This window comes from Mobula hypostoma, chromosome 19 (genome assembly GCF_963921235.1).
Source record: "Mobula hypostoma chromosome 19, sMobHyp1.1, whole genome shotgun sequence".
Taxonomy (NCBI): Eukaryota; Metazoa; Chordata; class Chondrichthyes; order Myliobatiformes; family Myliobatidae; genus Mobula; species Mobula hypostoma.
Window position 1 is genome coordinate 38,396,744 of NC_086115.1, and position 144,179 is coordinate 38,540,922.

General features: G+C 39.5%; 1 protein-coding gene across 2 annotated transcripts; it reads left to right on the forward strand.

Annotated features, from left to right (window-relative positions):
• Positions 1-4,033: 4,033 nt before the first annotated feature.
• ide (insulin-degrading enzyme) lies at positions 4,034-118,723 on the forward strand. Of its 2 annotated transcripts, none has more exons than XM_063071724.1 (25): positions 4,034-4,380; positions 11,952-12,136; positions 17,795-18,002; positions 19,060-19,229; positions 33,736-33,858; positions 37,398-37,510; positions 39,793-39,955; positions 40,847-40,939; positions 41,589-41,680; positions 43,314-43,394; positions 49,823-49,926; positions 62,619-62,721; positions 73,826-73,948; positions 77,585-77,667; positions 80,562-80,706; positions 86,879-86,989; positions 88,734-88,854; positions 92,053-92,144; positions 92,529-92,640; positions 95,078-95,245; positions 99,653-99,925; positions 101,199-101,260; positions 110,994-111,066; positions 112,795-112,862; positions 118,206-118,723. In XM_063071724.1, exons 2-25 carry the CDS (start codon positions 11,977-11,979, stop codon positions 118,299-118,301), a joined length of 2,937 nt encoding a protein of 978 aa, XP_062927794.1. In that variant the 5' UTR covers positions 4,034-4,380; positions 11,952-11,976; the 3' UTR covers positions 118,302-118,723. The 2 variants fall into 2 exon arrangements, with proteins under 2 accessions (XP_062927794.1, XP_062927793.1); XM_063071723.1 differs by lacking the exon at positions 4,034-4,380 and adding an exon at positions 4,477-4,546.
• The last annotated feature ends 25,456 nt before the right edge of the window (positions 118,724-144,179 follow it).

Here is a 144,179-nt window from a genome sequence, read left to right on the forward strand (position 1 = left end):
CATCTTGCTTGCAGAGTGTAAGAAACTGTGCTGGCGGAAGTTGTGGTAAACCATATATATGTTGTAACTGGGTTACCTGTCTGGACACGCCCCTCTGCTGACTGCCCCTGTGGCTCCTCCCACAGAATCCTGTATAAAGGTGTTTCACCTTGCCCCTCCCCCTCAGTCCGGGGGCAGACACTCACCATGGAGGTCATATTGTACAGCAAATAAAAGCCTTTCAGTATTTTACCTAACCTCAGTCTTTTGGAGTTATTGAAGGAGCTTCAGAAGTATTCTTCCTTTCCTCTTTCTACAGTCCCTTCTGGTCAATATGTCCCTTATCTAGGCATTCTTCCCTCTGACTTTGTCCCCCTCCCTTTTTGCTTTCAACTGTCCAAGCGAGCATAGCACCAGTAAGCAATGCTTAAGGGACTTGGTCATGCTTGATAATCTCACATGTGGTCACGGACAATATTTAGGTCTCAGATACAATCTCTTCACAGGTTGAGGTGAATCTTTTGAGTTCTCTTTTGTGGAAGTTCCGCCAAAACAGAAACTGACGATTTACGAATATTAAAGATTTATGGGGATAATGAAGCAGGGACAGATCAGCCATGACCTTGATAAATGACAGAGTAGGTTTGAAGGCCCAAATGGACTAGTTCTGCACCTAGTTGTGTTGTAATTCCTGGTCCAGAATGTATTTTAATGTCATGGCCAACAAACACTATTTTCTGCAAATGTTCCAACATGGGTGGCACAGTAGTGTAGTGGTTAGCAGCGCGCTTTACAGTACAGGTGCCCCAGTTCAATTCCCGCCACTGCCTGTTTCTCCCTGTGACCATGTGGGTTTCCCCTGGATGCTCCTGTTTCCTCCCACGTTCCAAAGACGTACTGGTTGGCAGGTTAATTGTCCCGTGATTAGGCTCGAATTAAATTGGGGGATTGCTGGGCGGCATAGCTCAAAGTGTTGGAAGGGCCTATTTTGCACTATCTCAATAAATAGAGGATCCCAGATTGATCTAGATTCTAGCATATGCAGTTTGTGTCTCTATTTTGCATAGGTACTACTGGATGTCTACACCAAACAAAATCTGTAGTGCATGAGAATGTTACTATCGCAATAAAACCATAAGACATTAGTGTAGAATTAGGCCATTCGGCCCATTGAGTCTGCTGCACCATTCCATCATGGCTGAATTTTTTTCTCTTTCAACCCCATTCTCCTCCCTTCTCCCCATAACCTTTCTTGCCCTTACTAATCAAGAATCTAACAACCTTTGCTTTAAATATATTCAATGACTTGGGCTCCACAGCTGTCCGTAGTAATGATCCACAGACTCACCACCCTCTGGCTAAAGAAATTCCTCCTCATCTTTGTTCTAAAGGAACATCCTTCTAGTCTGAAGCTGTGTCCTCTTGTCCTAGACTCCCACTATTAGAAGCATCCTCTATATGTCCACTCTATTTAGGCCTTTCAATATTTGGTAGATTTCAATGAGATATACAGCAAGAAAAAACTCTCCTCATATATTCACCCTTTCATTCTCAGGATTAGTCTCTGTACCCTCTCCAATGCCAGCAAACTTTCTTAGATATGCAGCTCAAAACTGGTAACAATACTCCAAATGTCACCTGACCAATGCCTTATAATGCCGCAGCATTAGATCCTTGGTTTTATATTCTACTCCTCTGGAAATTAATACTAACTTGCATTTCCCTTCCCTACTAAAAACTCAACCTGCAAGTTAACTTTTAGGGAATCCTATACCAGGATCTCAAGTGCCTTTGTTCCACTGATTTCTGAATTTGCTCCCCATTTAGAAAATAGTCCACTCCTTTATTCCTTCGACCAAAGTGTACAACCATTCATATCCCTACATTGTATTCTATCTGCCACTTCTTTGCCCCTTCTCCTAATCTGTCCAAGTTCATGTTGTTGATGCAGCATAGTCCATTAGCATTGGAAAAGTCTTCATCACATGGAGCACATCTACGAGGAGCACTATCACAAGAAAGCAGCATTGATCATCAAGGACACCCACCATATAGGCTATGCTCTCTTCTCACTGCTGCAACCGGGCAGGAGGTACAGGAGCCTTAAGTCCCACACCATCGGGTTCAATTTCAGTTTGTACTCTTCAACCATTAGGCTCCTGAACCAGTGTGGATAACTCAACTTACCCCAACACCGCACTGATTCCGCAATTTATGAACTCACTTTCAAGGACTCTATGACTCATTTCCTTAGCATTATTTATTAATTATTACTATTACTAATAATATTTTTTGGATTTGCAAAGTTTGTCTTCCTTTCCACATTGAGTGTTTGTCAGTCTCATTTGTGTGTAGTTTTTCATTGATTCTGTTGTGTTTCTTAGTTCTTCTGTCAATGCCTGCAAGAAAATGAATCTTAGGGTCGTATATGGTGACATATAGATAGATACTTTATTGATCCCAATGTAAATTGCAGTGTCACAGTAGCATAACATGTGCACAGATAGAAATATTAGAAGAGAAGTAGAAAGAATAAAAAATAAGTTACCATAGTCTATCAGGAGGGGATCATCACTTCCCCGGCTATAGGTTGACTCATTATAGAGTCTAATGGCTGAGGGTAAGAATGACCTCATATAGCGCTCTTTGGAGCAGCGCAGTTGTCTTAGTCTATTACTAAAAGTGCTCCTCTGTTCAGTCAAGATGGCACGCAGAGGGTGAGAAACATTGTGCAGAATTGCCAGGATTTTCCGTAGGGTCCTTTGTTCTACCACAGCCTCCAGTGTATATGCACTTTGATAATAAATGTGCTTTGAACTTTGAAGTAATTTTGCAGACTCCCTGCTTCGACACTGCCTCTCCTTCTATCTACCTTTGTATCATGTACAAACTTGGACATGATCTAGATCATTAACATAGAATGTGAAAAGTAGCAGACCCAATGTCAACCTTCGTGGAACACCACTAGTCACTGGCCTACCACTCTACACCCACAACCACCTTTACTTTATAATTTGCTGTCAGTCACCTTATGCCTAGCATCACTTTATGGACATACAAACAATCTATGTGTATCAGCCATCAACATAGCTAGAAGAACAGGCATACTAGCTCCAGCATCCTGGAGGAAGCTAACATTAACTCCGTAGCTACAATCGTGACTCAACACCAATTGCAATGGGTCAGCCACATCATCCGTATGCCAGATTCCCACCTCCCTAAACAACTCCTGTTTGGCCAACTCAAGGAGAACAGAAAAAGCAGTTCAAGGGCAATATCAAGACCCACCTGAGGAAGTGCCACATCAATTTGAATGGATGGGAGAAATTATTACAGGATAGGAGACGCTGGAGAAAGACTGTCTATGAGGGGACTCCGTAGCTGAAGAATACCTCCACTGTGCCGCTGATACTAAGTGGCTTCACTGTCAGGAGAGACTGGGGTAGGCCCAACCAGCTACATCCACCACCACTTCAATGACCTACACCTGCCAACACTGCGATAGGTCTTGAGGATCATGGATCAGCCTCTTCAGTCATCTCAAGACCCACAAGTGACCAGATCAATGACCTGGAGAAGAATCATAATCAAAAATCATGAGTGGTTGCTGCTGCTGATGATGATGATTATGATAAGCTATCTTATGTATTTACTGTATATTTATTGTTTTTTATTATTATTGTTATTTATTGTGTTTTAAATTCTTTTTATGGTTTTTTTGTGCTGCATCTGATCTGGAGTAACAACAATTTTGTTCTCCTTTAAACAATCTTGAAGGATTAGATAGGGTGTTTATACTATCACGGAACAGAGACTGTTGTTACTGTAATTCTCCTCCCCAGATTTTATCCCTGCCTCATTCTTCAATCTGTATCTGGTTTGCAACGTCCCAGGCCCTGTCCTTAATTGTTAGCTACTTTCAACTGTCCAGGGCAATGGTTTGAAAAGAACCAGGAGACAGCAGGGGTTGGCTCAAGTGCAAAGTTTTGCTTTCCCTTCGGGTACATGGACAATCACTATGAGGCCAATGCCAAGCGGGGTGGTGGGGAAGGAACCTGCACTGGCAATGCTGACCGTGAACTCCCTGGGAGTGGAACAAAGGTTCCATGGAAATGACATCAGCGCGGGCAGTGTGGTATTAAACTGTGATGTCACACACGAGGTGATAAATCGCCCCTAGGCCGGTTCTACTCCAACGCGGCAGTACTTGGAAGCCCGGCCAGGCCTGGCCCGCTCCGCTCCGGTCCGGTCTACACTCGAGCCGCGAGGCCAGCGCGCCCCGGACTGCTGCGGCTGTCGTCTGGGCCGCGCGCGCTGTGCTCGCTCACTCGCTGGCGGTGGGGAACCGCGGACGGAAGGAGGGCCGCTGCGCTCGGCAGGACGCTCGCCGGCGGGGTTGAAGTGAGTAGATTGCGGCGACGGTATCTTCCCCTCGCCGGGTCCCGGTGATCCGCCCGCTCACTCGCTCGGTCGGGGGGGGGGAGGGTTGGGGCGGTGTTGAAATAGCGGTTGCGGCGGTCATGCAGCTGGTGCGGCGCCTCTTGCAGCTCTTCTGCCGGCCTCGACGGTAAGTGCGGGCTGCAGGCCCCTTTTGGCTTGTGTGAGAAGTGTGGCGGAGGGTGAAGAGGAGAACGGCCGCCCGAGCTTGGCTGTCCCGCAATCCAATACCTCGACGGCCGGTACAGAGTAAAAGATGTTTCGAGGCCGCGGTCCACCATGTAGCGACGAGCTGAGGGGTGAAGGTCATCCTTTGGGTCGCGTATGTTGAACGGCTCGGCAGCGCCGTGCGGCCGGTAACCGTGAACCCAGGCACCGTCATTAATATGTTACCAGCCTCTGGGGGCCTATAGCGGGGAAGTGCCTGGTCACCGGGTCATATCAGGGTTGGCTGCAGATGGAATAAGGGTCTTCCGAGGGCAACATGAGCTGAACTTGTAACAGGTTAGAATGGTAGTGATTGTTCTCTCTGGAGAGGGGTACTTCCAGAAGTCTGAACTAAGAGTGTACAAATCTTTCCGAGGAAGTGTTTTTAAATCACCTTTGTTTTCTTGCATCTCTGATAAATTTTATAGTGTTAAAGTGCATCCTTTGCGCCGGACTGTTTCAGTGTAACTGAGCTACGTGAGAAAGAACAGTAGTTCACTACCACCAAGTCTACACGCAAATGCTCTTACTTCTACATTGTAGCGACGGGATCAAATGACACGTGGCCAACGGAGGTGAAACATGCAGTTTGCAGAAAAGGAATTCAATGGCATATTGCACCTGTCAGTCCTTCGCAAGGCTAATTAATCATAGTGTACTGAAGGCGAGCCATGGTCGTCGCTTAACATGTTTATCCGTAATTCCATTATGATAAGACCGTCTCTGCATTATCTGTTTCATGTGATAAAAGCTTGTGTACTTTATCAATATTGTTTTGAGAAGTTTCTATTAATCAGACTTAAATTGAGAGTCCAAATGAGAAACTCTGCAGATGCTGGAAATCCAAAGCAACATATACAAAATGCTAGAGGAACTCAGCAGGCCAGGCAGCATCTATGGAAAAGAGTAAACAGTCGACATTTCAGGCCGAGACCCTTCATCAGGACTGGAAAGAAAGGGGTCAGAATAAGAAGGGGGAGGGGAGGAAGAAGTACAAGGTAGTAGGTGATATGTGAAACTGGGAGAAGGGGAGTGGGTTATGTCTGTACAACTACATATCAAATAAATAAGGACACAGAGAAGAAATGTATTTTCACTTCGCAGAGAAAGCAACAAATTAATGTGCACGTGTAAGTTATTAGTCAGTAATTAGTGCTGACAAGTCATTGCACCAAAAGAAATAGATCCATACATTACCCTTCCTCCCCGGTAGATTAATGTAACAAACATACAATTTCCCTTAAACAGACCATGTTCAAATAAACATGCTTTCACAATAACAGTCCATAACTAACTTCATTATACTAAAGATTCAGTCTTTTGGGTGGCACTGTGTTCCTTTCAGGATAGCGCCTCTGGACCTGTGGAGTGGCATCAGGTTTGGCAGGTGTCTTGTCAAAGGCAGCTTTCTCTGTTGCAGGTCTCATGTTGCTGTTGGTGACATGTTCATCACTGAGAGGTAAGTCCGGTGGCTGTAGTGTGTCCCTCTTGTCGGATGCAGTTGACTCTGGTGTGTTCTTTGGCTGAGCATCCAGTAGCTGGTCCACATGATGCCTCCATGTATGATCTCCAACATCTGTGTATATCAGTGGTCCAGTTCTTGTAGCTATCCTACCAGGTGCCCACTTGTCTTCTCGGTAATCATGTGCTAGGACTTCCTGTCCAACCTCAAAGCTCCTTGCCGATTTACTTGACAACTATTTATTCTACACTTCCCTCCGTAGATCTGGTTTCAGAAGGTCTATGCGGGATCTCAGATTCCTGCTCATAAACAACATTGCGGGTGTTTGATTTGTCATCGCATGAACAGAGTTCCAATACACAAAAAGGAAGTTGTCCACCTTGTGCTGTAGAGAAATTTCTATCTTGTCCATAGCTTTAATGGACTCCTTGAAGGTTTGGATAAACCTTTCACTTAACCCATTCATTTCTGGGTGGTGAGGAGTTGACTTGAAATGTTTGATGGCATTTTTTTCTTCCTGAATAGTCTGAACTCTTCTGATGTGTATTGTGGTCTGTTGTCACTCACAATTTGTTCTGGTAAGCAATTTCTGGAGAAGATAGTCCTCTGAGCAGGAACAGTTTTCTGATGTGATTGCCTTCATTGGTATAACTTCAGGCCACTTTGAATGAGCATCCACAGCAATCAGAAACATGAAGTTCATGAATGGCCCAGCGAAGTCAATATGCATTCTTTGCCATGGTGAAGATGGCCACTCCCATGGGTGTAATGGTGCCTGTGGGGATGCATTTTGAACTTTTTTGGCATCCCAAACAGCTTTTGGTCAAGTCTTCATTCTGTCTGTCTATTCTCAGCTACCACGTGTAGCCAGGAGAGAAGACTTTAGTAAGGATTCTGTCATTTAAATTTGCTCTAGTTTTTTGATTCTTTGTTGACTTAGTTAACACTATTTTGCCTTTGACTACCATTTCTTTTGTTTAGTCAATTTTGCCTTCCATCCTGTGATTGAAATAATTTTTTGTTCTTTCCTTGCTTCATCTTATTTCCTTACATCTGTACTTGTTTGAAACATTAAATTTGTAATACATTGCACTTTTGGCACAAGTTCATTGATCGTGAATACAAAGCATTTTCTTATTGAATTATGATGAAAATTAGATTCAAATAGTTTATTCTCATCGGTGCAATGAACTTCATTGCAATTTTTCACCACTCTGAGGCCAAAAAGAGCAATATCTGGGAACCGTCAGGGATCAGGAGTGGAGAGGGTCAAGAATTTTAACTTCCATGATGTTGTCGTCTCAGAGATTTGTCATGGCACCACTACATAAGTGCCATTATAAAGAAGGCACGGCAGCGCCTCTACTTTCTTAAAAGTTTGCCTAGATTCAGCAAATCTTCTAAAACTTTGACAAACTTCTGTAGATGCACAGTGGAGATCATCCTGACTGGTTGCATCATGGTTTGGAATGGAAACACCATTATTCCAATACCTATGAACATAAAACCCGACAGAAAGTAGTGAATGCAGTGCAGTCCATCACAAGAAAAGCCCTCCCCACAATTAAGCACATCTCTAGGGAATGCTGCCATAAGAAAGCAATGGCCTTCATCGAGAATCTCCATCATCCAGGCTATGCTTTCTTCTTGCCGCTGCTGTTGGGAAGGAGGTACAGGAATCTTAGGCCCCACGCTTCCAAGTTCAGGAACAAATATTACCCTTCAGTCATCAGGCTCCTGAACCATAGTGGATAACTTCACTCATTTCAAAACTGAACTATTCCACAATCTATGGACTCACTTTCAAGGACTCTACAGATCGTGCTCTTAATATTATTTATTTACTTTATTATAATAAATATTATTGCTATTATTTTGCAATTGCGTAGTTTGTGTTATGCACTTTGGTTGTGTATCTGTGTATGTTTTTCATTGATTTTACTTTTTCTTTGTGAATACCTGTAAAAAAATGTCACCATATACAACCACTTAGGGTTAGCTCCCCTCTGGGTGGTATATGGTGACATATATGTATGTATTTTGATCATAAATGTAGTTTGAATTTTGAATCAATTAGTCTGTTGGGTATCTTAAACTAGTTTGTGTCAGAGATATTGATAGTCATGGGTATGTGATCCACGAGCAGAGATCTAATCCTGATACAAAATCAATTTAGACATAGGTGTCAGGAGTTATTCGGAATGGCAGTATTGCACCTAATTGGATACTACCTCACTTGAACCCTGTACATTGGAAATAGACCATTTGGGCCCCTGTGCCTGCTCTGCTATTTAATAAATTCGTGATTGATCTTTTATCTGAGCTTCATTTTTATTCTGCAATTACTTCAAGGTTGACTTCAAATTTCAAGCTAAATTTATTATTGATTAATACATTACCATATACTACCTTGAAATTAACTTTCCTAAAGGCATTTGCAAAAAAGAATTACAGCAGAATTTTATGAAAAGCTACATAAAGACTGAGAAGCATGAATGTACAAAAGACTGGGAACTTGAGTTGTTAAAGGTCCTTGAAAGTAAGAGTGTAGATTGTGGAATCAGTTCAGTGTAATGATGAATAAAGTTTTCCATGTTGGCTTAGGAGCCTTATGGTTGAAGGGTAATGCCTGTTCGTAAACTTGTGGTGTTGGACCTAAGTTCTTAATCAATTGTAGTAGTGAGAATGAGGCATGGCCTGGATGGTTGGGTGCCTTTGATAAATGTTGCTTTCTTATGACAGTGCACCATGTAAATGTACTCAATTGTCGGGAGGGCTTCAGATGTGATGGACTGGGCTGTATCCACCATCTTCTGTACCCTTTTCCATCTATGGGCATTGGTGTTTCCATGCAAGGCCAGTTAGGTTACTTTCCCCTCTGTATCTGTAGGTTTGCCAAAGTTTTTACTGTCATGCCAAATCTGCACAAATCTGTAAGAATGTAGAGGCATTGTTGTGGCTTCTTCATGCCTCTGCATGGTTCGATATTATTGTTTGTTCAGAGATGCTTGTCTGCACACCACTGTTGTAATGTGTGGTTATCTGTGAATTGAGAGCATGGGACTTGATCTTATTTACCGCTGTGATAACAGTATTTAATGATTTGTACAGCCGATCACTTAGGTTTTTGTGTGTCAAGATGTCTGTGAACTACACAGTAAATAGTAAGTACAGCTTTTTTAAATAAAGTAATAACCCCTGTCAATGATGCTTGATCTGTTGCACAAGCAAGAGTGTTGGTGAGCAGAATGTCCATCTGTTTGAAAAATTGCTCAACAACCCAAATATTGACTCCCCTTTTGTTTCTGTTTCTCGTTCCCTTGCAAATAACAACTTTTGAACTATGCTATCATCTTTTATAAAGTAAACATAACCAAGAAGCAAAGATTAATTGCCTGGCAAACTACAGAGGAAATTCTTTTGACCTAACTATGTTATACAATGTGCCTTCCACATTTTCAGACATTTCATCTATTTGTCTTTGAACAGAGTTGATGCTGAGCGGGATCACTTTAATTATTTGGTCTAATGACTTATGCAAAGCTATATTCTGAACCTCCCTGACTGCTGGCAGTTCTTCTCCAATTGTATGGGGCTTTCAAGATTTAGCAATAAGCATTGAAATGTTGTATGAAGCACACAGGCACCACTGTTTTGTTGTGAACTGCTGGCAAACATGTTTTTGAAGTGTTTTCAGTTTCTGAAAGTTTTCACAAAGTGACTGAAAATAAACCAAGTTCTTGTTTGATTTATCAGTGTATTCTGTTCATATGTTCAAGGAGCCTGAATGGTTTCGTTGTCTGATTTGTGAAAATTTTTTTCACACAACAGATACTTTGGCTGCATGGTTCTGGTATTTCAGATACTCCACACTATGCTGTCTACACTTTTTTTCATTTGGTCTGCTTCTGCCATTTTCATTATGGAACCACTGTCAATCGCATTTTAAATCCAACTGCAAACACTGATCAATAAAAAGGAAAATTATGATGCCGTCATAGTTTAGGGAAAACCTGACTCTCTGTCTGAAAGTACATAAAGTGGGGCAGCAATATCTCGATTGGCTCGTGGACTAGAGAAATGAGGTCAAGACCATTCAAAAGGCAGATTCTGTCCTTTGAGTTCCATTCCCTAATTCCCAGGATTTGCTTCGTTGCTTGATTGCAGTATGGGAATCCTACTAGCTAACACTACTACAGTAGTGAACAGCAATAATGTGCGGGCTGGGCCCAGAAATAACATGATTTCTTCAGTCAGGATTTCTCATGATATGCTAAGTACAGAAGAGTCACATTGCTTTTCATCACCACTAATGTGCTTTGAGCAAAGTCTAAGAGAGTGGTGGGTTAGCAAGATCATTGTAATCAATTATGAGGCATTGAGGATCAAATGCTTATAATAAGTAATTCATTTCTTAAATTAAGCCTGTAATCCTTCAGTTGCTCTCCTTGCTATTGAGCCCCCCCCCACCAACACTGTCCCCTTTATCTTTATCTCTCCCTCTTAAAAACTCAGCACACCCGGGGGGTGGGGAGGGGGAGATTGGTATTACCCATTTTGGGAACCACTGCTCTAGACACTGTTGTGCATGAAAATCCCAGGAGATCAGCAGTTTCTGAGATATTCAAACCGCCCTGTCTGGCACCAACAATCATTCCACTACCAAAGTCACTTAGATGACATTTCTTCCCCATTCTGATGTTTGGCCTGAACAACAACGGAACCTCTTGACCATATCTGTATGTTTTTATGCAATGAGTGGCTGATTAGATATTTGCATTAATTAGCAAGTGTACCTAACAAAGTTGCCTTCAGTATATATCGCTGTTCCTTCATCATTGTTAGTCAAAAGCAAGAACTCTTCTCCATAACAGCAACTCACATATCCAGGATTGCAGCAGTTTAAGAAGGCAGCTCAGCACCACCACCTTTGGGCAATTATGGATGATCAATTAAGGGTTGGCTTAGCCTGGAAAGCCCATGTTTCTTGAGTGAATTAAAAAAAACCTTCCCTGATTATCTTTAATATCATCAACTCTTTTCATTTTAGTATATGCAGTGACTAAGCTTCCACAGCCCTCTTAAGTAGAAAATTCCAAAGATTTATTATCCTCTAGATGGAGAAATTTCTTTACATTTTCTGGCTCAAATGGCTGACACACTAAATAAGATTAAAGTTCTAGACAACGTAACCAATGGAAACTTCACTCCAATTCTAAATGAAGGATCTTGAACCAAAACAGTCCATTTCATTGCATTGATGCCTGACCTGGTGGATTCCTCCAGCTTTTTGTGTGTTGCTCCAGATTTCCAGCATCTGCTGTCACTTGTATCTGCACAGAAATGATGTTTGTTTTGTTGCAATAGTCCTCAGTCTTGTGCACCAGCAGAATATAGCCCAATCTGCTTAACCTCTCTATCTCAGGAATCAATTTGGTGAATAGGTCTGGGACCTCGAAGTTTGTAATGTTAAATTGCATATTGCTTTCACAAACTTGAATTGATTGTTTCAGATCATGCTGTCTGATTGGATTGGGTCCTCCCTTTGAACTTGGAAAAAGAAAGTTAGTTTATAGGTAGTTCTTTCACGGTGGTCTTTCATTATTGGACCAATGTATTGATCGATATATGTTTCAGATTGGTGTGGTTTGTTATTTCGGTAAAGTTGCCATAGAATGAAAAATCTTTGTAATTAAATAGAAATTGTCCTGGAGGGAATGCATCAAATAATCTGTCTGCTGATGATGATATTTTTATTGTGATACACTATTCGTGATATATCTATGTTTGCCTTTCTTTAAGTACTATTTCTGCAGTTAACAATGCAGTAATTCAGTATTTGTGATGAACTGTTTCCTGTTTGCAGCCTGCAGCCAACAAGAAACTTGAGAATGACTAACACTGCCATCAAGAGAATAGTGACCAATGTTGTGAAATCACCAGAGGATAAACGTGAATATCGTGGATTAGAACTCACCAATGGCATCCGTGTATTACTTATTCATGATCCCACCACTGACAAATCCTCTGCGGCTCTGGATGTTCACATTGGTATTAAAGAGTTTTTTTTATTCTGTATTAAATGAAAACATTAATTAGTTTTATTTTTGTGCTTTCCATTTTGCTAAACATGGTATTGTCAACCAAACTAAACTCCTTATAACAATCAAATTGCATTTGTGTTCCTTATTCTTTATATTTATTATCTCCATGGTAATTATTGATGGTGATTACATTATTTCTGGAGTTCAAGCAGTAGTAAATCAAGGCAACTGGACTTGCTGTGTTGTCTAGAAGATGTTTTGCCCCTCATCCGTGAGACTTTTACAGTTCTGATCTATGGTGGGAAGTTTTCCAGCTTATAAACTCTGAGTTGTTTAAAGGTACAGCAATCACATGAGGGTTGTTAAGAATCGTAGAAGTAATGAGAGAGTCATTAGACTTTGCATGAATGGAGGTGTGAACTGTTGTGGGGATGAGAGTAGAGATGTTAGGACTGCACTCTTAAGTAGCTGATAGGTGGTGTCGACCCCACCCCCTCTGTTCAGGAATGGGTTTTCCAGTTTGATAAAGATGGCTTCTTTCAAGTCGTCTTTCAAACCACCTGTCCTCGCTGTCCAAAATGTACATTGTTATCATCAAAGGAGTGTCGCTTGTCCTTTAAGTGTAGATATACAGCTGAAGCTTTTCCCGAGGTGTTTGCCCTTCTATGCTGGGCCATCTGATTGTGAAGTGGTTGTTTTGAGTTACCGATAGACAGATCTGTGTAGTTCCCATTGTATCGGATAGCATATATAGTATTGCTCTGTTTATGTTTGGCTGTAGGATCCTTGGGGTGGACGAGTTTCTGTCTGACTGTGTTTGTAGATTTGAAAAACAGGGATTTGATGTTTATTGAAACTTCAGCTACATATGGGATGACTGTTTTTCTGTCTGCCCCACCCAAGGATTCACAAGGGTCCTACACCAAAGCATAAACAGAGCAATATTGTATAAACACAGTATTTTTTTCTCCATAGATACTGCTTAAGCTGCAATGTATTTCTCGCATTTTTCATTTATTTTACAAAAATACAATTTGTTTTGTATTTCATGGGCAACAAGTTATTTTATTTTGAGTTGAGCCCTGTCTTGTTAGCATTGTTTCACTTTTAAAATGGCGCAGTAGAGTAATTTTGGGCTGTAATACCTTGTTCTCTTTTAACCCAACCAGGGGCACTGAACGTAATTGTACAACCTGACAATGCCAATTTCAAATCAAATGGTCATTGAAAATTACAGTATAGAAATAGGCCATTCAGCCCATCTAGTATGTGCCAAGCCATTTAAACTGCCTACTCCCATTGACCTGCACCCAGACCATAGCCCTCTATCCCACTACCATCCATGTACCTATCCAAATTTCTCGGAAACTTTGAACTCGAGCTTGCATGCGCCACTTGCGCTGGCAGCTTGTTCCACACTCTCACGACCCTGTGAGTAAGAAGTTTCTCTTCATGTTCCCCTAAATCTTTCACCTTTCATCCTTAAACCATGACCTCTAGTTGTAGTTCCACCTAACCTCAATGGAAAAAGCTTGCTTGCATTTACCCTAATTACTCATAATTTTGTATACCTCTATCAAATTTCCCATCAATCTTCTATGTTCCAAGGTATAAAGTTCTAACCTTTTCAATCTTTCCTGTAACTCAGGTCCTCCAGTCCCAGCAGCATCCTTGTAAATTTTCTCTGTACTCTTTCAACCTTATTTTCATCTTTCCTGTAGGTAGGTGATAAACTGCACACAATACTCCAAATTAGGCCTCACCAATGTCTTATACAACTTCAACATAACATCCCAGCTCCTGTGCTTAGTACGTTGATTTATGAAGTCCAATGTGCCATAAGCTTTCTTTATGACTCCATCTACCTGTGCCTTCACTTTCAATGAATTATGGACCTTTTCTATCACACTCCACAGTGCCCTACCATTCACTGTGTAAGACCTACAATGTTTGCGCCTACTGAAGTGCAACAGGTTGCACTTGTCTACATTAAATCTAATCTAATCTAAATTTGATTTTCCATTTTTTCAGCCCATTTTTCATATTGGTTCAGATCCACTGCAAGCTCTGATAGCCTTCCTTGCTGTCCACTGCACCCCCAATTTTGGTGTCACCCACAAATTTGCTGATCCAGTTAACTACATTATCATCCTGATCATTGATATGGATAACAACAACAACAGACCCTGCACCAATCCCTGTGGCACTCCACTAGTCTCGGGCCTCCAGTCAGCGAGGCAATCATCTACTACCACTCTCTGGCTTCTCCCACAAAGCCATCGTCTAATTCAGTTTACTACCTCATCTTGAATGCCGAGCAACTAAACTTTCTTGACCAACTTCCCATGGGGGACCTTGTCATAAACCTTGCTAAAGTCCACATAGGCAACATCTGCTGCCTTGGCTTCATCAACTTTCCTGGTAACTTCCTCGAAAAACTCTATAAAGTTGGTTAGTCATGACCTATCTGTGCAAAGCCATGCTGACTATCTCTAATCCGTCCATGTCTATGCAAAAACTCATATGTCCAGTCCCTTAGAATTCCTTTCAAAAACTTTCCCATTACTGATGTCAGGTTAACTAGCCTCAAATTTCCTTGTTAATTTTTAGAGCCTTTTTTAAACAGCAAAACACCATTAGCTATCCTACAATCCTCCAGTATCTCACCAATCGCTGAAAATGATCAAAATATCTTTGTTAGGTCCCCTGCAGTTTCTGCACTTGCCTTCCACAATGTTTGAGGGAGCACCTTGTTTGGTCCTGGGGATTTATCCACCCTCGTTTTGCCCCAAGACAGCAAAGACCTCCTCCTCTATAATCTGTATAGGGTCCATGACCTAGCTGTTGCTTTGCCTCACTTCTGTAGATTCTGCATCTGTCTCCTGAGTAAATACAGATGAAAAAATTTAATTTAATACCTTCCCCACTCCCCGCATCTTTTTTGGATCCATGCATCGATTACCATTCTGACCTTGCAGAGGACCAATTCTGTCCCTTGCGATCTTTAACATATCTGTAGATTCCCTAAGGAATCTCCTTCACCTGCCTGCTAGGACAACCTCATAACTTCTTTTAGCCCTCCTGATATTCTTCTTGCGTGTTCTCTTGCATTTCTTGTATTCTGTAATTACCTCATTTGTTCTTACCTGCCTATACCTGCTATGCACCTTTTTCTTCTTAACCTGGGTCTGAACATCTCATGAAAACCAAGGTTCCCTAAATCTGTTAAATGTACTTTTTATTCTGGCAGGCACAGATAAGCTTTGTATCCTCAACATTTCACTTTTGAAAACAAATACACCTTTGCAGGAAAACAGCCTGTCCCAATCCACATTTGCCAGATCTTTTCTGATACCATCACAATTGGCATCTCTCCAATTTAGAATCTCAACGTGAGGATTAGACCTATCCTTTTCCATATTTACTTTGGATCTAGTGATCATAATGCCGTTAGTTTCTAAGTGTTCTCTTACACAAACTTCTGCCTCCTACCCTGTCTCATTCCATAACAGGAGATAAAGTATCACGCGCTCTCACATTGGGACTTGGAGATGCTGATTTAGGAAACTTTCCTGAACACATTTGATGAACTCTATCCCATCTAGTCCTATTACAGTATGGCAGTCCTGGTCAATATGCAGAAAGTTAAAATCATCTACTATTGCAACCTCAAACACGAGGAAAGCTGCAGATGCTGGAAATTCAGACAACACACACAAAAAATGCTGGTGAACGCAGCAGGCCAGGCAGCATCTATAGGAAGAGGTACAGTTGACGTTTTGGGCCGAGACCCTTTGTCAGGACTAACTGAAAGAAGAGATAGTAAGAGATTTGAGAGGGGGAGGGGGAGATCCAAAATGATAAGAAAAGACAGGCGGGGAAGGGATGGAGCTAAGAGCTGGAAAGTTGATTGGCAAAAGGGAATTTGAGGCTGGAGAAGGGAGAGGATCTTGGGACGGGAGGCCTAGGGAGAAAGAAAGGGGAGGGGAGCCCAGAGGATGGGCAAGGAGTTATAGTGAGAGAGACAGAGGGAGAAAAAAGAGAGAGAAAAAGAATAAATAAGGGATGGGGTACGAAGGGGAGGTGGGGCATTAACAGAAGTTAGAGAAGTCAATGTTCATGCCATCAGGTTGGAGGCTACCCAGATGGAATATAAGGTGTTGTTCCTCCTCACTCTGTCCCTCTCACTATAACTCCTTGCCCATCCTCTGGGCTCCCCTCCCCCTTTCTTTCTCTAGGCCTCCCGTCCCATGATCTTCTCCCTTCTCCAGCCTCATATCCCTTTTGCCAATCAACTTTCCAGCTCTTAGCTTCATCTCTCCCCCTCCTGTCTTCTCTTATTATTTCGGATCTCCCCCTCTCCCTCCCACCTTCAAATCTTACTATCTCTTCTTTCGGTTAGTCCTGACGAAGGGTCTCGGCCTGGAACATCGACTGTACCTCTTCCTATAAACGCTGCCTGGCTTGCTGCGTTCACCAGCATTTTTTGTGTGTGTTACTATTGCAACCTTATGTTTCTTGCAACAGTGATCTCTCTACAAGTTTGTTACTCTAAATCCTGTGGGGCTGTTGGATGGTCTGTAATGCAGCCCCATTAATGTGGTCATGCCTTTCTTATTTCTCAGTTCCACCCATAAAGCCACACTAGATGAGTTCTTCAGTCTGTCCTGACTGAGCACTGCCATGACATTTTCCCTGACGAGTACTGCCATCCCTTTCCTTTTAATTCCTCCTGCTCTGTCACATCTAAAACAGCAGAACTTGGTATATTGAGCTGCAAGTCCTTCCCATCCTGCAACCAAGTCTCACTAATGGCTACAATGTCATAATTCCAAGTATTGATCCATGTCCCTGAGTTGATCTGACTTTCCTACAATACTTGCATTGAAATATACGCAACTCAGGACATTGGTCACACCTTGCTCAACCTTTTGATTCCTGAATAATAATTTCCTTAATTTCCTTAAATAGTTGAAAGGAACAAATAATCTTTTAGATCCACTTTTTAAATAATGCATTCTTTGTGTGATCATTATTTTGCAGATGTATAAAGAATGAGCTCATCTTGTATTTCCTACAAAGTGACAGGATTTGAATTTTTCACCTGCACTTGAGTTAGCATGGGTAGTTTGATCTCCACAGAATAAACCCCATGATGCCTTTTCTACTATTCAACATATATTGTTGATAACCTCTCTATATTTTAAACTGCTGCAATTTATTGTTTTGAGGACATTCTGTTGTTATACTAAAAGGTCTAGGGATGATGGGGCTTGGGGAGAGTGAGGTGGAAATTATATTTTGTAAAATATTGATTAAGCTTATCATTGTTTGAGTTTACTCATTTAATCTTTTTTAAAACAAAGATCACAAGCTATTCAGCTGATGTGACTTTTCTGTAACTTTGAAGAGAAATATTGTTAGCGCAGCAAATTTGCTACAGATCAGTAGTTTATGTTCTAATGTTCGTGAAATTTCTATTATATATTTCTTTAAGAGAAGCAGCAACTTGTTAACTAGTAATGGCATCCCATATGCATGTTTCTTACTGTGTGTTTATTTTGGAAAGAAAATAGATTATAATTTTTTTTAATAGGGTGAGGGAAAATTTATTAGGATTATGCAGACGTTTCAACATATTTTCACTTTCCATTTTAATTTGCAGGCTCTTTGGCAGATCCCAAAGAAATACCAGGCCTAGCCCACTTCTGTGAACATATGCTTTTTTTGGGAACAGAAAAGTATCCAAAGGAGAATGAATATAATCAATTTCTCAGTGAACATGCAGGGAGCTCTAATGCATTCACCAGTGGAGAACATACCAATTTCTATTTTGATGTATCAAATGAGCATTTGGAGGGTGCACTTAACAGGTAAATAATGGTATAATAATGAATTTAAAGCTGCTTTATTTCTATTCATTATTCTCATGCATTGTGTCCCAGGTTTTTTGCATTACGATGCCAGAAAGCTTTAGAAGAGGCGATCTGTTTCTGTATGGGATCGCTTGCAGGATGGGCATATATTTATAAACCTGGAGTTAGCTTCACCTTGTATACTCACATTCCAAGCTTCAGTTTTGCCAGGATTTCCTGGTTCTATTTTTGTGTAGTTTTGTGTAAAGAGCTGAGTTCCCTACAGAGATGAGAAGAAAATGACTATTCTTGGTATCAAGACAACATTTGATCCAGTAAAGCATGAAGTAAGTCAGTATAAATAAATGCAAATTGGGGATAAAATCCTTCTGGATATTACCATACTTGCATGAATCCCTCAAAGTCAATCAGGTTTGATTGTTTCATTGATGACTGTCCTTCCATCATGTCGTGAGAAATAGTGATGGCTGTTGGCATGGCCTCTGCTATTTGCCATTATCCAATAAAAGTACCCATCTCTCCTTTACTTTTAAGGACAGTGCCAGCTTTTAGATATTTACCACCACCCTTATCCATTAAGGTTTTGGTCATTAAAACCCAATTAACATCTTGAGTAATGTGGTTGGAAAAACAAAGAATTCTGGCAGGTAAACTTAAAAGCTTTTCCACATTCTTAGCCAAGCGTAGATAGGAGTATTTTGTGCTTCTTGTGGTTGAGTTCTGACCAACAGACTCAAGAAATCCAACATCAACCATGACAAAGCAGTTTTGCATCATAACTCCACTCCTTTTACTGCTATGGCAGTCTGAGATTTTTGAAATGGGGTTGATGCAAAATGATTTTGTGCAAGCTACGAAGTGCCATTTGGCCCCCAGCTTTGTACTTGTTGCTTTATTAAGCAGCGTTCCCATGTTGGTAGAGGAGCAAAATAACACAAGGTAAACCTGATGGTTAATAAACTTCAAAATATCATAAATCAATTTCTAAATATGTTGTATAATATTCTAATGAATTTGAAGTATTGCTCTTTTTACTCTAATTATTTTATTTTAGGTTTGCCCAATTTTTCCTTTGCCCTTTATTTGACGCAAGCTGTAAAGACAGAGAAGTCAATGCTGTTGACTCAGAGCATGAGAAAAATCTAATGAATGATGCCTGGAGGCTGTTCCAGTTGGAGAAATCTACAGGCAACCCAGAACATCGATTTAATTCTTTTGGAACAGGTCAGTGTGTTTATAGCCTCCTTCTTGAATAATATGTATTGCCCTGAAGTTGTTGGATAACATCACGTGAGCAAAATTGTGCAGTTGCACAGTATAAGGAAAAAAAAACATGAGAGCCAGGCATTATCCAAAGATAGAAGTTCATTATCCAGTTCATGACTCATTATGTTGTATCAAAATTATGTTTTAAAAACTTCATTGAGTGGTGAATGGTAATAACTTTTAAAAAATGAGTTCCCAACAGCTCTTTTTTTTAAAAAAAAAGCATTCAGTGCAGTGGAAATGGGCAATATTGGTAATTGATTTCTACTGCAGTGATTTTGCAATAATGTCACTTATCTGGGGGGAAAAGCTATGGTTTTATTTCCATTATTCAATAATTATTGCATTAAATACCTGTATATGTCCTTATGTTAGCTGATGACAACTCATGGCAAGAATGTGATGTCCTAAGCATTCATTTTTTGCTAATTATTTCTGTCACAGGACAAGAATGGCTGCTGCACTGAGGTACAGTGACATGCGAAAGTTTGGGCACCCCAGTCAAAATTTCTGTTACTGTGAATAGCTAAGCGAGTAAAAGATGACCTGATTTCCAAAAGGCATAAAGTTAAAGATGACGCATTTCTTTAATATTTTAAGCAAGATTACTTTTTTATTTCCATCTTTTACAGTTTCAAAATAACAAAAAAGGAAAAGGGCCTGAAGCAAAAGTTTGAGCACCCTGCATGGTCAGTACTTAATAACACCCCCTTTGGCAAGTATCATAGCTTGTAAACGCTTTCTGTAGCCAGCTAAGAGTCTTTCAATTCTTGTTTGGGGGATTTTCGCCCATTCTTCCTTGCAAAAGGCTTCTAGTTCTGTGAGACTCTTGGGCTGTCTTGCATCCACTGCCCTTCTGAGGTCTATCCACAGATTTTTGATGATCTTTAGGTCGGGGGATTGTGAGGGCCATGGCAAAACCTTCAGCTTGTGCCTCTTGATTTTGAGGTGTGTTTAGGATCATTATCCTGTTGCAGAAGCCATCCTCTTTTCATCCTCAGCTTTTTTACAGACGGTGTGATGTTTGCCTCCAGAATTTGCTGGTATTAAATTGAATTCATTCTTCCCTCTACCGGTGAAATGTTCCCCATGCCACTGGCTGCAACACAAGCCCAAAGCGTGATCGATCCACCCCCGTGCTTAACAGTTGGAGAGGTGTTCTTTTCATGAAATTCTGCACCCATTTTTCTCCAAACATACTTTTGCTCATTGCGGCCAAAAAGTTCTGTTTTAATTTCATCAGTCCATGGGACTTGTTTCCAAAATGCATCAGGCTTGTTTAGGTGTTCCTTTGCAAACTTCTGATGCTAAATTTTGTGGTGAGGACGCAGGAAAGGTTTTCTTCTGATGACTCTACCATGAAGGTCATATTTGTGTAGGTGTCACTGCACAGTAGAACAATGCACCACCACTCCAGAATCTGCTAAATCTTCCTGAAGGTCTTTTGCAGTCAAATAGGGGTTTTGATTTGCCTTTCTAGCAATCCTATGAACAGTTCTCTCGGAAAGTTTTCTTGGTCTTCCAGACCTCAGCTTGACCTTCACCGTTCCTGTTAACTGCCATTTCTTAATTACATTGGGAACTGAGGAAACGGCTACCTGAAAACACTTCGTTATCTTCTTATAGCCTTCTCCTGCTTTGTGGGCTTTATTTATTTTAATTTTCAGAGTGCTAGGCAGCTGCTTAGAGGAGCCCATGGCTGCTGATTGTTGGGACAAGGTTTGAGGAGTCAGAGTATTTATAAAGCTTTGAAATTTGCATCACCTGCCCTTTCCTAACGGTGACTGTGAACAAGCATGCTAACATGCTGATTAAGGTCTGAGACCTTGGTAAAAGTCATCTGAGAGCTCAAATCTCTTAGGGTGCCCAAACTTTTGCATGGTGCTCCTTTCCTTTTTTTCACTCTAAAATTGTACAAAACAAAAATAATACACTAATCGTGCTTAAAATGTTGAAAAGAATGTTTCATCTTTAACTTTATGACTTTCGGAGATCAGTTCATCTTCTACTCCTTAACTATTCACAGTAACAGAAATTTTGACCAGGGTTGCCCAAACTTTTGCATGCCACTGTATGCAGAAGCTTTTTAAGTTGTCCTGTTAAGTTCAACACAATCTGCTTATGTAATTAATTTGAAAGTTCTTATTAAAATCTGCGAAGAGTGTAAGGAACATAAGAAAGTAATTTGGGAGTACTCTAATTCCCTGAACTTGCTGGTCTGTTCAGTAAGATTAGTGATTTTTCTTGGGAGTATGACAAATATTGCTTACCATACGTCAATCACGTTCATCCCTTATAATTGATCGGCCACGTGACCAAATCACAGGAAAGCAACTCTGCTACTAAAATAAAACTTGCATATTTTAAAATTTATATGTTATGAGTTATTTGCCTTCTGCTTGTGTCTAATGATGAAACCAATTGCTGTTGTATTTTAGTTTGAATTAATAAGAGCTGCATTCAAGATCAAAATTAGTAATACCTCATTTACAATATTAGTAATATACTTAACCACTTATTCGGAAGTCCTGATTGTGTGCCGTTTGAGTCATCGCTATGGGTGATGCAGTTTGATTTGTATTTGACACTTGTCTGAGATGTAATCCAGTTTAAAATAAATTCACCTGAATAATGTTTTCTTTTGAGCCTTTATGCAGCAGATAATTTCAAAATAACATGAATGGGTTTAAGCTCTCATCCAGGTGTTTAATGAATATGATATGATTTAATTTAGAATGGCTAATCCACTGAGTCAGCATGTGTAGTTTATTTGCTGGTAATTTGAACTCTCTTCATAACTGGTCCATTCTAGGCAACATCCACTGCACCATCTCCAATGCTATCATGTCCTTCCATGGTGACTGGCTGAGTTATGACTAATATTTTATAAAGTTGGAGCTCCTTGTTCTTCTAGTCAATGCCCTGACCAGTGAAGGCCAATATCCCATCTGCCGCTTCGTCATGTTATCTATCAAACAAATAACATGGGTAATACAGAAATTAGTTTTTTAATTTCTAAAAGTAGACCTATAAAATGTCTTTTGCTGCATTAGCTTTTTCCTAATCAAAATAGGTTGTACACTGGCCCTTGGAAGAAAGCTCAGATAACTGCTAGGAGTGAACGAACATTACTTTTGAACAAAAATCACATTTCAAAGTTCATTTATTATCAAAGCGCATCACCAAATAGTGCTCTGAGATTTATTTTCTTGCAGACATTCACTGTAGAACAAAATACAATAGACTCAATGGAAAACTACACACAAAAACTGACAAGTCACGCAAATAGAAAAAGAAACAGGTAATAATAAAGAAATAAGAGAAATAAATAAAATTGGGAATATGAGTTCTAGGGCCCTTGAAAGTGAGACAAAAGTTTGTGTTCAATGACCAGTTCAGTGTTGTGAGTAAAGATGTCCATGCTGGTTCAGTATTCTGATGATTGTAGATTATTGTTTCTGAACCTGGTGGTATGAGACCGAAAGCTCCTGTACCTCGTTCATGATGGTAGGAGCAAGAAGAGAGCATGGCATGGCCTGGATGGTGGGGGTCCTTGATGCTGCTTTTTTAAGGCAGTGCTCTTTGTAGGTGTGCTCAATGGTGTGGAGGGCTTTTCCTGTATCCGTCACTTTTTATAGGCTTTTCTATCTTGGGCCCTGGTGTTTCCATACCAGATTGTGATGCAACCAGACAGGATACTCTCTACTATGCGTCAGAGATTTAGATGACATGCTTAAACTGTGCAAACACTAAGAAAGTAGAGGAGCTGCTGTGCTTTCTTTGAAATGGCATTTTATGTGCTTGTCTCAGGATGGATCCTCTGATAGGATAACGTCCAGGAATTTAAAGTTACTGACTGTCTTCACCCCTCGAATGAACAATGGCTGATGGACTACAGACTTCTTCCTCCTACAGTCAATAATCAGCTCTTTGTTTTGCTGGTGTTAAGTGAGAGTTTGTTGTGTGGATTTTCAATCCATATAACCATATAACAATTACAGCATGGAAACAGGCCATCTCAGCCCTTCTAGTCCATGCCGAACTCTTATTCTCACCTAGTCCCACTGACCTGCACTCACCCCATAACCCTCCATTCCTTTCCTGTCCATATAGTTGTCCAATTTAACTTTAAACGACAACTTTCCTATTGACTTATTCGTCACCATCTTGTTTTGTTCAACAACAGTGTTGTTGTCAGCAAAGTTGAATATGGCATTGGAGCTGTACTTAGCCTCACAGTTATAAGTTTAAAGCAAGTGGAACAGGTGCATCACAGGTGCCTTGTGGTGCACCTGTGATTGTGGAGGAGATGTTTCCAATCCTCACTGACTGGAATCTGCATCTGGGGAAAATGAGAATCCAATTGCACAAGTAGGTATAGTGGCCAAGGTCTTGGAGTTTATTAACTAGTTTTGAGGGGATGATAGTGTTAAATTCTGTTGTCAATGAAGAGTATCCTGATGTATGTGTCTTCACTGAGAAGATGTTTCTGAGATTCACTGAGATGTTTCTGAACTGAGTGGAGATCCATTAAAATGGCATTTGCTGATGACCTTTTGTGACAGTAGTCAAATTGGAGTGGATCCAGGTCAGTCCTCAGGCAGGAGTTGATATGCTTCATAACAACCTCTGAAAGCACTTCATCACTAAGGTTACTGAGGCAGGTTGCCACTTTCTTGGGCACCGATATGACTGAAACCTGTTTAAGTCAGGTGGGTACCTCAGACTGCTGAAGTGAGAGGTCAGTAAACACTCCACTCCAGCCAGTTGATTAGCACAGGTCTTCAGTACTCAGCTAGCTACACCATCTTGGCCAGATGTTTTGGTGGGTTCACACTCCTGAAGGGTGCTCTGACGATGGCCTCAGAGACTGAAATCAAAGTTGTTGAGGGCTGTGGTAGTTTGTGAAGATGTCTCCATGTTTTTATCGGTCAAAATGAGCATAAAAGGCAGAGGTCATCTGGGAGTAAAACCATATTGTTACTTATGTCACCTAGGTTTGCTTTGTTGGAGGTGACAGCATTCAAGCCCTGCCACAGCTGTCGAGCATCCGTTTAGTCATCAGCTGAGCAAGTTAACTGGCAAATAGTAAATTATACAAGCAATGTTCCCTCTAATGTTTAGTCAACAGTGTACGCAAAAATCTTGTTATGCAAATTTTTTTCCTGTAACAAAAGTATATGTGAACTGAATGCACACATGGCACAGTTTATGTAGGTTTACAAAATATTTGACATAAAACTGCACAGAATAACAACAAAATAACATACATATTTAAGTCCGCAGACACGAGGAAATCTGCAGAAGCTGGAAATTCAAGCAACACACACAAAAAATGCTGGTGGAACGCAGCAGGCCAGGCAGCATCTATAGGAAGAGGTGCAGTTGATGTTTTGGGCCGAGACCCTTCGGTTCAGTTGCTTTCAGTTGACGAAGGGTCTCGGCCCGAAACGTCGACTGTACCTCTTCCTATAGGTGCTGCCTGGCCTGCTGCGTTCCAGAAGCATTTTTTGTGTGTGTTACGTATTTAAGTCACTCAGCTATTTTTTTCTCTCTCCTGTCTTTGGCATTTACCCATTCTTTGTAAACTCTGTCTAGACTAATAGAACTTCCATCCAATTGATAGCTTTTAATTCTCATTAACATATCCAAATGACATTCACCTAAACGGTTTCTTAGCTTGTTCTTGAGTTGATTCATTAGGCTAAAACCTCGCTCACAGTCCGCACTAGACGCAAGAGAGGTTCCCCCAATGTCCATCAACTGTGCAAGGTCGCAGTACTGTTCATTTTGAAGTACAAATGCCACCATTTGAGCAAAGTTTGAAATCAGTTTGGATTTAATTTTTTCTTGCACGGAAAAATTGAAATCATTAAACTATTACAGTATTTTCAGCTAGAAAATCATGATATTTTAGACATAAGACATTAATACTATCATGATGAAATAATAATTACCTGACACATGCAAATTCACAAGCGCAATTGCTATATCTACTGCGCTGCCGAATCTGTGGTTGTGACAGAGGAGATGAGTCCATAGCCAGATCACCCATGATCTTATCGAATGGTGGAGCAAACTCGATGGGCCAGATGGCCGACTCCTGCTCCTTTTTCTTATGCTCTTATAACTTGTTCATTGCCAAATGTGAAGTCACAATCTGCAGTTGCAGAGAAATCAAAAGCTGACCATTCTTGTACCTCATCTTCAGGAAACCTTTCTTCTCCTCTTAGAACTTCGATCTCCTCTGGGTTTGATCGTTTTCACTCTTGCTCATCTGCACTCAACCATAACATGCTTAGCAATCCTGTAACGGGTAATGATGGGTTCTGTTGCCTGAGCTTTTGTACACCGTCCAAATACGAATTACTTTGCCAAATGACGCTTCAAAAAGTCAAGTTTCCAAATATCATCCCACTTCTTTCCACTAGCAAATTCTCCAGCAACTTTCGCATCACGACAATACAAACAGGTAACTCCAGTTTCTGTATCATATATAAGTATTTCTTGTAGCTGAACATTCATGACCTCAGGAGCTTGTGGTGTAGCAGTTTCTACTATTATGTTAAGCCATTAAACTTTAAACAAATTTGCAGTTCTTTTGCACTTCACGCCCTTTGCTTCTTTTGAATTCGACGTAATGAATCAATATTTTTTTCAATAAAAACTTAGTACGCTATCTACAGGATTTGAAACAGATCTTTGTAAACTTTACGATATGAACACTGTCCGCCAAACATGGCTGCCGCCGTGATGCAGCTGTACAAACCGGAACAGGAAAGGTGAGGTGACGTAAATTAGTGACGTGCATTGTGGTATTTGAAAAACCGACTAACTAGTTAACAGAAACAGTTAGCTAAAGGATTATTTTCAATAAGTATAATTATTAATTACTACATTACTTTAGGTAACTAACCCTTTGTGCGCACATTAACTGCCTTTGTGCACTGGTTGAAAAACGTGTGCGCAGGGAACATAGTATACAAGTACTAAATTAAGCTCGTTGTAGAATGATTTATTGATTCTGAAATTAAAAACAAAAAAAAATGCTGCAGATGCTCAATTTGTCACATCTTGCCTAATCTGAGTTTCTTCATTAATTTCAGTTTTTATTTCAGATTTCTGGCATCAGCTGTGTTTTGCTCTACAAGTTGTCATTGCAGATGATTCTTCATAGAGAAATAAGTAACGTTATCTTGCAACAAACAGGCTATGAGAAATTATTTATATCCCAATGAGTAATCAACATTATAAAGACAATAGTTTGCACAACAGTCAGAAATAGTTGTGGCAGGGCTTGAATAATATCACCTCTTATAAAGTTATATCAAGTGACATGAGTTCCAGATGAACTCAGTGCCTTCTGTGCTCTCTTTGACTGTCAAGACATGGACAATCCATCGCAAACTCTCTTACATCCCCCGATGATTTTATGATTTCAGTCTCCGAGGCCGACGTGTGAGTAACCTTTGGGAAGGTGAACCCACGAAAAGCATCCAGCCCAGATAGGGTACCTGACCAATTACCGAGGGTCAATGCTGAAATGTTCTGTGAGATCTTTAACCTCTCACTTCAGCAGTCTGAGATGTTCACCTTCTTCAATTAGATTGGTGCCTAAGAAGAATGTGGTAACTTGCCTTAATGATTATCATCCAGTAGCACTTTCATCCATAGTGATTAAGTGTTTCAACCCCTGCCCTGCCTGCAACTTGAATCCACTCCAATTTGCCAACTGGAGCAGCAGGTCGCCAACAGGTACAGTTCCACTCAACCTTGGAACATCTGGACAGCAAACATGCATACATCAGAATGCTGTTTATCGACTACAGTTCAGCATTCAATACCATTATCCGCTCAAAACTAATCAATGAGCTTCAAGACCTCAGCCTCAATATCTCCTTGTGCAATTCGATCCTCGATTTTTCTCACTTGCAGACCCCAGTCAGTTTGGATTGGCACCAAAATCTCCATGTTCTCCATCAGCGTAAGTGCACCATAAGGCTGTGTGCTTAGCCCTCTGCTCTACTTGCTGTACACTTATGACTGTATGGCTAAGCACAACGCTAATGCCACATCAAAGGTGGTATCATCAGCATATAGGAGGAAGATTGAAAATCTTGCTGAGGTGTGCCATAACAAGCTCAGGCAATACCAGCAAGATCAAGGAGCTGGTTATTGACTTCAGGAAGAGATCCATGAGCCAGTCCTCAGAGGTGGAGAGGGTCAGCAACTTTAAATTCCTCAGTGTTAATATTTCAGAGGGCCTGCCCTGTGCCCAGCAAGTAAGTGCAATTATGAAAAAAAACATGGCTGTGCCTCTACTTTGTTAGGAGATTGCAAAGATTTGGCATGACATCTAAAACTTTGACAAACTTCTATAGGTGTGTAATGGAGAGTTTCTTGACTGGCTGCATCACGGCCTGGTATGGAAACACCAATGGTCTTAAATGGAAAATCCTATAAAAAGTAGTTGGTATGGCCCAGTCCATCACAGGTAAAGCCCTTTCCACCATTGAGCACATCTACACAAATCATTATCAGGGGAAAGCAGCATCCATCATCAGGGACACCCACCACCCAGGATATACTGTCTTTGTACTCAACTTCACTTGGCCCGTCATTGGAAATGTTCCCACAACCAATGAACTCACTTTCAAGGACTCTTTATTATTATTATTTCTTTTCATATTCGTACATTTTGTCTTTTGCACACTTTGGTGTGGTCTTTCATTGATTCTATTAGTGGGTATGCCTGCAAGAAAATAAATCACTGGGTTATGTATGGTGACATATGTACTTAGAGAAATTTACATTGAACTTCTAAACTTTGAAATAGGTGATGTAAATTGAACAATGAAAAATTCATTCATAAGTTACATATTTTCACAGGGTCAAAATGGAATTCCCTCCCTAATAGTAGTGTAGGTGTACTTACACCTCAGGAACTGCAGTGATTCATGAAAGCAGCTCATCACCACCTTAAGGGCAACTACGGATGGGCAACAAATGCTGGCTTAGCTGATGACAGCCACATCCCATCTCTGCTTCTAAGATTCAGTCCCTTGCTTATCCTTTGGTCACGTCACAATTGGCTGTGACTAGAGCAAGTTAACCCCATACTTGGGAATTTCCAGTCTAAACCTTGGCACTTCCTTCCTCCTACTAAAATGTCATTTAAATCTTGTCTCTTTTTGAGACATCAGTTTTAATTTGTTTACCCTTGTTTGGCTTTGCATCAGATTTTCTGTGAATATACTGGAAATTGCTGTAGTTAACTTACTATTTTGAAGGTACAGAATAAGGTGATGACTGATTCACGATATGTAAACTCTAATTTTTATGTTTCTAGCACAGAATTGTTCCGTTGCTAATGTTCTAATGCTTGTAACAGAAATCACTGGTTTCTTTTATTAAAACTGTTTATAATCTACAGTGTTACATCAATAAAACAAAATGTATATTGGCTCTAAATTCTTAATTGAACAATGTGGCATGCAAAACTAAAGGTGTCATTTATACTGAGTTTTACTTATGTAAAATTACTTCCACAAAATTACAAATATTTGGCTTCTTACTTTATCATGGTCACTACATTTGAAATGTATTTTTAATTTTAATTTTAACTTTTATTCATAGTTGCCAATGTGGAATAATATTCTGCATGAGAAATAAAATATTCTTCACTTTTAAGAAACCAAACTAAATCAAGCCCCATTGGAAAGAAACTTCACCTACTTTGGTAAATTATCTCAGGGAATAAAAGAGATGTAATGTCTTGATGTAAAGACAAGTAAAGAAACATTAAGAACAGCTTCTGTGTTACTAGGTTTCTTAAGCTGCAATTTCTTTTTTCAGTATTTCACATGAATTTATTCATTGGTTCAATTTGGGATCATTGACTGAGCCAATAATTTTGCCGTTACTTAACTGCCTTTGAATGGAGAGGTTTTGCTATTGCACGTCAGAGGTTTTGCTATTGCAGAGTTTGTATGTTCCTGTCAGGGTTAAAGGCAAATTGAATAGGAATAAGGAACCTTGGTTCTCAAGGGATATTGCAACTCTGATAAAGAAGAAGAGGGAGTTGTATGAAATGAATAGGAAACGGGGTAAATCAGGTGCTTGAGGAGTATAAGAAGTGCAAGAAAATGCTTAAGAAGGAAATCGGGAGGGCAAAAAGAAGAGCAACATACATCAAAGTTGCTGGTGCACGCAGCAGGCCAAGCAGCATCTATAGGAAGAGGCGCAGTCGACGTTTCAGGCCGAGACCCTTCGTCAGGACTAACTGAAGGAAGAGTGATTAAGGGATTTGAAAGCTGGAGGGGGAGGGGGAGATGCAAAATGATAGGAGAAGACAGGAGGGGGAGGGATAGAGCCGAGAGCTGGACAGGTGATAGGCAAAAGGGGATACGAGAGGATCATGGGACAGGAGGTCCGGGAAGAAAGACGGGGGGGGGGGTGACCCAGAGGATGGGCAAGAGGTATATTCAGAGGGACAGAGGGAGAAAAAGGAGAGTGAGAGAAAGAATGTGTGCATAAAAATGAGTAACAGATGGGGTACGAGGGGGAGGTGGGGCCTTAGCGGAAGTTAGAGAAGTCGATGTTCATGCCATCAGGTTGGAGGCTACCCAGACGGAATATAAGGTGTTGTTCCTCCAACCTGAGTGTGGCTTCATCTTTACAGTAGAGGAGGCCGTGGATAGACATGTCAGAATGGGAATGGGATGTGGAATTAAAATGTGTGGCCACTGGGAGATCCTGCTTTCTCTGGCGGACAGAGCGTAGATGTTCAGCAAAGCGGTCTCCCAGTCTGCGTCGGGTCTCACCAATATATAAAAGGCCACATCGGGAGCACCGGACACAGTATATCACCCCAGTCGACTCACAGGTGAAGTGATGCCTCACCTGGAAGGACTGTTTGGAGCCCTGAATGGTGGTAAGGGAGGAAGTGTAAGGGCATGTGTAGCACTTGTTCCGCTTACACGGATAAGTGCCAGGAGGGAGATCAGTGGGGAGGGATGGGGGGGACGAATGGACAAGGGAGTTGTGTAGGGAGCGATCCCTGCGGAATGCAGAGAGAGGGGGGGAGGGAAAGATGTGCTTTGTGGTGGGATCCCGTTGGAGGTGGCGGAAGTTACGGAGAATAATATGTTGGACCCGGAGGCTGGTGGGGTGGTAGGTGAGGACCAGGGGAACCCTATTCCTAGTGGGGTGGTGGGAGGATGGAGTGAGAGCAGATGTACGTGAAATGGGGGAGATGCGTTTAAGAGCAGAGTTGATAGTGGAGGAAGGGAAGCCCCTTTCTTTAAAAAATGAAGACATCTCCCTCGTCCTAGAATGAAAAGCCTCATCCTGAGAGCAGATGCGGCGGAGACGGAGGAATTGTGAGAAGGGGATGGCGTTTTTGCAAGAGACAGGGTGAGAAGAGGAATAGTCCAGATAGCTGTGAGAGTCAGTAGGCTTATAGTAGACATCAGTGGATAAGCTGTCTCCAGAGACAGAGACAGAAAGATCTAGAAAGGGGAGGGAGGTGTCGGAAATGGACCAGGTAAACTTGAGGGCAGGGTGAAAGTTGGAGGCAAAGTTAATAAAGTCAACGAGTTCTGCATGCGTGCAGGAAGCAGCGCCAATGCAGTCGTTGATGTAGCGAAGGAAAAGTGGGGGACAGATACCAGAATAGGCACGGAACATAGATTGTTCCACAAACCCAACAAAAAGGCAGGCATAGCTAGGACCCATACGGGTGCCCATAGCTACACCTTTAGTTTGGAGGAAATGGGAGGAGCAAAAGGAGAAATTATTAAGAGTAAGGACTAATTCCGCTAGACGGAGCAGAGTGGTGGTAGAGGGGAACTGATTAGGTCTGGAATCCAAAAAGAAGCGTAGAGCTTTGAGACCTTCCTGATGGGGGATGGAAGTATATAAGGACTGGACATCCATGGTGAAAATAAAGCGGTGGGGGCCAGGGAACTTAAAATCATCGAAAAGTTTAAGAGTGTGAGAAGTGTCACGAACATAGGTCGGAAGGGATTGAACAAGGGGTGATAAAACAGTGTCGAGGTATGCAGAAACGAGTTCGGTGGGGCAGGAGCAAGCTGAAACAATAGGTCGGCCAGGACAGGCAGGTTTGTGGATCTTGGGTAGGAGGTAGAAACGGGAAGTGCGGGGTGTGGGAACTATAAGGTTGGTAGCAGTGGATGGGAGATGAGGTTGCCTTGGCAGTCAAAGTGAAGGATAATCCAAAGAGCTTTTACAAGTATATTAAGAGCAAAAGGATTGTAAGGGATAAAATTGGTCCTCTTGAAGATCAGAGTGGTCGGCTTTGTGCGGAACCGAAGGAAATGGGGGAGATCTTAAATAGGTTTTTTGCGTCTGTATTTACTAAGGAAGCTGGCATGAAATCTATGGAATTGAGGGAATCAAGTAGTGAGACCATGGCAACTGTACAAATTGAAAAGGAGGAGGTGCTTGCTGTCTTGAGGAAAATTAAAGTGGATAAATCCCCGGGACCTGACAGGGTGTTCCCTTGGACCTTGAAGGTGACTAGTGTTGAAATTGCGGGGGCCCTGGCAGAAATATTTAAAATGTCACTGTCTATGGGTGAAGTGCCGGAGGATTGGAGAGTGGCTCATGTTGTTCCGTTGTTTAAAAAAGGATCGAGAAGTAATCCGGGAAATTATAGGCCAGTGAGTTTAACGTCAGTAGTAGGTAAGTTATTGGAGGGAGTACTAAGAGACAGAATCTACAAGCATTTGGATACACAGGGACTTATTAGGGAGAGTCAACATGGCTTTGTGCGTGGTAGGTCATGTTTGACCAATCTGTTGGAGTTTTTCGAGGAGGTTACCAGGAAAGTGGATGAAGGGAAGGCAGTGGATATTGTCTACATGGATTTCAGTAAGGCCTTTGACAAGGTCCCGCATGGGAGGTTAGTTAGGAAAATTCAGTCGCTAGGTATGCATGGAGAGGTGGTAAATTGGAGTGGACATTGGCTCGATGGAAGAAACCAGAGAGTGATGGTAGAAAATTGCTTCTCTGAGTGGAGGCCTGTGACTCGTGGTGTGCCACAGGGATCAGTGCTGGGTCCATTGTTATTTGTCATCTATATCAATGATCTGGATGATAATGTGGTAAATTGGATCAGCAAGTTTGCTGATGATACAAAGATTGGAGGTGTAGTAGACAGTGAGGAAGGTTTTCAGAGCCTGCAGAGGGACTTGACCAGCTGGAAAAATGGGCTGAAAAGTGGCAGATGGAGTTTAGTACTGACAAGTGTGACGTATTGCACGTTGGAAGGACAAACCAACGTAGAACACACAGGGTTAATGGTAAGGCACTGAGGAGTGCAGTGGAACAGAGGGATCTGGGAATACAGATACAAAATTCCCTAAAAGTGTCGTCACAGGTAGATAGGGTCGTAAAGAGAGCTTTTGGTACATTGGCCTTTATTAATCGTAGTATTGAGTATAAGAGCTGGAATGTTATGATGAGGTTGTATAAGGCATTGGTGAGGCCGAATCTGGAGTATTGTGTTCAGTTTTGGTCACCAAATTACAGGAAGGATATAAATAAGGTTGAAAGAGTGCAGAGAAGGTTTACAAGGATGTTGCCAGAACTTGAGAAACTCAGTTACAGAGAAAGGTTGAATAGGTTAGGACTTTATTCCCAGGAGCGTAGAAGAATGAGGGGAGATTTGATAGAAGTATATAACGTTATGATGGGTATAGAGAGAGTGAATGCAAGCAGGCTTTTTCCACTGAGGCAAGGGGAGAAAAAAACCAGAGGACATGGGTTAAGGGTGAGGGGGGAAAAGTTTAAAGGGAACATTAGGGGGGGCTTCTTCACACAGAGAGTGGTGGGAGTATGGAATGAGCTGCCAGACAAGGTGGTAAATGTGGGTTCTTTTTTTAACATTTAAGAATAAATTGGACAGATACATGGATGGGAGGTGTATGGAGGGATATGGTCCGTGTGCAGGTCAGTGGGACTAGGCAGAAAATGGTTCGGCACAGCCAAGAAGGGCCAAAGGGCCTGTTTCTGTGCTGTAGTTTCTATGGTTCTATGGCATTTGAGATCCAATCACATCGGTAGACCTAGAGTCACATACAAATCAGGCTGGGTGAGAATTACAGTTTTTCTTCTCTGAAAGGCATTATCAAACTCATTTCCATTCTTATGACAATCCAGTGGTTTCATGGACTCCATTGTGAAGACTTCACTGTTATTCCAGAATTATTTAATTTTCTGCACTTAATTTTTTTGAGATGATCCATAGTGGGGCTTGAATTTGTGTCTCAATCTGGTAATTTAACCAAGGTGCTGCTCCTTTTGAAATATAAGCCAGTGCAAACTGTATGGTGTGATGTAAAGTACAGAAAACAGCAATTGTATTATTAAAAATGCAGTGCAGATTAAGCTATGATCCACTTTATCATCTGGTTAAAACTAACTTTATTTTCAATATTAGGCAACAAGTTGACCTTGGAAACTAGGCCAGCTGAGATGGGTATTGATGTACGACAAGAGCTCCTGAAATTCCACTCAGCAAACTATTCATCAAACTTGATGGCTCTCTGTGTGCTGGGGCGAGGCAAGTCTAATATTGAGTAATACTTAAGCTAATATATAATTTTTCATTTTCCAATGCATTGCTTATTAGCTGCTTTACTGAAAATCTTGAAATACCTAACTGTCTTGGACTTAAGTTGCTCAGTATAATTGTCAACAACAAATGTATTTGGGTAACCCAGTTATTTTAATTGCTTGATCATTCCTAGTTCCTAAATCTGCAAAGTGAGTTTCTATTTTTGTCTAGAGCCAGGGTTGAAAATTGTTTTTTTTTTGTCTGATAAACTGATTTTGGCAAATTTTCTATGAACAGATAAGTTGCATTAACTGTAAAATCTGTATGGTAGATGAATGCAGATTTACATTTGTCAGAGTAGATGGAGGTGGGGAAGGAAATACAGGGATGGTTGGCCTGAATTATTCACATTTTAGCCCATTTACAGATGCTTCTTTGGCTGATGTCCCTTCTGCCCTTCATAAATAAACGTTCCTCTATCCAGACCCATTGCCCGTTTCCAAATTTGTGACAAGTCCTCGTTCATCAGCTCGGTAGTTCTAGATCTATATGGTTGTTGCTCGAACGTGTTAACTTTTAAATTCTTATATTTGTTTTCAAAGGCCTTAATGACTTTACTGCACCTTGTTATCTACCCCCTGAGGTTTGTGTTTTTCACTGTCTGGTACATACTTGATTCTTAATCCTCCTACGTTTGGCATTTATGCCTTCAGTTGCTTGTGCTTTGTGTTGTAAATTCATCACCATATTCCGAGACTTGGGAGTCAACATCTCCCTCTGCAATTGATTCCTGAACTTCTTGGACCAAAAGATCACAATTAGTAAAGATAACTTGCAACACCTCTGCCATGATTATTCTCAGCACTGGCACCCTGCAAGGCTGTCTCCTCATCCCCTGCTCAAATCCTTGCACACATGATTGTGTGGCCAGATTCTGGTCAAACTTGCAGATGATACCACTGTAATGGGCTGTATCTCAAATAACTGAGTTAGAGTACAGAAAGCAGAAAAGCTGGTCATTTATGAAAAGGAAGAGGGTAGTGCACATGCTGTTGTCTACATCAATGGTGCTGAAACTGAGAGCTTCAATAACTCATGTTTAAATAATCATGAAGAAGGCTCGGCCAAGAAAGCTCACCAATGCATCTACTTCCTCAGGAAGCTTAAGAAATTTGGCATGTTCCCATTGGCCATTACCAATTTTTATCAATGCAGCATTGAAAGCATCCTGTCTGAATGCATAATGGATTAGAATATCAACTGCTCTGTCCATGACCACAGGAAATTGCAGAGAATTGTGGACACGGTTCAGTACGTTGTGAAAACCAGCCTACCTCTGTGGACTCTCTATACTTTGCGCTGCCTTGGTAAAGGACCCCATCCACCCCAGACTTTCTCTCTTCTCACCTCTCCCATTGGGCAGAACATATAAAAGCCTGGAAGCATGTACCTCACGGCTTAACTGTAGCTGCTCTCTGTTGTATCATTATTGAATGCTTCATAGTACAATAACATGGTCTTTTGCCCTTGCAGTCAACCTCATTATGAACTTGCACCTCATTATCTACATACATTGCATTTTATTCTGCATTCTGTTACTGTCTTGTAGCGCCTCAATGCACCATGTAATGAATTGATCTGTATGAACAGTATACAAGACAAGCTTTTCACTGTACGTTGGTACTTGTGACAATAATAAAACAATTCTAATTCTAATTCCAAAGCTTTCTTGGTTTATTCTTTTTTGCCGTTTAAGGTTTGTAATCTACCTCCTTCACTGGGTGCTTGGTCCATTGTCCTAATCTCTTCAGTGTCTTGTGTTCAGGTTTTGTTGGATAATTCTGTTTAATAGTTTCTGGTTGATTTTACAGATTTAAAATATAATATCAATGCTAGATATTAGAAGCATGGCATGTTTTGCTGTGGAACTGGTTCATATGTGGGATAGTGTAAACTATTTGAAATGGGAGTTTCAGCAGGGAATGGATTTTACTTTGAAGTGCTCACAGGGTAATGCGTAAAATAACCTACTTTTTTCTGCTGTATAAGGTGGATTCCCAAAATGTGCTTCTGCTCTGGAACATTATTTCTGCATGCATGTGTCATGTATCCGTACGCGCGCATGCGCGCACACACACACACACACACACACACACACACACACATACATACAGTATCAAGATTGTGATCATAATGAGATTTTGTTATCAATCAGTAGCATGTTATTGTAAGTTCATTGTTTGATGGGGAGCACACAGTGAACTAATTTAGGGTAGCCAGGATCAAGTGGACATCCTGTATGTGACATGGCAAAATTTCAAATTTCACAATTTTTTTTCTTAGATGCTTTAGTTAATTTTGATTAATTGGTTTCTGAACAGAAAGTTGGATGCTTTAGTACATGAAGTATTGGGTTACATTGTCTTTAACACTGCAACCAATTTGAACAAATGGATAAAAGTTTATATTTCTTCTATTTGTGCTCACGACTTTTGATTAATGACAAACATTTGATCAATGTTTTGAGCATTGTAAGAAGAGGGTTACTTGTAGGTCAGTTTAACAAAGTAATTATTGTCCTTGCAATATTTGAATTAGAATTTTAGTGCATTGGTATTTACAGTTGATTCTTAGAAATAATATAAATTAAGTTTTTAAGCAATTTTGTTCTTGAAAATGGACTGAGTTTGAAATCAAAATTTATTTTTTACATATCGATGATATTCTAACCTAGTTACTTACCTGACCGTAGAAAGCAACAAAATTAAGAATAATTTGTTTTTAGAGTTCATTACAACAGAATAGAGAGAAATTCTTTCTCTTCATATCCATCTCTATTCTTCCCCTGTCAAAAAATAAAACTGAAAATGTAATAATGACTGCAATAATGTATTCCTGTGGTCTGCTTGGTGGGGAGCTGGTAGAACATGCATCATAGAGCAAAACGAAATTTGCACAGATACTTGTATGCTGTATGGGTATGAAGATTGATGTTGCACTGCTTTTGAAGACTTTATTTGCTTAATCAGCACAATTTAGAACCACAGATTTGTGCTGTAGAAAAATAAAGATTTTTCCCAAATAAAAATGTTGATATTTATCACCAATTGGGGGAAAAAGCTGAGGAAGAGTACCTTTTGTTCAGAGCACTACTCCCTTGCTTACGTTAAAGTAGCACCAAAGCAGATTTTTTTCAGGTTTTTGCATAAAATTTCAAATCTTAAATATACTCGATCAAATTATGTTCCCTGCTAGATACCCTGATGATGTCTCTTGGAATATATGTTAGAGTAACTACGCAGTAATTACTGAGGACTATAATTTTCGACAAGTTTATTGAAGAGATACTAGGAAATTAAAATAAGTTAAGGTTACTTTTTTAAAGAAGTCTCTCTTGCTCAGGGATTTACTTATGCTGCTAATTATAGATAACCTTCAAAATAGAGTATGCCAGTAGTTGACCTGGATTTGTGCATGATATTACTTTGAGCTTAAAAATAACAATTATGATTTATTGTGTTTCAAATGATCTACATTGGTTCCAGAATCCCTGGATGAGATGACTGACCTGGTGGTAAAATTGTTTGCCGAGGTGGAGAACAAATCTGTACCTGTACCTGAATATACCGAACATCCATTCGAGGAAGAGCACTTGAAGGTATTTGCACTATTCCAGTTGGATTGTGTTTTATGGTTTTTATTGTCCCCATTACGAAATCAAAAAAAAGTACAATTAAGAAAAAAGAAGTCCTGATGAAGGGTCTTGGCCTAAAATTTCAACTGTTTACTCTTTTCCATAGATGTTGCCTGGCCTAGAGTTCCTCCAGCATTTTATGTGTTGCTCAGGTTTCCAACATCTGCAAATTTTTTCTTGTTTGTGATTATGAAAATCTGTTTGTTCAATTTAGCAAATTTTGAACATAGGCTTCCCTCAGTGATTAAAATTCTAACCATTTCTCATAGGTTGAAGCTAAGAGTCTTGAGTTTGATTTGAACACTAGTTTAAACATTAGTCTTTTCTGTAGCAACACATAAAGCACTGGAGGAATTCAGTGGGGTCAGGCACCTAAGAGTGAAATAGGTGGTTGACATTTTAGTTCGAGACTCTTCATCTGCCTGGGAAGAGGGGAGATATCCAGCAAAAAAAACTACTACTACGTCGACTCAGGCCTAGAGGGCCGGCGTCGGGCATGATGATGGACTCTCCACTTCTCCCTCTCCCTCATCAGTGTGTTCAGTTCACCTACATTAGTCGCGCCACTGTCTTCTAGGAGCATGTTGACCATAGTCTTGGGAGGGCACCCAGGGTTCATCCTCCCATGCTTGGGCTCCCATATGATGATCAGGCTGGCAGGTAGCTCGGGGTGGCATAGACAGTGCCCCGCTAGTTGCAGTCTTCTCACCTCGATTTTAGTGGTGAGTATCGGTAGGTCGTCATAGAGCTCGACGTTCGTCATGTGCTGTTGCCAACTCACATCAGGAGCCAAAATTAAAAGGAGAGGGGAAGAGTGGAGTAAGAGCAGGTAGGTGATAGGTACATTCACATGAGGGAGAGGGTGATAGGCTGATGGAGGGGGAGAGTGGAAATGATCTGGATGATTTGAAAAGCAAAGCCTCCAGGGTAGTAATCTCTGCCATGCAGTAGTGTGGGATAGGATAGGATGATTTGACAGATGAATGCGTGGCTGAGGAACTGGTGGTGGGGGCAGGGCTTAAGATTTCTGACTTACTGGATGTCTTCTGGAGAAGGTATGACCCTCATGAAAGGGAGGGGTTACACCTAAACCCGAGGGGGACCAATATCCTTGCTGGCAGGTTTGCTAGAGCCGTTGAGGTGAGTTTAAACTGAATTGGTATTGGGATGGGAGTCATTATGATAGTGCTGAGATTGGGGAGTTAGCATACAACTAGATGCAGTGAGACAGTTAGGAAGGACAGGCAGATGTTAGGGCAAAATTGTAGTCCGTGATGTGAGTTGCAATGTAACATGGGAACAGAATCTAAAAGGGTGACAAATATAGGACTGAAGGTGCTATATTTGAATTCTTGCAGTACGTGGAATAAGTTAGATGATTTTGTAGCGTCATTAGAGATTGGTAGGTATGCCTGTGTGGGAATCACTGAGTTGTGGCTGAAAGAAAATAATTGAAAATTGTGTCACAGGTAGATAGGGTCATAAAGAAAGCTTTTGGTACATTGGCCTTCATAAGTATTGAATACAGAAGGGGGGATGTTGCAGACATTGCAGAGGCCTAATTTGGAGTATTCTGTGCAGTTGCCTATCTACAGGAAAGATGTAAATAAGTTTGAAAGAGTACAGAGGAAATTTACAAGGATGTTAACAGGCCTGGAGGACCTGAGTTGTAAGGAAAGATTTAATAGGTTAGGACTTTATTCCATAGATTGAGAAGAGATTTGATAGAGATGTACAAAATGGAGAGGGGTATAGATCGGTTAAATGTAAACAGGTTTTTTCCACCAAGGTTGGGTGGGAATACGAAGAGAGGTCATGGGTTAAGGGTGAAAGGTGAAAAGTTTAAGGGGAACATGAGGGGAAACTTCACTCAGAATGTTGTGAGAGTGTGGAATGAGCTGCCAGTACAAGTAGTGCATGCGAGCTTGATTTCAATGTTTAAGCAAAGTTTGAATAGATATTTGGATGGTAACGGTACGGAGGGCTACAGTCCGGGTGCAGGTCGATGGAAGTAGGCAGTTTAAATAGCTCGGCACGGACTTAATGGACTGAAGGCCCTGTTTAGGAAAATTGTGTGTGCATTCTTGACTTGGTTTTTCCACATGCTTTGCAGAAAATATATAGAATCAGTGCCTTTTTGAAAAACATTGTCAACAAAGTATATTAAAATTATATATACATTGATCATATAAATTCAAACAGAATTTTTTTTAACTTTGTAATAAAACCACTTAATTGTTTTTCAGCAACTATATAAGGTGGTCCCTATCAAGGATATCCGAAATCTTTATGTTACTTTTCCAATACCGGATCTACAGAAATATTACAAGTCAAATCCAGGTCATTATCTAGGACATTTGATTGGTCATGAAGGACCAGGGAGTCTTCTATCAGAACTCAAGTCTAAAGGTGATGATTGTGAAACTCTTCTTACTTTTCTGTTTTCTTAGATTTACATTAGTGAGTGAAGTTCTTTGTCAGCTCCACTGGGTCATTTGATTAATGTTCAGTAGCTTGTGAGAGAGATTTGGAGTGTCCAATACTCATTTCTCCTTTTTTTTCTTATCTTTTCCCGTCTTTCCCATTCGCAAGAAGACAAATGACCTCAAGATGGCATTTTGCGTATGTTGAAAATGCTCATTTCCTTTGGTAAATGTCCAACTAAATGTCATTATGATAATCTCCAAGTCTCTAATATTTTAAAGATTTGTTTCTCTCCGGTTCCTTTTATCTGTGCTTACTTTTCACTTCCAGCATCCCAAAACCAAATTGGTACATTGCAATTCTTGTTGCTGAAATCTATTCTTACCTGGCTATTTGTTGCTGTACAGATGAGTCTGGAAGCTTTGCTCTTTATTCCTTTTATTTTTTTGAAGCTTTGGTGAAATCAAGAACTAGCCATGTGACTGGAACTGTGTACAAACCCCATTTTATTGTACTGTAACATATTAGCATCTTTGAATATATTCTTTTGTGTAATAATATTTGTGAGCTATAATGTTGCTGTGAACCATAACTTGATACTTGAGAGTACTGTCAATACTCCACACTGTAACATCATTGTGTATTTAATGAAGCATGGCGTATGGTAGTGCTTTGGCATTTTGTTCCATTACATAATATTGTTATTAGTTTCTAAACACTGAAGCCAACTGCTAATTTTTCAGTTCTTCTAATAGCCAGGATATTTAAAATTATTATCAGTCCATAAATAATAACTATATTTTAAAAACATTTTAGAAATTATTAGTTTTTCAAAATCAAATTGCTCAACCAAACACTTTCTGTATTTGTTATTAGGTTGGGTGAATACACTTGTTGGTGGACAAAAAGAAGGAGCGAAAGGGTTTATGTTTTTCATCATTAATGTAGATCTTACTGAAGAAGGACTAGGTAAGTATGGTAAAATATTTTGTGAAGACATTGGTTTTATGCTATATAAATTTGTATTGAGCTGGGCAATATCTATTACAATACATGTCAAAGTTTTAGCAGAAAGGTGTTCCAGACTTTTTAAATATTGTAGGAAAGCAAAGCATGTTGTAAGGCAAGAATGTTACAAAGATATAATTGCTGGATTAAGGTGAAGCCTGAAATTAAAACAAAGTAATGAAATTGCTTAAAGCGAGAAAGCATTAATGGAAAAAGAAAAGGTTAATCTTTATGGTGGAAAACCCTTTGTCATTTCTACTGGACTTGATGAAAGTTTCTACATTTACTGTACTTGCAAATACTGGAAATCCGAAGTAGTTTCTTCATTGTACCTTTTGTCCAATTTGTACTTCAGAGTTTTCCACATGCTACACATATGCTCATTTATTGGTTTACAATGTAAATAGGTCATTTTTGCTGGACTTACATTTCCAGGACATTTTACAAAAGCAAATGCTAATTTACCAGAAGTAAAATCATGAGTGAGTTAATATTCCATGCTGGAAGGTCTGTTTATTAACTGCTGAGAAAGTAATTAATTCCATGTTTCTTTATTCATCCTTTGCAAATGATGTATACATTACTTCTTTCCCCGTCCCCTTTTTTACAGTGCATGTTGAAGATATAATTCTACACATGTTCCAATATATTGCCAAACTACGAATTGAAGGACCTCAAGAATGGGTTTTCCAAGAATGTAAGGTATGTATGAAATATGACTTTGATCCTTGAATTTTTTTCGGAATTATACTTTACTTTTATTTTTTATTTAGTGATACTGTGTGGAGCAGGCCCCTTCTAATCCTTTGAGCAACCCCAGTACTCTGATTAACCCTAATCTAAATTACAATGACCATTTATCCTACCAGGTATGTGATTGGACTGTGGGAGGAAATTGGAGCCTCCAAGGAAGACCTGCACATTCCGTGTTGGTGGGAATGTACAGAGACTCCTTACAGAATGGCACTAGAATTGAACTGGAACACTCCAAGCTGTAAAGTGTAGCACTAACCTGCCATGCTACTGCCTAACCTCTTTCGTAAACTAGGTTAATAATTGATCTGTAAACTTCTGCAGAAATTAACTTGAAATGGTTTCTGCAGAATTTCTGCAATAATTTCTGCAGAAATTAACTTGAAATTAATTGAACTGGAACACTCCAAGCTGGAACACTCCAACACTCCACAATTTCTGCAATAATTTCTGCAGAAATTAACTTGAAATTAATTGAACTGGAACTGGAACACTCCAAGCTGTAAAGTGTAGCACTAACCTGCCATGCTACTGCCTAAGCTCTTTCGTAAACTAGGTTAATAATTGATCTGTAAACTTCTGCAGAAATTAACTTGAAATGGTGTAGATTCACATTTTACATTTGAATTTTCTTTGTGTTCTTTGTATTGTCATTATGTTATTTAGTTTTTTTTAGATTTGTGAACAAGTTTAGCCAAGTTTAAAGGCCTCTGCACAGATTTAGGGATATGCATTTATTGTACTGTTGTTGGTTCATCTGTTGCTCGGACTTTAAGGTTTCAAAACCTTGAGTTAATGAGGTATGATTATAATTCGATGTATATTCAAGAAATAAGATTTTGAAACTATATGTTCAGCATTTCATAGTTTTGAAAGTATGGAAATACATTACATATTACTGAATGGTCAAGCAAAGTGCTCCCAGACTTCTAGTAAGATTGAGATTAAATGGTAAAGAAATATATACGTAATGTAATATTTATATAATATATAATATTTGCTGCATTTGGAAGGCAGGTTTGCATTGATTTAATTTGATTTGCAATGTTTCCCCACAATTCATGAAGACCTTTTGCTGCAGTATGGTTCCAAAGTTGCAGGTTGCCTTGTTACTTCCATGGGTTGAGGCAATGAATATTGATGGGCTATTCTACATTGGGATTTTACATTTAGCCTGCCGCCATCTAATTTATTTCTAGATGGGATTGCTCAGAGGCTGTAGTAATGCAAAACGTGTGAGATTTTGTTTCTTCTCTCATGTGATGCTTGCCTCAGGACCCTTCTGTTATCCCACTCAAGATCAGATAGTTTCACATAGATTTGTTTAGTTTTTCCTGGGTGATCGGACATATTGTTAAATTTGGCCATTGGAACTTAAGCCTGAATTTTTATTATTTGGAATGCTCAAATCTAGATCTTTGAAGTGGCATCATCTGTTGTACGGTGTCTTATTTTGATGCTTGCAGCAACTCGAGAGCCAAGGATTTCTTTCTGGAAACTGGAACAATAGCAACTCATGAATAACTTATTATTTTTTTTTTAGCATGCAATTAGTAAAAGCCTTCCATTGTTTTAAATATAGGATTTGAATGCTATGGCATTCAGGTTCAAAGATAAAGAGCGACCAAGAGGATACACTTCAAAACTTGCTGGATCATTACATGTATGTAAATATGTTTTTAAATTTACTCTAATTGTATTCCCTTCATTATTATGTAAAAGTTGCATGCAAGCAAATGACATAAAAAGCAATGCGAAGGGAAATAGCATTATAAAAGATGGCAAGGAAAGCAAAAGCCATCTGCAAAGTGCAAAACGAATCTTGCTACATATTGAATGGCAGAACAGATTGAAGTAAATTCAAGTCTTGTTAATGAAAGTGTTTTCAGAATGAGTTGGTATTTAGCACTGAGTATTTTAGTTTTACTTTCAATGTAACATTTCAGAACTGTGTAATGTAATTTTGCCTTGAATTGCACGTACAATAAAACTAAATTTTACTCTTAAGAAACTAAGTTATTGTGATCATAATATTAAAAACTCAAATGATTAGTAGGGAAGTATGTTGTCTAGTCCTCATACTCCCTTGTCCAAATGGATATTTGTTGTGGTCAGCATGTGAATTGTGTCGAGAATAGTCTATTTGGGAATTCAGAAGAGCACCTTCATTCGCTCATTTGAATGTAATTCACAGTGTCTTAATATTTCTACTAATTGCATTGTAGTATTTGCTGGAAATTCTTTATATAATTTTATTCTGACCTGGAAATTTTTGTAATTTCTCATTATCACTGAATATAAATTCTGAAACCCTTTAACCAAGGTGCAAGTACTCTTATCATCTCAACTGCTGCTGTTCAGGAATTCAGCTTCTTGTTACTCTGAAAAGCTATTAAGGGGGAGCAATAATACGAAGGGAAGAGGAATAGAGAAAAATTAAAGCTGATGTTGCATCTGTTCCTTTTAAAGCAGATGTGGTTGAATGAATTCTCGTGTGCAGTCAAAGTTTCCCACTTTGAGCAGCCAAAGAACAGAAGCTGGGTACTGCACCCAATAAGTATAGTCATGTGCGGGACCTAAATTCTTTAGGGACTTGACAGTGCAAATGCTGGAGTAGTGTTTTCCTGACTGGAGTTTCTGAAACGGGAACCTTGTTTCAAAATAAGGAATAGGGCATTCTGGACTGAGATGAAAAGATGGGGAGTGAATCTGTAGAATTCTCAACTGAAGAGGTTAGAGGAGATTGATAGATCTGTAGACGCTAATCCAATATCCCTTGATTTCATTAATGGAGGAAAACTGATAACCCTGATCCTATTGAATGGAAGAGTAGACCTGGCAGAGGAGGAGGGAGGCAAATGTTCTTACGCCAACAAAACCTCTTCCACATACAGGATGAAGAGAAGACGTTAAGATGGAAAAATTAAGAGATCATTTATTTTCTCATTCAGTTCATATTAATGTGTTCACAACTGAAAACTGAATTCTAAACATTAAAGTTAATTGAACAGCATACTCTTTTAAGGTACCACATGGAACCTGATAAGACCATAAGACCATTAGATATAGGAGCAGGGGTATGCTATTTGGCCCATCATAACACTATGATACTCAGAATTATCAGCCCATCAATTGCTACCCAGTGTACTACTGTAATCTATCAACCTATAAAGACCATAAGTTAGAAGCAGTAGGCCATTGAGCCCATTGAGTCTGCTCCGCTATTCAATCATGGGCTGATCCAATTCTTCCGGTCAACCCCACTTCCCTGCCTGATACCCTGGCTAATCAAGAACCTATCTATCTCTGCCTTAAATACACCTAATGATTTGGCCTCCACAGCCGCCCTTGGCAACAAATTCCACAAATTTACCACTCTCTGACTAAAGTAATTTCTCTGCATCTCTGTTCTAAATGGACGTCCTTCAATCCTGAAGGCATGCTCTCTTGTCCTAGACTCCCCTACCATGGGAAATAGCTTTTCCATATCTAATCTGTTCAGGCCTTTTAACATTCGGAATGTTTCTATGAGATCTCCCCCCCCGCCCCCCCCATTCTCCTGAACTCCAGGCAATATAGCCCAAGAGCTGCCAGACATTCCTCATACGATAACCCTTTCATTCCTGCAATAATTCTTGTGAATCTTCTCTGAACCCTCTCCAATGTCAGTATATCCTTTCTAAAATAAGGAGCCTAAAACTGCACATAATACTCCAAGTGTGGACTCACAAGTGCCTTATAGAGCCTCAACATCACATGCCTGCTCTTATATTCTATACCTGTAGGAATGAATGCCAACATTGCATTCGCCTTCTTCACCACCAACTTAACTTGGAGGTTAACTTTTAGGGTATCCTGCACAAGGACTCCCAAGTCCCTTAGCATCTCTGCACTTTGAATTCTCTCCCATCTAAATAATAGTCTGTCCATTTATTTCTTCCCCCAAAGTGCATAACCATACACTTTCCAACATTGTATTTCATTTGCCACTTCTTTGCCCATTCCCTTAAACTATCTAAGTGTCTCTGCAGGCTCTCTGTTTCGTCAACACTACCCGCTCCTCCACCTTTGTATCATCGGCAAATTTAGCCACAAATCCATGAATCCCGTAGTCCAACTCATTGACATACATTGTAAAAAGCAGAGGTCCCCACACCGACCCCTGTGGAACTCCAACGGTAACTGGCAGCCAGCCAGAATAGGATCCCTTTAGTCCCAATTTCTGTTTTCTGCCAATTAGCCAGTGCTGTCCCCTGTAATTCCAAGGGCTCTTATCTTGCTAAGCAGCCTCATGTGTGGCACCTTGTCAAGGGCCTTCTGAAAATCCAAGTACACCACATCTACTGCATCTCCTTTGTCTACCCTGCTTGTGATTTCCTCAAAAAACTGCAGTAGGTTAGTCAGGTAGGATTTTCCTTTCAGGAAACCATGCTAGCTTTGGTCTATCTTTTCATGTGCCTCCAGGTACTCTGTAATCTCATCCCTAACAATCGATTCCAACAACTTCCCAAGCACTGATATCAGGCGAACAGGTCTATAGTTTCTTTTCTGCTGCCTCCCACCCTTCTTAAATAGCGGAGTAATATTTGCAATTTTCCACTCATCTGGTACAATGCCAGAATCTTTCGATTCTTGAAAGATCATAGTTTATGCCCTCGTAATCTCTCCAGCTACTTCCTTCAGAACCCAATGGTGCATTCCATCAGGTCTAGGAGATTTATCCACCCTCAGACCATTAAGCTTCCTGATTTCCTTCTCAGTCGTAATTTTCACTGCACATACTTCACTTCCCTGACTATTGAATGTCTGCGTCTCTCATTACAATATCTCCAGTGTCATTTTCTATTGGTCCTATATCTACCCGCAACTCTCTTTTACCCTTTATATACTTAAAAAAGCTTTTAGTATCTTCTTTGATATTAGTCGCCAATTTCCTTTCATAATTCCTCTTTTCCTTCCTAATGAACTTCTTAGTTTCCTTCTGCAACTTTCTAAAAGCTTCCCAATCCTCTGTCTTCCCACTCACTTTGGCTTCCTTGTATGCCCTCTCTTTTGCTTTTACTTTGGCTCTGACTTCACTTGTCAGCCACAGTAGTGTCCTCCTTCCATTCAAAAATTTCTTCATATTTGGAATATACCTGTCTTGCACTTCCTTCATTTTTCGCTGAAACTCCAGCTGTTGCTGCTCTGCTGTCCTTCCTGCTAGTGTCTCTTTCATGTCAACCTTGGCCAGTTCCCCTCTCATGCCATTGTAATTTCCTTTATCCCACTGAAATACCGACACATTGGAATTTAGTTTCTCCTTCTCAGATTTCAAAGTGAACTCGATCATATTGTGATCACTGTTCCCCGAGGGTTCCTTAACCATAAGCTCTCTTATCACCTCCGGATTATTGCACAATACCCAATCCAGCACAGCCTATCCCCTAGTGGGCTCAACAGCAACACTTTCAGTACACTGGATGAACTCAGCAGGTCAGGCAGCATCAGTTTGAAACGATGAGTCGACGCTTCTGGCTGGAACCCTTCGTCAGGACTGAAGAATGAAAGATGGGGAAGGATTTGAAGAATGCTTGTAGCATTCTCTCCCCTTTCTCGATGTCTTGGTCTCCATCTCTGGAGACAAACTATCCACTGGCATCTTCTACAAGCCCACTGACTCTCATAACTACCTCAACTATACCTCTTCCCACCCACCACATGCAAAAATGCCATTCCCTATTCCCACTTCCTCCGTCTCCGCCGCATCTGCTCCGAGGATGAGGCTTTCTGTTCCAGGACATCTCAAATATCCTCTTTCTTTAAGGATCGTGGTTTCCCTTCTACCATCATCAATGATGCCCTCAGCCGCATCTCCTCCATTTCCCACACTTCGGCCCTCACCCCATCCTCCCGCAACCACAACGGGGACAGAGTTCCCCTTGTCCTTACCTACCACTCCACCAGCCTCCAGATCCAGCACATTATCCTCCGCAACTTCTGCCACCTTCAACAGGACCCCACCACTAAGCACATCTTTCCCTCTCCACCCCTCTCCGCTTTCCACAGGGATTGGTCGCTCTGCGACTCCCTTATCCGCACGTCCATCCCCACTGATCTCCCACCCGGCACTTCCCCTGTAAGCGTAAGTACTACACCTGTCCCTACACCTCATCTCTTTCAATCATTCAGGGCCCCAAACAGTCCTTCCAGGTGAGACAACACTTCACTTGTGAGTCTGTTGGGGTCATCTATTGCATCCAGTGCAGCCTCCTCTACATCGGTGAAACCCGCCGCAGATCGGGGGATCGCTTCGTCGAGCACCTCCACTCCATCTGCCACAACGGACAGGATCTCCCGGTATCCACCCACTTCAACTCTGCTTCGCATTCCCATTCAGATATGTCCATACATGGCCTCCTCTACTGCCATGATGAGGCTAAACTCAGGTTAGAGGAGCAACACCTCATATACCGTCTAGGTAGTCTCCAGCCCCTTGGTATGAACATAGAATTCTCCAACTTCCGGTAATTCCCTCCCCCTCCCTTCCTCTATCCCTATTTCACTCTACCCCCTCCCCCCAGCTCCCTCATGGTTCCGCCTCCTTCTACTACTACCCATTGTTTTTAGGGCTATGACGTCAAAGCTTCCCCTCCCTCACCCCTTTGTCTTTCAAATTACTGGTCTTTCAACTGAAGCTACAAGCATTCTTCAAATCCTTCCCCATCTTTCATTCTTCAGTCCTGACGAAGGGTTCCGGCCCGAAACGTCAACTCATCGTTTCTAACTGATGCTGCCCGACCTGCTGAGTTCATCCAGCATACTGAAAGTGTTGCTTTGATCACAGCATCTGCAGATCATTTTGTGTTTAGGGCTCAACAGCAAGCTGTTCTAAAAATTTCCTTTAGACATGCAAAAAAAATTCTCTATCTTGAGGTCCTGGCTTTCCCAATCAACTTTCATGTTAAAATCCCCAACAGTTATCATGACTTTGCCCTTCTGACATGCCTTTTCTATCTCCTGCTGTAATTTGTAATCCACATCCCTGCTGCTGTTTGGAGGCCTGTATACAACTGCCATTGGGGTCCTTTTAACTTTGCTATTTCTTAACTTGACCCATAGAGACTCTACACCTTCTGATCCTATGTCATCCCTCTCTAATGATTTAGTATTTCTTATACACAGGGCCACACCACCTGTGCCTACTAACCTATCCTTCTGATACACCGTATATCCTTGGACGTTCAACCCCCAATGGCAGCCGTCCTTTAGCCAAGTTTCAGAGATGGCCACAATGTCATACTTGTCAATTTGTAGCTGAATTTCAAGATCGAATATTTTATTTCTTATGCTGCGTACATTCAAATATAACACTTTCAGTGCAGTATTTGTTGCTTTCTGTTTTAACTGCATCGTGTCTACTGCCCTGGCTGTGATTGTGCCTCATCTCCTGCCTGTCCTTTCTATCATCTCAGTTGCACGCTATCTTTGATTTATTTCTGTTTCCCCTTCCTCAGCCCTATCACTCTGGTTCCCATCCCCCTGCCAAATTAGTTTAAACCGCTCCCCCCCCCCAACAGCTCTGTTAAACCTACCTGCTAGGATATTGGACCCCTTTGGGTTCAGGTGTAACCCATCCTTTTTGAACAGGTCATACTGCCCCCAGAAGAGGCCCCAATGATCCAGGAACCCGCCTGCCCCTACACCAGTCTCTCAGCCATGTATTAATATGCCTGATCATGCTATTCTTGCATTTGTTAGCACATGGCACAGGCAGAAATCCTGAGATTACTACCCTGGAGGTCCTGTTTTTCAGCTTCCTACCCAACTCTCCGATTTCTCTCTCCTTTATTTGGTGTATCAGAAATTTTCTGTTAAAACAGTTGCATCAGAATACCAATGCTGTCTAATACTAATCAAAATGTTGAATATAAACCTTATCAAAAGAATGTTGAAAAGAATTAAACAGCATGGAGTGGTCTACATGTGTTAGATAAATCGTAATCTGGAATTTTTAGAGATCACTTTGTTTTCTTGGTGCTGTTTAAAGTGCAATTTACTGTCTTAGAACATGCTGCATGTTCATTGCTTTTTTTTATTATTTATTCCCAGTACTATCCCATTGAAGAAGTTTTGGCAGCTGAATATCTACTAGAGGAATTTAGGGCAGACCTAATAGAGATGGTGCTGGAAAAACTGACACCGGAGACTGTGCGGTAAGTTATTTTTGTATGATTAGTGGCTTATTTTCAATTTTACTTTGTTTTGAAATGTGAAATTGCCTATTTATTTATAGTGAATCATCCAATCATGGTTGTTCGTAGTGATTCAGGGAGAGTTAAAGATGTTTTGTTAGTTTTCAATTCATTTATTAATAGTTACAGATTTAGATTTTATTGGTCGAGGTGTCAAATGAATGCTACGAACTATTCATTATGCTTGCACTGTCCAATAGAAATTGAAGTACTTTGCATTGTATGTTTGTATTAGCTAACCATTTAGAAAGCATATAGAACCTGGTAGGGAAATGTGTAATGGGAATTGAACCTCATTTAGACCAGACTAGGAGTACAGCATAAATACTGTGACTGCAAGAGTCAAAAGCTAGGTTTCCTGCGGTAAATGATCCATCCCATAGTGCTCAAGTATTTTCACTGTCTATAAGACACGCGGCAGGACTATGATGGAATATACTCCATTTCTGCTGTGCACCCCTCAAGAGCTCACTACCATCCAGCACAAAGCAACCTGCTTGACTGGTACCCCATCAACTACCCTGAATATTCATCCCCTCCAACTTTGGCACATAAAGGCACCAGTACATGCCAACCATATCATGCACAGCAATTATTCACCTTAGCAGCACCTCTGAAACAGATTATCTCTACCATGAACCTGGCACATGGAATGGGCATCACTTGAAGTTTCTCCTACAAGTGCACACCAACCTGACATGGAAATGTTATCACTGTTCCTCCATTGTCACTGGATTCAAATCTTGTAACTCCTTACACAACAGCACTGTATAGGTGTGCATCCACCAGAATGGCTGCAGTAATTCACGGTGGTGGCTTACCAGGGACTTTGGAGCAATTGGAGCTAGCCAACAATTAATGGCCTTGCCAGTTCTGTATAGATCCTGAAAAATGAATAAATGTGGAAAAAATGTTCTGGTCAGCATTATAGGAAAAAGGACAGAGGAGACAGCAGAAAACGCAGAGAAGATTGCAAGCACAATAACAAAAATACCAATAGTGAGGGATGAACATTGTGTCTTTACTTTTGAGAGATGGTGACTTTGTTGCTTAAAATTATTAGGGGTTTAGCTAGTAGATGTAGAAGAAAAATATATCCAGGAATATATAAAAGACAATCTCCAAAAATCTTTAAGGAAATTGAGAGGAAACTTTTCACTAAGGGTGTTGAAGAGGTACAGGTGTCTCCCACTTTTCCAACGTTCGCTTTATGACACCTCGCTATTATGAAAGACCTACATTAGTTTCCTGTTTTCGCTAACAGAAGATGTTTGCACTGTTATGAAAAAAGGCAGAATATAGAACATAGAATAGTACAGCACAGTACAGGCCCTTTGGCCCACAATGTTGTGCCGACCCTCAAACCCTGCCTCCCATATAAGCCCCCATCTTAAATTCCTCCATATACCTGTCTAGTAGTCTCTTAAACTTCACTAGTGTATCTGCCTCCACCACTGACTCAGGCAGTGCATTCCACGCACCAATCACTCTCTGAGTAAAAAACCTTCCTCTAATATCCCCCTTGAACTTCCCACCCCTTACCTTAAAGCCATATCCTCTTGTATTGAGCAGTGGTGCCCTGGGGAAGAGGCGCTGGCTATCCACTCTATCTATTCCTCTTATTATCTTGTACACCTCTATCATGTCTCCTCTCATCCTCCTTCTCTCCGAAGAATAAAGCCCTAGCTCCCTTAATCTCTGATCATAATGCATACTTTCTAAACCAGGCAGCATCCTGGTAAATCTCCTCTGTACCCTTTCTAATGCTTCCACATCCTTCCTCTAGTGAGGTGACCAGAAATGGACACAGTACTCCAAGTGTGGCCTAACCAGAGTTTTATAGAGCTGCATCATTACATCGCGACTCTTAAACTCTGTCCCTCGACTTATGAAAGCTAATACTCCATAAGCTTTCTTAACTACCCTATCCACCTGTGAGGCAACTTTCAGGGATCTGTGGACATGTACCCCGAGATCCCTCTGCTCCTCCACACTACCAAGTATCCTGCCATTTACTTTGTACTCTGCCTTGGAGTTTGTCCTTCCAAAGTGTATCACCTCACACTTCTCTGGGTTGAACTTCATCTGCCACTTCTCAGCCCACTCCTGCATCCTATCAATGTCTCTCCGCAATCTTTGACAATCCTCTACACTATCTACAACACCACCAACCTCTGTGTCATCTGCAAACTTGCCAACCCACCCTTCTACCCCCACATCCAGGTCGTTAATAAAAATCACGAAAAGTAGAGGTCCCAGAACAGATCCTTGTGGGACACCATTAGTCACAATCCTCCAATCTGAATGTACTCCCTCCACCACGACCCTCTGCCTTCTGCAGGCAAGCAATTCTGAATCCACCTGGCCAAACTTCCCTGGATCCCATGCCTTCTAACTTTCTGAATAAGCCTACTGTGTGGAACCTTGTCAAATGCCTTACTAAAATCCATATAGATCACATCCACTGCACTATCCTCATCTATATGCCTGGTCACCTCCTCAAGGAACTCTATCAGGCTTGTTAGACACGATCTGCCCTTCACAAAGCCATGCTGACTGTCCCTGATCAGACCATGATTCTCTAAATGCCTATAGATCCTATCTCTAAGAATCTTTTCCAACAGCTTTCCCACCACAAACGTAAGGCTCACTGTTCTATAATTACCCAGACTATCCCTACTACCTTTTTTGAACAAGGAGACAACATTCGCCTCCCTCCAATCCTCCGGTACCATTCCCGTGGACAACGAGGACATAAAGATCCTAGCCAGAGGCTCAGCAATCTCTTCCCTCGCCTCGTGGAGCAGCCTGGGGAATATTCCGTCAGGCCCTGGGGACTTATCTGTCCTAATGTATTTTAACAACTCCAGCACCTCCTCTCCCTTAATCTCAACATGCTCCAGAACATCAACCTCACTCATATTGTCCTCACCATCATCAAGTTCCCTCTCATTGGTGAATACCGAAGAGAAGTATTCATTGAGGACCTCGCTCACTTCCACAGCCTCCAGGCACATCTTCCCACCTTTATCTCTAATCAGTCCTTCCTTCACTCCTGTCCTCCTTTTTTTCACATAATTGAAGAATGCCTTGGGGTTTTCCTTTACCCTGCTCACCAAGGCCTTTTCGTGCCCCCTTCTTGCTCTTCTCAGCCCCTTCTTAAGCTCCTTTCTTGCTTCCCTATATTCCTCAATAGACCCATCTGATCCTTGTTTCCTAAACCTCATGTATGCTGCCTTCTTCCACCTGACTAGATTTTCCACCTCACTTGTCACCCATGGTTCCTTCACCCTACCATTCTTTATCTTCCTCACCGGGACAAATTTATCCCTAGCATCCCGCAAGAGATCTCTAAACATCGACCACATGTCCGTAGTACATTTCCCTGCAAAAACATCATCCCAATTCACACCCGCAAGTTCTAGCCTTATAGCCTCATAATTTGCCTTTCCCCAATTAAAAATTTTCCTGTCCCCTCTGATTCTATTCTTTTCCATGATAATGCTAAAGGCCAGCGAGCGGTGGTCACTGTCCCCCAGATGCTCACCCACTGAGAGATCTGTGACCTGACCCGGTTCATTACCTAGTACTAGATCTAGTATGGCATTCCCCCGGTCGGCCTGGCCACATACTGTGACCGGGTATGTGCGCAGCGCACGCCCCGAGCAGCCAAGCTCCTCCCCCGGAACTGCATTCTAGCCGGCATTGCTTAAACACGTGCCTGTGAGCATCTGTACTTTATGTCGACTTATTTTGGGCATCCATTTGCAAGATGAGTTCTAAGGTATCGGAAAAGCCTAAAAGAGCTTGTAAGGGTGTTACACTTAGTGTAAAACTAGACATAATTAAGCATTTCGGTCGTGGTGAACGCAAAGTGAGTTTGGCTTGTGGAAGTTGACGAAGATGATGTTGAAGAGGTTTTGGCATCCCATGACCAAGAACTGATAGATGAAGAGCTGATGCAGTTGGAAGAGGAAAGGATAGCATTCGAAACCGAATGCAGTAGTGAACGGACCGAAAGTGAAGTTGTCCAGGAACTGAACGTGAAGCAACTGTGTGAGATTTTCCCTACAACTTTAATTTTGAAAGGGTACGTAGGTTTAGGGCACATTTGCAGGATGGTTTGAGTGCTTACAAAGAACTGTATGATAAAAAAATGCGCGAGGCTAAGCAGTCAAGCATACTGTCGTTTTTCAAGCCTTCCACATCAGCCACAGCAGACAACGAACCTCCACCTTCGACATCGAGGCAGGCAGACATAGAAGAAGATGACCTGCCTGCCCTGATGGAAACAGACGACGATGAGCTAACACCTCAGTGTCCCACCACCCCAGTGGTCCCAACCTCTGGGCTGCGGACCGATACATTGCCGCGAAGCGTGCAGTGGTAGCCAGGACGTACCCAGCACATCTTTAAGATAAGCTTGTTTATTTCGGCTTTTTTCTTAAAGATGTGCTGGGTGCATCCCGGCCACCGCTGCACCACTGCATGCTTCGCGGATCGGTATCGGTCCGCGGCCTGGAGGTTGGGGACCACTGCACCACCCCAACCTCCAACGACTCAGCCTAACGCACCATCATCAGTGTGCTCGGCGCTGTCTTCGCAATTCCGTTAAGTGATACTACACTGTACATACATTATTACTACTTTCTATAGGCTGTGTATTTTTATGTGTTATTTGGTATGACTTGGCAGAGAATGTTTTTGCCGAGAGCTCTTGCACCGTGTTTCTGCCAAGAGCGCTTGCGTGAGATTTTCGCTATGGTGGACAGTGCGGCAATGATTGTAGAAAAGTAGTTCTACTTTATATAGGCTGTGTATTTATCATATCATTCCTGCTTTTACTATATGTTACTGTTATTTTAGGTTTTATATGTTAATTGGCATGATTTGGTAGGTTTTTTTGGGTCTGCAAACGCTCACAATTTTTTCCCATATAAATAAATGGTAGTTGCTTCTTCACTTTACAACATTCCGGCTTACGAACTGTTTCATAGGAACGCTCTACCTTCGGATGGCGGGGAAAACTGTACAACTTGTTCCTAGGGTTGATGAATGGGAAGATTATAGATGCAGTTAAGGGGGTACTGGACAAATACGTAATGGAGAATGGAACAGTGGGTTATGCTGAATTTCAATAAGGAAAGGCCAAAGGAGATTTGAGCAGAATTGAAAGAGAAGTATGAACTAGTTAGACCAAATGGTCTGTTCTCAGTTATTAATAGTACATTTTGAAACTATTTTTGAGCATATCAAATAAGGTGTGTTGGATTTGTGAAAAGTAAAGGAATAATATAAATTCTTTAAAAACAATACAAATATCAAGTTGTGTCTTGTGGTCTTCATAGAATTATATACCCTGGAGGAGATTATAGAAACATAGAAAACCTACAGCACAATACAGGCCCTTTGGCCCATAAAGTTGTGCCAAACGTGTCCCTGCCTTAAAAATTACTAGGCTTACCTATAGCCCTCTATTTTTCTAAGCTCCGTGTACCTGTCCACATGTCTCTTAAAAGACCCTATCCTATCCGCCTCCACCACCGTTGCCGGTAGTCCATTCCATGCACTCACCACTCTGCATAATAAAAAACTTGCCCCGACATCTCCTCTGTATCTACTCCCCAGCACCTTAACCCTGTGTCCTCTTGTGGCAGCCATTTCAGCCCCGGGAAAAAGCCTCTGACTATCCACATGATCAATGCCTCTCATCATCTTATACACCTCTATCAGATCACCTCTCATCCTCCGTCGCTCCAAGGAGAAAAGGCCAAGTTCACTCAACCTGTTTTCATAAGGCATGCTCCCCAATCCAGGCAACATCCTTGTAAATCTTCTCTGCACCCTTTCTATGGTTTCCACATCGTTCTTGTAGTGAGGCGACTAGAGCTGAGCACAGTACTCCAAGTGGGGTCTGACCAGGGTCCTATATTATGTTACACCTTGAATCTGTTCTGCTCCAAGTAAAGCAGTCTTTCAGTCACATTCCTCTGCTCTTTTGCCTCTGGTCCTACAGATTACTCCATCCTGGGTAATTGTCCAATTCCCTTTTGAAGACACTGATACTATTTCCATCAGTTCTTCCTACTGGCAGTGCTAAGATGCTAAATGTCCATTCTTTGAAGACCAAACTTTTTCTTTTTTCGACAATTTCAACTTTTGGATAGACCAAGAACTTAACTAAGCTAGCTGATATAAGCACTGTGAATGCAAAAGTGGGTTAGAAGCTGTTTTTGTTTTGTAATGCGATTTGCCTCCCCACATGTGAGATATAGTTTTGACTTAACTACAGCTCCAATAGCAATGAAGAAGTTCCATGTCATTCACAAAAAACATTCATGTCCTCTCACTTACTCTCCTAACACTTAAAGCTGTCACAAACCTGCAATCTTCATCTTCTGCACCAAGAATGATCACCAGCATTTGCAAAGTTTGCACAGTATTCTACATGGATGTATAAAAATATACATGAAGATTATTGGAAAGGACAGTTATATAAGGAATACAGAAAAAAATAGTCGATCATATGAAAATAAGAGAGCTATAGTCAAGAGGGAAATTTGAATTGCCAAAAGGCAGATTGAGAATGATATTGCTGCTAATGCTAAGATTGACCCTAAGAGCTTTTCTTTTAATAGTGAAAGAAAAGTTGAGGAGGAAGTTAAGTTTATTAGAATATAAAAGTGGAGTATTAAATTATGTAGAGAAGGACATAGTGGACACTCTGAACTCATATTTTGCTAAAGTATTCACCTGTGAAGATGCAAACACATGCAAACAGATGCTGGAATTTCAAGCACACACATAAAAATTGCTGGTGAACGCAGCAGGCCAGGCAGCATCTATAGGAAGAGGTACAGTCGACGTTTCGAGCCAAGACCCTTTGTCAGGACTAACTGAAAGAAGAGATAGTAAGAATCATATGAAAGGATAACACCTGTGAAGATGTTAGCAGTATGTCAGTAAGTGTAGAGAAAAATAAGTTTGTTTTAAGTGATTTAAGTTTGTTTAGAGATCTTGGAAAGTGAAATCCTGCTTCTGCTGAAAAGGCTGAAAGTTAATAAATCTCCAAGGCCGGACAACATGTATCTGAGGGTACTTAAAGAGATCTGTGATTATATATACAAATCCCTAACATGTATTTTTCAAAAGACATTGAAGACTGATGAAATCTGTAAGGACTGGAAATGGGTTAACGCTTATCGCAGGCAAGATAATGGAAGCAATAATAAGTAAGATGAAAAAGCAACTGATAAGAACAGGCATGTTAGCAGAAGGCCAGCATGGGTTCAGAAAGGGGAAATCATGTTATACTAAAATGCTGGAGTTGTATAAAGAGGCAACTAAAATTTATGATAACAATAGTGGTTGATGTCATTTACTTGGACATTCAGAAGGCTTTTGACAAGCTACACCACAAGACGTTAATAATCAAATTATAGGAGGTAGGGATTCAGGGTAAGGTGTGCGAATGAGTACAGAAGTAGCTCAAACACAGAAAACAACAAGCTATTGTGAGAGGATCTTCACACCTAGAAGATGTTAAAAGTGGAGTTTCGAAGGATCGGTTTTAGGGCCACTGCTGTTTTTAATCTAATTTACATTAATGATTTGGATAAGCACATAATAATTAAACTAGTAAAGTTTGCCTATGACATAAAATTAAGGGGATGGGCTAATAGCTTTCAGGCAGCAAAATCAATACAGTTAGATCAAAACAAAATCCAGATGTGGGCAGATAAATGACAGATGAAATTTATTGTAAGTAAATTTAAAGTATTACATATAGGAAGTAGAAATATTAGATATAAGTATACAAAGGGGGGTCTTGAGTTGGTATGTGCACTTTGTGAGAAGGATTTGGACGCCCTGGTAGACTCATCACTATCAACATCTAGCCAATGCACAGAAATGATTAGGAAGGTCGATGGAATTTTGGGCTATATAATGCGCTCAGTGGAGTTCAAGTCAAGAGACGTTCTCCTTGAGCTTTATAATGCGCTTGTGAGGCCACACCTTGAATGCTGTGTACTATTTTGTTCTTCATATTGTGTTAGGAATACGAAGGTACTAGAGAGAGTCCAGAGAGGGGTGACTAGACTTAGTCCGGGTCTGCAGGGTATGAGCTATGTAGAAAGATAGAAAGTATTAAATCTTTTTGGCCTAAGTAGACGTAGAATGACAAGGATACCTGATAGAAATTTTCAAAATCATTAAAGGTTTAAATAAAATGGATGCCAGCTGCCACTTCAAAATTAATTCATCATCAGGGACACAGGGTAATAGGTGGAGATTGGTTAGCCAGAGATTTCAGACTGGCATCAGGAAGAATTTCGTTACATGGCGAGTTGTGGACACATGGAACAAACTACCTAGTTGTGTAGTTGCGAGTAGTTCTTTCAAATCTAAGCTGGATAGTTATTTCAACAGACTAGATGAATTGCGATTTAGCAAGCTTTCTTGGGCTGAACAGCCTGTTCTTGTCAAAAACGTCCTGATGGTCTAAATTTGACATTTTCTTATCTGCTGTGGCATAAAAAGCTGATGTTCACTGTTGCTGTTACATGGGTTGTCTTCATCATGAGCACTACACTGGTTCAAGGTGACATTCACCAGCAACTTTCTTAAAAGCAGTTGTAAATGATTATGTGTTAGGAGATAAAAGTATGTGTATCCTATCCATGAATCTTAAGTGATATCTTAAGAAATATTGTGCAAGTCAGGAGCTACAGAAGTAATTTAAGTAAAGGCACAGGTTTAACACAGATATTTCAGTGGAGTAAAGGAAACTACAGTGGCATGAGAGAGGAACTGGCCAAAGTTGACTGGAAAGGGACACTGGCGGGAAGGATGGCAGAACAGCAGTGGCTGGACTTTATGCGAGAAATGAGGAAGGTGCAAGACAGATATATTCCAAAAAAGAAGAAATTTTCAAATGGAAAAAGGATGCAACCCGTGGCTGACGAGAAGTCAAAGCCAAACTTAAAGCAAAGGAGAGGGCATACAAGGAAGCAAAAATTAGTGGGAAGACAGAGGATTGGGAAGTTTTTAAAAGCGTACAAAAGGAAACTAAGAAGATCATTAAGAGGGAAAAGATAAACTATGAAAAGAAACTAGCAAATGATATCAAAGAGGATACTAAAAGCTTTTTCAAGTATATAAAGAGTAAAAGACAGTTGAGAGTAGATATAGGACCTATAGAAAATGATGCTGGAGAAATTGTAATGGAGATAAGGAGGTGGCGGAGGAACTGAACAAGTATTTCGCATCAGTCTTCACTGAGGAAGACATCAGCAGTATGCCGGATACTCAGGGGTGTCAGGGAAGAGAAGTGTGCGCAGTCACAATTACGACAGAGAAAGTACTCAGGAAACTGAATAGTCTAAGGGTAGATAAATCTCCCGGACCAGATGGAATGCACTCTCGTGTTCTGAAGGATGTAGCTGTGGAGATTGCGGAGGCATTAGCAATGATCTTTCAAAAGTCAATAGATTCTGGCATGGTTCCGGAGGACTGGAAGATTGCAAATGTCACTCCGCTATTTAAGAAGGGGGCAAGGAAGCAAAAGGGAAATTATGGACCGGTTAGCATGACATCGGTGGTTGAAAAGTTGTTGGAGTCGATTGTCAAGGATGAGGTTACGGAGTACCTGGAGGCATATGACACGACAGGCAGAACTCAGCATGGTTTCCTTAAAGGAAAATCCTGCCTGACAAACCTATTGCAATTTTTTGAGGAAATTACAAGTAGGCTAGACAAGAGAGATGCAGTGGATGTTGTATATTTGGATTTTCAGAAGGCCTTTGACAAGGTGCCACACATGAGGCTGCTAAACAAGATGAGAGCCCATGGAATTATGGGAAAGTTGCATACGTGGATAGAGCGTTGGCTGACTGGCAGGAAACAGAGAGTGGGAATAAAGGGATCCTATTCTGGTTGGCTGCTGGTTACCAGTGGTGTTCCACAGGGGTCCGTGTTAGGGCCGCTTCTTTTTACGTTGCATATCAACGATTTGGATTATGGAATATATGGCTTTATGACTAAGTTTGCTGATGATTCAAAGATAGGTGGAGGGGCTCGTAGTGCTGAGGAAACAGAGTCTGCAGAGAGACTTGGATAGATTGGGAGAATGGACAAAGAAGTGGCAAATGAAATACAATGTTGGAAAGTGTGTGGTTGGCAGAAGAAATAAAAGGGCAGACTATTATTTAAATGGGGAGAGAATTCAAAGTTCTGAGATGTAACGGGACTTGGGAGTCCTCGTGCAGGGATACCCTTAAGGTTAACCTCCAGGTTGAGTCGGTGGTGAAGAAGGCACTTGTAAGACCTCACGGAGTACTGTGGGCAGTTCTGGGCTCCTTATTTAAGAAAGGATGTGCTGACATTGGAGAGGGTTCAGAGAAGATTCACTAGAATGATTCCGGCAATGAGAGGGTTAACATGAGGAACGTTTGTCTGCTCTTGGACTGTATTCCTTGGAGCTTAGGAGAATGAGGAGGGACCTCATAGAAACATTTCGAATGTTGAAGGGCATGGACAGAGTGGATGTGGCAAAATTGTTTCCCATGGTGGAGGAGTCTAGTACGAGAGGGCATGACTTAAGGATTGAAGGGTGCCCGTTCAGAACAGAGATGCAAAGAAATTTTTTTAGCCAGAGGGTGGTGAATCTGTGGAATTTGTTGCCACGGGCAGCAGTGGGGGCCAAGTCATTGGGTGTATTTAAGGCAGAGATTGATAGGTATCTGAGCAGCCAGGGCATCAAGGTGAGAAGGCAGGGGAGTGGGACTAAATGGGAGAATGGATCAGCTCATGATAAAATGGTGGAGCAGACTCAATGGGCCGAATGGCCGACTTCTGCTCCTTTGTCTTATGGTCTTATATGTTAACAGCTGAAAGTATTGGCTTCTGGATTTTTTTTCTTTTATTCTGTATGTATTTTAGCAATTGAAAAAATAGAAATAATAGTAAGGAATTTTGATTATTTAAATTCTACATTTCTTTGTTGGTTGACATGATACTTAGTAATAGAGAATGAGTTTGGATGAACTTTTAAATTGTTAAAATGCTGTAACATGGAATTTGGCACATGAATTTAATTTTCCCCCAGGCTTTAACTTCAGATATGTTATTTTAGGGAAGTATCTTGGACCAACTTGGTACAGGAATTTGGGAATGAAAAGAATCAGAACATGTGCAGAGTAATTAGAAATTTTTCATAAGCAGTTTTATCTTGCAAGCAAGAGAGGACCTTCCTTAAGTAATCTGGGTTAAGAATATCTGTAACTGCAGCTCTTCCTCTTGGTATTCAAACCTTTTGGCCATCAATATCAATATTTTAAAATGACTTGTATACATTGATTTAACTGTGGTGTTAAATTAATATTACATAACCAATCCTCATAGAGGGATCAGAAGTGGAGAGAATGAGCAATTTCAAGTTCCTGGGTGTCAAGATCTCTGAGGACCAAACCTGGCCCCAACATATTGATGCAGCTATAAAGAAGGGAAGACAGCGGCTATATTTAATTAGGAGTTTGAAGAGATTTGGTTTGTCAACTGAAACACTGAACTGCTGCTAAGTTAACAAATTTCACAATACATGCCGGTGATAATAAACCTGATTCTGATTCATTGGTGCCCTCACCAACATGATTAACAGTACAACTCCCCACCAGTGTACATGCATACAACTTGGGGATAAATTTTCCTAATTCATCAATCTGCCTTGGTCCAGACTTTAGTGCAATAATAAAAATGTCTATTTAATATCACAGTTAATTTTGGATAAATTTAACAACAGTTGGCATCCCACACTGTTAACTGCAGAGATCAAGTTCTTTTGATGTTGACTCAACTTTGAAATGTTTGGAATGGTGTAGGCTAACTTTATTTCTACTTGGTTCCCATTAAAAACCAGCTGAGTAATAATTACTTTGAGAATATTCTTCAGCTCTTGAAAATGGTTTTACAGCTGTCAAATCTCAATCATTCAAAGAAAACAAATGCTGAAAATTTAGAATTTTTTTCTCCCTTAAATTTTTATACTATCTTCTATCTCACATCCTCATCCCTTCTGTTTTTATACAATTTTGTTTCTGTATGCTTGTGAAGAATCTTCAGACTAATTGAAGAATTTCAGTTGGTCATTCTCATAGTCCTGAATCTATTTTAGTACACATCACAGATCTTTTGTAGTATACTGAAGTGGACTCGGGGTTAGAAAACTGCACTGAAAAGTGCAGAAATAAGTGAGAATGCATTAAGATTTAATTATTTTGTCTACTTCCTTGTGTATCTTTGTATGCTTACCCCAGGGGTATCTGTTTGGAATGTAGTAGACTATCATTTAAATATCATTCAAAAGTATATATTTGCCATGTCCATTGCTGAATTTTGATGATATAGAAATTTCTCACCTCTGACACTTAATTAGTTTGTACAGAGGGAAGTAAAGCCATTGATCACAGTCAGTAAGCACATAAAGAAATGGTTTAATTAAATTACAGTGTCCAGTGCTTCAACATTGTTCAGTGCATGGGTGGTTTTATATCAGAGACATTGATTGGTATTCTCAGATGTCAAGGTATATAATATTCACAATCAATGATGCTATTTACAAGCCCCTTAATTTCCTTTGTGCTTTTCTTTTGTAGGGTAGCTGTGGTTTCTAAATCATTTGAAGGACAAACAGACAGAACTGAAAAATGGTATGGCACACAGTACATGCAGGAAGCCATTAGTGCTGATGTCATCCAGGTGGGCAAAATGTCTCCTACAACTGCATTAACAAAAACTGTTTCAATTAAACTCTGATTCCTTTATAAGAAATTGTTTTGCATGCTCTGACTTCAGCTATTTACTTTGCATTGCCCATTTGTTGCAAATGAAATTGGTACAATAAAGGCCAATATTAGAACAATAACTTGGTAGAAAGGTGGAATATTGTAATATACTGAATGCAGTTTTTTTAGTTGTGAATAGCTTGTAAATATATTAGTACACAAAAAAACAAATGAAGAACTTATTTTGTGCTCTTTCGAACTATAAATTTGATGTTATGAAAGTGATTTACTTATTAGCAACCTAAGACAGTTTTATCATTTGCTATTAGATGTGGTGCATTCGGGCAACTCTCAGAATGTACAGTTCTTGGAAGAAAAGCCAGATGTTTTAATTTAAACTGTCATCTTGAAGAATTATTTAATGATAATTGCAAATCACTCTTGATGTGGGGTGTCAGCCTGAATTGTCTTGCACCTTTTGCCTCCACACCAGCTGCTTGACCTGCTGAATTCTTCCAGCGCTCTGTGTTTGTTCTAGTTGTAATATCTGCAGCCAGTTACTTTATTAGATTCTATCATTTCAAGAAAAATTAAAGAGCCCATTATATTTAGCACTTGTACAGGATTCCCCCGCTATCCGAAGGTAGAGCGTTCCTATGAAACTGTTCGTAAGCCGAAATGGCGTAAAGCAAAGAAGCAATTACCATTAATTTATATGGGAAAAATCTTTGCGCGTTCCCATACCCAAAAAATAACCTACCAAATCATACCAAATAGCACATAAAACCTAAAATAACACTAACATATAGTAAAAGCAGGAATGTGATAAATGCACTACCAAAATAAAGTAGAAATAATGTATGTCCAGTGTAGTTTCACTTAACAGAATCGAGAAGATTTAGCCAAAGCCAATTTGTAGAAAAAAATCAGCACGTACATGCATGAGCACACACCTGCCCGCGCAAGGCTTCATGGTCATGGTAGTCTTTCTCAGGGTAAACACAAGTTTAAAGCGGGTGTTTTTTTTCGTGAAAGCGAAAATCCTCTTTCAGTTAGCGAAAACAGGCATTAATGTAGTCTTTCGTAAAAGCGAAGTGGCATAAAGCGAATGTTCATAAAGCACGGGACACTTGTAATGTGAGTTTTGCATTGCTTTAACTTTAAACCATCTTATGATGTTGTGGGACCTGTTGAGTTCTGGCAGGAGCAGTGTGCTAAATCAGTGAGGTGGTACCAGAGAATGGTCCTATATTATGTTTTTATTTCTTCTTCTAAAATGATACTGGAGTTTCCATTATGTTTATCCCACTAGTATCCTAATCTTCAAGATTAGCTCTTCATAAATGTTAGAGATTGCTAATTCACTGAAATCTTGCTTAACAAAAAGAATGGCATTTGTATGCAGGATGAAACTAGAAAAATTATGATACATGATAAAGCCTCTAAACCTGGTCTTCCAGCATTTTGTGCATTCCTCTCTACCTCCCTCTGCATCTGGATCCTTGACTTTCTCTTCTAGAGACCACAGTCAGTATGGATCGGTAGCAATATCTCTCCTCGCTGGCAGTTAACACCTCAAGGATGCGTGCTGAGCTCATTGCTCTGCCTTCTCTGCATTCATGACTCAGTAGTTAAGCACAACTCAAATGTCATTTATAAATTCACAGTTGACACCACTATTGGTATAATCTCAGGTGGCAACATGGAGACATACTCGAGTGAGAGAGATCAGCTGTTGAATGGTATGGCAGCAATAACCTTGCATCCAGTGTTAGCAAGGTCAAGAAATTGATAATGGACATAAGGGGAAGTCGGGAGAACAGACCGCAATCACGAAGAAGGCATGCCATTGCCTCTACTTGGAGTTTGAGGAGATTTGCTATATTATATTTCCATAGGAGTAAGCTGGTGAGCAATTTGTCTGGTTGCATCACAATCTGGAATGGAAGCTCCAATGCACATGATCACAACAGGTTGCAAAAGGTTGTAGCCAGCTCCTTTAGGGGCACAGGAATTGATGGTGGACTTTAGGAAGATGAAGTTGAGAGAACACGCAGCAGTTCTTAATAAGGAGTCAACTGTGGAAAAGGTGTGCAGTTTCTAGCTCCTGAGTGTCAACACCCAGTTAGCCAGTAACTGTGTAGATGTCCACTGTTAATACAGCGGTTAGTGTGACATTATTACACACCAGGGCGTTCCGGAGTTGAATTCCAGCACCGCTCTGTAAGAAGTCTCTGTAGGTCCTCCCTGTGAAATGTGTGTTTCCTCAGAGTGCTCAGATTTCCTCCCACAGTCCAAAGGCATACAGGGTAGGTTAATTGGTCATTGTAAATTGTCCTGTGATTAGGTTAGGTTAATCAGGATTGTGGGGTTGCTGGGGCCAGGTGGCTCGAAGGGCCAGAAGGTGCCGTATTGCTAAATAAACAAACAAATAAATAAAACATCTCAGAAGGTCTATCCTGAAACCAATATGTATACTGATGCAGCTATGTAGAAGAAACACCAAAAACTATATTTTATTAGGAGTTTTCAGAGAATTGGTATGTCACCAAAGACTAGCAAATTTCTGAAGGTGTACTGTTGAGAGCATTCTGACTGGTTGCATCACAGCCTGGTATGGAGGTTCCAATGCACAGATCAAAAAAAGCAGCAAAAGGTTGGAGACACAGCTAGCTCCATCATGGGCACTAACCTCCCCACCATTGAGGAGGTGTTCAATAGTTAAAGCCCCAGGAAGGTGCCATCCATCGTTAAGGACCCTCACTTCATTCTCCTCTTTGAGAAGGAGAAACAGGAACCTGAAAACCACATCAACGATCAAGAAACAGCTTGTCCCCCTTGCCATCAGATTTCTGAAAGGTCCATGAACACCAGCTTGTTATTCCATTTTTTGCACCACTAATTTATTTTATAATTATAGTAATTTTATGTCTTTGCACTGTATTGCTGCTGCAAAACAACAAATTTCATGTTATATAAGACAGTGATAATAAATCTGATTCTGAAAATAATAATAATGCCTGCCCATATGTTATGTTTGCCCATGCAAAAATGAGCTGTGAAATCCAATATGCGATATAATATTCTGAAATAGGCAAGAATCCAAGATCATTTAGCAACAGGAACTCTTGTAAGCCTACACCTGACTGTAATCATCTTAGTTTTCTGTTTCTGGGGCCAAATCACAATTAAACAATTTGGGTCTGTCTGAAGCAAGCATTTACAAAACACATTGTACTTTGATTCATTTTTCACAGATGGGTATTTGAATAATAACTCCATGTATGCACTTGGCAAATCACTGGAAGTTTGCATGCAGGTTACTTCCCATCTGTGGAGACTTAAATTCAGATACTGGGAGATGGAGAGATTCTAAAGTGTCATTTTCAATTTCATAATCTAGCTCCTGTCATTTCAGATGCCAAGAAAGCAAGGCAGTTAGGTGCTTTCATTCTCCTTTGTAACAATTTGTTTTTGTTTTTTTTTTGCTAACCTAATATTGAAGTTCTAGATTACCTTGAGAAAAAATAAAGAATGTAGTGTGAATTGTGTGTGGCTTCTAGCTGGAAGAGTATGCGAAGTTCTAATAAGATCATGGCAGATCATATTGTTACCTGAACTCCACATTCCCATATCACATGGTTACCTTTCATCCTTTTGCCTCTGTTAAAAACATTTATACTCTGCAAAAAGTAAGATACAAGCTGAAATAGGCAAAGAACAATGTGGTTTTGTGAAAGACAAAGGTGAAAGAAACACAATATTGATGTTAAGGATACTATCAGAACGAGCTATTCAAATGCAAAGAGATTTGTTTGTTTTTTTATCGACTACACAAAAGCATTTGATAAAGTGAAGCACAATAAGTTATTTTAAATATTACAGAAAACTCTAGATCTAGATTCGAAAGACCTCCGCCTAATCAGAAATCTGTACTGGGAACAAACTGCCGCTGTAAGAATAGATGAAGAAGTGAGTCAGTTTATGAAAATCAAGAGAGGCGTTAGACAAGGGTGTGTTTGCTCCCTTGATTTATTTAATGTGTACAGTTAAACAATATTACAAAAAATAAGAGCCATCTTGGGAATCAAAGTTGGTGGTGAAAACATCCATAATTTCAGATATGCAGATGACACTGTGTTAATTGTGTTACGTACCCCGTAACTGGGTTGCCAAACCAGCAGAAATGGATCACTCAGTTGGAGTCTGGAGTACTAGAACTAAGAAAGTTTTATTAAAGAAACAAGCAACACATTAATCGAAAGGATAATAAATGCAACAGTTCAGCGATGATAAACGCACATGTGCGCAGAATTAAGATAACAGCATCAATCAAGCTCTATCGTTGTCTAGGGGTAAATGACCAATTTCAAAATGACTCAAAGTTCAGTCCAGTTAGTAGTTCAGTTCGCAGTAATCGTTGCCATGGCGGTGGACAACGTGGGGGAAGAGAGACATAGAATAGGAACAACTCATCATTCAGCACAGCTTCACTCACAGACCAGCGAGATAGCTCACGAGCAACTTTTGGGCGGGTCCTTGGTGATGTCACCTGAGGTCACCGACTGTGACCCCTCCTCCAGATGCGGTCGATCCTCTGCAGTGAACCCGGCACCCAGGCAAGGGCGGACACACACCGGGTTCCCGCTGATCGTACCTTTCCACCCTGGTCGTTGTCTGGTACTTCTCACCCACTCGTGAGAAGCGTACCGCTTCCAGGGTCTCGTTACCTCGGGTGGCGTGTGTGTCTGTCTTAGCGAACCTGTCCCATTTTATCCCCCTGCTGGGGTATCGCCTGTCCATCACTTCAAACAGTTCAGGGTTCAAAGGGGGGGGAGCCGCTCCAGACAGCTCTCTCTCCCACATCCCTTCATTACACATCTCCAGACGCTGCTCCATTGTTCCTTATCTCTCCTTCCCCTGAGGGCAGGTGGCAGACCAACTGCTGATGCCACTGATGCTAGCCCAGGCCAGCAAACATCTTAATTTTATGTGTATTCTCGTAACAATTGCAAGGACGGAGGAAGAACTACAAAACTTAATTGATATAATTGTTGAAGAAAGTGCAAAAATGGATCTCTCTATCAATAGCAAAAAGACAGAATATATAGTGATATCCAAAAAGAAGGAGAATCCTATCTGCAGGCTGAGAATAAATGGGGAAGACATAAAACAAGTAAAGAACTTTTGCTACTTAGGAAGCTGGGTGACATCAAATGGCAGGTGCGACTTGGACATCAAAAGAAGAATAGGGATGGCAAAAGACACCTTTACGAGAATAAAGAGTATACTGACCAATACTAAACTAGGCATGACAACCCGCCTCAGATTACTGAAATATTAGGTTTATCCAGTTATGTTATATGACTCAGAATGTTGGACAGTATCTAGTAATTGAAGGAAATGAATTGTGGCAGCACAGATGTGGTTTTTGAGGAGGATGCAAAGGATATCATGGATGAAACAAATATCTAACGAGGATGTCATGAACAGAGCAAACACAAAAAGAGAAATAATGTATGAGATCACGAAAAGGCAACGTAACTTCATTGGACATGTGATTAGGAAAGAGGAGTTAGAATGCATGGTAATTATGAGAAAGATTGAAGGGAAGAAAGCAAGAAGAAGACAAATGATGATGGAGACAGCAACCAGAGAATTGGAAATGAATAGCAATGAATTGATCCACTTGACCCAAAACAGGAGTGTGTGGGCCATGGCAGTCAAAGCTCAAACTGGGCACGGCACCTGATGATGATGATACTCTACTTCCACCACCATTTGAGAAAGAGTTCTGAAAGCTAAACTCCTTTAGATAAAAACTTAAGCTGCATCTCAAAATTAAAGGAACCACTCTTTATTTTTGAACGATGGCGTCTATATTTTAGATTCTATTTTTGCCCATAAGAATCAGTGTCATAACCCCTTTAGAACTGTGATTCCCAACAGGGGTTGGTTATGTGTCCTAAGGGGGCGCTAAGGGAAGTCGTCGCGGGGTGTTCAAGGTTCTTGGGGGTGAGGAGGAAAGCAGCACCCTAACTATAGCACTATAATTATGAGACCTTGTGTTATTGGTCAACCGCGCTAACTGGAATAGTATAAAGGTAGCTTACCGAACACCAACTCTATCCCTACTGACATTCAGATTCCAATCTGAATTCTTTGTCAACGTAATTTTTGCTATTGTGAGCATCTTCTTTCTTTTTCAATATTTTTATTAATTTCTTGCGTAAAAGAATATAGAGTACAGTAGGATATATAATATCGATTACAATATATTGAAATCACAGATGATGTGTAATTATCCCATATCCATATAAATTAAAATATTGAAAAGAGATAATTTTATTATACAAAAAAATCTAAACCCACTACCAGAAAAAAAAATGGCTATTTGGTTAAAAAATAGGAAAGGAAAAAATCCTTAACATATAGTAAAACATATCATTAGCCAACATCTGTGCTTAATAGCAAATCAAAGATTTTGAAAATAATTCAAGAAAGGTCCCCACAATGTTCAGCGAATCTTCTCTAAATTTAAGCAAGACATAACATCGTGTAACCAATGAGTATGAGTAGGCAGAGTTGCATCCTTCCACTTAAGCAACAATGACCTCCTGGCTATAAGAGAGAAAAAAAGGCCAAAATATGCAGAAAATGTGTCTCCAAAATAATATCATTTCCTCCAGCAATACCAAATAAGGCAGCCAAAGGATTAGGTTTAAAATTTACTTTAAAAAGCACCGAAAAAGTTTGAAACACTTCCTTCCAATATTTTTCAAGACGCTGACAAGTCCAAAACATAGGGATTAGTGAAGCTTCTCCATTATTACATCTATCACAATAGGGAGATATCTCCGAATAAAAATGAGACAGCTTACCTTTAAGACATATGGGCTCTATGAGCCACTTTAAATTGTAGAAGGGAATGACGGGCACATAACGATGAGGTATTAACCAATTTAAAAATTTCATTCCAAGTGTCCTCAGAAATTGAAATCTGTAAATCTTGTTCCCAAAGATTTTTAATTTTATCTAAAGGAATATTTCTCATTCCCAACAACATACCATAAATATTAGACATAGATGCATTGTGGAAGAGTTTCAAATTAAAAATTATGTCAAGTAAATTTTTATCTGGACTTTTAGGAAATGTATGTACTTGAGAACGCAAAAAGTCTCTAATTTGTAAATATCGAAAAAAGTGAGTTCTTGGTAGGCTATATTTAACTGACAGTTGTTCAAATGAAGAGACCATCTCCAACAAACAAAAAATGAATACATTTAATACCCAATCTATTCCACTCTTTAAAAACTACATCAGACATAGAAGGTTTAAAAAAAATAGTTAGAAAAAATGGGACTGGACAGTGAATGAGCATCTTCATCTTTGTCCCGCTGTTCCTTTGCGTGCCGCTACCATCGTTCCATCTGTGTCAGCTTGCTGCTGTCATCAACATCCGATAGGCATTTCCAATTTCTGTTCCTTTTTAATTTTAATTTAGCCTTGTTAATGATGGATAATTATGTATGGTGCGATCTCTGAATCTGAAGGCGGTGAAACCTTGAATTCTAATCCTGCTAAAATAACAGAAACTACAGAAAGTGAGTCAATACAATGCTACATACCTGGAGTATGGTTTTATTCTGTTCCTGTCAGATCAATGACACCCATGTGTCTTGTTTGTAATATTGTACAGCGTAATGTAGCTGTGAAACCATCAAGGTTGCAGGAACACTACCGTAAAAGACACCCTGCAAAGGCTATTTATGGTATTACTCAGTTCCAGAAGATGAAAAAAGCATTTGAAAAGTATTGCACACTCAAATTATTTGCTAAAAAAGCTAAAAATGACCTTGGTGATCTCATTGCTTCTTCCAACATTTCCTAAATGACAGCAAAGTGTGGAAAATCTCATTACAATTGGTGGAAGATTAATAATGCCTGCTGTATCAGAAGTGTTCACCACTGTTCTCAAAATGGATACCTGTATTTTAAAATCAAGTCCTCTGAGTAATAACTCTGTAGCCCGTAGTATTGAACAAAATGACTGAAGATATTGAGTATCAGTTATGCACAGAGCTACAAAAAAACAGAATTTGGGATGCAACTGGATGAGTCAACTGTGCAAGACAACGAGGCATTGCCTTTGGCATATATACAGTTTATCAAAAGTGGAAAAGCATATGAAGAGATTCTCTTCATAAATTTGTTAAAAACAAATATCAAAGGGAAATCAATCTACGACAAGTATATTGAGGATAACAGTATTCCAATTAGAGACATGATTTCTTGTGCAACAGATGGAGCACCATATGGTTTAGTGGCATTTATGAAAAAAGACATTCCAAGTCTGTTTACAATCTATTGTGTAACTCATTGTCAGCATCTTGCAGCTAAAAACCTCAGCCTGCAACTTTTTTCAAGTAAGACTCCTTGTAATATCTGCTATCAACAAAATTAAAGCTCATCCAGTAAATAGCAGAATATTTCACTAGTTATGCCGAGGTAACGATGAAGAGTATGAATGCTTCTTCACACTGAAGTGTGTTGTCTGTCAAAAGGCTACTGCTTAAAACACTTTGATCTTTTTGACACTGTGGTTGAATTTTTGCTTAAAGTCAACAAGAACTGGGGAAACAAGATTGAACTACATGGAGATGTGGTATATCTAGCTGATCTGTATGACAAACTGAACATTCTAAATATAAAACTGCAGGGTGAGAGTTTAAATTTAATCCATGCAAAAAGTGCAGTGTCCACTGTTCTTGGAAAACTGGAAAAATATAAGCAAAACAATGGGAGACGGATGTTCTGAAATTTCCCTGCATGGAAAGTACGGCACTCTCTTTCATAGAAGGTGATTTGCAAGAGTACTGCTTACACCTGCAATCACTGAAGAAAGATTTTCAGAATCGGTTCAAGGATTTGAACAACCTGGAAATTTAGGACTGGGTAATTAACCCATTTCTTTGCAAGGTGGAAGAACAGGAAGAGAGCTTGCAAGAAGAAATTATCAAAATTCAGAACGATGAAGAAGCAAAAATGCTTTTCAAAAATGTCGGCTTTTGTGGTATGTGGCTACACTGTCATACAAAGTTTTCTGGTATTTGGGGAAGAGCCAAACTGCTCTGCATTATGTTTCTATCCTCCTGCCTTGTTGAAAGAAGCTTCAGTGCAGTGAACCACATACTCACAAAAAAACAGAAACTGCTTGGACATTGAAAATGGGGACTTGGAACTTGTGCTGTCACAGCTTAAACCAGATATTTCAACTCTTGCTAAAAAAAAACCCATCAAGCTCAAGGAATACATTGATACCGAAGCTGCTATACAGCACACAGGTATTCTGTAAGCTAGGTTTAAAGACAAATAAAAAATTAAAAGGGAATAATTTTTCTTATGTTAGCTTATGGTAGACATGTTTTTACACTATGCAGACACCAAAGGGATTGTGCCTAAGAGGGTCGTTAGGCTAAAAAAGGTTGGGAAACACTGCCTTAGAGTCTTGCTCAAAGTGGTGAATAGGCGAATATTTGTTCTTGCATAGATTTTCAGAAAATGTTATATACTTCACCTTGTGAGGTGGTTAGCTGAATTTAAAGCTTATCAAACCATTGATCTTTCAAAATATTTTCCAAGTTGCAACAGCAGATTAAAAATAATATACAGGTACTCAAGTTAGTATAATTGGTAGTATGACATTCCTGCAGGATCAGTGTTGATGTGGCTACCGTTTATAATGAGAGATTTAAGTATGAGCAATCTACATCAAATTACAAATGTATTAATAGATTAAATTGAAAGAACTGTTGTAAATAAATATCAGTGAGTTAAGTGCAAAATCATCTACATTTGACCCAAAGATATTTAGTCTGGCATATTTTCAAAATTGTAAAAAGCTGAAGCAAGAGAGTTTGTCAGAAATTTGGAAGACCATATTTGAAGACAAATAAATTTTTAAAAATATACATGATAAAAATAGTTCATGTTTATCTTTTATCAAGGACTCGAATTTGGAAGGGGGTGTGGTAGAAGTTATGCTATTTAGCTGTGTTTATCTCTCACTTTGATTAGTATAAGCAGGTCTGGGCACTGTACTTGGAAAGGGGAAGTATAGCATAGATTTACAAAAGGGTTATTGTGGGATTAATATGTAGGGAGAAATTCAAAATATTTTTAAATTCCATTATATTTGAGCATATAGTCTAAAAGTTAGAGCCAGGCTTTTAGAATATGTAGGAAAAATATTAAAACACAAAATTAGCTGAATGTTTAGAACTCTATTCTGAAAGGAGATGAATAGTGTGTATGACTAGTAAAAAAAGTCTATTAAGTAGAAGACAAAGTTAATACCTATTAAATACTGTAGTCTCTTATAAAGCGGAGACAAGTTACAGTAATCTCTCCCAATTGAAGCAAGGTAATAAAGCATATGAATGAAAGATAGCTACAGAATCTGTCTGCAGAATTGTGTATATTGAGCTTGATAGCTAGGAGTTGCGCCATTATCTCCACTCTAGCTGCTTATAGTATTGTCACCAAATTGGTCTAAATTTAAATAAGAAATTGGTTTAGTGTATGATAGCCAAAGTTATTAAAAGAACAATGGCAAATATGTGGAAATAGGTCACAGATGAGCCATGCTGTCACTGCATCATAAAACAAGCTTGAGGGGATAGATAGTTTATTCATGTCTTTTTTAATGTTCCCAATTTCAGGTTTTATTTCTGTCATCCTGGAGCTATCTCAGTTTATCCAATTACATATTTTGTCGTTGTTAGAAAGTAAATGATAGATTAAGTATTATGCCTGTTTTGTTGCTGCTATACTTCGGCCAACAAAGGTAGGGTTTCCAGATCACCACCATTGTTATTTTCTTGACCAATTGAACAGCTTGGTTGTGAATTTAGGAGTGGTGAGAGGGGACATTTGATAATTATTATGAAATTTGTAGAAACATTCTAATATATTTTAATTGATATTTTGTAGAAGAACGATTCCTTCACTGCAGAGAATGGCAAAATCCTACTCTATGTTCAAAGCAATATCAGGATTTTTCTGTTTATTTTTACAGAAATGGCTGAATGCAGACTTAAATGGGAAGTTCAAATTGCCTGTTAAAAATGAATTCATTCCTACGAATTTTGAGATTTTCCCTTTGGAAAATAATACTACAACTTTTCCAGCTCTCATTAAGGTAAACTACTCAGTCTCCAGATATGTGAATGGGCGATTAGAGTTGAAAAAAATCACATTAATGTGATAATGCATTTTTCATTTATATAAATATAGTTGATATTATTTTAAAATCCACCTTTCCAAACGGTGCTGTAATAGCTGATGATTGTTATAATTTAAATTTGCTTAGCCTTTCATTAGAAAGATGCAATTAGATCAATAATGGTTAATAAAACATTGATATTAAAATGTACTCATTTGGTGGATTCATTTGGAATTAAAATGTTTTTTTTGTTGGAGGGGTGGAAGTTGAATGCTTTTATTAAATTAATGCTGATGTGAATGAATACAATATTTTGCTTTAAAGTTTGTGGCTATGTTTGTAAGGTACTTTAAATTTCCTGCACTGCACTAATGCCAATTGAACAAAGGATTATTTTTTTAAAAAGTATCTGCAATACTCAAGTAACGTACTTAAAACTTTGTCTTGCCTCTTCTGATGGTGTTGTAGCAATGTATACATGAGCCCACCATAGATGTATGAATTGCTTAATTAGTATACATGACACTAAGGATAAATTAATAACTATAATTAATTTGTCTAAGATGGCATATTTTTTTAAAAATCAAGTGTGTGACAACATATCACAGGACATATTCCAGCTGGTGGTGTAGTGACATTTGCACTGGACTTTGAGGCGAATGTTCCTGGGTTTGAATCTGGCCAGCTTTCCATCCATGCTGGGTTGAGCATCAAGCTAGCAACTCGGCCTTGTATAATAATTAAAAAAGCGCCAAAATGCTAAAGAAACAGCAAGGTTGCTGCCCAGTGTGTCACAAGGCACGCAAAGGAACAATAATATTCAAGATTTGTATTTATTCTTCATTGCGTGGAAAATATATAGCTATCAATTATGTAAGACTTTATAAATAGGTGCAACAGTAGACTCTTTTGCCCTTTGAGCCTGTTTTACAATCACCAAGGATGTGCTTCTTCCTGTACCCTTTTTAAGAAACTATCTCTGTATCAATTGATTTCCTTAATTTCCACTAACCTATTGATATGTATTTTAAAGAACTTGAAGACTGCCATAGCTCTCCAAAGTAGAGAATTCCGAAGACTCTTCAGCATCTGAAGAAATTTCTACTCATCCTGATTGATTTCAGATTTATTTATCACATCTGCACAAAACATTCAGTGAAATGCATTAATTAAATTAACAACCAACACATCCCAAGGATGTGCTGGGGGCAGTTTTCAAGTGTTGCTACATGTTGCTGAGCAGTGACTGCATTGCTTGTTCCAGCTACCCAACACTAGCACTCAGTCATCGTCATGGAAAAGTATAGCACAGAAACGGCCTTTGGACCATCTAGTACATGCTGAACCTTTTAAACTGCCTAGTCCCATCGACCTGCACCCGGACCATAGCCCTCCAAACCCTGCCATCCATGTACTTATCCAAACTTCTCTTAAACATTGAAATTGAGCTTGCATGCACCACTTGTGCTGGCAGTTGATTCCACACTCTCACAACCCTCTGAGTGGAGAAGATTCGTTCATGTTTGCCTTAAACTTTTCACCTTTCACCCTTAATTCATGACCTTTAGTTGTAGTCCCACCCAACCACAGTGAAAAAGCTTGCTTGCATTTATCCTATCTATACTCCTCATAATTTTGTAAACTTTTATCAAATTTTCCCTCAATCTTCTACATTCCAAGGAGTAAAATCCTAACCTATTCAATTCTTTCATTATAACTCGGGTACTCCAATCCTGGCAAACTGTCCTTGTAGGTTTTCTCTGTACTCTTTCTACCTTGTTTACATCTTTCCTGTGGGTAGATGACCAAGACTGCACACAATACTCCAAATTTGACCTCACCAATGTCTTACACAACTTCAACATAACATCAATTCTTTGATTTATGAAGGCTAATATGCCAAAAGCTTTCTTTATGACCCTGTCTACCTATGTTGCCATTTTCAATGAATAATAGACCTGTATTCCCAGATCCCTTTTTTCTTCCGCACTCCTCAGTGCCCCACCATCACTGTGTAAGACCTACCCTGGTTGGTCCTACTGAAAAGCCACACCTCACACTTGTCTGCATTAAATTTTATTTGCCTTTCTTCAGCCCATTTTTCCAGTTGATCCAGGTCCACTGCAAGTTCTTATAGCCTTCCTCGCTGTCCATTACACCCTCAATTTTGGTGTCATCCGCAAATTTCCTGATCCAGTTACCCACATTATCATCCAGATGATTGATATAAATGACAAACTGCAATGGTTGTAGCACCAATTCCTCTGGCACACTGCTAATCACAGGCCTCCAGTCAGAGAGGTAACTCATTGCTCTGTTGCACCAATAGAGGGCAGGGATTCACATCAGGTTCCTGGCACAATACACTCCATAAAACTTCTCACATAATGTCATAATTACCTTAGCTGTGTTGATTTCTTTACTATTGTTTCTAAATTTGCATCCTGTGCACTAAACAAGATACTACATATTGGAGACCGTTTTGCTGAACACCTACGCTGTGTCCGCCAGGTAAAGCAGGATCTCCCAGCGGCCACACATTTTAATTCCACGTCCCATTCCCATTCTGATATGTCTATCCACAGCCTCCTCTACTGTAAAGATGAAACCACACTCAGGTTGGAGGAACAACACCTTATATTCCTTTTGGGTAGCCTCCAACCTGATGGCATGAACATTGACATCTCTAACTTCCGTTAATGCCCCACCTCCCCCTCCTGTCTTCTATCATTTTGGATCTCCCCCTCCCCCTCCCACTTTCAAATCTCTTACTAGCTCTTCTTTCAGTTAGTCCTGACGAAGGGTCTTGACCCAAAACGTCGACTGTACCTTTTCCTATAGATGCTGCCTGGCCTGCTGCATTCACCAGCAACTTTTATGTGTGTTGCTACATATTATGTGTAATGAAAATGTCTTTGAAATTCAGATTTACTTCATATGGTGATTTTGAGATCTTTAGTTAGAATCACAGTAATTATTTTGTGTTTACCTCATCACGTCCCCTCAAAATTTCAAGCACTCAATCTCTCTTTTAATATCTTTTGTCTAATTTTTCCTGATGTGTTTTCACTGAGTCTCTGTTTGTACCCAAGCCCTCTCATTCCTAAATTATGTGTGAGTCTTTTCTGCACTTCTTCAAATATGTTCCAAAATAAAGAACCAAATGTTTTAGTTCTGTTCCACTTTCCAAGGATTCTACCTGTCTGTTGACCATCTCCAGCATTCTCTGTTTTCAGATTTCCAGAACCTGCAACGTTTTGCATTTACATTAAATACACCCAACATTTGGCACAATATTTTAGCATTAGCCCAAATGATGCTTGCAAAAAGTTTAATGTTAATTTCAGAGGACAACTAAATTTGTCAGTATGTCTGTTAAGTTTATTTCCTACTGACTGGTTCCATTTTGTAAGTGGCTCTTCCATGATCCAACAAAGACTGGCAGAATAATATCTATAACTCATTTGATCATCTGTTCATTTGACATTTTAAATTTCATTACATTTTTGTTAGGTGTTTTGGCAGGTGAGTCTGTATACCAGAAGTTAGGATGCTTATTTTTAATAATGAAGTTGCAGTGCTCTATTTTCTGATTTGATCTTTTTATTGCAGGATACTGCCATGAGCAAAGTGTGGTTCAAACAAGATGACAAGTTCTTTTTGCCAAAAGCATGCTTAAACTTTGAATTTTTTAGGTATGCTCTTCAAATGGTGATAAATTCCAGCAGTAGAAATAATAATGTTGTGTAATTTTAAAATATCAGTAAAGAAACTGTTGAAATTATACTTCAGTTATTTGCTGAGAAAATAGATTGTATATTTATGTAACACTGATCATTTATAGATATTTGTCAATGAATGTTAGTTTTATTTGTTGTTTAGCATACTTGAGCCAAAAACCTTGTGATACAGTGCACATACAGTATTCCAGGGCATATTGTGCACTTTAAAGAATGTGTATACTATCTGGAAGATGAGTTTTTAAAATATGTGTGCTTCATTGAGTGCCTCAAAATAAGCAGAACTCTAAATCACAGATGTGTATTTATTCAAAAATGAATAATATGTGCATTGGTAAAGTGTCAGCTTCCATACCAACTCCACTGACAAGAATTCAGTTACTATACCTTGATTTTTAAAAATTCATTCCGATATCAAATTGATAACAGGCATATCTAAGGAAGGAACAGAAAAATAAAATTTCTCAGATGGCAGACTTATTGGCTACAAATTTCATATCCTATAGGAGCATAGGATAGTTCATAGGTCTTGGAGACCAGGAATGTAAGAAATAACTGAGCTTAAGCCAGGATTTCTGAGCTTGAGGGCATCTGGATTCATTATGGAATATAATGAAGTCAAAGAAATTCCTGGATCATGGGTTCCAAGAACAGGCCACCTGCACTGGGACCAGTTTTGGATTAATGGGTTGTATTTCTGTGGAATGGGGCCAGATATCCTAATGAGATTGAGGATGGTTTCAATAGAATGAAAGGTCATACCAGATAGAAGAATAAGAGCTACCGAGGAGTTAAAAATTGGATTTGGAATCAATGTATATAGTCAAAGAGTAATGAAATACATGTGTTATTGACCATGTGGAACATGACACAGTCATATTAATTGATACAAGATTCACGACAAACTACTAAAAGAACTTACAGGTCAGGTATCATCTGAGGAGAGAAACAGGCGTTTTGGGTTGAGACTCTTTATCTGGACAGATGTGGGGTTTCAACCTGAAATGTCCACAGATGTTGGAACTTGTTTAATTTCAGCATTTGATTCAAGTAGGATGGTAATTGTGATCCCACTGTACATCTAACAGTAGTCAAAAATGAATGACTAAATCGCATATTTTATCTTTCACAAGTTCAAAACATCCCGAGTGGTTTTCAGATAGTGAAATGCTGATAAAGTATAGCTTACTGATGTAATGCTAGAAGCCTAATGAACTGAGAAACAAATTGTTTAAGAAGTCTTACTTAAGGACATCACAGGAAAAGACTAACAAAGCACAAAATGTTGATATGGAGGCTTAAAGATCTTTAGTAATCTTTAGTAAAATATAATAGAATATAAGAGAGGCTAAGAATCTTTTTGCTTTTTAGAATAGGTGAGCTTAATTTGCAAACATTGAGAGAATACTTGAATAAATGTGACAGTCGCAATTATATATAATTCTATCATGTGAATGAATTAATAGATTGTATGAAATACTTTGACATGTTTTTCACATTTATTCATTTCATTGCCCGTCATTGATGTGCTTCCTATTGCTCTTTATTGTAGAGTTTAAGCAACTCGTTCTGTATTTTTCATCTGTAATCAACTTTATTGTGCCTACCACGATTCATTGAACAGCTTGCTTCATTGTGGTCACATAATTGATGGCATGTGTTCTAAAACAATTAAATCTGCCCTCTATTGCTGTCCAACTTAGAGCAGATTCTTGAGCCTGTGTGCTTAAAGTGAATTTTCATCGCTGACTACAAAGGAAGAGAGAAATAAATGATAAGTAGGTCGTCTACAACCAGATACGTCCAGCAGAGGCTGTAACTTTTGAGGAGAACTGTGGAGGCATTACACAAAGATTTAAAGCCATAAAGGAATTTATTAGTGAAGCATGATTTCAGTGATTTAAAAAATTTTCGCAGGACAGCATTGTATACTCAGTGGCCACTTTATTAGGTACACTTGTTAATGCAAATATCTAATCAGCCAATCTGTCACAGCAACTTAATACATAAAAACATCCAGCCATGGTCAAGAGGTTCAGTTGTTGTTCATACCAAACATCAGAATAGTAAAGAAATATAATCCAAATGACTTTAATTATGGAATGATTGTTGGTGCCAGACCAGGTGATTTGAGTATCTCAGAAACTGCTGATCTCCTGGGATTTTCACACACAACAATCTCCTAAGTTTATAGAGAATGGCATGAAAAACACAAAAGCATCCAGTGAGTGGTAGTTCTGTGGACAAAAACCCTTTGTAAATGAGAGAAATCAGAGGAGAATAGCCAGATTTGTTCAAGCTGACAGGAAGGGGTCAGTAACTCAAATAACCACAGGTTACAACAGTGGTGGGCAGAAGAACATTTCTGAATCCACAACACGTTGAACCATGAAGTGGATGGGCTACAGCAACGGAAGATCACAAACATGCACTCAATGGCCATTTTATTAGGTACAGGTGGTACTTTATAAAGTGGCCACTGAGCATATAAACCAATTATCCCCTACTTTAAGTATTATATTACACAAAATGAGATGTTGCAATTTAAAATCCAAGGTTATTGAAATGATGAAAATTGGAACATCCTTTCTTTAATTATGCTATTGTCCACATTTTTGTTGCGAGTTGGAAAAAATCATGCTTTGAAACTGTTATCAGTTAAATATGTAATACAGTTAATCCTTTGCATAACACAAAGATTTATCTAATTGGCGGAATGGAGGAAGATCCAAAATCTTCACTCATCATCTATCTACATGACTATATTTTCAGGTGATGGTAAATTTGATTGACTTGCAATATTTAAATTTTTAGAAAGGGATTTTAATATCTGGCATATTCTCTTTCAGCCCATTTGCTTATGTGGATCCATTACATTGTAATATGGCCTATTTGTATCTTGAACTGCTGAAAGATTCCCTCAATGAGTATGCATATGCAGCAGAGCTTGCTGGCTTGAACTATGACCTACAAAATACAATCTATGGAATGTATGTAAGTACCCAAATTCAGTGAAACAGCAAAGCTCTCTATCATCCTTAAATTTTTATTTTTGTGTGCACTTTTTTTGTTACCTCACTTCAACCTTGCCCTCCCCACTATTGATAATTACTCTTCCATCAAGTAAACATTGTATAGCCATGCGGCTGCATATACATACTCTACAGTCATTTTGCTTGAATTGTTGTAATGTCACTGTTGAATATTGGCTGCTAACAGGGAGACTGTTGCCACATTTATCATTTTTGTTTTCTTCTCGTTAGTCCCTACATTTATGCTGACCCTCTTCATTGCAACCTGACATTCCTCTATATCAGGTTATTGAGGGATGATTTAAAAGAGTATACATATGCAGCACGCCTCACTGGCTTGGTATATACGCTAGTTCCAGCAATGAAATCAATTCTTGTAAGTAGAGCGGGAAGAGGTTCCTGCTTCAGATTAACCAAGCTGCTTGCAGTTTATGCGTGAGTTTTTAATTGCATGTTTAAATTTAATTACCATGCATGAAAGTTGGTTTTGTGGTGGATCCACAAATATCCAGCGTGTGGCAAAAATGGAATTTATTAAAATAATTCATGTCACAAACTGCTTTGTTAATTCAACCGTCTTTGCATGTAATTTTATATTCTTGGCAAATATTGATATTCTAAATTATTTTTGTATTTTAAATGGTTTTAATTTGCATTAGTCTACAACAGTATAATATCTTTTTATCTACACCTGCATTAGTGTATTAAGCGACTGAGAAACATGCGAAAACTGTAAGTCAGTTTGCAAATTCAGCATGACCATATTTAGCTCCCTAGTTGTCTGGCTTTATTCTAACTCACATCCAGATTTCAACAGATTGGTAGGTATGTTTCCATGGGTTGAAGTGCCTAGGTTCTGCTCTCCAGATCATCTTTTAAAGAGAAATGTGCCTCGTATTTGTATCTTCAGCTACAATGGGATATATCGAACTACACACAACAGTAGTGGGTAGTAATGTTAGCATTCAGCCTTCACCTCTGCTCTTCCAGCTTTATATAATTTGAACTGTCTCGCGGTATTTCTTACATGAAGACATGAACTGTCTCAACATTTAAATCCTGATATACTGTAGAAATGAATCACTCTGGCTATGGATGGTTATCATCATATTGTCTAGTTTCCATGCACTTTTATTTTCACTAATTGAAATTACTAGGATACTTGGATCTCTTTAAACTCTTTTTATTTAAAACAGCCTTGTATTATTTCTTGATGTCTGTGCTCCTCTGCATATTATAGTGTTTTTTTAAATTTATGCCTCTGTTCTTGTGGTTCTTCCCAAAATGCTATAGCTAGCCCTTATCACATTGACTTGCCACTGTTTACAGTTGTCATTGTTTTCTGTGCTTCTTTCTTCAGTATCTTAAACAAATTTTGATTTATCCTCTAGATCTATTTGTCAAAAAATATAGCTGGGGAAACAGGATACTGTACTAATACTTGACACGCCACTTTCAGCATTTATAAATACTAATTCTCCATTTTTTGCTCCATTTCTTCTCATCAACTCAGTTGAAAAGTATTTTAAAAAGAAAAGTAAAATATACAACTTCAGAAAATCCATATAGGCCATCCATGTTCATCCCATATCCTTTACCCTTGTTTTGTCATATTAAAACTAATTGCTCCGTAAATACTTGGTTCACTGCTTTCTTCCATCTTGAAGCTGTGGTATCACAATAAGGTGAACGGTAGGTAGTCATGGTTTACCTCCATCATCTGATGATGCGCATTGTTTGTCTTCGCTGTTCTGTATTGTTATTCAAATTGACCATTTAAAGCTTTTGCTGCTATGTAACATTTTGTCATTCACAAAATGGCTAACAAAATGTTAATAGTGTTGTCCTGATGGATATTTTTGTATTCAAGTTGTTTTCGAAGTTCAAAGTAAATTTATTATTAAAGTACAGTTGCAAGAAAAAGTTTATGAACCATTTTGTAATTACCTGATTTTCTGCATTAATTACTCATAAATGTTGTCCGATCTTCATTCAAATCACAATAATAGACAAACACAATCTTCCTAAACTAATAACACACAAATAATTGTACTATTACTCATCAATATTGAGTACACCATTTAAGCAATCACACTGCTATGCTTGGAGGAAAAAGGGCACTGTGCACCAACACGAAAATCTCATCGCAGTTGTGAAGCTTGGTGGAAGGAGCAGTATGGTTTGGGGCTGCTTTGCTGCCTCAGGGCCTGGACAGTTTGCAATCGTTGAGGGAACAATGAATTCAAAATTGTATGGAGGAATGGTCTAAAATTCCTCCTCACCATTGTGCAATGCTGATACAGGAAACTTTTGGTGGAGGTTATTACTGCTGAAGGACTTTCTACAATTTATTAAATACAAAGGTTCACATACTTTTTCCAGCCTAGACTGTGAATGATTAAACAATGTGTTCAACAAAGACATGAGAAGTGCAATTGCTTGTGTGTTATTAGTTTAGGCAGATTCTGTTTGTCTATCATTGTGACTTAGGTGAAGATCAGAACGCTTTTTATGAGTAATTAATGCAGAAAGCCAATGCAGAAGGCTAATTGCAAAAGGTTCACAAACTTTTTCTTGTAACTGTACATATACGTATATATCACTATATATAACTCTGAGGTTCGTTGATTTCTTGAGTGGAGTAAACTCGAAGAAGGAATTATTTTTGTTTAATTACTCTTAGAATTTTTAAAAGTAAAGAAAACCTCACTTGATCATTCATTATATTTCTGTTCAGATCCTATTTTTCCAAGAATCTACAGTTTCATCAACCACATTAGGGGCTTTAATAAGCTGTTGAGTGTTGACAAATAAGGGTTTTAACAGCACTGTAATAGTACTCTGCCCACCTTTTCAATCTTGGGTTGAAAGCTGCTACAGTCATATCAAAGAGAAATTTTTCTGTGTTTAGTAAAGAAATGTAGTTGAATTTCCCAACTCCATAGAGAAATTGCAGGTAGTATTTCCATGCCACTCTTATCCAAGTGAGGAGATCATGGGTTGATGCTAAAGAAACTGGGGAATTGCTAGAATGCACCTTATAGATAGAACATCAAAGATGAAATCATTGTGTAGGGTGCACTTGTACAGTCTGCTTTATACACAATAACATGGAGCTGTTTCTTGCAAATGGACAATACTCCACAAATTCCTTTTTTGTGCATCAAAGGTGATCTTGGAAATTGTAGGGAAAATTATATCTTACAAAATTGCCAGTACATTATAATTTTTAGTCAGTTGTTATTCAAAATATATTGCTAATGGAGAATTTCAGATGTTTCTTTTATTCGGATTATGAGATTATGGCATCTCTGGTAGGGCCTGCGTAAATTGTCATTTTTAATTGATTTTTGTAAAGATGATGAGGAGCCATGGAAGTTCGTGGTTCTCTTTCATTAATTGTTGCATCGGGAGTTCCAGGACTTTAACCTATCGTGAGGGAACTGTAATATATTTCTAACTGGGGATTGTGTTTGACATCGAGAATCTGCATGCCGTGGTACTCTTGCCTTTTGTGCCTTGTAGATGTTGTCTTTGTGAAGCACTTGTCAGCTCATGCATAGATCTTGTTGCGTATAAGCATGGATTACTTAATTTCTAAGGAATTACCTGTGGACCTGAACATGATTTCTATGTCTATGCCAATGAGATAAAAAAGTTGAAATGGTTGAGCCTTTGACACTACCCTAAGGATAATTGTTGAGTGAATGAGAGTAGATTGATCTTGTAGTCAGATTATTTAGACCAGATGAATCCTTAATTTTTTGTATAGGATGTATCAGCACAGTTTGCTGTGTTGCTGGGTAGTTGCCATTACTGCATCTTGGCTGGAGATGTGGCTATATTTACTGCAGAAGCCTTCAGCACTACAAATGTAATGTTGTCCAGTAGTCCAAGATGTATATACAGAACTGTACAAAAGTCTTAAACACTATATATTGTCTTAAACACTGGAGGCCAGCGTATTGATGTTAGCAATCCCGAGGAAAGCTGAGCTTGATTATCCTCTCCATCATTCTGGCTGAAGCTGGCTGCAAATCTTCAGCCCTGCCTTTGGCAGTTGTGTGCTTTCCCATTAAATTAAGGCTGATAAGCCTTCTTGGATCCTATTTTTCTCATTAGCTATTACCTGTTTGTTGCCATTGTGATTGTAAAGATGAAATTTTGATATGAGCAGTCGCTTCTGGGTTGTTTACATGCATCCCTCAAGATGAAAATGATCATCAATGGCCAATTGATGTGAACATTTCTTTCCTTTTTATAGTCAAGTCGGGATGTCAGCCAGGTTTTGTTGTGTACGTCACTGAAACTGGTTAATCTGAGGAATTAAAGATGGGATTAGCATTTCATATTTATTTGTGAACTTCCTCATTTTTGACCTTTTGATGGGACATGGGTAATTAATGAAGCAGCTTAAAATGTATGGTTTTAAATCATTACCTTGGGGAACCTTGAATTTCAGAAACAATTATTGTAGATCCTTTCTGGAACAAACAACTAAGGATTATAATGAAGGATACCAATATATTGGCTGAATAGCATGATTTTGTGTGTGTATTTATTCAAGGAATCTGTGTCATAGTTCTCCCAACATAAGCATGTCTTTATCAGTTAGAGGTGAAATTTTTGAAGCTGTCTACACAAATATTGTTTGTTGATTTTGAGTCCGCTGTCTAGGTCAGTGCTAGATAGTTTAAAATGTTTGGTATTATTGAGAGAATTGATGGATCACTTTAGAGGGCATTTGAAAATCAATCACATTGCTCAAGGTCTAAAGTCTGAAAACAGAAATCAGACTGGTTAAATAGGAAATAGCTTCCCTGTTTTATTTCTGAAACAAACTAATTGTTTGACACCCCTGTAGTGACTAGAATTTGTATTAATATAAATGGAGGGAATTCAGAATGCATGGTTTGAATTCTTAACAACAGTGTATTTCAGCCTCACTGGTTATTTCTAAGAAGCCCATTCAAAAAGGGTCTTTGAATAACATTGTTTATGGTTTAAATACTGCCTTTTCACCTGAAATGAATAAAGTTTCTGATTTTCTTGGATACTTTGTGATTTAGAATTACCAATTGTTTTTCCTCGGCTTTGAATAAAAGCTTTACTCACTTCATTATTTTGTGCAATTTGACGAACTTCAGACACGTTCATCTAATTTGATTTTATGATGTTTTCAGTTTTTCTAGAGAGATAATCCTAATGTAATTCTGTGACTCATTTATTTTAAGAGGAAATTTTAAGTAAGATTAGAAAACAACATTTGTGTTGCAATTCTCTTGTACTGTAGGAGCTGAAGAAATTGGGTAGGTTATAATCAGTTGACATTTGTAATACTGATAACAAAAATCTGCTTGGAGAATTTGTTATTCAAGGGATCAGGAAAAGCAAAAGGGGTAAAGGAAGCTAGCATTGTTTGATGTGATTATTTGAACATACCCTACAAATATGACTTTTGTTATAGACTTTGAGGTGAGATGCTATGTGCCATAGAGTCACATTCTGGTAGAGATGCTGCCTTGCGTCACCAGCATCCCTGATCATTATATCTTGTAACATCTCTGTGATGTTTGCATGTTCCATCTGTGACTGTGCGGGATTCTTTTTGGTTGCTGCTATTTCCTCTTACATTTCAAGGATGTGGAGGTTGGTAGTGGTGGAGGTTGGAGGTTCAAGTGATGTGGAGGTAATTGTCATCTGTAAATTACCTTAAGTTTGAGGTGAGTGATAGAATCAAGAGAAATTCATTTAGAATAAAGAGAAAATAAAATAATGTCAGGGTAAATGGTTGACACAGACTCAATGTGCTGAAGGGCCTGTTCCTGTTGTTTCAACTCTATCAAAAGAAAGCAAAGCTTCTGTTCCATTTAGTTTGGTCACATGAATTTTATGCTTTTTTAGTAGAATTTAAAATCTAACATGGTTACAGATACATTGCAGTCCATAATTTATAACCTTCAAAATGTCTTCTAATTATATAAATGGGAATAGATTTAAATGTTTTGCACAAATAACTGGAAAAACTGCTGGGTATATATACTGAGTTTAATGTAGAGCTTTTAGAATGTTTTTGAATGTTAGCTGTTTGTCATTTATTGCATGAAAAATCTCAATTCTGTACTTGCCAACAGCTGTCTGTGAAAGGGTATAATGACAAGCAGCACATAATTCTTAAGAAGATAATAGAGAAGATGGCTACCTTTGAAATTGATGAGAAGCGATTCGAAATAATCAAAGAGGCAGTAAGTTGGCATTCATCACATTATCTTGTCGTTATTGTGAACAATCGTTTATTTGTAATACTTGTCTAAAAAATTAAATTTAAAATTATGTCACTGACAAATTAGGAGATTCTCAGTCTTGTATTTAAAATGATACAGAACAGCCAAAGGGGAGTATGCATGAGAGATTTACTTAAAGCAGGTGTTCCCAATTTTTTATATGCTATGGACCCCCTATCATTAACCGGGGGCGGTGGGAGGGGGTGTCTGTGGACATCGGCTTTGGGTGCTGTGTATTTTAGGATGAATTGAAAGAGTAATAGAGCATTTGTGTCATGAAATTTAAATTCAGCCCAGAGGAAAGGAATGCACAGAAACTAAATATGAGATTCCATTTATTGATAGATATGCGGTTATTTTATAAGAAATGTGAACTATAATGTACAAACTGCAGAAGAGTATAATCTGTGCTGACATCTAAGTTTATAAGTTGTCAAAAAAAAGTTTAGTCGAAAGCAACCAGGTATATAATGATACTTGTAATGAGTGTCTTCTAATTTCTCTTTCGTAAATCAAAGTTGGGATATGCAAAATTTCAGCACAGGGACCTGCCCAATGTCTGCCTCAAAGTGCTAGAGACCTGGATTCAATCTCCTATAAATATTTTCTGTATTATTTTCTAAGTGATACAATAGGATTCTGTGCAGATAATTAAGCAAAAATGAGAATGTACAAAATTGGAGGCTCCCTTGTGATTTGATTTGTACATGCTGATTGGTTTTAAGAAACAGATGCATAAGCATTCTTGTCTTAACACAATAATGAGAGACTGTAAGTAGGATGAAATAGGAATATATTAAGAGGTATACTTAATTAAGTGAGTGGAGAAAACATGAGGTCATCTGCTTTGGACCCAAAGAGGAAATGAATTTTTGAATAATTAGGAATCGCTGAGGAACAAAGTTCGTGGGTCGACATAAGGCTGAAAGATCTGTACTATGTTGTACTGTTTTATGTTCTAAAGATGTCCAGCAGCCTAAGAGCATCAATCATTATAATCTTAAAAACATTTACCAAAAAAAAGATTTTATTGAACGATTTGATCTTCATTATAATGTGATGGAGCGATGGTAAAGGATGTCAAGCATTTTTTAAAAAAAAATATCGTTTCATTGGGCCTATATTTCTGAGAATCACATCTTACAATATATTAGCATTAGATAATAAGCAGTGCAAATTTACCAAGATGACAATTGTTTGTGATTTTTAACTTTCCCTATTGCATTTATTGTGGAATTCAGCTTCATCTGCAATTGTTGCCTCCTTAAATAGAAAAAAAACTTTTGACTTTGTCTTGTCAAATACAGATCTATGTCCATCTCGCAGACTCAATAATTTAATAATATTTGTAAACTGGTTAGATGGAGTTAAGATAAATCAAAGTTAATTTGTTTAAATGCTAGTCTAGTATTGTTTAATATTGTAACTTGTTTGATTGATTTTATTACTTTGTGTAGCTGTTAAACTCTCTGTACTTCCAAGTTCTAGTGACAGTATAACATGTAGTATCTGAAAGTATGCTCTACCCCCACTTGTACAACATACTATTTATTTGAACTGTGTTTTCACAATTTTGATAACACAGTATTTCAAATATGAAGTTCTGCTCAGTAAATGAAGACCATATTAAAACTTGAATCTCTTTAGAGATAGTCAGCAATACTGGGTTGGCTGGGGATTAATGACTGTTCTTTATTTCTTTTAGTATATGCGATCTCTGAATAATTTTAGAGCAGAGCAGCCTCACCAGCATGCAATGTATTATCTCAGACTGCTAATGACTGAGGTGGCATGGACCAAAGAGGAGCTTAAGGAAGCATTGGAAGGTAGGTTCTTGGTAATGTGAATATTATACATAAATGAGAAACAAAAGATCAACTTTTGGAATTAAGTTCATTTTAAAGCAGTATTGTGCAACATAACTAAGGGGTAGCCATGGTAATTATGGTTATATGCTCATCGGGATAAAACACCTGCACCTATTGTAGTACGCAGGATCTGCATGCAAGGACTGTGGCTTTGTGTAATGGGCCAAATTCACAGTAAAGTTGTACTTTGTTTCAACAACATACCTTAACAGCAATTTCAGAAGCATGCTCTTTGTTGCATTTTATGACTTCCCTTCCACCCCACGCAAACACTTATCTACCTGTCCACTATGGGATATGCATAAGGTGATCAAATTTCTCAGTGTTGCCTACTTGGTGGGAATTTTCAGCCAACAACTTAAAATCCAATCTTGGGTAAACATCACAATCAGGTGCCTGTTACTTTGCTGATATTTAGGGCAGCAATGAAGGTCCTCCATGCAAGTGGAACAAGTGCCGTCCCTGCCCCTATACCTCCTCCCTCACTAACATTCAAGGCCCCAAACTATCCTTCCAGGTGAGGCGTCACTTCACCTGTGAGTCCGTTGGGGTCATCTACTGTATCTGGTGCTTCCAGTGTGGCCTCCTGTACATCAGTAAGACTTGACGTAGGTTGGGAGGCTGCTTCGCCAAGCACCTACACTCCATCCGCCAGAAAAAGCAGGATCTCACGGTGGCCACCCACTTCAATTCTACTTCCCATTTCCATTCCGACAAGCCAGTCCACGGCCTGCTATACTGCTCTGATGGAGCCGCATTCAGGTTGGAGGAGCAACAGCTTGGATAGCCTCTAACCTGATGGCATGAGCATCGATTTTTCAAACTTCCGGTAATGCATTCCCCATCCCCTTTTCCCTCTGTCACCTTATCTCCTTGCCTGCCCATCACATCCCTCCGGTGCTCCTCCTCCTTCCCTTTCTTCGATGGTCTTCTACCATCTCTGGTAGAAGATTCCCCCTTCTCCGGTTCTTCATCTCTTTCATCTATCAGCTTCCCAGCTCTTTACTTCACCCCCCTCCCCTTCCCGGTTTCACCTATCACTAACTATCTTGTACTTCTTTCTTCCCTCTCCCCACCTTCTTGATCTAAATTCTCATCTTTTTTTCCAGACCCTTGATGAAGGATCTCAACCTGAAACGTCGACTGTTTACTCTTTTCCATAGATGCTGCCTAGTTTGTTGAGTTCCTCTAGCATTTTTGTGTTTGTTCCTCTATCTCTGTCTGTCCTAGCTATCTTCTCTGTTGTGCTCCAGGTGTGGTTCAGGATCCTCATTTCTGCCTCAGTGGTATGGCACCAAGTTGGCTTTGGCATCCTGTGTTTCCTCCGTCCTTCAGGAGTTCAGTGAACTGCTGTCACGATGATGGAGATGGCCTTTCTTTTCATTACAGTCCCGCTCCAAAGTTTCCTCATGATTGTGGCCATGTCCTCTTGGTGACACTGAAGGAATAGGGCGTGGTTGGAGATCTTTCTTGGCCAGAAAATAAGGAGGATCTTCCAGAGGCTCATGGTGTGGAATGACGTCAGCTTGGCAAGGTGCTCTCTGTCGTGCACCAGTGTTCTGACCTGTACAAGAGTGTAGACAGAACGCAGCTCTGGTACAGCTTCACTTGGGTGTGGACGCTGTACTTGATTAATCTCCATATATTGAAGGACTTCTCAATGCTTTTCTTTAAAATGATAGCTACACCATCATGATGCTGATCATCTTCCCTTCCTGAGTATAAAACTGCTTCACCAGTTGCTGCCTTTAGTCTGCCAGACCCTGTCCATCTTTTTTTTACTGACACCCAGTATATTTCTGCAGTTATTTGTGCTTGCTTGCCAATGTTGTACTTGGATTCAGGACCCCGTCACAGCTACTGTCATGCAAATCCCGGATGAAGACTCAGTCACACACGCTTGGGGATTCATTGCTGTTTCCATAACAAAATTTTTTTTGAGCAGTCAGGGCTGTTAGCCCGAGCTGAATCCCCAAACCTGGAGAACCTGTGGAGCATTCTTAGTCTGACCTCTACCCTTTGACTTGTTTGGCATGAGTGACTCTACCAATAGTCAAAGCACAAGGCCCTGGCTCCAGGCACACAAACCTCAAAATCCTACGGCAGGATTGTGGTCCACTTGGAGGATTTAATTTTGAGTGAAGGAGGTGAAATACCAATCTCGTGCTGTTCCATTCCCCAGTTATGCAGTACTTAACAACAGTTAGAAATCAATGCCATTTCCCATGCAGACGGCAAACACAAAGGGACTTGTGAACCCCTAATCTGTCTTAAAATTATACGCCTGTCCCAAGGTAAAACACATGAGCAATACTCCAATGAACCAGGTCTCTCTAAAATGAATGCTGATGAAAAAGCTCCTTTTAAGTGAAAAATATATTAAGAAATTGTGCTTGGACTTCATTGCAGCAATATTCCTGACCCTTTAGCGGAGGGAATATTGTTGCTGAAGTAGTTGGGTATGATTTGATCCTGGACCAGCAACCATGGACTTAACCATTTTATTTGACATTCTTGACATCTACAAGTTGGCAGAGTTTACTATTTTTGAGTTCTACAAGTAAACAACTAGTTAAATTACCATGTCCTACAATATGTTTCTCCAATTGTCCTTTTGTGATCACTGATCCCCATCTGCCTTAGTGCATATTATACATTTTTACAGATATTCAAGCATAATTGTACTTTTTGATATACTTTGCCATGAGTCTCTGATAAGTTTGTGCTCTTGAAGCAATAACTGAATCACTAGCTTAAACCACTTAATTTCTGATTAAAGTAAATCACCATTTATTTAGTTCTGCTTTTGTTTGAGAACTTTGGTACCAATGCCACAGTATTATTACAGATTTTGTTACTTGCGTTGTTTCTTTCTGTGAAATTCCATAAAATGCTTTTACTTTTGCTGGTTGGGCTTGATGTTCTGTGCTACCCCTGAATCTGGGTGAAGTGATGTATGAATCCAAGAGCTTGCGAATAAAAGACAAAAGTCAAGTAAATCTGACTAAAGTAAATTCACCTAGATTCACAATATTTACCTATTCTCACTTTCCTGGTAGAGCACTTAAAGGCATTCTAGTATGCTACTTTAGTACTCTGCAGCAGTAATGTAATTTTTTAATAATGAAAATTGATTTATTTATAATTCTGTTCTAGATGTTACACTCCTTCGTCTCAAGGCATTTATACCTCAACTATTATCAAGACTGCACATTGAAGCTCTTCTCCATGGCAACATTACCAAACAGGTTATTCAGTCACTTTGTCAAGTGTACTAAAAATGCAACTAGTTGTTGCTAAGTTATTAATGCTCTTGGATCTAATTGGAAAAAGTTGTCAGTGAAGTCGCCAGCTTTTTCATTATTTTGAATATTTGCAGTCTTAGATCAAAAGATACATCTGCTGAATATTTAATAGTAAGAGAATTACAGTCCTCGATTAAACAAAATTTAAATATGCAAGGATAAAATTAATAAAGTTATGCAATACTTTGGTTTATTTCAAGAATCTGTAATTTTTAGGAAAAAATCTTTCACTGAAACTTACTAAAATAAAACCTGCACAAACTTGATAATCCATACTCTGCAGATTTTGTATTTAATTTAACATTTAATATTCTCTCCTCATTCCAGACTTCTCTGAGTATTATACAGATGGTCGAAGACACACTGATTCAGCATGCTCATACTAAGCCTCTTCTTCCAAGTCAACTTACCCGATACAGAGAAGTGCAGCTTCCTGACCGTACGTTAAACTAGTAATCTGTTCATACCTTTTCGCTTGATCATTTGTATGTCCTGAGATTCTCTCCTATGTTTATTTATTTGTGGTAGTTGGATTCAAAATTGCATTGATTGCAATGCCTTTAGGATAGCAAGTCAGGCTTCAGAATAATAATTAAAAGGACTTTTTCAGGATAAGGTTTTTAAATAACCTTGTGCTAGCCACACCAGCAGAATCATAACCAGCACAATTTCAAGCCAGTTTTCATTCTTTTATTCATTTTTAATATAGGTAGTAATTATGAAGGTTATACTAAAAACTTGTGTTTGGGTTGCATACACTATATTCAGCAATATGCTTCCTATAATTTCTTCAAGTAATTTTTGAATTGGCATTTCTTACTCTTTCAGGGAGGTGAGGCAGGGGTGGGAACCAGAGCAGTAGGTCAGTGAGTGGAGAGGTTGAAGAGAAGGTAGAGGTCATAGATCTGAAAGCAAGAATCGACGGGCCTAGATTAGTCATAGTCATACTTTATTGATCCCGGGGAAAATTGGTTTTCGTTACAATTGCACCATAAATAATAAATAGTAATAGAACCATAAATAGTTAAATAGTAATATGTAAATTACGCCAGTAAATTATGAAATAAGTCCAGGACCAGCCTATCGGCTCAGGGTGTCTGACCCTCCAAGGGACTAGTTGTAAAGTTTGATGGCCACAGGCAGGAATGACTTCCTATGATGCTCTGTCCTGCATCTCGGTGGAATGAGTCTCTGGCTGAATGTACTCCTGTGCCCACCCAGTACATTATGTAGTGGATGGGAGACATTGACCAAGATGGCATGCAACTTAGATAGCATCCTCTTTTCAGACACCACCGTGAGAGAGTCCAGTTCCATCCCCACAACATCACTGGCCTTACGGATGAGTTTGTTGATTCTGTTGATGTTTGCTACCCTCAGCCTGCTGTCAATGAACAAGGTGGGGCTGATGGGCTGGCGTGCATTTATTTCAATGTGAGGATTATTACAGGTAAAGCAGACAAACCTAGGGCCTAATTAGTACATTGAACTATGAAGCTGCAGCCATTACGGAGACATAGCCAAAGGAAGGGCAGGACTGGCAACTCAGCATTCCTGAATTGATTGCCAAGGGAGAATTGCTTATTTGGGAATCCTGTGATTTACTAACTGCAACACTTTTTAAAAAATGAAATGTTTAAAATTTGAACACTTCAACATGATAAACTATCAAATGATGTTTAAGAAGTTAAATTTCTTGTCTATCACTTTTAAGGACAGAAAGATGGGCTTTGCTGTGATGGAATCCATTTTGATATGTGTATTCCCCCTGTAAATGTTAAGAAATCTGGATGTGTTCGTTTGAAATTAAGACGGAACAAAGGGTTATATGACCTAATTGGCCGGTTTAATGACCTCTGAATGCCCTCATGCACTCTTTTTCCCAATGAAGTACTTTTGAAATTTAGTCGCTGTAATAATGTAAGCAACATATCAGCAATGTCCCACAATTAGCAATGTGATAACGACCTGATAAAATGTATTAGTGATGTTATTGACAGATTAATATTGACCAGCTGATTGAGGTGACACCTTTGCCCTTCAGAATAGTACCATGAGATCTTTTTTGTCTATGAAAGCCACAAGTAAGACCTTGGATTTAGCACCTCACTGGACATATGACACCTCTGATACTGCGGGAATGTTGTACATATGCATTAATTCATCAAGCTAGATTTTTGTACTCTGTTTCTGGAGAGGTAATTGAACCAAAACCTATTGACGTGTTGAATGAAATGATAATTTAGTTTCAGGTAACTAGAGTTTGGACTTCAATACTTCACTAACCACAAACTGTATGAAGATCTTAGTATTTAAGCCCATGTGATATTGTTGACGATGTAAATTCAGTTTTGTGCATTGATGTACAAGACTGAGCCAAATGCAGAGTATTTTTAAGGCTGTTTCAGATATCTTAAGACTTTATACAAAGTAAACAAGACCATCTGAGATTATTTTTGGCTTTTCGAATCCAGTTTGTAGAACTATTCTTTTTTTCTTATAGTTAAGCATATTAATGTTAAGTGTTTTTGCTGCTACTGGCTTTTTGGAAAAATGAAGCTTGCAATTCAATTCTTACTTTAATGCTAAAAATTCTTTTGTATAATTAAGAATGTTATAAGTACGATTTCCTTAAAAACAAGCTTTCAGATGTTGTTAAAAACGTAATTACTCTGTTTTTAAAAGACAGTTTATAAAAGAGAAGCATTGTACCAGTATGTTGCTAATTGGTGGAACTTGAAAGATTGCTAATGTCAGTTTGAATTAGGTGTGGGTCTATTCATCAGGGTTGTAATGAAGTAATATGAACTAGGATGCTAAGGGAATAGTCTGCTGACTAACTCCAAGATTGCTTTTGTCGTATGCACCTTGTATAGGGGGATGGTTTGTGTACCAGCAGAGAAATGAGGTCCACAACAACTGTGGGATTGAAATCTACTACCAGACAGACATGCAAAACACCCATGAAAATATGCTGTTGGAGCTTTTCTGTCAAATTATATCAGAGCCATGTTTCAACACACTACGAACCAAAGAACAGTTGGGTGAGTCAAATAACTTGAATATAAGATGAAACTCATGACTGGCTCAATAAGCATGATGATAATGTTGTAGGAGTTTATCTGCCTGACTATATATTACACATTTTATATGTTAAAGATCAAAGGTAACAGCAGGACAATTGTAGCGTCACAGTGTATCTACAATACTTCCTTTGAATTGATTATAATTTTGAAACACCTTCATCTTCACACCCACACTCCAGACACCCAAGATAAATGTTAATTCCCACAGACTCTGGGCCATATTCATGCATATGCAGGCATCTGGGCTCACATAGGGTGTTTCATTGTTTGCAACCAACCCTAAAATGCAGCTACAGGAAGACCATTGTTCAGAGCTGCATGTTAAATTCAATCTACAATCACATTCAGATCTGAAAATTGGTTGCTGTTGAAATTAATGTTTGCTACATACCCTAACTTCAGAGTGCACCCTAACAGACATTATATTGGAATGAAAAAGGATCTAGTGCTTTCCCGGCATATATGACGAATAAACTTTTCTTGGGCTTCTAGCTGTGTACAGGTATCGATTATAACTGATGTTTCGATGACAAACTCTGCCATCTTCATCAAGAGATGATACCTGGGCATGTATAGTCCAGTGACATTTATGCCCTCATATTCCATCCCTCCTGATTGGTTAGTCCTCATCCAATCAATTTTCTGATCTCCCACCTTGTTTATAATCGAATTCCAGTTCTTTCTTGGAGTGAGACCTTTTTCTTCAGTAAAATTCTTTTCCTTTAGTTTTATTTCCATGGCTTCCTTTACCAGGTAGTCCCAAAAGCCATTGGTGCGGCACAGTAGCTTTATGTCATTAAAGTCAGTCCAATGGCCAGAATGAATACAGTGTTTTGCTCCCTCCAGTTTCTCCAGGTAACCCAAATGGATACGCCTCCTGGCTCCTTGATGCGGGTTTCCACCATGTGTCCCATCTGCCGAAATTCACTGCTCTGCATTCACAGGGAATCCTGTAAACGCCAGCCGACCTGAGGCCTAGGTCATCTTTGACCTGCATAAGCTGTGACTTGAGCTTCCTTGCGGGTGTGTGGATGGTATTCGGTATTTCTTCGGGATCCTGGTGATCCTTCCGAAACCATGGAAGTAAAGGGGAGTCAGGCGGTAGCGACAGGTTCCTCCTCATTGTTAGGTTTCCAGGCCTTTTTGTGTCAGCCCTTTTAAGGACCCAATTAATTTCCTTCACCTTGTAGCCATTCTGTAGGAATGTCATACATAATCGTGCATAGTCCAAGGCTACCGTCCAGTTTCTGTCGTATGAGAATGTCCGGGAACGGGAGGCAACCATTCTTCTCCATCTCCATTGTGAATTGAATGTTTCAATGTATGCTGTTCAGATGGTTGTGGAACTGTTGGAGTGCCTGGAGTCCATGAGGCCACACTACGAAGGTGTCATTGTCGTTTCTGAAGAAGCATTTGGAGTGTAAGAACCCTCTCCTCAAATTCCTCCATGCAGAAATTAGGAATAGCCAGTGACAAGGGTGGTCCCATGGCCACTCCATCCATTTGTTCATAGTAGTCCCCCTTACAGAGGATGTACATTAATGTAAGACTGTGTTCAAAAAGGTCATTGGTACCCTTAGCAAGCCTTGACCGTAGGGAGAGCCAAGCCCTCCTTAATGGGAACTCTCATGAATAGAGACACCACATCAAAACTGACCATTATGTCCTCCAGGTTCAGCTGGATGTTGGTTATCATTTTAACAAAGTTGGTGGAATTCCTAATGTGATGCTCCCAACCCCCAACAAAGCGAGACAGCATGGTCGTTAAATGCTTAGCAAGATAGTAAGTCGGAGAATCTAGCCCTCTGGTAATAGGCTTCGTGGGTACCCTCCTTAGGGAGTCTTGGTGGTACAGTCACCCGAGGTCTGCTGGCAGTCCGGATTTTTTCAGTAAAGCGCATATTCCTAATTTCTGCATGGAGGACTTTGAAAAGGAATAGACCTAAAGAAGTTTAATATTTTTCCTAGCTCAGAAATTCCAGCTTTATTGCCGAGAAACTATAAAAGATCTCTTCATCTGTAGGTTGTGACATTTTTACTTCTTTGACTTCAGAACTGGTGAACAATTTGGCAGGGTGTTCAGAACAGTTGTTCTCTCAAGGAAGCCAATAGGCATGGAAGAAGAAAATGGTGTGAGCATTAGTACTGGATGTTCTCCCTTTGGCTTCATTGTAACCTCCAAAAATTTGGAAAAGCAGGAACACTCTCAAAAATGATATATCAGCCTTTGGTAAGCCACATCAGGGCTCTTCCAAAGTGTGATCAAGGCTTTGATCCTTTGTGGATTGAAGGGTACATGAGGAAAAAAATAGTGGTGTATGCCACAAATGTATTCCTCGAAATGGTAAGTTGCTATAGATTCCTCCCTGTACCCTTTATTATAACTTGCAGGCAAATTCCCTGTTTACAGTTTTTTAAAAAATACACATCTATTTTGTTTCAACTTTTCCAATTCATTTGACAGTCACCACTGGCATTCACAAAACTTTCAATTATCAATTTTGTACTGTAACTGAAAACTCTTAATAATTTCAGTATCTCAGAAATTTTGTCAGATTTCCAAGTAGTTCTGTCCAGGTGTTGTAAGCACAAAGTGTGTGGATCCTGCCCATCCATAGGCATGCCAATGTTAACACAGTCCCTCACCTTCATTTACCAAGCATGATGCTAATATTTTAAATGGTAATCATAAGCATCACAATGCAATGCAGATGAAAGGTAGCACTTTCAATAAATTAGTTACATTTTCACAGAAGAAAAGTTTTGTGTGAGGTGTGCATTCATGAGAAGGCAAAGATTTATCATCCACACTTAATTGTCCTTGAAAAGACATTGAGTTGCCATCTGGAGCTATTGCCGCGTCTGTTTCCACACTACTCCATGTAGGAATTGTACTAGTAATGGGATTTGGAGAGGAATTTGCACAAGATACTACTCCTATGCACATGCTGCCCTTGTTTCAATTGAATTTGCAAGATGCAGGCAATGATTCTGTGAAATTTTTGCATACTTCAGTGCTTCAAGGAGGGGTTGTAATATCAATTAATGGCATACCTTTATCCTAGCTGAAGTCAAGTTACTCCAGTGTAATTGGAGCTGTAGTCATCCATGAAAGTAGATGGTATTCCGTCCCAACACATACCTAGTAGATTATAGAAATGTACCAAGTAGCACAAGTGGGAGCAGGAAGTTGAAAGGGTAGGAAGAAAAGGCAGGATGCATTCTGTAGGCAACATATCTGAGAAAGCTTCTGATATGTTAATCAGACCACTACTTGCAAAATATGGCTTGATTTTAAGCAGGGAGAGAATCCAAGGTGCTTCAGGAAAGTTGCAAGCATTTGGCTTTTGTGAGTATAAAGTCCCTGAATCTAGAAATGGGAAACACTTGGACAGACTGTACAAGTGGTCAAACTGGGAAGTAGTGGCCAATATGAGAGAAGAGTGATGTTATCCATTTTTGGTCCAAGAAACAAGAGTTTTCTTTTAATGACACAAAATCAGGAGCAAAATAATTGTCCAGGAAGAGAAATCATCAAAACCTACGAGGCAAGTCTATAAAATAATCATGTACAAAAGCAATAAATAATGGAACATTGAAATATTGGTTTGATTCCTCTGTTCAGATCCATTGAGTGTTGGGATAACCACAATTTGACTAAAATGCTCAGTATTCGGCAGTGCACCTGCGAAAGGAAATACTGATCTTAGACAAACTGCAGTATAAATTTGCCAGTATGCTACCAGGTTTTAATGCACTGCATTTTGAAGACAAGTTGCATAAAGCTGACTTACATTCAGTTGAGTTTAGAAGACTGAGAAGTGATTTTTAAACTTGTCAGATTAAAGTGGTGGTAGGACTTTGATAGGGTAGTGAAAATACTTGCTGTGGACAACTTACGAGTAATATCAGAATTATTTGTTTTAGTTATAGTGTTTAGTAGTCACCTGAAACAGTGCCAAAATGCTGTAGATGTAAGGTCAATTGAAATTTTCAAGACAGAGGTTGAAGCATGTCTATCAAATTGAGTAATAATTAAGGTGTGGTTCAGCCAGTTTATTAGGATAATTAGGACTGAGGGACTGAATGGCCAGCTTTTATTCCCTTTGTAATCTAGTTCACAACAGACTTTGCAGCTACATCTAGATTGTGCTCTCTGGAAACAAGTATTTAAGTTTACAAATGCAACTACATTGGACTGTTTCAGCAATTCTGCTGATATGCAAAAAATTTTATAGTTGTGCAACCTACAGTGTTAATCTGTGCAAGTTTTTACATTATATAAACATTAATTAATTGCAATTAGATCCATATAAATTATTTTTACAATTATGCTTACTTGAATTTATCTTTCCTTTGTGGCAGGTTATATTGTGTTCAGCGGTCCTCGACGAGCAAATGGTGTTCAAGGACTGCGTTTTATTATCCAGTCGGAGAAACCTCCTAACTACCTGGAAAGTAGAGTCGAGGCTTTCCTAAAGACTATGGAAAGACATATTGAGGAGATGACAGAGGAAGCTTTTCAGAAACACGTTCAGGCTCTGGCTATAAGGCGTCTTGATAAACCAAAGAAACTCTCAGCTGAATGCGCTAAGCACTGGAGTGAAATAATTTCTCAACAATATAACTTTGACCGAGGTATTATAAAATAAATATTGCTAATGACATTGCCAGAAGTAAAATATGTGGTTTATAGGACTCAACCGATTACAGAATATAAAACTGGTTTTCACAAATAGGAGCAACAAACACAAAATGCTGGAGGAACTCAGCAGGCCAGGCAGCACTTATGGAAAAGAGTAGGCTGTTGATGTTTCGGTGCACAAATAGGAAGTTACTGTCATTATTTGTTTAAATGGTGGATTGGGGTTGCAGTTTTTTTCCCATTTCTTCCCTGCAGACAAGGGAGAAGGGAGATATCCTTTCCCCTCAAGCCTTTGGTAATACTTTGTAACTGGCCAATGGCAAATAAACATGTTAGGATGTCACCAGCACAGGTTTGTTTTGATTTGGTGGTAGTGATGCTCTTTTTGGGGGGATGGGGAAAAGTGATAGTTAACAGTATTGGGAAAATGTTGCAACATTGGAGCAAGTTGTAATAATACTGCCGATACACAGCTGTTGCTGAATTCATACAAACTTGAGCCATGGTTCCTCCAGTTGACTTCTCAGTTCTGGACTACAGCTGTATGGCTATACTTGTTTTTTGTAACAAAACATATTTAAACTAAACAACAAACAACCGCTTTGCTGAACACCTACGCTCTGTCCGCCAGAGAAAGCAGGATCTCCCAGTGGCCACACATTTTAATTCCACATCCCATTCCCATTCTGACATGTCTATCCACGGCCTCCTCTACTGTAAAGATGAAGCCACACTCAGGTTGGAGGAACAACACCTTATATTCCGTCTGTGTAGCCTCCAACCTGATGGCATGAACATTGACTTCTCTAACTTCCACTAATGCCCCACCTCCCCCTCGTACCCCATCCGTTACTTATTTTTTACACACACATTCTTTCTCTCACTTTCCTTTTTCTCCCTCTGTCCCTCTGACTATACCCCTTGCCTATCCTCTAGGTCCCCCCGTCCCCACCCCCCGTCTTTCTCCCTGGGCCTTCCGTCCCATGATCCTCTCATATCCCCTTTGCCAATCACCTGTCCAGCTCTTGGCTCCATCCCTCCCCCTCCTGTCTTCTCCTATCATTTTGGATCTCCCCCTCCCCCTCCCACTTTTATATCTCTTACTAACTCTTCCTTCAGTTAGTCCTGACGAAGGGTCTCAGCCTGAAACGTCGACTGTACCTCTTCCTATAGATGCTGCCTGGCCTGCTGCGTTCACCAGCAACTTTGATGTGAGTTGCCTAACTTAGATTAGAATGAGAATCCTAACTTGTAATATGATTCCAGATAATATTGAAGTAGCACATCTGAAGACGCTGACTAAAGAGGACATAATAAATTTCTGCAAGGTAAGCTGCCATTCTTTTCTCACCATATGATAGCAGAAATCTGAGGAATTGTACATTTTGCTTTTCTCACAGGTCACATGAATTTGTCTTGTGTCCAATGAATTACAAGGTCCATTTGAAGTTCTTTTATAACATCTGTGCAGATGTGTGTCTTCTGCATCTTCTGTAAAAAGTCCTCATCAACCTTGGATGTTTGTTGACTTACCCTGCGATAGCTGGTGTTGAAAAAGTAATCACACGAATAGTACACCAAGCTATAAATACGGATGTATAATTTTGCTTCTTTTCTTGGTCATAGAGTAGTAGTGCACTACAGCACAGAAGTAGGCCTTTCAAGCCATCTAATCCGTGCCAAGCTGTTATCCTGCCTAGTCCCGTTAACTTGCACTTGGACCATAGCTCTCCTTAACCCTCTCCATGTACTAAATGTTGCAATTGAACCCATGTCCACCATTTCTGCTGGCAGTTTGTTCCACACTCGCTCCACCCTCTGAGTGAAGAAGTTCTCCTCCGGTTCCCCTCAACTATTTTTACCTATGATCCTGAACCTATACCTTTGTTCTAGTCGCACCTGACCTTAATGGAAAAAAGCCTGCTTGCATTTACCTATCTATACCCCTCATAATTTTGCATACTTATATCAAATCTCCCCTCATTCTCCTGTGCTCCAGGGAATAAAGTGCTAACCTATTCAACCTTTATCTATAACTCAGGCCCTCGAGTCTCAGCAACATCCTTGTGATTTTTCTCTGTATACTTTCAATCTTATTGATATTTTTCCTGTAAGTAGGTGACCAGAACTGCACACAACACTCCAAATTTGGCCTCACCAGCGATATATACAACTTCAACATAACATCATAACTCTTATACTCACTCTGATTTACAGAAGTCAATGTGCCAAAAGCTCTCTGTGACCCCATCTACCTGTTAGCCACATTCAAGGAGTTATGGATTTGTATTCCCAGATTTCTCTATTCTACCACACTCCTCAATGCCCCACCATTTACTGTGTAAATCCTACCCTGGTTTGTGCTTCATCTCATTTGGTATGCATTAAATTTCATCTGCCATTTTTCTAGCTGGTCCAGGATCCCGCTGCAAGTTTTGATAGCCTTCCTCACTGTTCACTACATGTACAATCTTGGTGTCATCTGCAAATTTGCTGATCCAGTTTACCACATTAGCATCCAGATCATTGATGTAGATCTCAAACAACAATGGACTCAGCTCTATGCCTGCAGTACACCACTAGTCAAAGGCCTCCTGTCAGAGAGGCCACTGTCTCGTTTCTCCAATGAAGCCAGTGTCGAATCTGATTTACTATCTTATCCTGAATGCTAAGTGACTGAACCTTCTTGACTGGCCCACCATACGGGACCTTTTCAAAGACCTTGCTTAAAAGTCCATGTAGGCAACACCCACTGTCTTTTTTGCTTCCATCAACTTTCCTGGTAACCACCTCAAAAAACTCCTCAGTCTTTTTTTCAGCATGAAAGCTTAAAAAGATGAAGGTATTATATGATATATTATAAATATGTTCCTATTTATTCCTAATGCAATAATTGGGCAAAAAGGTTGCAATAGCCACAGGACAGCACAGTGGCACAGCTAGTACAGCCACAGCTTTGCAACCTCAGATGCCTAGGTTCAATCCTGACCTTGGATGCTCTCTGGTCAGACTTTGCATGAATTCCATGTGACTGCATGGGTTTTGCCAGGTACTCCTCCCACATCCTAAAGGTTGGTAGGTTAATTGGGCACTGCAATTTTCCCTTTGTATATAGACGTGTTGCAGAATCTGGGAAGAGTTGATGAGAATAAAAAAAATAAGATTGATATAAAGATCAGTGTAAATGGCGATGGTCAATTTGGACTCAGTTGGCTAAGGAGCCTGTTTCTTGGCTGTAAACTATAACTGTAAGTATGCATTCCTTGAAAGGTAATCTAATAATAAGATAAGCAAGGTAATAGGAATATTTGAGAGTTACTAAGCTAAAAGCAAATTACTTCAGATGCTTCTGAAATAACAGCAAAAGATGTTGTAAGTACTTGGGAGATGAGACATAGATTCTGTAAAGAGCCAGTGGTTTTTTTTATCAGAACAAGGAAAATTGATAGAATTAGTTTTAGAGTTGCAGAGTGAAGGAGGTAGGTGAAGAGAGCAAAAGAGGACACTTGCGATAGCAATTAAATGCAAATTATTCGCTATTAGAATTGTTACATCATCTTTAAAAGTGGGTTGCTTCTTCCCGGTAATGTTTTGAATTTATAGACCATATCTTGAGGTGTAAAGGGAATAATTTTAGTTCAGAGAACACAATCTATACAAAATATCAGATGATTGTTTATGAAAAATAGATTTATTTTATATTTTCCCATTGCATAGACGGTCTTTTTGAAAAATCATCCTTGAATGCAATCTGGCAACAGGAAACAATATCAATTCTTGCATTAGACAGTATCTATGGAGATTTTTGCAATAGTAAAAACATTGCATAAAACGTGTTTTTTTTTGCTCAGTGTATTTTCTTTTTAGCTTCAAATTTACTCAAACTATTTTCTCAAGTGCTTCCAGACTAGTAATTTACTGAAAGACATTAAAGGGCATCATTCTCATTAATTTTTTTCTTTCCCAGAGTTTCATGTATAGCAGGAACTTAATGCCCATTTTCTCTCTCCACCCAGGACATCTGTGTTAGTGCTATGCCTCATCACCACTCTCCTAGTGCTTCCATATCTTACAAATCCCCTTTCAACACTATCCAATCATTCTATCCCATTTTCATTCTCTAACCTCACATGTTCATGTTATTTTTATTTCTGCTATAAATCTGCAGTTTGAAATCACTTTTGAGTGGCTAGAGCTTTGAAAGAAAAAGGTAAATACAATTAAAAATGTAGTTCAACAGGGTAATTGTAACTAGGTTGTGATAATACTCTTAATATATTAAATTTCCTCAAAGCAATGATCTGTTGATTATTTTGTCTCATTGTGAGGTCCATTTTGCATTTTAAAACGTTACTGCAAGTGAAGCCACTATGTATAGGTTACCCTATACCAATTTGAAGTTTTCAAAAATAAACTCTGATTTCATTTCATAATTGTGCTTGGTGTGATTGAAAGGCCTTCATAAAATAAAATGTGAATCACTTGTAATGTTTCAAATGGTGAATTAGGTCTGCCATTTTAAATCATGTCTATATTAAAGTTCAAAGTTCAACTGTAACACCTGATATTTAAGAATTCCCAGTTCAAAAAAGCCTCAGCAATTATTAATTCAGGAAGTAACCTTTGGAGTATATTTTCGATACCTAAGCTAGATATAGTTATCATGTAATTTTTTTTGTACATTGTGCAGCACAGCAGTATTTTGCCCAAACGATATAATCGTTTCCAATTTATTCCTAGCAGGAAATAGTTTAATATGTATTCAGTATTCATATGCAAATGTAACATATTGCACATTAAAGAAAGATGAAAATATAAATGTGATTCAAGCTGTTACCTAGCAACAGCAGGGATCCTTGATGCAAATTGTTCTAATGTACATGTTCACATGGAGCTCATTATCCCCAGTGAGAAATAAGGTTGTCCTTGAATGTAATTGTTTGCCTGTGTCATCAGTGAATAGTATCAAATTGTTTTGGTCACTTATTTTGAAGGCTTTAGATTCCACAGTATCTTGTAGAAAATGCATCCAGGCTGAGTAATTGCAATTCTGAATCTGGGAATGTTATTGTTCTTTTAATTTATGTACCATATTTTCATTCTAAATGCAGCATCTTTTCTTTCCTCTCCAAATGTGATTCACCTCCAATCTAGAGATAATGCTGCTGTTTGGTAGAACACTGCAGAAACCCACCCATACAGCTGTTCTCCTTTGGGCATTGACCAGAATTATAGAAGAAATACTAACTTAATGCTTGCTGTTTAGAGATTCATGGCACTGCTCTGGCATAGTTCAGTAGTTCATATGCATCCTTAGTGATCGTTGCCAGATCTCGTCACTGCAGCATAACTGCTGCCATAAGCAAGGTTTCAGAATCTGGTGTTGGCCACATTCACAGTAGTTGTCATTTTGAATCTTGGCCAATGCTCCCTGTAATTTTTTTTTATAGCCACATAGACCAACCATTGCTCTGAGCAGGAAATTTTTGCCCGAAAACTGCAAAGCACTTTAATAAAACATTATATAAAAGGAAATTCCAGCTACATGGCAGCAAAGGCTATGTGAGCGAGAGCACTTAATTACTGTGCAGCCATGCACCTGCGCAACTTAGAGGGAACAGTGATCTTGGCTTTCACAGAAGTCCTATAGTTTTCTTTAAATCATTGCCAGTTTTGTTTAGTTGAAGGCACCGGAAGCTAAGGCATTTTCTAAATAATCCTTGAGTGCAATAATAGAGGTGAAGACTTTGGAGGCAGATAAAAAGCAGTTAATTGTAATTTGAGGAAATTACAATGAAAAGGTACTGACAGATTCGTAAGTAGTCGATTCTGCAAGGACGATTCACACAATAATAGAAGTCTGAAATGAAAACAAGAATTCTAGAAATAGCCAGGCAAGGGAACATCTGTTGAAACTTTTCAGAATGATGATCTTTGGTCAGAAATGGGATAAAGTATGTATGTTTTAAGAGAAGGGAAAGGGGTGGAGAAAATTTAGGAAATATCTATGATGCGGAAACCACAGCAGATATGGCACAAAAAATGGAAAAGTAACTCACCTGATTAACAAAATAAGTCTTGTAAGGTTGTGAGACAAAGTACTGAAAAGCAGATTAAGAACAGCGTAGATTTCAGCAAAGGATAATAAAATTGAAAAAGAAGTAGAGTAGAGAAAGAAAAAGGCATACAGGAGTGAGATATACCAACTAGTGGAGTGGTGCCGCAGCAACAACCTGGCACTCAACGTCAGTAAGACGAAAGAGCTGATTGTGGACTTCAGGAAGGGTAAGACTAAGGAACACATCCTTATTGAGGGATCACAAGTGGAGAGAGTGAGCAGTTTTAAGTTCCTGAATGTCAAGATCTCTGAGGATCTAACTTGGTCCCAACATATCGATGTAGTTATAAAGAAGGCAAGACAGCAGCTATATTTCCTTAGGAGTTTGAAGAGATTTGGCATGTCAACAAATCACTCAAAAACTTCTGTAGATGTACCATGGAGGGCATTCTGACAGGCTGCATCACTGTCTGGTATTGGGGGGGGGGGTGCTACTGCACAGGACTGAAAGAAGCTGCAGAGGGTTGTAAATGTAGTCAGCTCTATCTTGGGTACTAGCCTACCAAGTACCCAAGACATCTTCCGGGAGTACTGTCTCAGAAAGGCAGTATTCATTATTAAGGACCTCCAGCACCTAGGGCATGCCCTTTTCTTACTGTTACCATCAGGTATGAGATACAGAAGCCTGAAAGCACACACTCAGCGATTCAGGAACAGCATCTTCCCCTCTGCCATCCGATACCTAAATGGTCATTGAACCCTTGGACACTACCTCACTTTTTTAATATATAGTATTTCTGTTTTTTGCATGTTTTTTAATCTGTTCAATGTACATATATTGTAATTGATTTATTTTTTATTATTTTTTTTCTCTTATATTATGTGTTGCATTGAACTGCTGCTGCTAAATTAACAAATTTCACATCACATGCCAGTGATAATACTGTAAACCTAATTCTGATTCTGAAACTAACCATAAAAATGGACATAAAAGCTTTTAAAAATAGATGAAAAAAAGAAGACTGGATCAAAGACTAGACTTATACAGGACCTTTGTGAGACCAACGGAGTACACAAGTTCACCAGACTTGGTGGAATTGTCTCATGAAGAATAATAGAGGATCTAATTGAAACTTTAAAAATTTTGACAGGAATAGACAGACTAAAAGAGCAAAGGATGTTTTCCCTGGCGAGAGGGTCCATAAGGAAGATTCACAATCTTCGGATGTGCAGCAGGACGATTGGGACTCAAATGAGAAGCAATTTCATAACTCAGAGTGAATCTGGAATTAGCTACTGCAGAAGGCTGTGGAGGAAATGGATGTTTTTATATATGTAAAAGCCATAAAGGGGTAAGGGGAAAATGTGGAAATGTGGTACTGATCAACCAGGATCATATTGTATGGTAGAGCAAGTTCAAGTGTCTGAATACCTGTACAACTGGTATTATTTCATTTTCCCAGTGTCAGAATCAGAATCAAGTTTATTATCACTGACATAAGTTGTAAAATTTGTTGTTTTGCAGCAGCAGTACAGTGTAAAAAAAATAGTTATTACTAATTTACAATATAAATAGTGTTGAAGACAAATATCAAGGTGGTGTTCGTGGGTTTTTTGGACTATTCAGAAATCTGATTGTGTGGAATATTGAATATGCATCTTCAGGCTCCTATATCTCATCCTTGATGTAGTAATGAGAAGTGGGCATGAGGATCCTTAAAGATGGATGCTGCCTTCTTGAAGCACCACCTTTTGAAGATATCCTTGAAGGTGTCTTTATCCTTCCAAATCTAATGTACACTTTTGTCCCCAAGTTGTAAATGTGTTTTACTCCTTTCATTGTTATTGATATTCTTTTCTTGCTTCCTCTTATCACACTGAATGCTGTGCACACTCAATATTTTAAAGCACTGCCTACCACATTTGATTCTATTTGTCAGGATAGTGGTGTCTTCCTGATTTAAATGAAATTTGTTAGTGGAAGCAACTCCCTTTGACGTGTACTGATGCCAGCCCATCTTTCTCCCCCTCCCAGGAAATGAAACCCTCTACCTCCCACTGAATTAGCTGTAAAATTAGTGTTATGATGTCCCTTGCTTGGTTTAAGTACCAATCTGACAGTTTTCTGTATTATTCTTTTAATTTCAACACCATATTTTCAAACACTCTTGGCAGAACCTTATTCATGGATATAAGGTCCTATGTGAACACTGGTAACTTTATCCTTGCCCTCTAACTTCAAAGACTCCAACTTTGACAATCCTTGTTGTTTCCAGGTCCCAGCTGCAGCTAGCATCATTTCCATAGGAGCAGAATTAGGCTATTCAGCCCATTGAGTCTGTTCCATTATTTCATCATGGCTGATTTATTATCCTTCTCAACTCCATTCTCCTGCCTTCTCCCCCATAACCTTTGACATCCTGACTAATCAAGAACCTATCAACCTCCACTTTAAGTATATCCTATATCTTCCTCTCCACAGCCATCTCTGGCACTGAGTTCCACAGATACACCACACTCTGGCTCAATAAGTTCCACACTTCTATTTTAAATGGATGCCCACTATTCCATGGGTTCCCAACCTGGGGTCCAAGGACTCCTTGCATAATGGTAAGGGCCCATGGATTAAAAAATGTTGGGAACCTTTGCTCTATTCTGATGCTGAGGTCTCTGGTCCCAGACTCCCCAACTATAGGAAACATCCTCTCCACATGCACTCTTGTCAAGGCCTTTCAATATTGGATAGGTTATAATGAGATCCCACTTATTTTTCTAAACTCCAGTGGGTACATCCCCTTTTTATTCCTGGATTAATTCTTGTGAACCTGCTCTGGTCCCTCACCAATGTCAGCACACAATACTCCAAGTGTGGTCTGACCAATGCCTTGTAAAGCCTAAGCATTACATCCCTGCTCTTAAATTTTACTTCTCTTCTTGAAATGAATGCTGACATTGCTTTAACCTTCCTTAGCACTGACTCAATCTGCAAGTTAACCTTTAGGAAATCCTGCACAAGGACTCCCAAGTCCCTTTGCACCTCTTTTTTAATTTTCACCCCGTTTAGAAAATAGTCTCTGCCTTTGTCCCTTCTACCAAAGTGCATGACCATACACTTCCCTATACTATATTCCATCTGCCACTTCTTTACCATTTCTTCTAATCTAAGTTCTTCTGCAGATTCCCTGCTTCTTCACCACTACCTGCCCCTTTGCCTGTCTTCATATAGTCCACAAAGTTGGCCAAAAGTTCCACCATCTACATCATTTACACATATTGTGAAAAGAAGCAGTCCCATACACATACTGCTTTGTCCATCCACCTGATTGGGCTTTCTAGCTTGTTGCTATGGTCAGTTTGACTTTCACTTTGTACACTGCTGTGTCAGCTAAGACTACAAAGAAAACAACTGAGATTCTCCAGCAATGCACAAGTGGCTTACATATTGCTTGCCTTGGAGTCCTATCCTGGCTGCTAATCAGATTACAACCCAACCTAATGCATGTCTGTCTACTAGATCAAAGTATTCTAGTAACACTCACACTCCCCAACATTCTGTAACATCTGTATTTCAGACATCACCTCAATTACTCTCAGATGGCCCAATGCTTTTCACAAACTTCCATAGGCCTTCACCTGTCTTTTCCCCCCTATAGTACTTGTTAAGTTATCTTTAATGGACCTATTATTATTAAATAGTACTTTTCCCAAAAAAAACCCAAATCCTTGAATTATTTAAACATAAAATGTATGAAATTAAATATATTCTTGCAACTTACTCCCACCACCTCCGCTGTGTGCTATAATGTCACTGTGATTTACATCATTTCTTTCTTTTCGATAATATTTCTCTAAGTCCTCCTTTTTAAAACCTTTGCTATTCAGGTTTTCCATTTTTGTGTATTCTAAAATTTGCCATAAAACTAAAATTCCTTTTATGCCCTCTCACCTTCTGCTGGTATTTGCAGATTCTTGTTCCAGGACCATAATTCTTTCTTTTCTCCAAAAAATAGATGATACATCAACTAAGTTTTTCATTGCACCAGTGCCTCCATGTAATTGTGGATATGACAATAAACTTGACTTTGACAGGAGGGATCTGGAACCCAAACAAATGTCATAAGTCGGGGAGGCGACTGCATTCTGAGTTCCACTTGGCAGAAGATGCTTACAAGCTCCATGGCAACCAGCAAATCATCACACTAGTCTCCAAATGCTTATTCATATATACAGGCTGTACATAAGTTGAGTGTTCATACTTTCTCATGTTTAGCCCAGTGAATCTATAACCATCTCTCAAACCATCAGCCCTATTTTTCCACTTATTTTCCTCTTGTCTATTCTGTTTTGCTTTCTTTTCCCCACAAGTCCTGACCCTCTTCAGTTCACATATCACTAGGTACTTATAGCACCTTGTTAACTTATGAACACATCTTTAGGATGTTGGAGGTAAATGGGGGGTGGTGGTGGGGGGGGGGCGCAGAATCAAATCCAGGTCACTGGAGCTATGAGGCTGCAGCACACACTATAGCGCTACTGTGCTACCTCAAATTAATGTGATCCCCACGGACCAGAATTCATGTAAGGGTAAATTTAAAACCAGTGGGTAAATTGCTGTTTTTATATTATTTCATTTAACCACTTTGGTCCATACAATCTAATTTATAATTCCTAAAGCAAAAGTTTAAAATAAAATCTCTGTTTCTACCAATGCTCATTTCCCCAGACTGCAACTTCTTGTGGCTTCTTTGGAGATTAGTAAGAGATGCAGCATCAGATTTTGCCAGTGGAAGCCACAGTTGTGAATGAATAAATTACACAGTTGTGTAATTTGGTGTTAGGAGTTGTTTACAGGGCACTTGCAAGCAAGCAGTGTCGGCAAAAATCTTGTTAGAAAGTCATATATAAATGAAGACCGAAAACTAAATAATTGAAGCGCAAAATCCTTTTGACGAAATAAATTCTAGTTTACTGCAATATAACAGGCAGTTGTTCTTCAATTACAGGAGCTCCTGTCAGTCGATGGTTCCAGGAGGCGCAAGGTCTCCGTGCATGTTCTGTCCCGAGACATGGATTCCTGTGAGTATTTGTGACTCTTTTATTAACTGACTCCATAAAAAAACTATCACAAATATAAGAATTTAATGTAATTATTTATAGCATTCAGATTTGTGTTCAGTAATATCCAGCAGCAAAATGCATAGCTGTGTTTTTTTTTGTCTATTTTTGGCAATGTTATGAGAATGCTTAACACAGGGACTACTTAGCAAATACAAAGTGTTTCATCTGCTAGTGCTGCATTATGCTGAAGAAATTATTAAAGAAAGTTAAACTAAAAGAAAATTCCCATGAACGTTTAGTTGGTCTGATGGCCTCTAAAGAAATCAGTTAACATTGAAAGAAGATATTCAATTGGTTTTATGTTGTCAATGCTATTCCATAATTTCTAATCTGCTTTCAATTAATGATCTAACTAGTTCAGAAAATTGTCACTTTATTTTCTTCCAAAAAGAATATGAAAAATAAGCGTTTAAGACGGATGTCAACTTAGTTCCTATTTGTCCTATGTTATCAAACACTAACACAAAAATGAGTATGTTCATGTATGAAATTCCATCTTGTGCACGTAGCTCACTTACGGTTGCTGGTTTTAATCACATTCCAAATAAGAAAATCTGTACAGTAAGTGACATTAAGTAATATTATTGTCTAATTCACTAATCATATTTTGGTTTGACTCAGGTTGTGATATTTTAATCCTTTTTAAATGCCTGGAAAGAATATTTGCCTTTCTATTATGTTATAAATAAAAAATGAATCAGTTCACAGAAGAGGTTTAACTGTGAGATTCCAGCTCTCTGAGTTGTGAATAGAATCACCTGCCAAATTACTGTTTTTTCGAGAACCTTATCGGCTTAAGACAAAGGATGTATATAACATATCCTAAAAATGTTTACTACTTCAATAAATTTCGCAGTACACAGCAAAGGCCAAATCAATGTTTTATATTTGGTGCTCTTGAAAACAGTATCTCTTTGATTCTTTTTTCTACCCACATTTTGAAGAATTTGAAGAGTTTGCATACCTAAATCCCTGTTTTGCTGCTGCACTATCTTGAGGAATGTTACTGTTTAATGTATACTTGCCTTTTTTATGTTTGCAAATTGTTCAAGGCATTTCTATAATTGCACATACTCCAGTAGACTGATCAACCTCCTGAAGTCTGTTATCTTCCACTAGAAAAATGTTACAAAACCTTCAAACTCTTTGGTAAACAAAACCCATTCTGGCATAATTCATAGGGGAATAAAACATGTGCATCATTCCCTGCTTACTAACTTCTGTCTGCGGAATATATTAATCTCATAGCTTTGTTTTATTTTTTGCCAGTTAACTTGCCCAGGAAAAGTATTGGTAACTAAACTTCAATTTTTCATAATTCCAATGGTGAAAAATACTTAAACAAAATTTTTCTGACCAGTCCAAATCCTCTTCCAGTTTTCATTTTAAAATAAAGTGCTGTTAATGTGGAATTTTTCTCATCAAATTAAAATCAATTCCAAATGAAAGACAATAAATGTTTTCAGTCATTGAGTGTTTATGAATTGAAAGCTATATATTGTTAATCGTAGAATATACTGCTTTCCTATTGCTTCGAAACATATAATTTTGACTAAACGTTCATTAAATGTAACTATATCTTAGGCAATTGATTAGTTTATAAAATAAAAAAACAATCATTCTCTTGTATATTTTAAAATCATCTAAACACTGGTTATTTACATATGATAACAAATGTAATTCTAGGCCCTGTTATTGAACATACTCACTGTCAAAATGATGTCAACTTGACTCCTGCACCACCTTTGCCTCAGGTGAGTAATTTTTTTGATTTCATTTATCTTTTTCCCTACAATATCGTCATTGAAAATACCTTGAAGGTTTTAGCAACAACAGGTACAAGCTTGGTAACTGCCATCTTATGAGTCTAACATTAGTGATAGAGAGGATATTGGAAAAAGATCCTGAAGGTCAGAATTAATCTACACTTGAAAGGTAGGGATTAGTGAAAGATGAGCCCCTTTTTAGGGAGATCCTGTCCATTCTATTAGATTGAATTTTTGAAGATGTAACAAAATGTGTTGATGAGAGCTGTACATTGAAGTAGTATACAAGTTCTGTAAGGTCCCACTTGAGAGAATGGACCAAAAAGTTCAGTAGGTACTTTTAATGTCAGAGAGATGTATACAATATACATTTTGTATACTACCCCCCTCCCCCCCACCGTACAGCAAAGCACCAATAAAGACACATACTTGCAGTACCCCAAAGATTACTTGTTCACCCGGTAATTCGACATACCATAGTGTCTGTGTCTGTCTGTCTGTCTCTGTCTCTGTCTCTGTCTCTGTCTCTCTCTCTCTCTCTCCCTTCCCTTCCCTTCTCTTCTCTTCTCTTCTCTTCCCTTCCCTTCCCTTCCCTTCCCTTCCCTTCCCTTCCCTTCCCTTCCCTTCCCTTCCCTTCCCTTCCCTTCCTTTCCCTTCCCTTCCCTTCCCTTCCCTTCTCTTCTCTCTCTCTTCCCCCCCCCCAATAAGGGAAAAAGAGATGGCCCCATTTCACAGCGAGAGGGGAAACATAACAAAACAACTCGACGATTTATGCTGTTAAAAGTCTGTTGCATCGCTTTTTCTGACTCTGTGCCCAAAGAATTCGGGTCTCTGGGCACGTAACCAGCAGCCAGCTTGCTGCTTTCAATCTTCCGTGTACTCCCACGACACATCAGGTGGCGGCACTAACCTCAAATCCACCTGCCTCCAGAGCCACAAAAATCCGGCACCCTGAAGGCTAGTCTTCCAGGCCTGGTCTTTGTCATATCGAAAAGCGGCCAGCTGTGAAGCCCTGAGAGCAGGTCCCATTTCCGCAAAGAACCGATGTCAGCATGTAACTCCAGGTCGGGGTCTTCAAAAGAACCCTGAGAAGGGAAAAAAAGAGATACTGAAGATAGAAATAGAGCTGTTTCCGAAGCAAAGGAGTTGTCGTTAGGCGCTATCATCCTAAGCTCCACCCACCCGTCTAAATCAGAGTCCATTAGCTGTTTTTGTGACTATTTGTGTACCACAAGCAAAGGTTCTGGGATGCTTGCTGTTTGTATACTGCATTCATTAATGATTTGGATATGATTAGTAAGTTTGCAGGTGACTCAGAAGTTGTTGGTGGTTATTGATAGGGAGGACATTAGTCTTATTCTAATTAGTTTGCAAAATGGTCAGAGGAAAGGCAGGTTAAATTTAATCCTGATAAGTGTGACATATTGCACTTTGGAATGACTATCAAGGATAGGACTATGCATTAAATGATAGAGGAACAGAGACTTCAGTGTACAAGTCCAAGGATCCTTGAAGATAATAGGACAGGTGGATCAAGAAGTGAAGAAAGTGAACAGCATGTTGTGTCTTTGTTAGTCAGGGTATGGAATATAGGAGGAGGGAAATTATGGTACAGCTTTATAAAAGAACATGTATAAGGGCAGTGGTCCCCAACCTCTGGGCCGTGGACGATACATTGCCGCGAAGAATGCAGGGGTGCAGCAGTGGTTGGAACGCACCCAGCACATCTTTAAGAAAAAAGCCGAAATAAACAAGCTAATTAATTAGGTGCTGCCTGGCACGTAAATGTTGGCCCAGAACAGGGGCGACGCAATCAATCTGTACCTCAGCTTTAACTTTCCTATTTTCTAAATCTCCAAATCTTTGCAAAACAAAACTTATCAATCAAAAATTTTAATTCACTTGGCATCCACAGTTGATTGGAAGGGAAAGCTTTGAAATTTCTGTTTGTGGAAAATTCACTTGCTTATTTCTACTCTCGCTGCAATTTTATGCGTCCTTGTTCTAACTTCTCTTCATCAGTAGTTATACAGCATGTAAACAGACCATTTGGCCCACTGCACCCACACTCAGTGGACCAGTGGCCACCCGTCTATGTCAATCCCATGTTGCAACGCTTGAACTAAAGTCTTCAATGTCTAGGCAATAAAAATAGTTATCTGGATCCTTCTTAAATGCCATCAGTGACTGTTTAGCCATCACTCTCTTGGGCAATCATTTCAGGAACTCAACCCTCTGGTTGAAACTATGCCCTCAGATTCCCCTAAATTTCTTAGCATTGGCCCTAAATCCTTGTCATCTAATTTTATTCACCTCTGAGAGAAAAATGTTTCCTGAAGTCTACCTTATCCAAACCCCCAATTATTTTATGTATTTCAAATTTATCCTTTTTTAACCTCCTCTTCTCCAAGGAGGACCTGGCTGGTGGCATAGTGGCATCAGCGTCGGACTTCGAGACAAGAGGTCCCGAGTTCGAATCCAGCCGGCTCCCCTGCACGCTTTCCATCCGTGCAGGGTTACGAGCTGGTGATCTCTTTGGAAACTCACCCGGCAGAAGGCAAAACTTGCCTCGTACACGGTTCCCCACTATGTCAGAGAGGTGTGGAGGGAAATCGCCGGCTAACCAGAGAAACTCCGGATGCGACGTACCTTTCCTTTCCTTTTCTCCAAGGAAAACAGACTAGCCTCTTCAGTTTCCCTTCATAATTGAAAGGTTCCATTCCAGGCAACATCCTGCTGAATCTTCTCTGCACCTTGTCCAGAACTATCACATCTTTCCACTAGTATCTAATATTGACCAGTGGGTGCAGTGTTCCAGCTGATGTTCGACCAATGTTTCATGACGTTGTAGCACTTGCTTTACAAGCTGTTGTGAAGGATACATACTAGTACAATTATCAACTGCTGCTGGAAGACCTGTCAGTTTATTGAAACAAAAACCCTTGGGTCTGCTGAAACACCTCCAGCTGTTACCCGATCTCAAGTTGTTATCTGCTTTCTAAACTTGTGTTAGTGCTCCTTATTTGGCTCATGCCTTTCTACATGATTGCTCTCCAGGTCCTCAATACATCTCCTTTTATTTATGTACCACTCACTAATTCAAGAGCTCATGTTGCTTTCTTTATTAAGTTAGTGACATTTGCTATCCATTTTATTGAATTTTCCTTAACTGCAATTTGCTTTGAAAAGTATCAAGAAGATATTTAATCCTCTTGATCGACTCGACTAGTACACTTGACCAAGGCATTCAACTTCGTTTTAACCCCCCTTGAGCTCCTCTATTATATAGGTACCCATCACTGTCCTCCACAAATCCCCACTACTCCTTCTCACATTCATGTGATTTAGAGCCAAATTCTTATCTATGTTCTTTGCTCTGACGTATTTAAGTAAGTAATGGGCTCTCAATTTTTTAAATTTTTTGCTTATATGTAGGTCAAAATTCTTCCTGCTGTTTGCAAGTTTTTTGATCTTTGCCTGTTCTGACAGTTGTCTATTTCGTCTTTCCTATGCATTTTATTTTACCCTCTCCCTGCTATTTTTATCGTATCAGTTTCATTATTAAATTATTTTGAAATTATCTGGTTTTTAAAAATGTGTAACTATTCTGTTTTATTTGTAAATACTTCTTTAATAAGTCTTAAATGATGCACAAATGAAATAATATAATTTCCACCAAATTCTAACCCCCTAAAATGCACTTTTTAATTCTCAGTGTAGCTTCTTCCCAAATGTTATTTAATTTGGTTAGCTGTTGCCACATTTCCCTTGTGTGTGGACAGTTTTGATGTTGCATTCCCTTTGATTACAGCATTCAAGCAATTTTGATCTGTAGAATCTCATGTAAGATAGTAAGTGTAACAACCTATTTTTGCATATGTGCTTTTGTCATGTTCAGTGACAGATAAATATCAACTGTGCACTGGAGTTAATGGCCACTCTCTTTGAAATTGTATCATAGCATCCTTTTCAAAAAAAACTTCTGAAGCAGATGGTGCTTCAGGTTAACGTCTCATATGAGACCTTTGACAATACAGCAATCCATCACCACTTTTTGGCCTGTACTTTTCCGATTGGGGCCTGTTCCCAACATTTGCCACGTGCCTAGCTCTCCCCTACTTGCTTTCTCCTGCTTTGTGAGGCCAGTCTTGTGGGTTGAGATTACCCTGGAGCTGAGTGGAAAAACGAAGGGAAAGACCCTAGACAATGTATTTTCATGACATCAGAGAGTGAAAACAAACCATGACTACAGTTACATGTTGGAACAGTTATCTTTTTTTAACACCTTTTTGTCCTTGATGTTTAAGAACAATAAAAAAAATTAAAATAATTTTAAAACAAATTAAATAACTTTAAAAATAATGCATCTCAAGTTGTGACCCCTTTTAAATAATTAAAGATGTTAATAAAGGTAATTTGCCTTTATACTTAATGCCTTGCTATCCCTATTCAAATAAGAGTTCATGAATTCTGCACCAATATTCATGTGACTGACACGAGATCCAAGAGATCTCCCACTGTATCAGCAGGGGAGTCTTGAGATGCTGTTGTTCAGTTTTGGACTTGTGTACCAAGTCTATCAGCAGAATGTAGCTGGGGATTTGCCAGAAGAATGTGGCCATAGTTTCGGATCCTAAAACCTACTGTCACTTCTTAGAAACAAGAAAAAGAGAATGATTAGGAGTAAGATGAACCCTTTGAAAATTAGTAACAATGGTATTGATATTGAAAATTAGGAAATAAACTTATTAACTAATTGCTTGCCACCAGTATTTACAAAAGGAAAATTATGAAATACTGGAAAATTACAAATTAGACTAATGTTTATTCTCTGGAAATTTCTAATCTATATAATTGAAATAGGTACAGCAATAGAAGATGTAGCCTCATGAACCAATGTTTGCGAAACCTTTTTTTTGTGTTTTGGTCAAAAACATGCATATTCCACCTACTTCCTCACTGTGGTAAGAATTAAATAGCCGTATAAACTGCAGATTGTTTGAAAGACATTTGTTTTGCCTCATTCAAAACAAATTTATTAACCTGAGCTATTTTCGAGGTTGAGGATATTCTGAGAAAAGAAAGCTCATGTTGATGGTTGGTATAGCTTGTAATGCTCCAGCTCAGCAGTTGAAGTAGGGATCATCATGACTTTTAAGAGAAAATCTGATAAGTCAAAGGAAATGAAGATAGACTCCGGGTTATATAGAAAAGGCAAGACATTTTAGGATTGGTTTTGACTTACTGCAGCTATTGAAACCGCACAGACATCCTCGTGGTGGACTTAACTCTTTTAATTATTAACCTAATAAACTATATTTTGTCTTCTAGCCAAGCATAATTGAGGATATGACCACATTCAAACGCAATTTACCACTCTTTCCATTGGCAAAGCCTCACATCAATTTCATGGCTGCAAAACTCTGAGAAATGGAATACTGATCCAAAGGAAGGAAGATGTGACCGAAAAACATAAGTGACCGTATTCGTTCTGCTGGGAATTGGAGAAACTTTCATAAGAGATCATTTTTTTTAAATGAACTCTTTGTGATTAGGAGAGTACAAAGCTATATAGTTGTTCTACATATTTCTGCCTGTTAAAGGTTCAGCTACCTAAGTGGTGTTTTAAATATTGTCCATAGACACTTCACACACAAGATTGGAAATCTACAAGACACTAATGTACAAAACAGTGAAATAACACTGTATAATATGAATCAAATTTCTTTTGTGATAGAGCCTTATAATTGAAATCCGTACCATGTTTTTACCTTGTACACAAATTTTGTAGTTTTGAATTTTTGTGCTCATACATCTGGTAGTAAAATGATGGAAACTTTTTTTTTGGTCTCAAACTACTCTGTAATGTTGATATGCCAACCTGCAGTGAATTCATTTATTAAATCTTGTAGAAGTGACTTTGAGTGAATTTGGTTCTGTAGTTACCTGAAACAATGACTTGTGCAGTTAAGCATGTTTTCAAAATTCCGATGAGTATGTTTGCACAGCGCTGCTAAATCAGAGCAGATAGAGAAACCATTGATAGGATGAAAGACCAGATGATGCATTTATTCAGAGAACTTGTGGAAAGCCTGATTGTAAAATAGTCTGAAAGAAAGCAAGAGTTTGAGTTTATCCAGAAAAACTGTAAAATTTTATAAAACATTCCTTTGCACTACTAAATTCTATTAGAGCAATTAATGCTTATAGATATTTTTGTTAAAGTAATAAAGGAATTGTGAAGAAAAAGCACAAAAATTTGACCCTATTAAAAAGATTTTCTGTTTGCCCTCTTTTGTGAGCATATATAACTTAAATATTTCGCATCTAAGGACCGCATAATTCAAAAGCATTAGAAGATCTGAGTTCTGATGAAAAATTATTGACTTGATAATTCTTTATCTCTGCAGATGTGCTGGGCATTTTTAGCTTTAATTTACTTGATTTCCAGAATCTGCAAATGTTTTGCTTTTATAGTGTTAGACCTGTTCTGTGTACCAGTTTTTAAATCTTAATTAAGTGACAATTGAAGACACAGTAGCAAATATAGAATTATCAGTAAGAGGGCATTAAAGACAAGAACTAGAGATTTAGCCACCAGCTTAAGGCAGAACAGTGACAGTAAAGGTTACATAAATGCATCATTTGAATATAATCGGAGTATCAGGATGGTTGTAATCACTTGCATATATGATAGTACTGCATTAGCATCTCTGTGCTGTCAACAAGGGTATCAACCATGAGATCAACAAAAGAGATTTACAGTAAGACTTTTTAGTAGAATGACTGATTATGCCTATTAAATATTGCATGATATTGAGTAGCGTACCAGGAATCAAAAGCAGAGTTCATGAAGCAAAAAATAAACAAGGTAACAGACCATTTTAGCCAAATGAAATTGCACTGAAGGGCAAGTAGAAATGATTGTTGCTACATTGTGTGGTTTTGGGAGCAGTCAATAACTATGAAGTCTCCTCTTTAACATTTGGCGATATTTACTCATGAAGTCCTGTCAGTTATTTCCAATTTTACTTGTGAAGATCATTTGATCAAGTTTGTAAGATCACAGTTCCTAAATAAATTTGTGTTGCTGTGAACCTGACATTCAGTGCAAAGTCAGTTTTATACAAGGTGCCCTTGTTCAAAATTATGTAAAGACCTTTTAACAAGCTTTTCCTGTCATTTCAACTTTGCTGCTACACTGAGCTGACTCTTATTCTTCCTTGTCACCCAGTTTCACACCTTACCATGTAATAGTACAATTATTTGAAGAGATTTAAACATCTATTTGTACCAAGAATCTAGTTAGCAAAAAAAAGGTTGTCCGTGGTAGCACTGGGAGGCTTAAACACAATGTGGTGCAACTAATAATATCATATAGTCATTGATTTTTACAAAATACTTTCAGGATGGATGTCTTTGATTATAACTATTTATCTGAACATCCACCCACTCGTCCTCTGCTATTGCAAGTAATTTCCTGAAATGTTTTGGTTTACCGAGAATAGTGATGCAGTATTTCAGAACTGGATATCACCTTGGAGTTGTGATCCTGCAGAATTTCAAAAGGTGTTTAGGAAATAGATGTTTTTTTTCCTGTGAGATCATGGCTGACAGACTGGGGAAATACTTTTAAATTAGACTGTATGTTTGAATCACCTTCAGTCTAGCAGCAATCCCAAGCTACAGAATGTAGTTTGACATTTCAAGTTTACAATATTAGATAAAGTTAGTAATAATAACCCTGGTTTTTAAATAATTTAAAAATATATTAGCATACAAACGTGTACAATTCTTTCACAAATTTCATTCTGCTGGTGAGCTAAATGAAATATATATCCTATTTTCTGACGATACAACATAGTTGTACATAGGCAGCATTCTTGAGGCCAGTGATAATTTTTGCATTGTGGTACAAACTGAATATCTATTATAAAGTCAGATTTGGAATTAATATGGTGCAATATATAGACCAGAAAATTAGATTAAAAGCTAATACTTGAAAGAGAATTTATTTTGGTGTGACACATGTTTTCTAGTGGGCTCAGATCCTTTGCTGCAGTGATAGTGTTCTCTATTGTGTTTCCAACATTTTACTGACTTGTGTAGCAGTGCAGATTGACTCAGGCATATCCATGGATATCCATTTAGAGGAATCCAAAGATGCAGCTTTTTCCAAGCAATAACAGCCAACAGAGCATCTACAAATATTCACTCTGTTTTTATGGCTTGTGAATAGTTGATCAATTTTTGTTGAATGTGACATTAATTACTCAAAACAAGTTGAATTTGAGTATTTTGGAACATTTGTTGTGGAACTGGATGTAAAAAAAAGTATAGCTACTGTACTGGAAAGGATGTTACTGTTCACAATAAAATAAACTCATGATCCTTCTCTGTCATCATTTGTTAATTGTCCAGTTTCCCAACTAGAAAGACCTGGTACACAATCAAATTTAAGTTTGAGCATGCTATTTTTTGGCACTATTTTGATCCTTTGTTCATGGTATTTCAAAGTTGTATATTTGAAAAAAAGACCCCTACCAATGCAAATGCTACATTCACCATCCCAGTAAGTAAATACCAATTATTTGCCATTATAAAGTGATTGGTATATCCAAATTGAATTGTACGTTGGAAGCCAAGGTGCTGAGAACTGCCAACTGCCAATCAGAAGGAAATTATCTGCCAACTTCAAAATAGTTTTCCACCCAACTCCATTCAGGTGTATTTTGAAAATGCATCTGTAAATTCTTAAATGTGTTAACAATAAGAGTTTGTCAGCTTTGCCTCTCATTGCACCCTCATTTTAAATCTGAGTATTATGACTTTGAGATTGGATCACACAGCACTGCCATTCCAAATGCCATGTTTTGTCTAGAAAATCTTGAATACCCAGCCATTGCTTGATATGTTATGTTTTTCTTTCAAATGTGGTCATTAATAAAAAAGCAAACATTTGATGTCCATGCTTTACTCCCCTGGAAGACAGAGGCATTCCACTACCATTTATGAACCACTGCAGTCTTGTGAAGGGACTCGGTTATTAAACATAGTTCCAAGATCTAAACACAATGGCAATATGCTTTCAAGTCAGGTCAAAAGGTGGCTTGGAGAGATGGGTGGTGTCCCCACGTGCTTGCTTCCCTCATCCGCCATGGTGCTGATGGTTTTGGGGTGAACTGTTTTAAAAAGGACGTAAGTGTGAGGAGTGGCACAGTAGCAGCACTCTCCCCATAACGACAGGTGTTTCCTCCCATATTCCAAAAATATACAGGTCAGTAGTTAATTTGTCACGAGTCTAATTGAGCAGCACGGGCTCATTGCACTAGAAGGGCCTGTTATTTTGCTCAATAAAATAAAAAGTAACAAGCATATTTTGTATTTGTTCTGGTCTGTCATTGGAAGAGAGTAAATATATGGGGTGTCAGGCAAAATCTGGTTACTTTCACTTAACATGATGCACGCCAGTGCATATCAAATGTGATGTATGATATATACTGTGATATCATTGTCACACTGTTCTTATTTAAATTATTGCCAAGAGTAAATGGGTCATGTCTGATAAATTGCCTATCCCTGGAAAGCATGATTTCAGTCTTCTGTTTATTACAGCTTTGCTATTTAGCGTGTCTCTGGCATTAATCATGTACTCAGCTGCAGGGTATTCTCGAGGCTGCCTGCCCATGTGGCAGGCTGCTACAGTTAACCATCTCCTAAGAACCAAGCTTTCAATTCGTTCTCCAAAAGGCAATATATCCAGAAGCTGGCAGCAGTCAGAAATCCTGTGAGCACAGTTATTGGTAAATACCCATGCCTAGACTACATTGGCACAAAGCTCTAGGTCATAGCCTCCCTGGACTTGCTAGCAGACAAACGTTTGATTTCTGCTATATTCCACAGCCTGCTCTACACTACAACATTAAACTGGTACCTGTTACTTACTGGAAAGTAAATGCTCAGGCTAAAGAGCATGTCAATCTATGGGCTTTGCTCCTGGGTTCAGAGGATTATAGACTGCACTCACGTCGCCTGGAATACTGCTTGAGAACTTTCAACTCCCCCTGAATAGTAAAGACCATCACAGCTTGAATATTCAACTCATAGTTAACCAGAAAATAAAATTTCATGTGGTGAATTCAGTGTCCCTGAAGTTTCTGCAAATTTCTTAAGCAGTCCATGTTAAATGCTATATCGCAGCGAGATAGCAAGTGCTATTCCTTCCTGCTGCCTCCCCTCGAACCTGGACTTTTGGGGCAGGGAGGAATACTCTCTTTTCTCAGTGGGAGGAAGTCTGATGGAGAATGTCAATAGGCTCTTTGGGGTATAACTAGTGTTTGCTCACTGGAGTTTTCAATTAATGCTCATTCTGATAGAGTTTCACATTTGGTTATTCTGTGCAAACATCAGAGCCCAGGATTTAGAAATCTACTCCAGTGTTTATGCTCAAATTTCACAAGGGATTTAACTTGGTTTAGAGTCCAGGTGAAATTAAGAATTAACTGGGCAATTAGATGCACTATTTATGTTAGTACGTCTGAGTATTTTCCTCATTGACTGTAGACTGAGTAACAGCACTACTTATGGAGTGCGGACTTTTCCCCCCTACTAGAATAAATAGGTTTAGGTGCAAAGTTGAAATATTTGTCACTCAGAGGGATGATCTGCTGATATCAGGAGATTTAACTGGGTAGTTTCAAAACCAATTGCAGACTGTTCAAACATCTTCCAAATTTCAGAGAGGGCCATAACCAGTGGTATTTCCTCCCCAGTTTAGTTGCTGAAACAATCAATGGGTCCTGAGTACTGACACCACTGGTAGAAGTCATTACTGTAGACCTGCCCATGGCAGTGATTGACCACACATAGTGGTTTGTGATAGCAAAAGGCAAAGGGGTGCCCATTTTCAAAGAGCATTCTCCCACAGAGAAGCCACGTCGTACCTAGATTTCTCTGAAGATGAATTTGCAGGCACAGGTTTCTAAGGCTGAAATATGTGAAATGTTAGAGGAAACTCAGTGGACATACTGTCCTAACCCCTGCTCAATACATGGGGTCAAAGTCATGCAAGCACTCAACTTCCTCACCTCAAGATCTTTCCAAGCAGCCACAGCATATCCCTACCACAAATTGCTGCTCACCACTGCATCAAGAAGCTCACCTTGTCCCTACAGCCACAGAGTCACACTTTCATCTGTTTTGCTTTCAGCGATGAACCAAGCTGGCATCTGGGGCACTGGGGATGGACCTCACTTGTCAACTTCCCATTAGTACAAGTTATCCCCATCTTCTCCTCAGCCCTAAAGGTGTTCAGTCTCTTGGCGCTTGGTTGATTATGGGTCATCATGAGGGCTTCCTGATGATCAATGACATATTTCATGAAAGCATACATGTCACCTTTGTCACCTCAGAGATTAAAATAATGGCCAGCCATTTTTCCCATAACAGTAATGCTTAGAAGGATAAATTGTTCAAGAGAAGGGCAATGCACTAATTCCCTAGCACTGCTAACTTAGCAGATTTACTACAACAGCTGAGGACTCATACAAGGACTTTGCAAATGGAAGAATTATAGTAAAGGTGGCTAGTCTTCTAAAAATGAGATTTTAGTTCATTCCTGCAGTAGGTGCTCAGCAGGAGACTTCATTGAGGTGTGTGTATATTGCGCAACATCGCCAACCAACTAATCAGCTGAGCTGGGCAAAGAGCAGTAGATAGGCCCAGAGCCTGAAGAACACAAGAGGATGAGGAAGGCTACTGGGTCAAATCCCAGCAGAGCTGAGAGGGGAGGCATTGACTGGATAGGCTAATAGCAGTGAAAATCTTTTCATAGGGAACCAGCTACATCAATGTTCTCAATGCAGATACCCCATTAGAATGCTTAGCACTAATACAGTTCACCAATAACAAGTCATTGGAGTCCAGATAGCATAGAATAATCCCACGCATCCTCCTTTACACATAATTATTTGTTTATGTTTCTGGAGATACACCAAGGGACCCATTTGCTCATCTAAATAGAAGTTGTCATATTATTGCCCCAGATTTGAGAATCTCTCATGTGTTTGAACAACGTAGCAATATATTTCACGTCCTTACAGGATGATAAGCTGCTGACCACCAAAACCATTCATGGTGAATCATTTCAGTAAATGGATTATGATCACAACACATCAGTAAGTGTATCCCTAATCCAATTATTGAAGTGGCTCACCATGAATGACTGGAGTGGCAATATGGCAGACTCTATTTATATGGGCAAATGTGTGTCTTGGTGTATCTTCTGAAACATAAGCAGATAATTCCCACTTGACTCTGTTCTAAGGACTCCCATATCCTTTTGACTGAATCTCAGATCTGTCTGCCTCTCCCCTACAGTCTCCTTTCATGACATCCAGAAATATGTCAGGAGCTGGAGTCTGGTTGCCATGGGACGTGTATCTGTCGAACATTAATGTGCAGCAAATTGTTGTAAGTTAGACCCCACCTGGAGTACTGTGCTCAGGTCTGGTCTCCCCACTACAGGAAGGGTGTGGATACTATCGAGAGAGTGCTGAGGAGATTCACAAGGATGTTGCCTGGATTGGAGAGCATGCCTTATGAGAATAGGTTGACTGAACTTGGCCTTTTCTCCTTGGAGCGACGGAGAGGTGCATAAGAATGATGAGAGGTATTGACTGCATGGATAACCAGAGGCTTTTTCCCCGGGCTGAAATGGCTAACACGAGGGGGCACAGTTTTAAGGTGCTTGGATGTAGATACAAGGGGGATGTCAGAGGTAAGTTTTTCATACAGTGTGGTGGGTGTGTGGAATGCATTGTCAGTGATGGTGGTAGAGGTGGATACAATAGGACATTTAAGAGACTCTTAGGTAGGTACATGGAGCTTAGAAAACTAGAGGGCTATGCGCTAGGGTAATTCAAGGCAGTTTCTAGAGTAGGTTACTTGGTTGGCACAACATTGTGGGCCAAAGGGCCTGTAATGTGCTGTAAATTTCTATGTTCTAGGTTCTATATTATGTTCATTTTAGTCTTCCTCCATTTGGGAGTGGAACAGTTCCTACTTAGCACATATTTCTGATTGTAAACCACCATCCTGATAACATTTTGGCCAAGGTCGTGTTTTTTGTGTGTGTGGGGTCTCTGCCTGGGGGCAAGTGCATGCAGCAAACATACAACTTTTAGCCTTTGCTTGGGACTGTCCAGAAGAAGGAGCAGAGAATAATAGACAGCAAAGGTAGAGAGTCGAGGCAGGTGGAGAGAACAGAGACTAGCTCTGGATGTACTGTCTGGGCTAACCTGGTTTCCGGGAGATTCCTCTGAGCAGCAATCCAGAGGGTCGAGACTCAGGCATGAAACAACTGTGGAAAGGATGGGTAATCCCCACAGCACGGACTTTTAATATTCAGTTGTCGAGGTTCTGATTGGGAGAGTTTACTGGCTGACGTTCAGTCTGAAGGACAGAATGTTCCTCTGTCACCTACACACAGTGTGAATTAATGTATTTAATACATTTCTGATTTCCAGCCAAACAACAAGTCATTTCCACCAGCTCATTGTTACAAAGAAATTCAGTTCCAATAGAAGGATTTGTACTCATAATAATTTCTTAACAAACAAAAAGACATTCATAGAGATCTTAACAGAAAAGAATAATAATCTTTAAGTTTAAGTGCAGCGCGGCAGATTTAAAAGGAACAGAGCCTCATAGAGCGGGCAGCGTAGTTTGCGGGCGGCGGAGTGAGCCGGGAGCAGAGTGAAGACTTAAGGGCTTTGGCTCACTGGGCTTAGGCGGAAGTGGGCGAGGCGAGGAAGGTTTGACATTCATTTTCTGTTGCTATTTGAGGAGAGGGGCATTATGACTGTGAGGGCAGTTTGCTGTTCTCGGTGTCGGATGTGGGAGGCCCTGGAGTCTCCAAGCCTCCCGGACGTCTACATCTGCACCAAGTGCATCGAGATGCAGCTCCTAAGGGACCGCGTTACGGAACTGGAGCTGCAGCTCGATGACCTTCGTCTGGTCAGGGAGAGCGAGGAGGTGATAGAGAGGAGTGGAAGGCAGGTGGTCACGCCGGGGCCACGGGAGGCAGACAAGTGGGTCACGGTTAGGAGGGGGAAGGGGAAAAGGCAGGTGATGGGGAGTACCCCGGTGGCTGTGCCCCTTAACAACAGGTACTCCTGTTTGAGTACTGTTGGAGGGGACAGCTTACCCGGGGGAAGTGACAGTGGCCCTGCCTCTGGCACAGAGTCTGGCCCTGTAGCTCAGAAGGGTAGGGCAAGGAAGAGGAGGGCAGTTGTGATAGGGGACTCGATAGTAAGGGGGTCAGATAGGCGATTCTGTGGATGCAGTCCAGAGACCCGGATGGTAGTTTGCCTCCCTGGTGCCAGGGTCCGGGATATTTCTGATCGTGTCCAAGATATCCTGAAGTGGGAGGGTGAGGAGCCAGAGGTCGTGGTACATATAGGTACCAATGACATAGGTAGGAAAAGGGATGAGGTCCTGAAAGAAGAATATAGGGAGCTAGGAAGGGAGTTGAGAAAAAGGACCGCAAAGGTAGTAATCTCGGGATTACTGCCTGTGCCACGCGACAGTGAGAGTAGGAATGCGATGAGGTGGAGGATAAATGCGTGGCTGAGGGATTGGAGCAGGGGGCAGGGATTCAAGTTTTTGGATCATTGGGACCTCTTTTGGTGCAGGCGTGACCTGTACAAAAAGGACGGGTTACACTTGAATCCTAGGGGGACCAATATCCTGGCAGGGAGATTAGCGGGGGCTACCGAGGTGACTTTAAACTAGAATGGTTGGGGGGTGGGAATCAAATTAAAGAGGCTAGGCGTGAGGAGGTTAGTTCACAACAGAGGGATGGGAACCAGTGCAGAGAGACAGAGGGGTGTAAAGTGAGCGTAGAAGCAAAAAGTACAAAGGAGAAAAGTAAAAGTGGCAGGCCGACAAATCCAGGGCAAGCATTAAAAAGGGCTAAGAGAGTTGTAAAAGAGCGCCTGAAGGCTTTATGTGTCAATGCAAGGAGCATTCGTGATAAGGTGGATGAATTGAAAGTGCAGATTGTTATTAATGATTATGATATAGTTGGGATCACAGAGACATGGCTCCAGGGTGACCAGGGATGGGAGCTCAACGTTCAGGGATATTCAATATTCAGGAGGGATAGACATGAAGGAAGGGGAGGTGGGGTAGCGTTGCTGGTTAAAAAAGAGATTAACGCAATAGAAAGCGAGGACATAAGCCGGGAAGATGTGGAATCGATATGGGTAGAGCTGCGTAACACTAAGGGGCAGAAGACGCTGGTGGGAGTTGTGTACAGGCCACCTAACAGTAGTAGTGAGGTCGGAGATGGTATTAAACAGGAAATTAGAAATGTGTGCAATAAAGGAACAGCAGTTATAATGGGTGACTTCTATCTACATGTAGACTGGGTGAACCAAATTGGTAAAGGTGCTGAGGAAGAGGATTTCTTGGAATATATGCGGGATGGTTTTTTGAACCAACATGTCGAGGAACCAACTAGAGAGCAGGCTATTCTGGACTGGGTTTTGAGCAATGAGGAAGGGTTAATTAGCGATCTTGTCGTGAGAGGCCCCTTGGGTAAGAGTGACCATAATAAGGTGGAATTCTTCATTAACATGGAGAGTGACATAGTTAATTCAGAAACAAAGGTTCTGAACTTAAAGAGGGGTAACTTTGAAGGTATGAGACGTGAATTAGCTAAGATAGACTGGCAAATGACACTTAAAGGATTGACGGTGGATATGCAATGGCAAGCATTTAAAGGTTGCATGGATGAACTACAACAATTGTTCATCCCAGTTTGGCAAAAGAATAAATCAAGGAAGGTAGTGCACCCGTGGCTGACAAGAGAAATTAGGGATAGTATCAATTCCAAAGAAGTAGCATACAAATTAGCCAGAGAAAGTGGCTCACCTGAGGACTGGGAGAAATTCAGAGTTCAGCAGAGGAGGACAAAGGGCTTAATTAGGAAGGGGAAAAAAGATTATGAGAGAAAACTGGCAGAGAACATAAAAACGGACTGTAAAAGCTTTTATAGATATGTAAAAAGGAAAAGACTGATAAAGACAAATGTAGGTCCCCTGCAGACAGAAACAGGTGAATTGATTATGGGCAGCAAGGACATGGCAGACCAATTGAATAATTACTTTGGTTCTGTCTTCACTAAGGAGGACATAAATAATCTTCCAGAAATAGTAAGGGACAGAGGGTCCAGTGAGATGGAGGAACTGAGTGAAATACATGTTAGTAGGGAAGTGGTGTTAGGTAAATTGAAGGGATTGAAGGCAGATAAATCCCCAGGGCCAGATGGTCTGCATCCCAGAGTGCTTAAGGAAGTAGCCCAAGAAATAGTGGATGCATTAGTGATAATTTTTCAAAACTCGTTAGATTCTGGACTAGTTCCTGAGGATTGGAGGGTGGCTAATGTAACCCCACTTTTTAAAAAAGGAGAGAGAGAGAAACCGGGGAATTATAGGCCAGTTAGCCTAACGTCGGTGGTGGGGAAACTGCTGGAGCCAGTTATCAAGGATGTGATAACAGCACATTTGGAAAGCGGTGAAATGATCGGACAAAGTCAGCATGGATTTGTGAAAGGAAAATCATGTCTGACGAATCTCATAGAATTTTTTGAGGATGTAACTAGTAGAGTGGATAGGGGAGAACCAGTGGATGTGGTATATTTGGATTTTCAAAAGGCTTTTGACAAGGTCCCACACAGGAGATTAGTGTGCAAACTTAAAGCACACGGTATTGGGGGTAAGGTATTGGTGTGGGTGGAGAATTGGTTAGCAGACAGGAAGCAAAGAGTGGGAATAAACGGGACCTTTTCAGAATGGCAGGCGGTGACTAGTGGGGTACCGCAAGGCTCAGTGCTGGGACCCCAGTTGTTTACAATATATATTAATGACTTGGATGAGGGAATTAAATGCAGCATCTCCAAGTTTGCGGATGACACGAAGTTGGGTGGCAGTGTTAGCAGTGAGGAGGATGCTAAGAGGATGCAGGGTGACTTGGATAGGTTGGGTGAGTGGGCAAACTCATGGCAGATGCAATTTAATGTGGATAAATGTGAAGTTATCCACTTTGGTGGCAAAAATAGGAAAACAGATTATTATCTGAATGGTGGCCGATTAGGAAAAGGGGAGGTGCAACGAGACCTGGGTGTCATTATACACCAGTCATTGAAAGTGGGCATGCAGGTACAGCAGGCGGTGAAAAAGGCGAACGGTATGCTGGCATTTATAGCGAGAGGATTCGAGTACAGGAGCAGGGAGGTACTACTGCAGTTGTACAAGCCCTTGGTGAGACCACACCTGGAGTATTGTGTGCAGTTTTGGTCCCCTAATCTGAGGAAAGACATCTTTGCCATAGAGGGAGTACAAAGAAGGTTCACCAAATTGATTCCTGGGATGGCAGGTCTTTCATATGAAGAAAGACTGGATGAACTGGGCTTGTACTCGTTGGAATTTAGAAGATTGAGGGGGGATCTGATTGAAACGTATAAGATCCTAAAGGGATTGGACAGGCTAGATGCGGGAAGATTGTTCCCGATGTTGGGGAGGTCCAGAACGAGGGGTCACAGTTTGAGGATAGAGGGGAAGCCTTTTAGGACCGAGATTAGGAAAAACTTCTTCACACAGAGGGTGGTGAATCTGTGGAATTCTCTGCCACAGCAAACTGTTGAGGCCAGTTCATTGGCTATATTTAAGAGGGAGTTAGATATGGCCCTTGTGGCTACAGGGGTCAGGGGGTATGGAGGGAAGGCTGGGTTCTGAGTTGGATGATCAGCCATGATCATAATAAATGGCGGTGCAGGCTCGAAGGGCCGAATGGCCTACTCCTGCACCTATTTTCTATGTTTCTATGTTTCTATGTTTCTACGGCCGAGAATTCTGTAAGTGAAAGAGAATTGCCAACATTGGTATTGAAACTTAGAAGGCAATGGTTAAGTGATGCTTGGTTCCATCATGACAGACTATTACAGCACGTAAAACCTCATCAGATTGTCACATGGGGCCCCATACACTAAAACCATTTAAATATCTTTTTAAATTATTAGTAACGTTAAAACAAAAATGACAAGGGAATTTATTGACATGAAGTAAACACGGGACTGGCACACATTGTGAATGGCTTACAACTAAGGCTTGCTGTACTTTACGTGCAAGTCTTCTGGGGTCGTCTGCTGCTCCTACTTTGTTGGGCACATTTACTGTCTGCCATGAAAGGTGGGTTTCCATTTCAATTTGACTTCCCATTGCCATTCTGACATGTTATTCCACGGCCTCTTCTACTGCCACAATGAGGTAACACTCAGGTTGGAGGAGCAATACCTCATATTCCATCAGAGTACCTAGCCTCCAACCTGATGGCGTGAACATCAATTTCTTCAACTTCCGTTAATTTCTGGCTTCTTCCCCTTTTCCCTTCAGTCCTGACAAGGGGTCTCTGACAGAGGCATTGACTGTTTAATCCTCGCTGCCTGACTGGCCGAACTCCTCCAGAACTTTGTGAGTGCGGCAGGCCTACAACTGCTCCGTGGTGCCCCCACTATAGCTGTTTCCAGGCTGGAGAAAAGCTGGCATTGGTGCCAGCTGGAATGGGAGCTAGAATGATTATGTCCTAAGGAAGAACAGAACTTCCCTGGGACAAGGCAGGCAGAGCTGCTGTGATACAATCCATAGAATTTGTACCAAGATAGATAATCAACAAAATTAAATCAAAACCTATTGAATATTGAAAGGCCTAGATAGAGTGGACATGCAGAGGATGTTTCCTATAGAGGGAGAGTCTAGAATCAGAGGGACATCCCTACAGAGATTGAGGAATTTTAGTCAGAGGCAGGTGAATCTGTGGAATTCATTATCACAGACATTTGTGGAGCCCAAGACACTGAGTATACTTAAAGTGGAGGTTAATAAGGCATTTAATTAGTAATGGTGTCAAAGGTTATGGGAGAAGACGAGAGAATGGGTTTGAGAAGGATAACAAATCACCCATGATCGAATGGCAAAGCAGACTCGATGGGCCAAATGGCCTAATTCTGCTCTTATATCTTATAGTCTTATGGTCAACTTCCGCATGCAGCCACCAGCTCCTAATAATCAGCTCCCTGCCTTTGTAGAGTGGTAAAACATAAAAATCCTGGGAGGCAGGTTCTGTGGGGAGCACTTGAGGATCCACTCAGATACAATGATTCTGTACTCCATGGAAACAGGCAACTCTACTGCACAACAGCAGCTGGGAGTGAGATTGCCAGCATGCTCAGACTGTAAAGGATATTCTCTTGGCTTTCCATAAACTCTTGCAGAGTCGGGGACTGATCCTCCATGTTCCTTACCACCCAATGCATTGTGTCTGGTAGGTCAGTGTACCAGGTATTTTGACATGCCTCTGCATCAGGCTTTCCATGTCTCCCCCTCCATCACAGGCTTCATTAGATCCTCTGGAGCAGTACTGATGAGCAATAGTACACGTGGTCTTTATATGGCATTGGCCTCACTGCAGCCCATCAAAATGTGGTGTCTCTCCATAAAGTGCACAGGTCTCCGAGGAGGTTTGGCTCCTGCAGTGCCAGAATCTGAGAGTGTGTTAGGTGATAAGTGGAATGAGACAGCGTCTTCCTAATTTTCACCCACCTCCTCATTCCGCAGAATGATGCTCCTGCATCAAGGTGAGAAAGCACCTCCTGAAAATCTGCAATAATTAAAGATAATAATGGTGCATGCAGTGGGATACAAAGGGGTCATTTGTGCAGAGACATATACCCGTTTATTGCTGCGAGGGAAGGATGTATGACAAAGATCAAGCAGATATTTCCTATTCACAGGCAAGCCCTCCCCATCACTGAGCAAAGAAGCAAAATCCATCATCAAGGACCCCCACCATCCAGGCCTTGCTGTCTTCTCACTGCTGCCATCAGGAAGGAGGTACAGGAGCCTTAGATATTACACCACCAGGTTCAGGAACATTTATTACCCTTCACCCATCAGACTCCTGAACCAGCGTGGATAACTTCAGCCCCTCAACTCTGAGTTGTTTCCACAACCTACGGACTCATTTTCAAGGACTCTGAAACTCATGTTCTTGGCATTATTTACTTACTTCAATGGGTTTATTTGAAAGGTTTGTCTTCGTTTGCACAATGTTTGTCAGTCTCTGTTCTAAGATTGAAAGTACATTTATTATCAAATTATGTATGCAGTACAAAATCCTGAGATTCATCTTCCCCACAGGCAGCCTTCTCCCATAATCTTTGACATCCTTACTAATTAAATACCTTATCAATCTCTGCCTTAAGTGTATCCAATGACTTGGCCTCGACAGCTGTTTGTGGCAATGAATTCCATAAATTCACCACCCTCTGCGTAGATTTTCATTAATTTTACAATATTGTATTTCTTTGTTCTACTGTGAATGCCTGCAAGAAAATGAATCTCAGGGTAGTACGTGATGACATATATGTTCTTTGATAATAAATTTACTTTGAACTTTGGAACCTAGGACATATGTGTGTGACAACCTCAGCTGTGCCTTTGGCTAGTGTGTTATTAGAAGGTCAGGTCTCACCTTAAGTCACTACCATGATTCAATTTAAAGTGCTTTTAAAATTAATAAATTATTTGATTTTTTTGGCACGGCCAAACAGAAGGAAAAATAGAATGTAAAATCTTAAAAGGAGATTGCAAATGCACAAAGTTAAATCCTCCTTTATAGCTTGTATCTGGAGCTTAGGTTATTTGGCTTTATAGTGTTAGAATTAAAAAATAGTGAGGGCATGGCAAATTATGCAATTGAATGAAATATCTGTATAAAATCCAGGTCTGAGGTACACTGGACAGAGGAATTTGTAGTAGGGCTTGTGATAGCCTGACGTCAATTAAATAATTGCCCACTTGGCATGTATCAACTGAAGCCAACAATTAATGTAAGAAGGTGGTTTATTCTTGGTACCTCCTATGCTGCTGTTTGCAAGGAAGGAACTTAACCCCATGGCATGGGACCATGGGACTTTTATATCATCTATGTCTGTCTACTATCTTTGGTGTGTGAATGCTTATCAAATTTCTTGCTTCAACATGAGATTTTAACTTTGAGATTTGTACCAGATTACTATTTTCTGTTAAATGCTCACCTACATAGATATTGTGCCCCTCTCTTGAATGTATGATATAATTCAAAGATATTGGATCTAATGTCAGTTTCAATAATTGGAGACTAATGCTTTGACCACTGTAGCTGCAAGAGCTGACAGAGAACGAGAGATTGGTAGTGAAAGATATTGTCATCAGGATGAAGGCAAGTTTGTCTCTTTGTGTTTGGAGTGAGGCCAAGGATCCAAAGTACGAGTAGTTAACATCTTCAAAGTCAAAGTTGAGTTTATTGTCATATGCTTGTATTAGGTGCAATGAAAAACTTACCTGCAGCGGCCTCACGAGCACATAGTGCCATAAGTTAACATTGGTATACAATCTCTGGAAATGTGGAGATTCTGAACATTTTCATGACTTCTACATGTGCCGATTGATATCTGCACACAAACCTGGAAACACTGTTAACAATGAAATTCTCCTTTCAATGATAGGTTGCAGTGGTTCTTGATTGGTCAGGGTGTGAAAGGTTAAAGGGAGACGGCAGGAGAATGGGTCTGAGAGGGGAATGGGTCAGCCATGATGAAGTGACAGAGCAGACTCGATGGGCCAAATGGCTTCCTCAAGATGGTGGTGCATTCAGAAGCAGCGACCACTCCGTCTCCAGGTGTAATCGGTCACCCTGGTTCAGAGAAACATTGTCTCATTTGACAGTATACATATATATATATAGATAAATGACAGTAAACTTGACTTGACTTAACACTAATTCTGCTCCTATGTCTTATAGTCTTATGTTCTTGTATTTATAGACTTCATACTGGAAGTACACAATTTGCTGAATGAAAACGTTTGAGAGACTCCAAAATATGTTTTCAAGATTAGTGAAGACAACACATTGAAGAGTTAAAGATTTTGTCGTGGTGGATTTAGATTTCCAGTTATCTCTAACAGAGGGGAAACAGAAACCCTTCTTCTCATTCTAGTGTTCTGGATAATGAGACAGTTGGATAACATTTCTTTACCTGGTATCTTTGCCAGATCAGATTCCTCCATGAAGATCATATTTCAAGCAGTCTATTTTTTTCACAGTCAATAGTAGTAACAAACCTAGTTTAGAGGAGTTACGTGGGCTTTGTTCATAGGAGATCTATCTCATATATTTTGAAATAGAAATTGGACAAAATTCACAATCAATTGTGATTGTCATAACCAAATTCTAACACAATCATTCACCTATGGAGAATGGTATAAATTCATAGAAAATATCCAATAAATGCAAAGTTCTTTTTATCATTATCAAAGGCTTTATGTTAGATTAGGCCATAAGAGTTTTATAAAGTACTACAGACTTGCAAGTGAAATTATTTTGTTTGGATAATCTGCTAGGATGTATTTCTCAACTATTGAAATTATTTACCTGCTAATATATTCATTAGTAGGTTGCGAGTTCCATTGTTTTAAATTAATGGGGCATAAATCTAAATCTCACTTTGATCTAAGTTACCTTCTTCTGTTTAAATGAACATAGCCATTTAGTTATGGTATCTACACAGATCTCTAAAGTTAGAATCTATAAAATTGAGTGATTCCATTATAGTTTCCTGCATCAACAGCAAATTTGGCATAGAATTAACTTTACATTTTACATTATTAGAATACAAAGGGAATTACTCATAGTTCATATAAAACACATTAAACCTGTAGTAATTGTTGTTCTACTGGGTGCTATGATTTTTCTCAATATTTGATTCTACATATATAAGGTCTGCTAATGGTTCATTAAATTCACTGAAGCTCATTCAGAACTAATAGAAATACAAGAGTGGGTGGGGTGGGGGTGGGGGAGAAACAGTCCAGTTGTTATAACAGGTCATTATTTGACATAGCCAAGAGGTTATGTAATTAAAATTAGTCTTGACGGAAATCATAGTTTTTGTTTGAGACCACAAAAAATGGATGGGACCATATTAGAGAATTACTGGATTTATATGAGCATTAATTGTTAAGACTCAGACATTCGTGGCAAATGGAAAATGCTGGAGATATTCAGGAGGCCATGCAGCCTCCGTAGAGAGAGCAGCAGAGTTAGTGATTCAAAGTTCAAGGTAAATTTATTATCAAAGTATGTATATGTCACCATATACTACCCTGAGATTCATTTTCTTGCAGATACTCACAGTGGAATAGAGAAATACTGTACAATAGAATCAGTTAAAAGTTACACACAAAGGAAGATCAGCAAACAACCAATGTGCAAAAGAAGACAAACTGTTCAAAAATATAAAAATAAATAATCCTGAGAACATGAGTTGTAGGGTCCTTGAAAGTGAGGTAAATTATTTTTATCAATGACAGATCATTGACTTGAAAGGTCACTATTTCTCATCAAGCCCTTGGCAATATAGGCTAACTTATTGATTCTAGTCAACTTTGATTCAATTTCAAAGTAACCCAATACTTACTAGCCGAAGACCCTTCTAAAAATTTCTTTTACATTCAGATATGCTGCCTTACCCTCCAGCAATTCTGATTTATAGTTAAGATTTCCACGATTTGTGTTTTTTTTTCTTTTTGATTAGGGGTGAATGGTCTGGATTCAATCCTTAGCAAATTTCAAAATATTACTAACTTTAAAGGTTATGCAGTACCCTGGAGAGACCCTCAAAGTCAACAGGACGCTTATTTTATTTTCAACTACTATATATTCCAGGATCAGTCTATTGCAAGAAAATAGCTGAGACAGAGGCTACAGTATAGAAAGCAAAAAGTCAGTCAAAATTGGGTTTATTGCCAAATGCACAAGTACACGCATGCACAGGTGCAATGAAAATCTTACTGGCACTTAGCATCATATAAGCAGCATTCACAAGAAAAGCATAAATTAGACACAATTTTTACAAGAAACAACACAATTAGAACAATGTTCTTCATCAGTGTTGTTAAGAATAAACATTTATTAAGGATCAGCAGGGACTGGGTACAAACAGGATGAATGTAAAAGATAGACTGTGATTCAGATGAATCTTAGAATTGGCTGCAGGTAATATACGGTTTACAAGGGCCCTAGTGCTTATGCACTGAGTCCGGTCTTGTTTTTAGCCAGCAACCACATTTCCCAGCTATTGTGACTTGGCAACAAGCAAGAATGAGAAGGGCAGCTAAACTTTTTGCCCTCCAAATCAAAGGGAGCAGAATACAACTATAATAGCTTGCTTGCTTCCTCTATAAAATAGAGAGTATCAATGCACGCAGGCTGCCAATGGAACCTGGTCTTAGCTTTGCTTTCATTTAGAAATATATTTCCACATCAATGCATTTTTAATATTCATAGAAACATAGAAAACCTACAGCACAATACAGGCCCTTCGGCCCACAAAGTTGTGCCGAACATGTCCCTACCTTAGAAATTACTAGGCTTACCCATAGCCCTCTATTTTTCTAAGCTCCATGTACCTATCCAAAAGTCTCTCAAAAGACCCTATCGTATCCGCCTCCACCATCGTTGCCAGCAGCCCATTCCACGCACTCACCACTCTCTGCGTAGAAAACTTACCCCTGACATCTCCTCTGTACCTACTCCCCAGCAACTTAAACCTGAGTCCTCTTGTGGCAACCATTTCAGCCCTGGGAAAAAGCCTCTGACTATCCACACGATCAATGCCTGTCATTGATCATTGATATTGTTGGTAAAATTTGAAAACTTGGGTGTATTATTTTCATTATAAAATATGGAAATTGACTCTTTTGAAGAAAGTTACTGACCACTTAGACTTAAATCACACTACCAATTCATTACGAAGTTAACTAATACAATTAGTGACCACACTATCAGGCACATCCTGTACCTAATAAAGTGGCCACTGAGCTACAGTACTGTGCAAAAGTCTTAGGTACATGTAACAAATTCTGTAAAGCGAAGATGCTTTCAAAAATAATGAAATGAAAAGTTTGTAAAAATCAAAAAACTTACTATAACAAGCAGTAAACAGTAAAAAACTGAACTTTATTACTTTATGTGACCACCCTTCTTTGCCTTTAATTCTCTTGGGTACACTGTCTTGCAGTTTTATAAGAAAATCATCTGGTAGGTTTCAAGCATCTTGGAGAACTTGCCACAGTTCTGCAGACTTTGGCTGTCTCACTTGCTTCTGTCTCAAAAGGTAATTCTAGACCGCCTCGATAATGAAGAGATCAGGCATCTGTGCTGGCCATACCATATGAAACCATTATAAAAGATTGTGGGTGTCTAAGACTTCTGTACAGTACTGTATGTTTATGGTCTACTGCTGCCGTAGCCTATCCACTTCAAGCTTTGACATGTTGTACCTTTAGAGATGCTCTTCTGCACACCACTATTGTAACTCATAGTTAATGGAGTTACTGTCGTCTTCCTGTCAGCCATTCTTCTCTGACTTCTCTCATTAACAACACATTTTCACCTGCAGAACTGCTGCTCACTGGATACCTTTTGCTTTTTGCAACATTCTCTTTAGACTGTTGCGTGTAACAATCCCAGGAGACCAGCGGTTTTTGAGATACTCAAACCACTCCATTTGGCACCAACAATCATTCCACAGTTAAAGTCACTTAGATCGCATTTCTTCCCCAGTCTGATGTTTACTTTGAACAACAACTGACTCTCTCGTTTGCATGCTTTTATGCATTGAGTTGCTACCATGTGATTGGCTGATTACATATTTGCATCAGCGAGCAGGTGTACAGGTGTATCAAATAAAGTAGCTACTGAGTGTATACTAAACCACAATAGTTACAATAATTATTACAATGCTTTAACTTCACTTAATTACTGATAATTATGATAAATTCTGCTTGAGCACATCATTGCTGCATGTTTACCTTAGTTTAAACTGCCTTTAAATAATATGTTATGTGTCCGTAATATCTTGAGGCAGCACAAAAGGATATAAAACTCAGAATCAATATCACCGGCATATATCGTGAAATCTGTTAAATTTACGGCAGCAGTACAATGAAATATATGACAAATAAATATGGAGAAAAAGACTGAATTACAGCAAATATATACATTAAATATATACAGCAAATATATACATTGTGTGTCTATTAAATATTTAAGCTAAAATAAGCAGTGAAAAATAACAGAAATAAAAAATTACTGAGGTCGTGTTCATGGGTTCAATGTCCACTCGGAAATCGGATGGCAGAGGGGAAGAAGGTGTTCATGATTCCCTGAGTGTGTGCCTTCAGGCTTCTGTACCTCCTTCTTGCTGGTAACAGTGAGAAGAGGGCATGTCCTGGGTGACGGGGATCCTTCATGATGGACACTGCATTCCTATGGCACTGTTCCTTGAAGGTATCTTGTGGATTACAGAGGCCACAGTGGAACTGACTAATTTTACAAGTTTCTGCGACTTACTTCGATCCTGTGCAGTAGTTTCCCACCATACCAGACAGTGATGCAGCCAGTCAGAATGCTCTCCACAGTACATTAGTAGAAGATTTTGACTGTTTTTTGTTGCCAAACCAAATCTCCTCAAATTCCTAATGAAGTATAGCCCTTGTCTTGCCTTCTTTGAAACTGCATCAATATATTGTGTCCAGGTCAGTTCTTCAGAGATCTTGACAGCCAGGAACTTGAAATTGCTCACTCTCTCCACTTCTGATCCCTCTATAGGGACTGGTGTGTGTTCCCTCGTCTTACCCTTACTGAAGTCCACAATCAACTCTTTGGTCTTGCTGATGCTGAGTGTAAGTTTGTTGCTGTGGCAGCACTTAACTAACTGGTATAACTCGTTCCTGTACTCCCTTTCATCACCATCTGAAATTCTGCCAACAATCCAGCATATTTATAGATGGCATTTCAGCTATGCCTAGCCACACAGTCATGGGTGTAGAGAGAGTAGAGCAGTGGGCTAAGCCAGTGTTGATTGTCAGCGAGGTGGAGATGTTATTTCCAATCTGCACAGATTGTGGTTTTCCGGTTAGGAAGTCGAGGATCCAGCTGCAGAGAGAGGTACAGAGGCCCAAGTTTTGGAGTTTTTCAATCAGGACTGCAGGAATGATGGTGTTAAATGCTGAGCTATTGTCAATAAATGGCATCCTGACACAGCCATTTGCATTGTCCAGGTGACCTAGGCTGTGTGGAGAGCCACTGAGATCACGTCTGCTGTAGATCTATTGTGGCGTTAGACAAATTGCCGTGGGTCCAGATCCTTCCTGAGACAGATGTTGATTCTAGCCATGGCCAACCTCTTAAAGCATTTCATCACCATAGATGTGAGTGCTACTGTATGATAGTTGTTAAGGCAGCTTATGCTGCTCTTGGGCACTGGTATAATTGTTCCCCTTTGAAGCAGGTGGGAACTTCCAACTATAGGAGGTAGATTGAAAATGTCTTTGGGTTTGGGAATGTACAGCAAGTTTTCATAGGCATACATTAATACATGCAAGTTTTAATGAAGTCAGTGACAACTGTGCAAAATAAGCACCATTTTAGAGATTTTGAATTAATTTGGCTATGCTTAAATTATAAAAAATATTTAATAGAAATAATAAGCTGGGTGAATCCAGAAGGTAAGTATTTTACTGGCCAAGTTGAGAACCAGTTAAAGATGATTGAAACAAAAGAAATCCATCCAATAATGTAGAAAGCTGATTAGTAATTCAGCTTGATTCTAGAGTGACAATGGATCATGTTTCGTTTGCTTATATAATATGTATGAAGATGGAAAAGTTTGACATACTAAACATTCGCTTGGAACGGTTTTCAAAAATAATGATCAAAAGAAGTTTTAAAGATACCTTCCTTGTGCAGTGGACTCTGGGTTGCTAGAAAGTTGCCTGACCTGCAGAAATATACACAGACATTTACTGTTGAAGTGCTTTCATGTTGGATTATATTAGTGAATTAAAAACAGTAAGGCTGCCTTTCTTTTCATCTCTGACTTTTCGCAGATTAAATGAGATGTCATTGGGGCTGCATGGTAGCATAGTGGTTAGCACAATGCTTTACAGTGCAGGTGACCTGGGTTCAAATCCCGTCACTGACTGTATGGAGTTTGTACGTTCTTCCGTGACCGCAAGGGTTTTCTCCAGGTGCTCTAGTTTCCTCCCACATTCCAAAGACGTACCTGTTGATAGGTTAATTGTCATTGTAAATTGTCCCGTGATTAGGCTAGGGTTAAGTAGGGGGTTGCCTGGCGACGCTGTTTGAAGGGTCGAAAGGGCCAATCCCGCGCTGTATCCCAATAATAAAAAATAAAAGCATTTGCAGCAATTTCTGTTTTCAATTCATTCAGAATTTCAACAGTTGCAGTATTTTGCTCTACAAGGCAACAGAACTTGCTTCTAATATTTATCCTTCTTGCTTTCTTCAGTTACTGGAGCAATTCAAGTGCAGGCTGCCAATTTTGTAAAGTTGTTCACAATTCAGTGGAACTACATGGACACATTCCAGAACATATTGAAAATTGTTAACTGTTACACAGTTGTTACGATCCTGCTGAAGTCAGTTTTTTTCCAATGATAATTTACTTTCAAGCATAGGTATGAATAGGAAAGGTTCAGGATTACTGAGTGCTTCGCTCAGAATAAGAGCAGAGAATTGAAGGAAAATTATACTTGTAATTACTGTTACTTTAATCAAATAAAATTGGCATTAAATTAATATAAATGCTAAAATGTATTTGCTGAATGGAGCACAGGAGACTATTACAAAAATATATTGATTGAAATAGATAAATTTTACATACTTTCCAGTCTCAACACAAATTCAGTGAATAACTATGGAAAATTAAGAATATCAAAAGATAAAAGTTGATGCAAGAACATATTTAAAAACTAACTTTGAGAAGATGTGTTCAGTCTGTTTAAAGTTGATAACACTTCATGATATAGCAAGGAAAATGTTCTACAGTACACACTGTTTGTAAAATGGAAATATCTTTATATGTAAGGTCAGTGTAATTATTCTGGAATTTGCCTTCTTCACAAAAAGTAATTTGATTTAATCTGAGGATTTGGAAGTTTAAAACGTAGGTTACAAATCCTGAATCACTTTCATGATCAAAACATCAAATGTACCTGCCACTTCACCTGATCTTAAAATAAAGACACATTTAAATAGAAGACTCCTGGTGACCATCTTCTTGCTGTATTTTACGAGGAGTGATTGATAAGTTAGTAGCCTAAGGTAGAAGGAGTCGATTTTAGGAAACCTAGCACATTTATTTTTCAACATAGTCCCCTCCTACATTTACACACTTGGTCCAGCGGTCGTGGAGCATACGGATCTTGGACCTCCAGAAAGTGTCCACAGCAGGGGTGATTGATAAATTAATGGCTTATGGTATGAGGAGATGAGTTATACAGCTCTCGTTACATGCACATGCAGTTCAGCCCTTTGAGTGATTATGCAGAAAGTTTGAAGTTAATAACTCATCTCCTTCTACCTTAGGCCACAAACTTATCAATCACTCCTCGTATGTAAATATTTAAAGTGCACTTTAAATTATAAAAGAGGGTTTACACAACTTCACGCAACTCCATAATCAACATGTTGCAGCTGCTGATTCAGTCAGGAGTTTATAGCTCAGATTTTGCTGTATGACTACAACATAGTATTTACTGCCAACACATGGTAAAAGTGACAGCAACTTTGGGATTTCACTGGAAACACAGTTTAGCACAGAAATCCAATACCCAGCTGATGCCCCTCACCCCCGCGCCCCCCCCCCAACATTTCTATCCTGGCTTCTGCCTTTCCTTTCCAGTCCTGACGAAGGGTCCCGTCCCAAAACGTTGACTCTTCCTTTCCCTCCAGAGATGCCGCCTAACCCACGGTGTTCCTGCAGCGTTTGTGTTTGTCGCTCCAGAACTGCAGCAGGTTGTACTTTTGTCTGTTGTCCTCTGAGCTTGCATTGTGCTTCATTGTATCAACGCTGGAGAACGCATTCAGAAAGGTCAGTGGGAGTGACGTGGACAATGAGAGTTTCTGTGGCACTGCAGCATTTTATAACAACGCCCTGTAGACAATGTAGTGAACACCAAAAGCATTCGACCCACAAAAGTGCAAGTGAATTACTACTACCCCTGGAAAGGCCCACTGACCCAAACATTGTCTTTGTAACTTATTACACTTCTTTGTTGCCCTCTAATATCCTCATTAACAATCCCATCTCTGCTTTAGGGTTATTTCCTCTGCCCTGTTCATTCCTCCTCCATTTCTCTGCATCTTCAAACTACATTTTTTCCCCTCTTTCTCAGTTCTGGAACCTCAAACATTAGCTGTGTCTTGCCATAGGTGCTGCCGGATATGCCCAGTGATTCCAGAACCTCCATCATCCCATTTTTAAAAGTTTTGATAATTTCTAAAGTAAAGATAGTAGGATTTCCCGTTATGAGATTGTACATAGGATGTGTTAATTCACTTCAGTAAGAAGTCATTCTTTTTAAAAGTGATTTATTTAAAAGTCCCTTGTTTCAGGGGTTGTATTCTAATCTCATCTCCTTTCAGTGTTGATCATTAGATAAAACTCTTTAACTTAAGTAATTTAAGTTACCCTGACCTTTATTCTTTTGCACCTTCTTGTTCAGCTCAGTCTCAGACAGAGCCAGAGACCCCATTCTTTCCTGGGCTCACATTGGGTTGAGGTAGAGGTCGGGGGGGGGCGCGGTTGTGGGAGAGGGATGTGAAGACTTGCTGGACTTCTCAGCATTCAGTGGTTCTGCAAATTCTTGGTGAGTTTGTGGAATAGGACACCACCTGCTAAAGCAAGGGCAGCAGTTTTAGTTCCCAGTGCTGTGGTGAGTGACAACCTTCTGAGGTGAAATGGTAGCCTCCCCAGCATTGAGGGTACTTTCAAAATGCGGTGCCTCAGAAAGCCGACATCGATCATTAAGGGCCCCTATCATCCAGGACATGCCCTCTTCTCATTGCTAGCATCAAGGAGGAGGTACAGGAGCTGGAAGATACATGCTCAACGTTTCAGGAACAGCTTCGTCCCCTCTGACATCAGATTTCTGAATGGATAATGAACCCTTGATCCCATAACTGGAGCTGCAGCTCGATGGCCTTCGATTCATATGGGAGAATAGAAACATAGAAACATAGAAAATAGGTGCAGGAGTAGGCCATTCGGCCCTTCGAGCCTGCACTGCCATTTATTATGATCATGGCCTGATCATCCAACTCAGAACCCCGCCCCAG

What these genes read in the sequence shown, in the direction of transcription:
- ide (XM_063071723.1), top strand. Translation starts at nt 4,500, where the DNA reads ATGCAGCTGGTGCGGCGCCTCTTGCAGCTCTTCTGCCGGCCTCGACG. An exon ending in ATGGCAACATTACCAAACAG is followed by an intron (nt 92,145 to 92,528) that starts GTTATTCAGTCA and finishes TCCTCATTCCAG; the next exon opens with ACTTCTCTGAGTATTATACA. An exon ending in GTCCCGAGACATGGATTCCT is followed by an intron (nt 111,067 to 112,794) that starts GTGAGTATTTGT and finishes ATGTAATTCTAG; the next exon opens with GCCCTGTTATTGAACATACT.